Source organism: Sciurus vulgaris, assembly GCF_902686455.1.
Source record: "Sciurus vulgaris genome assembly, chromosome: 3".
Lineage (NCBI taxonomy): Eukaryota > Metazoa > Chordata > Mammalia > Rodentia > Sciuridae > Sciurus > Sciurus vulgaris.
The window spans coordinates 43,565,774-43,709,952 of record NC_136463.1 but is presented as its reverse complement, the minus strand read 5'-3'; the positions used below and the strand labels follow the sequence as shown (position 1 = coordinate 43,709,952).

The window sequence follows — 144,179 nt, the reverse complement described above, 5'->3', positions numbered from 1 at the left end:
TGAGCATATTAGGATTATAGTCCTTCACTCATTCACTACTGCATATAAAAATGCTTTCAGTGAGTGTTATTCACTGGCCCCATTAAGAGGTTTGACACTGAACACCACCTCTGGGAGACAGTCATCATCCTCATATGCTTCTTTATTATAATGGTGCTATTTTCCTGATTTGGATCAAGTCCACCAGTTCTACCTGATGCATTTCATCAGTCTCTTCTACTTCCTTCCTCTCTCCCTTCCAGCAGAGAGAGTTTGTCAGGAGAGAGAAAGCCATTTTCAGGAAGTTTACCTTAAACTCAGTGATTAGATGACCCTTTTCATATGGTCTACGATAAATTGGCATACCTTCATCTAGCACACACTTTATATCTACATGCTTGACAATCTGACTTGGATGAGAGGTGATGAGTATGGTTCGATTATCAAGAGTGGATGTTGGCTTCTGGAAGTCACATACTTCCCCCAGCTGTATGTCCACACATGCCTTTGTCAATATGAACTTCTAGAATCTTCTTCCTTCCATTGCAGCTTTTACATCTATCATTAGAACTGATCCATTCCCCGTGGCCCTGGCACTCCATGCACACTGACTGAATTTGCTAAACCATTCCAGGACCTATCTGATGAATTCTTATTTGCATTCCAGAACCTCAGCAGTTGAGACAGCACTCTGTTGCTCCTTTCCTACCACCTCAGCCTTCACATTTGTCACAAATCACATTCTTTTGCAGAGCCAGTTTCTTGTCCCACATTATATAAATCTCCTAACATTACCGAGAGCTGATGCACAGTGTTTTTACCTCTCCTTTCTCTCCTTCCTCCTCCTCCAAAAAACTTATTGAAGATGTCCATGGGAGAGCCAACACCACCACCTGCTCCACACTCCTTAATTGCCTGTTCTCCTCCTTGGTCATATAATTCCCTTTTCTTGGCAACAGAGAATTTCATAAACTTGAGAATCAGTTTAAACTTTTCTCCTTCATTTGGATTCTTATCAGGGTGGTACTTCAAGGTCAGTTTCCTATAAGCCTTTTTCAATTCTTCCTGGGGGGCATTGGGTTTGACTCCCAAAACATCATAGTAAGTGGTTTCTTTCACCATTTTCTATAGCTGGTGAGCGGGCTGGGGCCAAGAGGGGGAAGGGGAAAGAGCGCATAATTGTGTGCAGCTCGGGCAGCTATGGCTCCTCCACCTCTCAAAGAGCATTCTGGAAAGTTCCCAGTCCTCTGCCTTTTGAAGATTTTACCTGATGCCTCTTCTTAGATGTTTTGCAACGGGGCAATATATATGTTTATTAGAACTTTTTTTTTTTTTTTTTTTTTTACTATAATGCAATATCCGAGGCTAGAAACTTATAAAGAAAAGAAGTCTATAGCTCACAGTTTGGGAGACTGAAAAGTCCAAACAGCATATCCCTGGGTGAGGGTTCCCTTGGTTACATTAACTCCTGACAGCCACTATAATGGCAGGAGTGTGCATGCAAGGGAAGATTGTATGGCTAGATAAGAAGCCAGAGAGCCATTTGGGGATCAGGCTCACGTTTTATAACAACCTGCTTTCTCCTGAACTAACTCAGGGTCCCACAAGGACTGCCTTAATCCCTTCTCAAAGCAATGCCCTCAGTGACCTCCCAACAGGCCACCTCGCTGCTTACATCATCAAACTGAGGACCAAACTTCCAGTACATGAAACTTTGGGGTACAAACCACATCAAAACCATAGCAGTGTGTGTTCTAATAGAAGGAGCAGGCTTTATCTTTATTTTATTTTTATTTTTGAGGTAAGATCTCATTTAAACTAGGGATTAAGCTACTTCTGGAATTTCAGAGATGATATTCTTCATTTCTGACCCTTCCCATCTTAAAAATATAGAATTTATTCATTCTGAATGCTTTGTTCCTGGGGATAGCAGGTGCATTTATGGGGCACACAGTGAGCAACTACACAGAGTTGGGTATTCCTATCTCTTAATTATCTGATATTAAATTATGATTTTTATTCCTGCTCTGTCTCTAGAGCCAGGCAGAGGTAATTTCCAGTCACCTCTCTTCCACTTAGCCATTTAACCTTAGGCAAGTCATTTAACCATTTGAGTCTAAAACTAACCCATCTGAAGAAAGAGGGAAATAATTCCTTGTCAGACATTCTGAGTGTGGAGATAATGGCTGAGAGCTCTCAGCACAGCCATGGAATAAGGCAAAGTTAATGCTATTACAAAAGGGAAATGCTATTACATAAAATGGTGGGTAATGGGTAATGGTATCATAATACTATGGATGTCATTATTATTAATAATCCTGGAGACAGGATCAAACAAAGCAATTGGAAAAGATCTTCCCTAGGCAATATGAGAATCTCAGAGAGAAGCCTCCATGAGCATTGCTGTTTATTTTACTAATGTGGATAGATGTAAATTTATTTTAATGAAGAACAGCTTTTCAGGGTCTTTCCTCTGTCTGCAGAGGTCTGCAATGAAAATGCAGACCAATTCAAAATATTTCAAAGAGGTATACTTGAGATGAGATATTTTACTCTTCCACATACATTATTTGGCCAAGCCAACAGAAACATGCACAAAAGATTTGGATTTGTACCTTTAAAAGAATATATTTGAATGACCAATACATACATGAAAAGATGACTCCTCATTAGCTGTCAGGGAAATGCAAATTAGAAGTACAATATAATTCTCTCTCTCTCTCTCTCTCTCTCTCTCTCACACACACACACACACACACACACACACACACACACAACCTGAAAAGCTAAAATGAAAACTACCAAGCATGTTGATCAAGAAGTACAGCAAATGGCAATAATTTTCTGGTGGGTTATAAATAGGCACTAACACTTTGGAAAAATTGTTCAAAAAACTTTGTGACCCAGGGATGTACTACTACGTATATAGTCAACAGAAATGTGTACATGCATTCACCAAAAGACACATACCAGAATGCTCACGAGGCATTATTCATAATAGATACAAACTGGAAAAATCCCAAATGTTGCTTTGCACAACAGTGAATGAATTAGCTGTGGCATATTCATAAGGTGAATTACAATGGAGTAATGAGAATTAATAAACTACAGCTACACATAGTCATGTGGGTGAATATCAGCATCAGGATAATGCAGGATGTCAGATGCCACAAACAAAACATGAATAGTGTATATTTTGATTTACATAAAATAGAAAATAGGCACAACAGATCTGTGTTAGTTTTCTGAGGCCGTGTTAACAAATGATTGCAAACTTAGTAACACAAATTTATTCTTTCACAATTCTGGAATCCAGAGCTCTGCAAACAAGGGGTCCAAGTCACATTCCCTCCAAAGGCCTAAGGGAGGATCCTTCCTTAATTTTTCCAGTGGTTCCACAAATTCCTTGACTTGTGGCCCCATCACTCCAGTCTCTGCTTCCATCTTCACATGGCCTTCTCCTCTGTGTCTGTGTCTTCTCCATTTCTGTCTCCTTCAGAAACACCAGTCATTGGATTTAGGACCCACTTGGATAATTCATGACAATCTCATCGCAAGATCCTTAAACTTAATTACATCTGCAAAGGTGATGTTTCCAAATAAGGTCACATTCATAAGGTCTGGGAGTTAAGAACAGACATAGCTGTTGGGGGGGCGGTGGGTACCATTCAACTCTTTACAATGCTGCTAAAAGCCAGGACAGTGGTTACGTTTTGGGAGGGTAATGACAGGCAGGTCATAAGGAAGCCTTTGGGGTGATGATGTTTCTTAATCTGGGTACTGGTTTTACAAGTATTAAATGTTTACTCTGAAAAATTCATCCAACTATACACCTGTAATCTGTGAGATGTTATTTATATATGTCAAACTACATTTTTTTCAGTGCTGGGAATGGAACCCAGGGCCTCATTCATTTGCTCTAACACTAGTTATATTCCCAGTCCCAACAACTATTTTTTTAAACAAAAGTCATCAAAGGGATTGGTAAAAATTATCTACATTTCCCATTCTTCCTACCTTCCTAATGAGGTCATCTTGGCATCTCAAGATAGACCACACACAGGGAAACATGAGTAGTTCTGGACACCTCCATTTTTTCAAAATGTGGGAGCTTCATTGTAAAGGGATCACTGAAAAATTGTGTATCCCCAGAAGAAACTTATGGAAATTTCCTTTAGGATAGAATAAGTATGAAGATTCCTGCATCAGAGCATTCCAGAGTTATCATGGGGAGACAGAGAAAGACTTAGTATGTATTTCTCCTGAAAACAGAGCTAAGACTGGCAGAAGGGGGTTTCAGATATGGCTTAGCATAACAAGCTCCTGACCATCAGAGATGCATAGAAATAACATGAAGCAGCAAGGTAGGAAGAATAGTGCAGTCCTCTCAGTTTCTGTCTCATGTATTTTGTTAGATGCATACATGCTAAGGACCATCATGTCTTCTTGGAGCATTGGCCCCTTTAACAGTAGGTAATGTATCCCCTAACTCCCTGTGGTTCTGGGACAGAATCCAGAGCCTCATGCATGCTAGGCAAAGTTCTACCACGAGCCACTCCCCAGCCCTCCACAACACCTCTCTTTATCTCTGATTACTTTCCTTGTCCTGATGTCTACTTTGTCTGAAATTAATATAGCTACTCCTCCTTTCTTTTAATTACTGTTAGCATGATATATCATTCTTCACCTCTTTAATCTATCTTTACATTTAAAGTGGGTTTCTTTTAGACAACCTATAGTTGGTTCTTGTTTTTTAATATTCTCTGACAATCTCTTTAATCACTTTTTTTCTTTTTTTCTTTTTCTTTTTCTTTTTTAATAATGTATTTTTTTATTGTAAACAAATGGGATACATGTTGTTTCTCTGTTTGTACGTGGTGTAAAGGCAATACCATTTGTGTAAACATAAATTTACATACAGTAATGTTTGATGCATTCTGTTATTTTTTTCCCTTCCCCCCACCCCTCCCACCCCTCTTTTCCCACTATACAGTCCTTCCTTCCTCCATACTTGCCCCCCTCCCTAACCCTAACTCTAATCCTAACACTAACCCTACCCTCCCCCCATTATATGTCATCATCCACTTATTAGCGATATCATTCGTCCTTTGGCTTTTTGAGATTGGCTTATCTCACTTAGCATGATATTCTCCAATTTCATCCATTTGCCTGCAAATGCCATAATTTTATCATTCTTTATGGCTGAGTAATATTCCATTGTATATATATACCACAGTTTCTACATCCATTCATCAATTGAAGGACATCTAGGTTGGTTCCACAGTCTGGCTATTGTGAATTGAGCAGCTATGAATATTGATGTGGCTGTATCTCTGTAGTATGCTGATTTTAAGTCCTTTGGGTATAGGCCAAGGAGTGGGATAGCTGGGTCAAATGGCGGGTCCATTCCAAGTTTTCTAAGGAATCTCCACACTGCTTTCCAGAGTGGCTGCACTAATTTGCAGCCCCACCAGCAATGTATGGGTGTACCTTTCTCCCCACATCCTCGCCAACACCTGTTGTTGCTTGTATTCTTGATAATCGCCATTCTAATTGGGGTGAGATGGAATCTTAGGTTGGTTTTGATTTGCATTTCTCTTATTACTAGAGATGGTGAACATTTTTCCATATGCTTGTTGATTGCTTGTAGATCTTCTTCTGTGAGTGTCTATTCATTTCCTTAGCCCATTTGTCGACTGGATTATTTGTATTCTTGGAGTAGAGTTTTTTGAGTTCTTTATAGATTCTGGAGATTAGCGCTCTATCTGAAGTATGATTGGCAAAGATATTCTCCCACTCTGTAGGCTCTTTCTTCGCATTGCTGATAGTTTCCTTTGCTGAGAGAAAGCTTTTTAGTTTGAATCTATCCCAGTTATTGATTCTTGCTTTTATTTCTTGTGCTATGGGAGTCCTGTTAAGGAAGTCTGGTCCTAAGCCGACATGTTGAAGATCTGGACCTACTTTTTCTTCTATAATCTGCAGGGTCTCTGGTCTGATTCCGAGGTCCTTAATCCATTTTGAGTTTAGTTTCGTGCATGGTGAGAGATATGGGTTTAGTTTCATTCTGTTGCATATGGATTTCCAATTCTCCCAGCACCATTTGTTGAAGAGGCTATCTTTTCTCCATTGCATATTTTTGGCCCCTTTGTCTAGTATGAGAAAATTGTATTTATTTGGGTTTGTGTCCGTGTCCTCTATTCTGTACCATTGATCTACCTGTCTATTTTGGTACCAATACTATGCCATTTTTGTTACTATTGCTTTGTAATAGAGTTGAAGTTCTGGTATTGCAATACCCCCTGTTTCACTCTTCCTGCTAAGGATTGCTTTAGCTATTCTGGGTTTCTTATTCTTCCAGATGAATTCCATAATTGCTTGCTCTATTTCTGTAAGGTACGTCATTGGGATTTGAATTGGAATTGCATTGAATTTGTATAGCACTTTAGGTAGTATGGCCATTTTGACAATATTAATTCTTCCTATCCAAGAACATGGAAGATCTTTCCATCTTCTAAGGTGTTCTTTAATTTCTTTCTTTAGTGTTCTGTAGTTCTCATTGTAGAGGTCTTTCACCTCTTTTGTGAGATTGATTCCCAAGTATATTATTTTTTTCGAGGCTATTGTGAATGGGATAGTTTTCCTAATTTCTCTTTCTGAAGATTCATCACTTATGTATAAAAATGCGTTGGATTTATGAGCATTGATCTTGTAACCTGCTACTTTACTGAATTCACTTATGAGTTCTAAGAGTTTTCTGGTGGAATTTCCAGGTTCCTCTAAATATATAATCATGTCATCAGCGAACAGGGATAGTTTGAGTTCTTCTTTTCCAATTCGTATCCCTTTAATTTCTTTGGTCTGTCTAATTGCTCTGGCTAGAGTCTCAAGAACAATGTTGAATACAAGTGGTGAAAGAGGGCATCCCTGCCTTGTTCCAGTTTTTAGGGAGAATGCTTTCAGTTTTTCACCATTTAGAATGATATTAGCCATGGGCTTAGCATAAATGTCCTTTACAATGTTAAGGAATGTTCCCACTATCCCTATTTTTTCTAGTGTTTTGAGCATGAAGGGGTGCTGTATTCTATCAAATGCTTTTTCTGCATCTATTGAAATAATCATGTGATTCTTGACTTTAAGTCTATTAATATGGGAAGGAACTACTGTATAGAGGGTAAAGAGGGGTGGGAGGGGGGGGGGAAGGGAAAAAAATAACACAATGAATCAAACAACATTGCTCTATGTAAATTTATGATTACACAAATGGTATGCCTTTACGCCATGTACAAACAGAGAAACAACATGTATCCCATTTGTTTACAATAAAAAAAAAAAAAAAAAAAAAAAAAAAAAAGTCTATTAATATGGTGAATGACATTTATTGATTTCCGGATGTTGAACCAACCTTGCATCCCTGGGATGAAACCAACTTGATCATGGTGCACTATCTTTTTAATATGTTTTTGTATGCGATTTGCTAAAATTTTGTTGAGAATTTTTGCATCGATGTTCATTAAGGATATTGGTCTGAAATTTTCTTTCCTTGATGAGTCTCTGTCTGGTTTAGGTATCAGTGTGATATTGGCTTCATAGAATGAGTTTGGGAGGGTTCCCTCCTCTTCTATTTTATGGAATACTTTGAGAAGTATTGGAATGAGCTCTTCTTTACAGGTTTTGTAGAACTCAGCTGAGAACCCATCTGGTCTCGGAGTTTTCTTTGTTGGTAGGCTTTTGATGACTTCTTCTATTTCAGTACTTGAAATTGGTCTATTTAAATTGTGTATGTCCTCCTCGTTCAGTTTAGGCAATTCATATGTCTCTAGAAACTTGTTGATGTCTTTGAGGTTTTCTGTTTTGTTGGAGTATAGATTTTCAAAATAGCTTCTAATTATGTTTTGTATTTCAATCCTGTCTGTTGTGATATTTCCTTGTTCATTCCGAATTTTAGTGATTTGGGTTTTCTCTCGTCTTCTCTTTGTTAGTGTGGCTAAAGGTTTATCAATTTGTTTATTTTTTCAAAGAACCAACTATTTATTTTGTCAATCATTTGTATTGCTTCTTTTGTTTCAATTTCATTGATTTCAGCTCTGAGTTTAACTATTTCCTGTCTTCTACTACTTTTGGTGCTGGTCTTTTCTTTTTCTAGGGCTTTGAGCTATAGTGTTAGGTCGTTTATTTGTTGAGTTTTACTTCTTTTATTAAATGCGCTCCATGAAATAAATTTCCCTCTAAGTACTGCTTTCATAGTGTCCCAGAGATTTTGATATGATGTTTCTTTGTTCTCATTTACCTCTAAGAATTTTTTAATTTCCTTCCTAATATCTTCTGTTATCCATTCATCATATAATAGCATATTGTTTAATCTCCAGATGTTGGAATAGTTTCTGTGGTTTACTCTTTCATTTATTTCTAACTTCAATCCATTATGATCTGATAGAATACAAGGTAGTGTCTCTATCTTCTTGTATTTGCTAACAGTAGCTTTGTGGCATAATATATGGTCTATTTTAGAGAAGGATCCATGTGCTGCTGAGAAGAAAGTGTATTCGCTCTTGGTTGGATGGTATATTCTATAAATGTCTGTTAAGTCTAAATTGTTGATTGTGTTATTGAGGTCTATGGTTTCTTTGTTCAATTTTTGTCTGGAAGATCTGTCCAGTGGTGAGAGAGGCGTGTTAAAATCACCTAGTATTATTGTGTTATGGTCTATTTGGTTTCTGAAATTGAGAAGGATTTGTTTGACATACATGGATGAGCCACTGTTTGGGGCACAGATGTTTATGATTGTTATATCTTGCTGATTTATGCTTCCCTTAAGCAGTATGAAATGACCTTCTTTATCCCTTCTGACTAACTTTGGCTTGAAGTCCACATTATCTGAAATGAGGATGGATACTCCAGCTTTTTTGCTGAGTCCATGTGCATGGTATGTTTTCCCCCATCCTTTCACCTTTAGTCTATGGGTATCTTTTTCTATGAGGTGAGTCTCTTGTAGGCAACATATTGTTGGATCCTTCTTTTTAATCCAATCTGCCAGTCTATGTCTTTTGATTGATGAGTTCAGGTCATTAACATTCAGGGTTATTATTGAGATATGATTTGGTTTCCCGGTCATATGGTTCATTTTTCAAATTTTATTTATTTATTTGTTTGACACAACTTGTTTCCTCCTTTATTTGACAATTCCTTTAGGATAATTCCTCCCTTTGCTGATTTGCTTCTTTGTTTTTCATCTCTTCCTCATGGAATATTTTGCTGAGAATGTTCTGTAATGCTGGCTTTCTTTTTGTAAATTCTTTTAGCTTTTGTTTATCATGGAAGGATTTTATTTCATCGTCAAATTTGAAGGTAAATTTTGCTGGGTATAAGATTCTTGGTTGGCATCCATTTTCTTTCAGGGCTTGAAAAATGTTGTTCCAGGCCCTTCTGGCTTTTAGGGTCTGGATTAAAAAATCTGCTGATATCCGTATTGGTTTCCCCCTGAATGTAATTTGGTTCTTTTCTCTCATGGCCTTTAAAATTGTGTCTTTATTTTGTATGTTAGGTATTTTCATTATAATGTGCCTTGGTATGGGCATGTTGTAATTTTGTGTATTTGAAGTCCTATAAGCCTCTTGAACTTGATTTTCCATTTCATTCTTCAGATTTGGGAAATTTTCTGATATTATTTCATTGAATAAATTGTTCATTCCTTTGGCTTGTTTCTCTAGGCCTTCCTCAATCCCAATAATTCTTAAATTTGGCCTTTTCATGATATCCCATAGTTCTTGTAGATTCTGTTCATGATTTCTTACCATCTTCTCTGTTTGTTCAACTTTGTTTTCAAGGTTAAATATTTTGTCTTCAATGTCTGAGTTTCTGTCTTCCAGGTGTTCTATCCTACTGGATATGCTTTCTATGGAGTTCTTAATTTGGTTTATTGTTTCCTTCATTTCAAGGATTTCTGTTTGGTTTTTTTTTCAATATCTCTAACTCTTTATTGAAATGATCTTTTGCTTCCTGTATTTGCTCTTTTAACTGTCGATTGGTGCGATCATTCAATGCCTGCATTTGCTCTTTCATCTCATCATTCAGTGCGTGCATTTGCTCTTTCATCTCATCATTCAGTGGCGTGCATTTACTCTTTCATCTCATCGTTTGCTTCTCTGATCATTTTAATTATGTACATTCTGAACTCCTTTTCTGTCATTTCTTCTGCCATGCCGTCATTGGGTTTTATTGATGTAACATCTAGATTTGTTTGCGGCATTTTCTTTTCTTGTTTTCTCATATTGTTCAGGTATCAGTGGACCGCTGAGATATTGCAGATTTCCTCTATTGACTTACAATGTCCTTGAGGATTTCTATATATATCCCCTCATAGCCTTCAGTAGGCTGAAGTCTTGGAGGAAGTTGATAATGTGGTGCGCCACAAGGAAGCTGCCTCTCTAGGAGAGGTGGCCTTCAGGTGGGGTATATTCCCTGCTAGTGGGCAGAGGTGCCTCCACTTGTTGACCAATGGTCATCCAAAGGGGAACTAGGCTGTGGGCTGAGGCAAGGCCTGTTTGGGCCTGTGTCTCTGGTTTTACCGTCCTTGTGGGGAAACCTCACCCGGCAGGGAAGACTCACCCGGTGGGGAGGTCTCACTGGTCAGTTCCCCTCCTAGAGGTTCCCCTCAATTTACAGCTACCGCCTGGGCTGGGCTGCCTTCCTCTGCAAAGTTCCCAGGGGCCTGGCCCTATCTCCTGGGCCTGGGAGCCTCACCCTTTGCAGATGAATCTCCTTAGGCTGCCCCTCCTCAGAGGATCTCCCACAGTCCTGGAACCTTCGCTCTGCCCCAAGCGTGTCTCTGTGCGGCTCTTCCACCCAGAAGCCTCCTAGATCCTGGAACCCTGCTCTGCACCTAATCGCCTGGCTATGCGGCCCCTCCTCTGAGCAGCCACCTGGGGCCCGTACAATCGCTCTGCGTCCCAGAGACCCACCGCATGCCTCTTCCTCCCGCCAGCCTCCCGGTGGTCCAGTGCGGTCACTAGGATTCCAAGCAAGTCACTGCGTGCCTCTTCCTCCCATCAACCACCCGTATCCCTGGGCAATCACTCCGTGTCGAAGTGACCCTCCCCGTTCCTCCTCCTCCTCCAGGTAACCTCCTGGGTGTTCAGGAGCGGTCGCTCTGAGTGGCTCTGAATCCACGTGACCCGCTGCACGCCTCCTCTGGGCAACCACCCAGAGCTCTGGTGCAGCCACTTGAGACCAAGCACTCACCACGCTCCTCCTCCAGGCAGCCCCCCGTGTTCAGGAGCGGTCGCTTTAAATCCAAACAACTCACCACTCGCCTCCTCCTCTAAGCAGCCGCCTGGAGCTCTAATGCAGTCACTGGGAGTCCAAATGACCCGATGCGCTCCTCCTCCTCCTCCTCCTACTCCTCTGGGCAGGCCCCGGTGTTCAGAAGTGGACTGAGTCCAAACAGCTCGCCGCGCCGTTTCTCCTCTGGCAACCGCCTGTAGCTCTGGTGTAGTCACTCCGAATCCAAGCGGCCACGCTCCTCCTCCTCCTCCTCAGGGCAGGAGTGTTCAGGAGCGGTCGCTCTGAGTCCAAACAGCTCTCCTCGCTGCTCCTCCCCTGGGCAGTGCCGGAGCCCCAGTGGTTGCTCCGAGTCCCAGCGCTGTGCTGAGTGCCCTCCTCTACGCCGCTCCCGGTTGTCCCTTTAATTACTTTAATCACATTCAAAATGACTATTGATAGTTGGTTTAATATCTACTATATTTGTTACCCTTGCTCTTTGTTCCTATTTTTATATTGCATTACCTTTTCCACATTGTATGTAGGGCTTTAATTGAACATATAACATGTTATATAATCCCATTTTCTCCCCTTTCTTAACAAATCAGCTATTCTTTTTCTTCTCCTTCTCCTTTACTTTTTAAATAGTTGCCCTGGTAGTTTACAATATACATTACCATATTCAAATAATAATCACTTCACAGATAGCTCAAGTATTTTATAACAAAATAATCCGAAATCCTATATCCTTATCCTTCGTGTCATAACTGTCACTCATGTCACTTATACATTAGCTTATTTACAGATACATAATCAAATACACCGTTGCTTTTTAATATTTTTCAGCAGTGCTGGAGTCTAACTCATAGCCTTGTGCATGCTAGGCATTGGTGCTACTTTTTATAAATGAAAATATCAACTTTTCTATAAGATTTTTTATAAACCTTTATCTGTTTCATTATTTTAAAAAAATCTTTTATTTTACCTTCATGTATACCTTCTCCATTGCTCTTCCTTTCTTTACATGGATCTGATTTGCTAACCTGTATTCTTTTCCTTCTCTCTGAAGAACTTCTTTTAACATATATTGTAAGACAAGTTTACTAACAACAAATTTCCTTAATTTTTTTGTTTGTGTGAGAGAGTCTTTAATTTTCCTTCACTTGTGAAGAATATTTTTGCAGGGTGTAGAATTCTAGTTTGGTGGGGTTTTTTCCCCTTGACACTTTAAATATTTCTATTTACAATCGTTCTCTTCTTGCTTGCATGGTTTCTGAGAAGTCAGATCTCATTCTTATTTTTGCTCTTCCATAGGTAAGATTTATTTCCCTTTGTTTGGTATTTTCTGAGTTTCTTGGATCTGTGGTTTGGTGTCCTGCATTAATTTGGAGGGAAATCTTACTCAATATTGTATCAAATATTGTTTCTGTTCCTTTCTATTTGGTGTTCCCATTACACACACATTACACCTTTTGTAGTTGTTCTACTGGTCTTGGGTATTATTCTGTTGTTTTATTTCAGGTCTTTTTTCCTCTTGGGTATTTTTTTTCCCCAGTTTTAGAAGATTCTAGTTTCACATTCTCAAACTCGGAGATTCCTGATCACATTTACTCTATTGATGACTGGAGGGGAATTCCATCTCTCTGTTCTAGTGGTGTTGGTTTGTTTTTAATCACTAGCATTTTCTCCCAACTCTTTCTTAGAATTTCTACCTCTCTGCTTACAGTGCCCATTTGTTCTTATATGTTGTCTACTTTGCCCTGCAAGGTCTTTAATATATTAATCATGGTTTTCCTTAAAAACTTCTAGTCAATTCATTCCAAAATCCTTGCCATATTGGACTCTGGTTCTAGTGCTTATTCAATCTCTTTGAATTTAAGGAAAAAGGAATTAGTGTGCCTTGTAATATTTTGTTTTGTTGTTATTGAAAGATGAACATGATGTAGTAGAAAAAGGAAATGTGATGAGCCAGGTGTGATGGCGCATGCCTGTCATCCCAGAATCTCAGAAGCCTGAGGCAGGAGGTTCACAAGTTCCAGGGCAGCCTTGGGAACTTAGCAAGACCCTGTCTCAAAATAAAAATTAAGAAGCACTGGGTGTGTAGCTCAGTGGTAGAGCACCCCTGGGTTCAATCCCCAGTACTTCAAAACAAAACAAAACAACAACAACAAAGGAAATATAATGAATAGGCCTTTTAGTAAGATGGCAGTAAGTTCCGTGGAGAATAGAGGTGTTCTTTAGTCTCATGACTAGGTTTTAGTCTTTAGGTGAACCCATGTCCCTGAACTGTAAACTTCGCAAGTGTCTCTCAGTTTGTCCACCCCTTAGGTGGAAGAGGATAAGTAAAATGGAATAGCTTTAGGTATTTCTCTTTCTCTGGGTCAGTTGGACCCTGATAAAACCTCAGCAGGTTAGACTCTGGTTAATGAGCTTCCCCTGAAGTCAGGCTTTGTTAAGAACAGAATTGCCTTGGAATTATCAAAATTTGTCATCTTTCCTTCCCTCCCGAAACACATGTGGACTTTTCTACAATATTCACAGGGAGAACCAAGTTGGGCTCCTTGAGGTAGAGCTCACAAAATTATGGGGCAGAGGTATGACTGTGTCCCTATGGAGGTCTTGACTAAGTTTTATCTATTATACTAAGCCTCTAGCTACTTGTGAGATACAGCTCAGATTTCTCTCTCTGATGTGGATTCCCATAAAATTTTCTGTTTGTGGGTTTTTCCTCTGGTGGGTTGTGATTCTCTGTGTCTGCCAGTATGTCTCATCTTTCAGGTGGTCAGTGTTTGGTCCCTCACGACTCCGATATATCTAAGAAGATTTGTTGATTTTTTGGTTTGTTCAACTTTTCATTTAAAGATTAAGTGGTGATTTCTAAGTTCCTTGCATAAAACTAGAATTAAGAGGTCCATAATGATTTTTACTTATTTTTTAAAACATTTTTTAGTTGTCAATGAACCTTTATTTTTATTTGCTTATTTATATGCAGTGCTGAGAATTGAACCAGTGCCTCACACATGCTAGGCAAGTGCTCTACTGCTGAGCCACAACCCTAGGCCTCACAATGACTTTTAAATGTATTCTTCCCTCCCATCCCCTTCCCCTGGCAAACCCTAATTTATCCTCAGATTCAAGGAGTGGAATCTGAACCAATCACCAACACAAGACTATTTGAGGATATCCAGATATTCAACGCAAGGTATTGGCTTTGCCACTGTAAGCAAGCTGGTCGCCAGCTTGGAACATCCAGGTTGCTAGATTCACATGCATGTGGACTAGATTTGTTTTGATTTTGCCACTTTGCATTATTCTTGCTTCCCTTGGGAGGCAGTAATGTTTTTAGCAATATATGTCACATGTTTATTAAGCTCTAAAGGGAAGCAATGAGATAAGATTAAAATACAAATTCCCTTCTACTTAAACCCTAACACACAGGAGTACCAAAGTAACATAAAGTACTTAAAGTACAATTTATTAAAAATATAAAATAGCACTCAAACGAGCTAAACAGTTTATTCACCCGTACAAAACAAGAGTAAAGTCTACTGTGACATTGCAAACGAGTTATTGTTTGGGTAAGCATCCCCCAAAGGTCCATATGATAGAAGCTTGGTCCAAAGCTCAGTGCTATTGGGAGATGGCAGAAACGAAGAGGTGGAGCCTAGTGGGAGGTCTTCCAGTCGCTGGGAGTGTGCCCTTGAAGTGGACAGTGGGACCCTCGCTCTTCCTTTTTATCTTTTGTATCCTAGCCATGATGGGAGGGGAATATACTGCCACATGCTCCACCATGATGTGCTGCTGCCTGTTCGTGAAGGGGAGAGGGACAGGCAGAGGAAGTTAATTGTTTCCTTTAGGATCCTTCCTCAGCAAGCAATAGGTACTCGGAATTCAAACTGAGCCAAAAGTAAGAATCCAATAGGAGGGAAGACCCAGGGTATGATCCCCCAGATCTGTGGCTTTACTTTCTTTTGTGAAATAAAACTGACTCTTGTGTGATGATTAAGCACACATGTCACATTCCACAGGTACAAGATTGCAAACAACCCTTTGGACCCTGAGATAAAACAAACTAAACCAAACCAAAAACCCAGGGTCACTGTGTGAGTTCTAGAAACCCAAACCAGTGAAACATGAATTGTCCCTATAAATTGTTGACTCCCAGACCAAAGTAACTTCTCCTTGACTTTTTAAAAGTTGGTGTCTGAAGATGTGTTAAAATCTGTATGGTTATGATTTGCATATGAAATTTTTGCTGTTTTTATTCTGTCACATCATAAACAGGTTTTTTTTCCATTTTTTTAATTAAAAATCATAAATTTACATAGGGCAATGTTGTTTGATTCATTCTGTTATTTTTCCCTTTCCCCCACCCCTCCCACCCCTCTTTTCCCTCTATACAGCCTTCCTTCCTCCATTCTTACCACCCTCCTTATCCCTAATCCTAAACCTAACCCTAACCCTCCTATCCCCCATTATATGTCCTTATCCGCTTATCAGTGAGATCATTCGTCCTTTGGTTTTTTGAGATTGGCTTATCTCACTTAGCATGATATCCTCCAATTTCATCCATTTGCCTGCAAATGCCATGATTTTATCATTCTTCATGGCGGAGTAATATCCCATTGTATATATATGCCACAGTTTCTTTATCCATTCATCAACTGAAGGGCATCTAGGATGGTTCCACAATCTGGCTATAGTGAATTGAACAGCTATGAACATTGATGTGGCTGCATCTCTGTAGTATGCAGATTTTAAGTCCTCTGGGGATAGGCCTAGGAGTGGGATAGCTGGGTCAAATGGTGGTTCCATTCCAAGGAATCTCCACACAGCTTTCCAGAGTGGCTGCACTAATTTGCAGTCCCACCAGCAATGTATGAGTGTACCTTTTTCCCCACATCCTCGCCAACACCTATTGTTGCTTATGTTCTTGATAATTGCCATTCTAATTGGGGTGAGATGGAATCTTAGGGTAGTTTTGATTTGCATTTCTCTTATTACTAGAGATGTTGAACATTTTTTCATATATCTGTTGATTGCTTATACATCCTCTTCTGTGAAGTGTCTGTTCATTTCCTTAGCCCATTTGTTGATTGGATTGTTTGTATTCTTGGTGTAGAGTTTTTTGAATTCTTTATAGATTCGGGATATTAGCGCTCTATCTGAAGTATGAGTGGCAAAGATATTCTCCCACTCTGTAGGCTCTCTCTTCACATTACTGATAGTTTCCTTTGCTGAGAGAAAACTTTTTAGTTTGAATCTAACCTAGTTGTTAATTCTTGCCTTTATTTATTGGGCTATGGGAGTCCTGTTAAGGAAGTCTGATCCTAAGCCAACAAGTTGAAGGTTTGGACCTACTTTTTCTTCTATAAGATGCAGGGTCTCTGGTCTGATTTCAAGGTCCTTGATCCATTGTGAGTTGACTTTTGTGCAGGGTGAGAGAGAGGGGTTTAGTTTCATTCTGTTGCATATGGATTTCCAGTTCTCCCAGCACCATTTGTTGAAGAGGCTATCTTTTCTCCATTGCATATTTTTGGCCCCTTTGTCTAGTATGAGAAAATTGTATTTATTTGGGTTTGTGTCCATGTCCTCTATTCTGTACCATTGATCTACCTGTCTATTTTGGTACCAATACCATGCCGTTTTTGTTACTATTGCTTTGTAATAGAGTTGAAGATCTGGTATTGCAATACCCCCTGCTTCGCTCTTTCTACTGAGGATTGCTTTAGCTATTCTGGGTTTCTTATTCTTTCAGATGAATTTCATAATTGCTTGCTCTATTTCTGTAAGATACATCATTGGGATTTTAATTGGAATTGCATTGAATCTGTATAGCACTTTTGGTAGTATGGCCATTTTGACAATATTAATTCTTCCTATCCAAGAACATGGGAGATCTTTCCATCTTCTAAGGTTTTCTTTAATCTCTTTCTTAAGGGTTCTGTAGTTCTCATTGTAGAGGTCTTTCACCTCCTTTGTGAGATTGATTCCCAAGTATTTTATTTTTTTTGATGCTATTGTGAATGGGGTAGTTTTCCTAATTTCTCTCTCATCACTTATGTATAAAAATGCGTTGGATTTATGAGCATTAATCTTGTAACCTGCTACTTTACTGAATTCACTTATGAGTTCTAAGAGTTTTCTGGTGGAATTTCCAGGTTCCTCTAAATATATAATCATGTCATCAGCGAACAGGGATAGTTTGAGTTCTTCTTTTCCAATTCGTATCCCTTTAATTTCTTTGGTTTGTCTAATTGCTCTGGCTAGAGTCTCAAGAACGATGTTGAATAGAAGTGGTGAAAGATGACATCCCTGCCTTGTTCCAGTTTTTAGGGGGAATGCTTTCAGTTTTTCACCATTTAAAATTATATTGGCGAGAGACGAGCACAGGGCGCCAGGGACTCCCCCAAGCAGCCCAGCCTCCTCCGGCGGGAAGCACCTCTCTAGGCTAGCTTCCCGGGGCAGACCGCCCAGTGAGAGCCTCCCAACGCAGAGCCAACCACGGGTCCCCAAGCCAGCGGAGACATCAGATACACAAGCGGCTTCTGGGACCAGGGCTGGGCAGCCAGAGACCTCTCCAGGCAGCATTATCTCCCCCGCCCCCCAGCTGCAGGCTTTTTCCACGGGGTGATCCAAGATGGCAGACTAGAGGGTGACTGCATCTCCAGTCACCCGAGAAACCAGGATTGAATAAGCGGAGGCATTGAGAGACTCGGACTAAAATAGAACCACGGGGTGAGTCTCCCCCACCCAGCGAAGCTCAGCTGGGCAGCAGGCCCGGATTCGAGTGGCTTATTAGAGTGGAACAGGCAGATAGTGTCTCCCCCAGGAAGCTCTGTGCAGTCTGGCAGTGGGCTCCGCCCACAGGGACAGATCCTCCAGACTCATGGAGCAGGCCCCCCAGTGAGAGCCCTTCTGTACAGAAGCAGCACAGCCAGCTCCGGCCCACCCCGGCCAGCTTTGGCCCGCACCGCTGCCAGCTCCAGCCACCCACAGGTTGCTTCAGTGACCAGCACAGGGCGCCAGGGACTTCCCCAAGCAGCCCAGCCCCCCTCCGGTGGGAAGCGCCTCTCTAGGCTAGCTTCTTGGGGCAAACCACCCAGTGAGAGCCTTTCTACACAGAGCCTGCCACAAGTCCCCAAGCCAGTGGAGACCTCCGACCTACAATCAGCCTCTGGGACCAGGGCTGGGCAACAAGAGACCTCTCCAGGACTCTCTCCTTGGAACCAGTAGCGGGCTAGGGGCAGCATTCTTCAGAAGCACTGCATTATCAAATTAATCCAAGACTTCTGGCTACTGAAGGCCGGTTGGTGATACACTGGAAATCTATAGGGAAACTATAAGCCAATAGAGGAAATCTACAATATCACAGAGTCCCATTGACAACTGACCAATATGAGAAAACAAGGGAAGAAAATGTCCCAAACAAACCTAGATACTATATCAATAAAACCCAATGACAGCACAGCAGAGAAATGTCCGAAAGGGAGTTCAGAATGTACGTAATTAAAACAATAAGGGAAGCAAACGAGAGGATGAAAGAACAAATGCAGGCATTAAATGAACGCACTAATCAACAGTTAAAAGAGCAAATAAGGGAAGCAAAAGAGCATTTCAAAAAAGAGTTAGAGATACTGAAAAAACAACCAAACACAAATCCTTGAAATGAAGGAAACAATAAACCAAGTTAAAAACGTGCTAGAAAGTATAAACAGTAGGATAGATCACCTGGAAGACAGAACCTCAGATATTGAAGACAAAATATTTAATCTTGAAAACAAAGTTGAACAAACAGAGAAGATGGTAAGAAATCATGAACAGAATCTACAAGAATTATGGGATATCATGAAGAGGCCAAATTTAAGAATTATTGGGATTGAGGAAGGCTTAGAGAAACAAACCAAACGAATGAAAATCTATTTAATGAAATAATATCAGAAAATTTTCCAAATCTGAAAAATGAAATGGAAAACCAGGTACAAGAGGCTTATAGGACTCCAAATATGCAAAATTACAACAGACCTACAACAAGGCACATTATTATGAAAATACCTAACATTCAAAATAAAGACAGAATTTTAAAGGCCACAACAGAAAAGAATCAGATTACATTCAAGGGGAAACCAATAAGAATATCAGCAGATATTCAGTCCAGACCCTAAAAGCTAGAAGGGCCTGGAACAACATTTACCAAGCCCTGAAAGAAAATGGATGCCAACCAAGAATTTTATACCCAGCAAAACTTACTTTCAGATTGATGATGAGATAAAATCCTTCCATGATAAAAAATAAAGCTAAAGGAATTTACTAAAAGAAAGCCGGCATTACAGAACATTCTCAGCAAAATATTTCATGAGGAAGAGATGAAAAACAACGATGTAAATCAGCAACGGGAGGAACTAGCCTAAAGGAATAGCCAAATAAAGGAGAAACCAAATCATGTCAAAAAACAAAAATGAGTCAAATGACTGGGAATACAAATCATATCACAATAATAACCCTGAATGTTAATGGCCTGAACTCATCAATCAAAAGACATAGACTGGCAGATTGGATTAAAAAGAAAAATCCAACAATATGCTGCCTGCAAGAGACCCATCTCATAGAAAGAGATACCCATAGACTAAAGGTGAAAGGATGGGAAAAAACATACCATGCACACGGACACAGCAAAAAAGCTGGAGTATCCATCCTCATTTCAGATAATGTGGACTTCAAGCCAAAACTAGTAGGAAGGGATAAAGAAGGACATTACATACTGCTTAAGGGAAGCATAAATCAGCAAGACATAACAATCATAAATATCTATGCCCCGAACATTGGCTCATCCATGTACGTCAAACAAATCCTTCTCAATTCCAGAAATCAAATAGACCACAACACAATAATACTAGGTGATTTTAACACACCTCTCTCACCACTGGATAGATCGTCCAAACAAAAATTGAATAAAGAAACCATAGATCTCAATAACACAATCAACAATTTAGACTTAACTGACTTATATAGAATATACCATCCAACAAAGAACGAATACACTTTCCTCTCAGCAGCACATGGATCCTTCTCTAAAATAGATCATGTTTTATGCCACAAAGCTACTGTTAGCAAATACAAGAAGATAGAGATACTACCTTGTACTCTATCAGATCATAATGGATTGAAATTAGAAATAAATGACAGAATAAAAAACAGAAACTTCTCCAATACTTGGAGATTAAATAATACACTATTATATGATGAATGGATAACAGAAGACATCAGGAGGGAAATAAAAAAATTCTTAGAAGTAAACGAGAACAAAGACACATCATATCAAAATCTCTGGGACACTATGAAAGCAGTACTTAGAGGAAGATTTATTTCATGGGGCGCATTCAACAAAAGAAGTAGAAATCAACAAATAAATGACTTAACACTACAGCTCAAAGCCCTAGAAAAAGAAGAGCAGACCAACAACAAAAGTAGTAGAAGACAGAACATAGTTAAAATCAGAGCCGAAATCAACGAAATTGAAACAAAAGAAACAATCGGAAAAATTAACAAAATAAATAGTTGGTTCTTTGAAAAAATAAACAAAATTGATAAACCCTTAGCCACACTAACAAAGAGAAAGAGGGAGAAAACTCAAATTACTAAAATTCGGAATGAACAGGGAAATATCACAACAGACACGAGTGAAATACAAAACATAATTAGAAGCTATTTTGAAAATCTATACTCCAACAAAACAGAAAACCTCAAAGACATCAACAAGTTTCTAGAGACATATGAATTACCTAAACTGAACGAGGAGGACATACACAACTTAAATAAATCAATTTCAAGCAATGAAATAGAAGAGGTCATCAAAAGCCTACCAACAAAGAAAAGTCTGGGACCAGATGGGTTCTCAGCCGAGTTCTACAAAACCTTTAAAGAAGAGCTCATTCTAATACTCCTCAAAGTATTCCATGAAATAGAAGAGGAGGGAACCCTCCCAAACTCATTCTATGAAGCCAATATCACACTGAAACCTAAACCAGACAGAGATACATCGAGGAAAGAAAATTTCAGACCAATATCCTTAATGAACATCAATGCAAAAATTCTCAACAAAATTTTAGCAAATCGCATACAAAAATATATTAAAAAGATAGTGCACCACGATCAAGTGGGTTTTGTCCCAGGGATGCAAGGTTGCTTCAACATCCGGAAATCAATAAATGTCATTCACCATATCAATAGACTAAAAGTTAAGAATCACATGATTATTTCAATAGATGCAGAAAAAGCATTTGATAAAATACAGCACCCCTTCATGCTCAAAACACTAGAAAAAATTGGGGTAGCGGGAACATTCCTTAACATTGTGAAGGCCATCTACGCTAAGCCCATGGCCAATATCATTTTTTTTTTTTTTTTGGAGATGAAAGGAAGAATTTATTCTGCTTGAAGATGAGCACAGTAAGATCACCATAAAACCAATTACTCAAGTACAGCAAAACACATTCTTGGAAATAAAGTCATTCAGTTTCCCTGCTGAGAGATGAATGATTTCTATTTAAAAACCTGATTTTCTCTGAAGTCACTCACAATATAGTAGTAACTAATAATATCATAAAGTCAAGTAAGAACTGGAATCCCCCTGCTGCAGACTTAAAATTAGATTAAGGTGAAGATAAACTTTTATTTTTTTTTTTATAATTGCACTTATACTGTCTTTTTTTTAATTTTAAATAAAAATCATAAATTTACATAGGGCAATGTTTGATTCATTCTGTTATTTTTTCCCTTCCCCCCTCCCCTCTCACCCCTCTTTTCCCTCTATACATTCCTTTCTTCCTCCATTTTTACCACCTCCTTATCCCTAACCCTAAACCTAACCCTAACCCTAAAACTAACCCCTCCTACCCCCCCGTATGTCCTCATCCGCTTATCAGCGAGATCATTTGTCCTTTAGTTTTTTGAGATTGGCTTATCTCACTTAGCATGATATCCTCCAAATTCATCCATTTGCCTGCAAATGCCATAATTTTGTCATTCCTCATGGCAGAATAATATTCCATTGTATATATATGCCACAGTTTCTTTATCCATTCATCAACTGAAGGGCATCTGGGTTGGTTCCACAATCTGGCTATAGTGAATTGAGCAGCTATGAAAACATTGATGTGGCTGCATCTCTGTAGTATGCTGATTTTAAGTCCTCTGGAGAGAGGCCTAGGAGTGGGATAGCTGGGTCAAATGGTGGTTTCATTCCAAGCTTTCTGAGGAATCTCCATACTGCTTTCCAGAGTGGCTGCACTAGTTTGCAACCCCACCAGCAATGTATGAGTGTACCTTTTTCCCCACATCCTCGCCAACACCTATTGTTACTTATGTTCTTGATAATCGCCATTCTAATTGGGGTGAGATGGAATCTTAGGTTGGTTTTGATTTGCATTTCTCTTATTACTAGAGATGGTGAACATTTTTCCATATTCTTGTTGATTGCTTGTAGATCTTCCTCTGTGAAGTGTCTATTCATTTCCTTAGCCCATTTGTCGACTGGATTATTTGTATTCTTAGAGTAGGGTTTTTTTAGTTCTTTATAGATTCTGGAGATTAGCGCTCTATCTGAAGTATGATTGGCAAAGATATTCTCCCACTCTGTAGGCTCTTTCTTCACATTGCTGATAGTTTCCTTTGCTGAGAGAAAGCTTTTTAGTTTGAATCTATCCCAGTTATTGATTCTTGCTTTTATTTCTTGTGCTATGGGAGTCCTGTTAAGGAAGTCTGGTCCTAAGCCGACATGTTGAAGATCTGGACCTACTTTTTCTTCTATAATCTGCAGGGTCTCTGGTCTGATTCCGAGGTCCTTAATCCATTTTGAGTTTAGTTTCGTGCATGGTGAGAGATATGGGTTTAGTTTCATTCTGTTGCATATGGATTTCCAATTCTCCCAGCACCATTTGTTGAAGAGGCTATCTTTTCTCCATTGCCTATTTTTGGCCCCTTTGTCTAGTATGAGAAAATTGTATTTATTTGGGTTTGTGTCCGTGTCCTCTATTCTGTACCATTGATCTACCTGTCTATTTTGGTACCAATACCATGCCGTTTTTGTTACTATTGCTTTGTAATAGAGTTGAAGTTCTGGTATTGCAATACCCCCTGTTTCACTCTTCCTGCTAAGGATTGCTTTAGCTATTCTGGGTTTCTTATTCTTCCAGATGAATTCTATAATTGCTTGCTCTATTTCTGTAAGGTACGTCATTGGGATTTGAATTGGAATTGCATTGAATTTGTATAGCACTTTAGGTAGTATGGCCACTTTGACAATATTAATTCTTCCTATCCAAGAACATGGAAGATCTTTCCATCTTCTAAGGTGTTCTTTAATTTCTTTCTTTAGTGTTCTGTAGTTCTCATTGTAGAGGTCTTTCACCTCTTTTGTGAGATTGATTCCCAAGTATATTATTTTTTTTGAGGCTATTGTGAATGGGATAGTTTTCCTAATTTCTCTTTCTGAAGATTCATCACTTATGTATAAAAATGCGTTGGATTTATGAGCATTGATCTTATAACCTGCTACTTTACTGAATTCACTTATGAGTTCTAAGAGTTTTCTGGTGGAATTTCCAGGTTCCTCTAAATATATAATCATGTCATCAGCGAACAGGGATAGTTTGAGTTCCTCTTTTCCAATTCGTATCCCTTTAATTTCTTTGGTTTGTCTAATTGCTCTGGCTAGAGTCTCAAGAACAATGTTGAATACAAGTGGTGAAAGAGGGCATCCCTGCCTTGTTCCAGTTTTTAGGGAGAATGCTTTCAGTTTTTCACCATTTAGAATGATATTAGCCATGGGCTTAGCATAAATGTCCTTTACAATGTTAAGGAATGTTCCCACTATCCCTATTTTTTCTAGTGTTTTGAGCATGAAGGGGTGCTGTATTCTATCAAATGCTTTTTCTGCATCTATTGAAATAATCATGTGATTCTTGACTTTATGTCTATTAATATGGTGAATGACATTTATTGATTTCCGGATGTTGAACCAACCTTGCATCCCTGGGATGAAACCAACTTGATCATGGTGCACTATCTTTTTAATATGTTTTTGTATGCGATTTGCTAAAATTTTGTTGAGAATTTTTGCATCGATGTTCATTAAGGATATTGGTCTGAAATTTTCTTTCCTTGATGAGTCTCTGTCTGGTTTAGGTATCAGTGTGATATTGACTTCATAGAATGAGTTTGGGAGGGTTCCCTCCTCTTCTATTTTATGGAATACTTTGAGAAGTATTGGAATGAGTTCTTCTTTAAAGGTTTTGTAGAACTCGGCTGAGAACTCATCTGGTCTCGGACTTTTCTTTGTTGGTAGGCTTTTGATGACTTCTTCTATTTCAGTACTTGAAATTTGTCTATTTAAATTGTGTATGTCCTCCTCATTCAGTTTAGGCAATTCATATGTCTCTAGAAACTTGTTGATGTCTTTGAGGTTTTCTGTTTTGTTGGAGTATAGATTTTCAAAATAGCTTCTAATTATGTTTTGTATTTCAATCCTGTCTGTTGTGATATTTCCTTGTTCATTCCAAATTTTAGTGATTTGGGTTTTCTCTCGTCTTCTCTTTGTTAGTGTGGCTAAAGTTTTATCAGTTTTGTTTATTTTTTCAAAGAACCAACTATTTATTTTGTCAATCTTTTGTATTGCTTCTTTTGTTTCAATTTCACTGATTTCAGCTCTGAGTTTAACTATTTCCTGTCTTCTACTACTTTTGGTGCTGGTCTGTTCTTTTTCTAGGGCTTTGAGCTGTAGTGTTAGGTCGTTTATTTGTTGAGTTTTACTTCTTTTATTAAATGCGCTCCATGAAATAAATTTCCCTCTAAGTATTACTTTCATAGTGTCCCAGAGATTTTGGTATGATGTTTCTTTGTTCTCATTTACCTCTAAGAATTTTTTAATTTCCTTCCTAATATATTCTGTTATCCATTCATCATATAATAGCATATTGTTTAATCTCCAGATGTTGGAATAGTTTCTGTGGTTTACTCTTTCATTTATTTCTAACTTCAATCCATTATGATCTGATAGAATACAAGGTAGTGTCTCTATCTTCTTGTATTTGCTAACAGTAGCTTTGTGGCATAATATATGGTCTATTTTAGAGAAGGATCCATGTGCTGCTGAGAAGAAAGTGTATTCGCTCTTGGTTGGATGGTATATTCTATAAATGTCTGTTAAGTCTAAATTGTTGATTGTGTTATTGAGGTCTATGGTTTCTTTGTTCAATTTTTGTCTGGAAGATCTGTCCAGTGGTGAGAGAGGTGTGTTAAAATCACCTAGTATTATTGTGTTATGGTCTATTTGGTTTCTGAAATTGAGAAGGATTTGTTTGACATACATGGATGAGCCACTGTTTGGGGCATAGATGTTTATGATTTATGATTTTTATATCTTGCTGATTTATGCTTCCCTTAATCAGTATGAAATGACCTTCTTTATCCCTTCTGACTAACTTTGGCTTGAAGTCCACATTATCTGAAATGAGGATGGATACTCCAGCTTTTTTGCTGAGTCCATGTGCATGCTATGTTTTTCCCCATCCTTTCACCTTTAGTCTATGAGTATCTTTTTCTATGAGGTGAGTCTCTTGCAGGCAACATATTGTTGGATCTTTCTTTTTAATCCAATCTGCCAGTCTATGTCTTTTGATTGATGAATTCAGGTCATTAACATTCAGGGTTATTATTGAGATATGATTTGGTTTCCCGGTCATATGGTTCATTTTTTAAATTTTATTTATTTATTTGTTTGACACAACTTGTTTCCTCCTTTATTTGACAATTCCTTTAGGATAATTCCTCCCTTTGCTGATTGCGTCTTTGTTTTTCATCTCTTCCTCATGGAATATTTTGCTGAGAATGTTCTGTAATGCTGGCTTTCTTTTTGTAAATTCTTTTAGCTTTTGTTTATCATGGAAGGATTTTATTTCATCGTCAAATTTGAAGGTAAATTTTGCTGGGTATAAGATTCTTGGTTGGCATCCATTTTCTTTCAGGGCTTGAAAAATGTTGTTCCAGGCCCTTCTGGCTTTTAGGATCTGGATTGAAAAATCTGCTGATATCCGTATTGGTTTCCCCCTGAATGTAATTTGGTTCTTTTCTCTCACGGCCTTTAAAATTGTGTCTTTATTTTGTATGTTAGGTATTTTCATTATAATGTGCCTTGGTGTGGGTATGTTGTAATTTTGTGTATTTGTATAAGCCTCTTGAACTTGATTTTCCATTTCATTCTTCAGATTTGGGAAATTTTCTGATATTATTTCATTGAATAAATTGTTCATTCCTTTGGATTGTTTCTCTAGGCCTTCCTCAATCCCAATAATTCTTAAATTTGGCCTTTTCATGATATCCCATAGTTCTTGTAGATTCTGTTCATGATTTCTTACCATCTTCTCTGTTTGTTCAACTTTGTTTTCAAGGTTAAATATTTTGTCTTCAATGTCTGAGGTTCTGTCTTCCAGGTGTTCTATCCTACTGGATATGCTTTCTATGGAGTTCTTAATTTGTTTTATTGTTTCCTTCATGTCAAGGATTTTTGTTCGGTTTTTTTTCAATATCTCTAACTCTTTATTGAAATGATCTTTTGCTTCCTGTATTTGCTCTTTTAATTGTCGATTGGTGCGATCATTCAATGCCTGCATTTGCTCTTTCATCTCATCATTCAGTGCATGCATTTGGTCTTTCATCTCATCGTTTGCTTCTCTGATCATTTTAATTATGTACATTCTGAACTCCTTTTCTGTCATTTCTTCTGCCATGCTGTCATTGGGTTTTATTGATGTAACATCTAGATTTGTTTGCAGCATTTTCTTTTCTTGTTTTCTCATATTGCTCAGGTATCAGTGGACCGCTGAGATTTTGCAGATTTCCTCTATTGACTTACAATGTCCCTGAAGATTTCTATATATATCCCCCCTTAGCCTTCAGTAGGCTGAAGTCTTGGAGGAAGTTGATAATGCGGTGCTCCACAAGGAAGTTGCCTCTCTAGGAGGCCTTCAGGTGGGGTATATTCCCTGCTAGTGGGCAGAGGTGCCTCCACTTGTTGACCAATGTTCATCCAAAGGGGACCTAGGCTGCGAGCTGAGGCAAGGCCTGTTTGGGCCTGAGTCTCTGGTTTTACCGTCCTTGTGGGGAAACCTCACCCAGCAGGGAAGACACCCGGTGGGGAGGTCTCGCTGGTCAGTTCCCTCCTAGAGGTTCCCCTCAATTTACAGCTACCGCCTGGGCTGGGCTGCCTTCCTCTGCAAAGTTCCCAGGGGCCCGGCCCTACCTCCTGGGACTGGGAGCCTCACCCTTCGCAGATGAATCTCCTTAGGCTGCCCCTCCTCAGAGAATCTGCCCACAGTCATGAAACCTTCGCTCCGCCCCTAAGCCTGTCTCTGTGCGGCTCTTCCACCCAGAAGCCTCCTAGATTCTGGGACCCTGCTCTGCACCTAATCGCCTGGCTATGCGGCCCCTCCTCTGAGCAGCCACCTGGGGCCCCATACAATCGCTCTGAGTCCCAGAGACCCGCCACATGCCTCTTCCTCCAGACAGCCGCCCAGTATTCCGGTGCGGTCACTAGGAGTCCAAGCAACTCACTGCGTGCCTCCTCCTCCCACCAACCCCCGTATCCCTGGGCAATCAATCACTCCGTGTCGAAGTGACCCTCCCCGTTCCTCCTCCTCCTCCAGGTAACCCCCCGGGTGTTCAGGAGCGGTCGCTCTGAGTGGTTCTGAATCCATGTGACCCGCTGCACGCCTCCTCTGGGTGGCCGCCCGGAGCTCTGGTGCAGCCACTTGAGACCAAGCGACCCACTGCACTTCCCCTCCAGGCAGCCCCCCTGTGTTCAGGAGCTGTCACTTTAAGTCCAAACAAGTCACCACTCGCCTTCTCCTCTGAGCAGCCTCCTGGAGTCCTAATGCAGTCACTGCGAGTCCAAACAACCCGCTGCGCTCCTCCTCCTCCTCCTACTACTACTCCGGGCAGACCCCGGTGTTCAGAAGTGGTCTGAGTCCAAACAGCTCACCACGCAGCCCCTCCTCTGGCAACCACCTGTAGCTCTGGTGCAGTCACTCCAAATCCAAGCGGCCACGCTCCTCCTCCTCCTCCTCAGGGCAGGTCCCAGTGTCCTGAGTCCACACAGCTCTCCTCGCCACTCCTCCCCTGGGCAGCCACCGGAGCCCCAGTGGTTGCTCCGAGTCCCAGCGCTGTGCTGAGGGGCCTCCTCTACGACGCTCCCAGTTGTCCAAGTTCACTGCTCCAGCGGGGGGAGGGGCATCTCGCCAGCAGCTCTACTTCACAAAGTTTCCTGCGTTCTGGGATTACTGTCCCATCCGGATGCCTCCCCAACGGGAGAGAGTCACCCGGCTGCTTTGAGTTGGTCCCAAGTGTCTCAATATCTCCTCTTTTGAATCCTGAGTCCTGGAGCAAAATGAAATGCAGCCACCCTCTAGGCCGCCATCTTGAAACCTCTAAACAGGTTTTTAAATCTTATTAATCTTGTTTCTCTCATTTTTCCTCCAAAAACATGAAATATTTCCTTGTCAATCCATTCTATGAAATCTGATATCTCAACTGTTATGCAAATAACATTCTCCTTTTGCCTAAAATGCATCTGTCTGGCTCTTCCTTCTACAGCTGATGGTTGAAAGGTCCACCAAGAGCAGCTGAATGTACTTACTTACCAGAGCCAAAAAACTGTCCTCCAGGGTCTCTCTGCCTGGTCAGGGATGAGGTTCATGAAGCATTCAGCTTGATGTTCAGTGGCCAAGTCTGTTTCTGGTTTGGGTTCTGACTTGTATATGGCAATTTACTTTCCTATCGGTGGGGTTTTGACAATGTCAGGACAATTTAGTGGTCACTGTTGAGAGTAAACAACAGGAATTCTGATTGTTAAGGCTTTTTTGCTTGTTTGTTTATCTTGGGGATCCTGATACCTCCTGGGATCCTCAGTTTTGTTTTTATTGTTTGGTACCAGTAGGAGTTCAAGCTATACAATATAAAAAAGTGTTTTTCTCTCCCTGGAATGGAGAGCAGAACTTTGACCCCTGTAACACAACTAACAGGTTAGTTGGAGGGTTTTGGTTTCCTTTACAATCTGTCAGTAAAGTTAGTAAAACTGAAAAAGTAGGTCCTCTTCAGCTGTGAATTTAGCTTAGTGATAAAGTGCTTGTTTAGCATGAGTAAGGTCTTAGGTTCAATAGCCAACACTGCCCAAGAGGGGGAAAAAAAAAAAAAAAAAAAGAATTTGTTCTCTTGACATGTGCATTAAAAAAAAAAAAATCCTTTCTTGCCAGCAATAGAAAGTTCCCTTTTACAATGGTCTGTTCATACCTTCTTTATAATGCTGTCCCTCTCTCTCTCTCTCTCTCTCTCTCTCTCTCTCTCTCTCTCTCTCATTGGCTGGTGGGAGCCCACGAGGCAGGGAGAAACACTTGGTGAAGGAAGACAGTGCGGGGTTGGGGGATCAGGTTGCCTTTTTATAACAACTCAAGAGAACAACTGATTCATTCCACCAGACAATTATCAATCTCTTCTGAGGGGTGAGTCCCTCAGTGACCTCTCACTAAGCTCTACCTCTTAAAGTCCTACTGTTTCTCACATCATCAAACTAAGGACAGACCCCCAACATGGACATATGAACCATTGGTGGATACCCTCAATCTGTATCCAAATCCTAGCAAGAAATGATATACTTTGAAGATGGAGGAAGAGGCCACAGGCCAAAGAATATTGGTCCTTCTAGAAGCTAGAAAAAGAAGCAAACAGATTCTCCCTAAGGCCTCCAAAAATCTATAGGAAATGAATTAATACATTCAAATCTCTGCTCTGTCACTGTTTCTCTTCTTTCTGACTCTGACCTTTGTGGCCCCTCAATTTTAGTTCCATAAAACCTATTTCAGAATTCTGACCTCTCTAAGAGAATGAGTGTGTGTCATTTCAAGCTCTAAGTTTGTGATAGTTTATTATAGCAGTCTGTAAACATTTATCATCATGGATCAAAAAAAGGCACCAAAACAAACAACCCCCCCACAAACCCCTAATAGACCAGCATATTAGTCTATTTTCCATTTCTGCAACAAAATAACAGAGACGGGGTACTTTACAAAGAAAAGAGGTATTGTTAGCTCAAGGTTCTGGGGATTCAAGAGTATGGCGTCTACATCACTCTGCTCTGGTGAGAACCTTCTGGGTATATCACAATATGGCATCATGGTGGAAGTATATGCAAGAGGGGAAGATTGTATTGTGAGACATGAAGCCTGAGGAATTCAGGGGTCAGGCTTGCTTTTAAAAACCACCTTCTTTTACAGAAACTAACCAGGATCCTGTGAGAACACCATTAATTTCTTCCCAGGGCAATGCCCCCATGACCTCCACAAGGCCCCACCTTTCAAAGATTTTGCCACCTCAAAACTGCCACACTGAGGACCCAAACTCCAGCTCATGAACATACAGAGGACACACTCAAGCTATATACAAACTATAGCAACAGTAACTCCAGAAGAAACAGAAAATTTGCTTCTTTTTTCCCGTTAATTTGAAACAAAATATACCTCTCCTAAAAGTCATCAGATGGTCTTTGAGAGCCTTCCAACATTCAAGGAATAAATCATTCTTATGGTATTTGAATAAATACAGAGTGTAACACCAGAAATCTTTAAAACTGAGTCTATGAGGTTATATATGACTTCACTAACCTGAGTTGAAAAAACAGAGTGAGCACATATTCCAAGAGACCTGCCTGTCATCCTTATATGGTTAATAAAATATTAGCCATTAATTCAAAATGTTAGTCCTAACATTAGCCTAATGTTAGCCATAAATCCAACATCACATGTCACTACAATCAAGGGAAGTCTCTTCCAGGAATTAGTGATGGTTAAACCCTAGGAAATCTAAGCTGAACTTAAATGGACATATTAAAGAAAAGAAAAATGTGATCATACTGAAGAAAATCTGATAAAATTAATTTGAAACATTAATTTTAATATGTTTCTTGCTAAGTTAAGAGTCACACATGAATGTAATAATGACTATTTATAAAATATCATCAGCAAAGTTAATCAATTACCCATCTAAGGGAGTAGTAGATAGCTTGGACCAGGGTATAATTGAGTAGAAGATTTGGTTTTTTTGTTTGTTTGTTTTTTTAATTGATTTTTTTTGTAAACAAATGGGATACATGTTGTTTCTGTTTGTACATGGACTAACAGCATACCATTTGCATATTCATAAATTTACATAGAGTAATGATATTTGATTCATTCCATTATTTTTTTCCTTCCCCCCACCCCTCCCACCTCTCTTTTCCCTCTATACAGTCCCTCCTTCCTCCATTCTTGTCCCACTCCCACCCCCCATTAAGTGTCATCATCCGCTTATCAGTGAGATCATTCCTCTTTTGGATTTTTGAGATTGGCTCATCTCATTTAACATGATATTCTCCAATTTCATCCATTTACCTGCAAATGCCATAATTTTATTATTCTTTATAGCTGAGTAATATTCCATTGTGTATATATATATATATATATATATATATATATATATATCACAGTTTCTTTATCCATTCATCAATTGAAGGGCATCTAGGTTGGTTTCATAGTCTGGCTATTGTGAATTGAGCCGCTATGAACATTGATGTGGCTGTATCTCTGTAGTGTGCTGATTTTAAGTCCTTTGGGTATAGGCCGAGGAGTGGGATAGCTGGGTCAAATGGTAGGTCCATTCCAAATTTTCTAAGGAATCTCCATACTGCTTTCCAGAGTGGCTGCACTAATTTGCAGTCCCACCAGCAATGTATGAGTGTACCTTTTTTCCCACGTCCTCTCCAACACCTATTGTTGCTTGTGTTCTTGATAATCGCCATTCTAATTGGGGTGAGATGGAATCTTAGTGTAGTTTTGATTTGCATTTCTCTTATTACTAAAGATGTTGAACATTTTTTCATATATCTGTTGATTGCTTATACACCTTCTTCTGTGAAGTATCTGTTCATTTCCTTAGCCCATTTGTTGATTGGGTTATTTGTATTCTTGGTGTAGAGTTTTTTTTGAGTTCTTTATAGATTCTGGAAATTAGTGCTCTATCTGAAGTATGATTGGCAAAGATATTCTCCCACTCTGTAGGCTCTCTCTTCGCATTGCTGATAGTTTCCTTTGCTGAGAGAAAGCTTTTTAGTTTGAATCTATCCCAGTTATTGATTCTTGCTTTTATTTCTTGTGCTATGGGAGTCCTGTTAAGGAAGTCTGATCCTAAGCCAACAAGGTGAAGATTTGGACCTACTTTTTCTTCTATAAGATGCAGGGTCTCTGGTCTGATTTCAAGGTCCTTGATCCATTGTGAGTTGAGTTTTGTGCAGGGTGAGAGATAGGAATTTAGTTTCATTCTGTTGCATATGGATTTCCAGTTTTCCCAGCAGCATTTGTTGAAGAGGCTATCTTTTCTCCATTGCATATTTTTGGCACCTTTGTCTAGTATAAGGAAATTGTATTTATTTGGGTTTGTGTCCGTGTCCTCTATTCTGTACCATTGATCTACCTGTCTATTTTGGTGCCAAAACCATGCCGTTTTTGTTACTATTGCTTTGTAGTATAGTTGAAGTTCTGGTATTGCAATACCCCCTGTTTCACTCTTCCTGCTAAGGATTGCTTTAGCTATTCTGGGTTTCTTATTCTTCCAGATGAATTTCATGATTGCTTGCTCTATTTCTGTGAGGTACGTCATTGGGATTTTAATTGGAATTGCATTGAATCTGTATAGCACTTTTGGTAGTATGGCCATTTTGACAATATTAATTCTGCCTATCCAAGAACATGGGAGATCTTTCCATCTTCTAAGGTCTTCCTTAATTTCTTTCTTCAGTGTTTTGTAGTTTTCATTGTAGAGATCTTTTACCTCTTTGGTTAGATTGATACCCAAGTATTTTATTTTTTTTTTTGAGGCTATTGCAAATGGAGTTGTTTTCCTCATTTCCCTTTCAGATGTTTCATCGCTTGTGTATAAAAATGCTTTAGGTTTATGGGTGTTGATTTTATAGCCTGCTATTTTGCTGAATTCATTGATGAGGTCTAGAAGTTTTCTGGAGGAGCTTTTTGGGGCCTCTAAATATAGAATCATGTCATCCCCAAATAGTGACAGCTTAAGTTCCTCTTTTCCTATTCATATTTCTTTAATTTCTTTAGTCTGCCTAATTGTTCTGGCTAGAGTTTCGAGGACAATGTTGAATAGAAGTGGTGAAAGAGGACATCCCTGTCTTGTTCCCGTTTTTAAAGGGAATGGTTTCAGTTTTTTTCCATTAAGAATGATGTTGACCATGGGCTTAGCATAAATAGCCTTTACAATGTTCACGTTATGTTCCTACTATCCCTTGGTTTTTTAAATATTATTTCATTTTAGTATATTTACTTGTTTTGTAGAGACAAGGTCTTGCTGGATGGCCCAGGATGACCTCCAACCCTTGGGATCTACTCATCCTTCTGCTTCAGCCTCCCAAGTACCAGGACTACAGGCATGGACACCCAAACCCAATTGACTCAGTATTTTAATGAGGTGCAGATTTCCTGAATAAATCTGCAGATATAATGTCAATCAACACCCCAATATTTTCCAAGTCAAATAGTTTCTTTTTTTTACAACCATTTATGAATGAATCCTTTCTTTCTTCATTGATTTTAATGGTCCTTCAACATAAATTAGATTCTAATTAGAGGCCAGGCCTATGGATAAGATCTGCTTATTGAATGTGTATTATTCCTTTCTTCTAATTGTCTACTCTTGTGCTAATTGCACATTGTTTTAAAAACAATTTGTTAGCCAAAAGAATTATTTCCCTCTTTATCACTTTCCTTTTTTGAATTTTTTTCCCACTCTTACCTGTTTATACTCTAAAAATCTCTCAGAATCATGTTATTAAATTTTAAAAGGAGACAATAAATTGAACTAAAACCCAATATATTAATTGGAAAGACTGGCTGTCCTCAAGAACATCATGCACTTCTAATTCAAGTCTCGTATAAAATTCATAAATAAATACCATGTATGTTTCTTTTTAAAACTATCAGTAGACATTTAGGGGGTCTGCTTGTGTTGTGGCCTGACTCCACTCAGCTTTGATTCTTTCAATTCTAATGAAATGAAAATTTGAGAATAACAAACACAGAGACAGGTTACACAGTTTCACATGCATTTTATTTCCTCTTCAATGTAGCCCCCAGATGACATTCATAAGCTACAAGCAGGCAGGGATGAGGCTCAGTGGTAGAGTGTTTGCCTCGTATGTATGAGGCCCTGGATTCCACCCTCAGCACTGCAAAAAACCAAACCAAGCCAAACCAACCAACCAACCAAGAACAAAAAGAGAAAGGAAGGAAGGGAGGAAGGGAGGGAAAGAAAAGCTATAAGCATGGCTCTCAGTCTTCTGCAAGTAAAAACATTAAAGTGTTCCAAAAACCCCATTTCCATATTAATTTTACCTGCTGCCAAGAACTGGATTTTTTTAAGCTATTTTTTTTTAACTATTCCAGCAATTGGAAGAAGTTCTCTGGTTGTATTTAAACAATAATTTTCAGGAGTTAGATTGATATTGCCACATTAATACTAACTAAAGTCCACATTTAATTTGAATTTCCTTAGTTCTTGCTTAAAATCCTTTTTCTATTTTAAGATTCCTTCTAAGATGCCACCCTGTGTTTTATTATTTTCTTTCTTTAGACTCCTTTTCGCTGTGACAATTTTTCAAATGTCCTTGTTTTTGATGACCTTGAATAATTGAGGAATATTGGTCATTTTTAAAAATTTTTAGGTGTACATGGACACAATACCTTTATTTATTTATTTTTATGTATTGCTAAGTATCAAACCCAGTGCCTCACATGTGCTAGGCAAGTGCTCTATCACTGAGCTACAACCCCAGTCCCCAATACCAGTCATTTGGTAGGCTGTTCCTTAATTGGAATTTGTGTGATTAGACTGGAGTTATGAATTTTGGGGAAGAAGACTGTAGGAGTAAAGTGCTATTTTCTTCACATCATACTAAGAATACTGTACTTGGTTGAATATTGTCCCCTCCCCCCCCAATTTGTCTCTATCTGGAAACTCAGAATGTGACTTTATTGGAAGTGGATCTTTTCAGATGTAATAAAGTTAAGATGAGGTCACATGGATTAGGGTGAGCTCTTGATTCAATGACTGGTGTCCTGATGTGCAAAGACAAATACAGAGGGGACAGCATGTGATGTCACAAGCAGCAATTAGAATTATGCTGCTGCAAAATAAGGAATTGTAAGAACTGCAGGCCAACCACCAGCAGCCAGCAGAGAGGCATGGCTGCTCCAAGAACAAGCCAACTCCGCCAACTCCTTGATTTCAAATTTCTGGGCTCCAGAAGTATGTGAGAATGAACTTCTGTTGTTTCAAGCACTACATCTGTGGTAACTGTTGCAGCAACCCTAGGAAACTAACCCTGGAACATCATAATAATATGATGCATCACTGTTGATATTAACTTTGATCATCTGGTTGAAGTTATGTTTATCAGTTTTCTCTGCTGTGAAGTCACTATTTACTCCCTCTCCATACCATACTCTTTGGAAGGAAGTCACTGTGTACAGCCCATATTTAAGGAGTGAGGGCCAGGAATTTTTATTTGTTGTGAAAGAGATTCCTTTCAAAAAATGTTTTCATATAAATGTTTTTGCTAATAAATAAAAGGTTGATAATATTTGTTTTTTTATATTTGTTGAAGAACTTGTAAGTAGCAACTCTATTAAAACCCTTTGTTAATGTTGTTGTTGTTATTATTATTATTTATTTTGCCAGTGCTGAGGACTGAACCAAGGGCCTTGTGCATGCTAAGCAAGTGTGCTATCACCAAACTGTATCCCCAGCCTCTTTTATTAATTCTATTAGCTTTTTTCCCCCTATTGGGTTTCTTTGGATTGTTTGAAATTATAAGTGCAAGTAATGCTTTTTCCTCTTCTTTTGCTATATTTATATATTACATTTCTGTTTCATGACATTACATTGGTATAGATTTTTTGTGTTCATCAGCTTTCATCACTGTGATAAAACACCTAAGAAAAAACAATTTAAAATAGGAAAGACTTATTTTGGCTTATGATTTCAGTCCATAAGTGGCTGGCTTCATTGCTTTGGGATTGAGGTGAGGCAGAACATCATGGTGGAAGGGCCTGGCAGAGCTAAGCTATTCAACCTATGGTAGCCAGGAATGAGAGAGAGAGAAAGAGAGCGAGGGAGGGAGTTGGCAGGGGAGAGAGAAAAGAAGGGGACCAGGAACAAGCTACTGTCTCCAAGAGCGTGCCCCCCCAAGGACCCATTCCTTTCAGCTGGGTCCCACCCACTAGAGTTTGTATTACCTCCCAATATGTCTATTCAGCTATGGATGCCTCAATGGATTAATCCATTGATGAGGTTAGACCCCCCTAACAATTCAATCACTTCCCAAAAGCTCCACCTGTGCATGGGGGATCAAGCCTTCAACACGTCTCTTTGGGAGGACATTACAGATCCGAACTCTGACACAATTAAACAAAAGCAGTGACTGTTTTTCTGCAGAAGGCAGCAGGCAGCAGCAGAGGCCTGTGCAGCCATGGGCAAGATGAAGGCTTAGGAAGACTCAGCAAGGAGGAAGAGGAGTTGTTGAAATAGCTGGATGACCTGAAGGCAGAGTTATCCCAGCTGTACATTCCCAAAGTGATAGGTAGGACTGAGTCCAAGCTCTTCGAGATAAGAGCAGTCCACAAATACGTTTCCTATATTCTCACCATCATTAACCAGACTCAGAAAGAAAACCTCACGAAATTCCTCAAGGGCAAGAAGTTCAAGCCCCAGGATCTGCACTAAGAAGATGTGTGTCATGTGCCTCAGAGTCAACAAGCAGGAGGACCTGAACCAAGAAGCAGCTGTGGAGGTACCTGGTCAAGGTCTGAGCACCACAGCATTAATAAAATATGAAACCAGAAAAAAACAAAAATACAATTGCAGTGACCAAAGATCTAGTCTATATTCTAGGATTTTTGGCTATGGGAACCCTCATACCTTTTGGGAAACTTCTCTACTTCATGCAATTCTGGTGGAGCCCTTGTCATTTATGAACAGCATCCAACATTTTGGTACAGAGTTCAGTGCGTGGTCCAGTTGCAGCCAAACACAAGATCCTGTTTTCCTGGTCAGGGTGATTTTTCCAGGAGTGGGTAAGAAACCCAAGCAGGGTCAATTAATTTTTCTCCAAGTTTTGTGTTTGTAACTTTGGAGCTAGAAGAGAAGCAGGAAGGGTCTTGCTTTCTGGCCTAAAGGATGGGCAATATAGGAATGTGGGCACTGGAGGCCACTATCACCTGCAAAGAAGGGAAAGACACCTGTGCAGGAAGAAGGAAACGAAGGAAAGAATCGCAGTTGGTGTGGAGAGCAAGGGAGAGGGAGAGAGGTGACAAAAGGGAAAATACTAATGATCTCGTTTTTAAATCCCTGAATCCAAACTTTCTGTTTCCATGAGCCAAAATATTTCTGTTTTCCCAGCTTCTCTGCTTAAGTCGTATCACTTACAACAGAAGGAATTTTGTCTGTTAACAGAAATCATCCTTGACCTGGTAGCTAAGGTTTGTTAGGCAGTGATTGAGTGCCAGGCTGAGGGCATGTGGAACTGGTTCAAGTCCTCCACCTACATGATCCCAGTCATTTCTCACAACTTGCAGGTATATACAAATGAGGAAACAGGTTCTGCGAGGCAAGTTGCCTGTTTTCTAAGGCTAGCAGCCTAGTCTCCTACTCTGGCAAATGGATAAGCACCCAGACCAGTAAACACCGACTGGAAAATGTAAACATGTTACTCTATCCTGACAGTTTCTAAGTTCTTTAATAGAACTGATGGGAGAAAAGAAGTATGTAAAATCCAAACGGGAAAAAAATGTGCGCTGAAAGCAAGCTGTACAGCAGCCACCAAAAACGCTCAATGAGAACAACTGGCTGGCCGCCAGCCTGGTTAGAACTGGAGGAGTCTAGGTCCTTCCACGCTACAAATTTCAGAATCTGAAACCCTGAGGAGAGACGCAGGGCCCCAGCGAGTCCTAGTGTCCAAGACACGAGGATCTGCCCTCCCACCTTGTGGAGCGCTTTCCGTTAGTTTGACAGCTTTTCAAACTTCGAATCCCAAGTGCAGGATTTCACAGCCTTTCCAAGGCTGGGGGCCTACGACCCGGGTGTTGGGATGCAAGGAGCGGGTCCAAGGTCGCAGACTTGCTGGCGGCGCACTTAGTCCGGCCCTGGGAGGGCTAGGGGCGGTGGTCAAGGGCGGGGACTGGCGTGGGGGGCGGGCCCAGTGCGATCTTGCTGCCCGAGTCCTCGCTGCCCTGCAGCACCGCGCCGGGCACATGGAGGCTCACTTGGAGCCGGTGCCGGAGCCGGTGGGCCCGGAGACCACCTCTGATCGCCGCGGGCTGCGTTGCCTGCTGTTTTCCGACTTTCGAGAGGAACTGCGGGAGCTCCTGATCCTGGCGGGCCCCGCGGTGAGTCAGGTGGCCCCAGTTGCAGGCTAGTCCAGGCAGGTTGGGGGCCCCGTGACCAGTGTGGCGGTGTAGGACATGGAGGAGGTGGGGACCGAGCGAACTTGCAGGCGGGAGAGCTGGTGGGCACCAGCTCCCTAAGGTGCGGAGAGCCGGGGGGGGGGGGGGGGGGGCGGGGGAGCGCCTGTGCGCCTCCGCGCGCGTCCAGGCTGCCAACTGCTCTGCACCGCCCCACTAGGCAGAACCACCCGGCACAGCTGGCACTGCTGGGTCCTGGGGGAGCTGGAGTCACCGCAAAGCCAACGGCTTCCGTCTCCATCGTTAGTACCTACTGGGGAGCGGAAACCTGTGCCCAAAGGAAACTGCCCGCTCCCACCGCCGCACACAAACACTGGGTGCCTTATGGGGGCACGGATATTAGCGAACTAAGCAAAAGTTACTAGAGCTTCCAAGCACCCAAAACTTGGCTTCTTTGCAAACTAGCGGCAAAGTCCGGTAGTTCAGGTATTAGGTATCCAAACAATTATCCTGAGGCATGGAGGAGGGAAGCGGATTGTCCTTCTTGGATTTAGACTTCCGAAAGTATTTGGAATTCACAATCAACCTCTGCAGAGGCATCTCGCGCCAGCTTCCCCTCTCCACCAGTAATTGTGTTTTAAAAAGTTTTTAACGCGATTCTGTTTGGACTTGAAGTGTTCTTATCTGTGTTTTTTGGTTTTGTTTTTTTTTTTTTTTTTTTTAAACCATATGAACTACAGAACATATAATCCCGTTCATGTTCTCCTGCCAGTTCTGGTGTTTTTCAAGCCCCCTGTGCCGGTTGTGGAGTAGGATAGACCAGAAACCGTCAGTGTCTGTTTAAAGTGAATATACTCTTGGTTATGGCACATTCTGCACCTGCACTGGCTAAAGTGGAAAGGTGTGGCCTCCAGTTATGGTAACTCCCGTTGTTTGTGGGATATAGTGATAGCATTGTGGTGGGCAGGCAGCAAGAATAATGCAGAGGATAAAGCTCTGAAATGAAAATACACCCAGTGTGTAGGAGGTTCTGATGCTCCTGGTAGACTGGAAAGAACTCCTAGTTTGGAATCTCTAGACCTGGGGTTCAGTTCCCTGTGCTTCCGGAATTAAAGGTCCAGGCTACCCCACCCCTGGAAGGCTAGTACTTGAGAACTGAGAGTTGGTAGAAAGGATTCAGGCTTACTCTATTTTCTTGAGAAGGTAGAGGGGCTGTCCCCTCTAAAATCCATCTAGACAGTCTCGGGCACAAAGGGCTTTTATAGGAAGGAGAAAGGAGAAGTAGGGCAGAAAGGCTAGGTGTTGAGCGGAGTTGTGTTCGTCCGTGTGTTCTTTTTTCTCTTCTGGAACATTGCAGCAGATTTCCAATCGTGGGGCCAGCGACCTCCTGCCGTTCTTGTCCTTTTGAATTTACATGCTCCGTGTCAGTTGATGCATAGATTCAAACAGAAAGAGTGCTACAAAGGTCATCAGATGTTCTGGGTTCTATACAACTAAAGAAAGATTTAGTGGGTATGGCGGTGCAGGCCTGCAATCTGAGGGCTTGCGGCGGGAGGATCGCAAGTTTGAGGTCGGCCTGGGCAATTTAGCATGACTCTTGTCTCAAAATAAAAAATGAAGGAATGTAGCCTAGTGTTAGAGCGCCCCTGGCTTCAATTTCCGGTACTGCAAGGGGGAAAAACGGTTAACATCTTAACCATCTAGGTGGGCTTTCTCTTCTGTGAAAGAATTAGGGAGGTCTGGAAGGGCAGAGGGAGGAGGAAATAAGGGCAACTTCAAAGGAGGGTCCCTGTTACACGTGCTTTCACCTCCCAAAGTATGTTAGGAAACAGATTTGTGAACTTGAGTGTCTCTAGTCTCCAGTTATCCATCCATAAAATGAGGTTGATGATCTGTGTTTTGACTCAACACTCCCACACAGAGATGCTATGAGAAAGGACTTTGTAAGGCCATTATTGCTCTAATAATACAAGCTTTCTGAGACCTAGCCCCTTCCAGTAACCCGTTCCTGTTATTAGCAGCTTGGGACAGGGACCCTGCCTGGATGCTAGCTGATTGGATTGGGCCACGCACCTGCATAAGAACTAGGCACAAGATGGAAAAAAGAAAAGTGAACTTTATGCAGTTTGAGCAAATTGGGGAGAAGCAGCTAGATTCCTTCTCCCTTGGAGTCCCATAGAAGCTCTTAAAATTTATAGAAACCAAAGCCAGGTGATATACATATGTAGGATTAGTTGGCCTGAAGAGGGGGCAAAATGGGAGAAAAGGAAGAAAATACACATATGCAGATTTATGTAGCCTGTGCTAGACAAGCCAGGACAGGGGTCAGTCTCCATCCTCAGCTTCCTTGGTGCTCTGGGTAGGCCATGGAGAAGCAGCTCCTCAGCTTTCATTCCCAGCATGAGGACGAGAGGATGTCCCCCAGATTCAATCTGTTTCAATGCCCTTGATGTAGGAGACCTCCTTGGGTCTCCAGGGATGAGCGCTAGACTGATATGGAGGTCTCCCCTTTCTGTTTTTGTGTGTATACGTACCTATACATGTGATGATTGTTTATTACAAATACAATATGTACTCTGCAGAAAAAGAAAAAAGAAAACCAACAGAAGAAAAAACTAAGATTGCACTGCCAAGAGATCATTTGGGATTCTTTTCCTCCAGTCTTTTGTGTACATGTCCGTGACTGCTTTGCAGATGAGATTGGAGACTTCTGGCACTAGTTTAGTCTTTTGTGAATTGTATATGGAGCCCCTCTTGATGTCCCTCCATCTCTGTTCCCATCTGCTGTAAGTTACCTATTTTCCAATGGGCAGGGCGTAGGAGATCAAAACCTTTTCCCCCTGTGGTCAATGTCTAACATTCTCTTCTCCAAGATTCCACCATAAAATAGGTAGAATTGCCAGCGTGGCATTACTTTTTTTGTGTTTCCTCTTTCTCATCGCCATTTCCCAGACCTCTCATGTTTCCTGACCCTTGAGAGCATTAGGATTTATCAAGATATTCTCCTATTGAGCTTTAAATGAAGACTTTCAAGAGACAATAATCCAGAAGGCAAAGGAGAGAGTGTGAGATGAACAGGTTCACCTCTCAAAAAGATGCTCTTCATTTTATTCTGATGAAAACTTTGGGAATGTGGGTATTTGCCAGGGATGGAAAGTGGTAGTATGCTTCAAGCATTTCAACCATGCTTTCTCTTTGTGATTAGCATCTTCCAACCAAGATGAATTGTTAGAGTCCTCAAAAATAACCCCAAAGATGGATGCCCTGTGGGCATGAACTGTGATGTAAGAGTGGTAGGATTGCCTAGGCTCAAACTCCTGGAAAAGAGCTCTGGAACCTTCTAGGGCTTCAGGGCAGAAGATACAGGGATAGCGGGGGCAGAGGGGTGACATCAGATGAAACTGACTTGACGGAGTCAGGACACAAACAAATGCAGGCTGAAATTTTGGATTGTCATGGGGGTATAGGGAAATACTTGGTAGGGAGTACTTAGTGATATATGTCAGATTCAGCAGGGAAGGTTGCAAGGGAAAGAGACAATCCAGACCAAAGGAGAGGAAAACCTGGAAGGGGAGAAAGGTTCCTCTTCCAGACAAGTCAAAGGATGAGTGAACGGATGTGAGGAAATATTCAGCGATGGTGGAAGCTAAACAGAGGAAACTCCGCAGGAGCTCAGGCCCTCCCTTCTCTCCTTCCCAGTTCCCCATCCAACCCATCCTTCTCAAGCCTTTGGTTTCAACACTCTGAATATCTCTCAGAGAGATCAACTTCTTCACATTCCCACTCTCTCAGTGGACCACTACAGTTCCAAGCAGTCTTTCTAGCTCATGGTGCCCCAAATGCTCCACATGGAGCCACTGAAGTGCCTTTCAAGTGCATATCTGTGCCTTAGTCCCAACTCAAAACCCTGAACTTGGTCCTATAAGTCCCTCTGTGCTCTGATCCCTGTTGAAACTTCCTGCCTTATCTTGTTTCACTATCTTCCATTGCCCTCCTCCTGGGAAGCCTTAGCCCCCCTCCTGATATCTATACTCTGTCCCTCTGCCTAAAAAATTCATCATTCAAATTAACTCATTGTCTTCCCTGACTACTTGACTACCCCAGAAGTTCACTGCACAAATGGACTTAACTGATTTACTTACTGCATTTTCAACATCTTTTCCTTCTCTACCTTGGGTTCTATTGGGTGGGAATGAAGCCATGGTGTTTGGTTAATTCACACCCATAACCCCAGTACTTGGGATGCACTTTGAATTCCAAAGCCACCGTTCTGAAAACACATTCCAAGTTCAGACTTTGGACTGGAGCATCCTCATATGTACAAGGAGGGAACTGTTTGGGTGACCTCTCAGATTCTTTCCTGTGCTGACCTTTTGCTGCTAAGAGTGGACTTTCAGGCCCCCTGGAATGGGGTAAGAGAGGTCCTTCTGGAGCACTTGTACAGTCCTTTGAACAGGTTTACGCTGTTCCCTTTCCAAGCAGCAGGTCATGGAGACAACCCCTCTCAAGCTGCCAGGCAGCAAGAATCTTTATCTTGCTACCAGGTTTGTAAGTTATTGCCTGACCAGGAAAATGAGCAGCATCCTTGGGCAAGAAGAAGGGTCGGAAGTATGTCATTCTGGCAGTTTTGGTGGGTGTGGGCTGGGTATTGGGCCCAGGGCCTGGAACATGCTAAGCATGAGCTCACCCACTGAGCTCACACCCCCAGCCCCTACTCTTAACAATAGCTATTCTCCATCTGAGCCATTGCCAGTTCAGTTCACTGTTTTTCAGGCAGCAACCATTGAGATATCTAAGGTTAACAGAACTTTGTCCAGGATTGGTGAATTCCCTGGCATAATGACATGCCTTTTGATGGTAGGGTTCCAAGGACCTGGAACATTCTCAAAGTGTGATTTTTGAGCACCTGTGTATAGGCTAGGTATGGGTTAGGGTGGAGGATATGTTCAAATGCAGATTCCTCAACCTCATGTACCTCCTAAATCAGTCTTTCAGTATGGGCCAGAGCATAAGCATTTGTAGCACCCCACTCGCTGGGTGACCTTTGTGCATACAAACTACATTCTGTGGCTAGGAGTCACCCAAAGGGCTTGAAACCAGAATCTGAGGAGTAGTCAGTAAATCTAAATTCCCGAACTCTGTCCCTCCTCGGACTGAGGCTTAGGATGGGCTGACTCTGTTTGGCTGTCTGACCTGGGCAACGAGAACACGGTTATTATTATAACCCCAGCAAAACTGCAGCGACCTTCACAAAATAACAGTTTTAGCTGGCATTGACATTGAAGGTGTGTCTCACTGGATTAGTTGAACTCAGCTCCACTTTCTTGGACTTTTGTAAAAGAGACATCTGAACTATTCCCACCCTTGGACTGGGCACTCACCCTAAGAAAATGCCTCATCCCACCCAACTGAAAAAGATGTTCAGAGCAGTATGGTTTATAATAGCAAAATCTCGGCTACACTCCAGAGGCCTGTTGTTAGGATAGAATAGGCAGTTTTCACATGAAGCCATGAAAAGCAGCTTATGTATAGCCTGTAAGGAGGCAGGGAACTGAAGTGGAAACACGAAGTTCTGTGGGAAAGGAGAAAACAGAAAACTTTCCATGAACACTGTGATTTCTGTGCACAACGGCCTCGTGGACAGCCATTTGAAAAGATTGGGAAATGATGCTGGGTTTACAAATACAAAAGACCTATGATCTTTGAAGTTATATGAATTCAAAATTTAAAGAGCCACCAAGCACCACTGATTGAAACCACAGAGAACATCTGTAAGGGAAATGACCACATCTAAATCATGTCACTATGTCCTGGCACACACCTATGGCAGTCCATTGGCTCAAGCTTTAGATTCTGCAGAATCAGATTATTCATGTCTATTTTTTTTTTTTTTTTTTTTTTTTTTTTTGGTGCTTGTGGTACTAGGGATTCAACTTAGGACCTTGTGTATGCTAGGCAAGCCTCCTACTACTGAGCCAACCCTGGCTCTCAACCTTTTTTATTCCCATCTCTACCCCTCCATTTCCATTTCCTTTCTGTCGTATTTTTGCTTACTTGTTCAATACCAAAGGTTTCCTTCTGTTCAGTAGGGAGAGGCCCTGTTGGAAATCAAATTCATATTTGATTTTTGTGGTAGTGAGAGAGGATCTGGGTTTTGGAGCTGGTGCAAGAAAGATATGTCCCTGAGTCGTGGATGCACATGCACACATGCACACACACAAAGTTAGAAGCTGGCCATTCATATTTTGAAGGTCTGGCCCATCAAATGGGAATCAAATCTGGAAATGTTCTCTCTAGATGTTGTTTCTAGGGATGAAAGGAAAGAGAGTAGTCATCCTATTATAGCTCAGGACTTGATCCGGTACTAATATAACAATTTGGGGATGCCTATAGGGCTGGCAGATGGTCTCTGCACAGGTTTGGTGGAGACCAGCAATAGGAACTATGTCACTAGAAGTCCTTAAAAGGCTATAAGAAGTAGCATTGAAGCTGAACCAACAGTGTCACCATCCCTGGGCATCCCTGGGCATTTTTGGAAGAGCTTTTGTGGGGCAGGCAAGCAAATCCTTAGGTGTCTGTTGTCTTCTCCTAGGGAGTGGATTCAAATGAACCTCCCTCTGGGACTACATAAGCCCCCATGGGGAATGACGTACTAGACTACCTGGGTCTAGCAGGAATTGGTTTTAAATTAACCTCAAGAAATAAGTGACCAATTGTGCAGCCAAACCATTGTGGAGCGATTCATAGTAGTCACTGGAATTTTGAGGAAGAGTAGCTTAATTGTCCAGAAGCCGAATTTACCCTCATATCTGAGCCCTGTAGAATTACAGAATTATAGGTAGCTGGGCACAGTGACATGTGCCTATGATCCCAAAGACTCAGGAGGCTGAGGCAGGAGAATTGCAAGTTTGAGGCCAACCTCAGCAAATTAGTAGGGCTGTAAGCAACTTGGCGAGACCCTGTCTCAATATAAAAATGAAAAACTCAGAGAGAGGCGGGGGGTGGGGGAGGTGGAGAGTGTGTCTGTCTCAGGTGCTTGGCAAATCAGTAGCATTTCATCCAGGGGTCCCAGATCACACGGCCTTCCAGTGGATAATTTCATTTCTACCTTAGCCCCTGCTGGCTGTGGAATGTCTTGCTGACTGGAATGAGTTCTTGCCATTGAAAGCTATATTCTCTTCAGGAGAATTCTCATTTAGGAATCTAGAATAACAAGGGGGCAAAGAGGTTATCCAAGAAGGCAAACTCTGAAAACTTCTGAAGAAATTTAATGTGATCTTTGCATGAGAAACTGAAGTGAAAAATAACATTGAAAAGACCGGGGTGCTCTTAAAAATGTGATCCTGGGGGGATGGAAAGAGAATAAGAGAATGACCTACTGGTACAGGAGTGCTGTTAGATAGGAATTATAACTTCTAACGTTTTATAGCACCGTAGGGTAACTACAGTTGACAACAATTAATTGTATATTTCAAAATAACTGGTATAGAGGATTTTGAATGTTTTCAATACAAATAAATGATAAATGTTGAAAGTGATGGGTGCACCACTTACCCTGATATACATCATTACATGGTACATACTGTATTGAAATATCATTCTGTACCCCATAAGTATGTACAATTGTTATGTGTCAATTAAAAGTTTTTTTTCTGGTACTGGGAATTGAACCCAGGGACACTGCACCACTGGGCTACGTCCCCAGCCCTTTTTATTTTTTATTTTGTGAAAGGATATTGCTGAGTTACCCAGGCTGGCCTTATACTTGGAATCCTCCTGCCTCCGCCTCCTGAGTCCCCAGTATTATAGGCATGCACTAGCAAGTCTGGCTTCAATTAAAATTTTAAAAATTAAAAAAAAAATTATATGGGCTTTTGATCCAGTGATTGCAAATATACATTTTACTATTTTAAAAAGGCCCTCAGAAGTCATACATTGGCCTATGCAAACTGGCATTGGTTCTGTAAAAGTTGGATGCCTTTACTTCTCACTGGAGCTGGTTGCAGGAGGACACCAGGCCACCTTAGACTGTGATCGCTGGCACTCATCTCTCCGCCTCTTCCCCTCTCTTCCCAGTTCTTGGCACAGCTGATGATGTTCCTGATCAGTTTCATAAGCTCAGTGTTCTGCGGCCATCTGGGCAAGCTGGAACTGGATGCAGTCACACTTGCAATTGCAGTATGTACAAGAGTTTCTAGCAGAAGTTTATGAAAACCCTCAGTATTTACTTTCTCCTGCTGCTATAACAAATGAACACTTTTTGAAAATCATGCCAGTCCTGAAGTTTCAGATTTTAGAGTATTTCAGATTTGTGGATTTCTGGATTAGGGGTGCTCAACCAACAGTTCTGAACAAGTAACTTATCCAAAATTGCTGCAGTGCCCCATTTCATTCCCTTAAAAAGGGTTCATGACCCCCTGAAGTTAGAGAGTAAAATGTTCAAGACTTAAAATACAAAATACTGTGTAACAACATCTGACCTGTTTTTCATTCCTCTCTGATCTTGTGTGTGGCCCAATAGATTTAAGCAGGGGTTCCAGGCAGATAACAAGGTGATTAGATTGGCTTGTTAATACTGAAGGAGGAACTTGGCTGACTCTGATCAGCAAGGTAGAGAATTTACCTTTCTTTCCTCCATTAACAACGTCTGGTCTTATCCTTGGTTTATTTCCAGGTTATCAATGTCACTGGTATTTCTGTGGGACACGGCTTATCTTCTGCATGTGACACTCTCATCTCCCAGGTAAATGGAAGTGGTTACATTTTCTCAGTGCCCCCAGCATCTTAAGTATAAATGGAAGAACCCCATCAGCAAAGAGAGACATGTTCATACAGATGAGAAGATCTATAACAGTAGACACCTTTGGCATTATCAGTCATTGACTCCAGTTTCCCTTGCCTACTGTCTTTGAAATGTGACTGGTTTTCTTTCAGCATTGTGAACTAGTGTTCATCTGTATGACTGCCTTATACTGATTTTACCAAACAGTGAACATTTTGCAAAAGTCCCTTCTATCACTCAGGTTTAAGTTTGGTATGGGTCCTATAGTTTTCAAACCTGGGCCTGCAACAGAATTGCCTCCAGGGTTTGTCAAAATACAGGTTGCTGGGCCTTATCTAGGGGTAGGTAAATATTCACGTCCTCTTTGAGGGGAGAGGGAGGAGGTAGAGAGAAACATTCCAATTCATATATAGAAATTTTTAATTTATTTTTATTTTTACAGACTGCATTTTGATTCATTGTACACAAGTGGGGTACAACTCTTCATTTCTATGGTTGTACACAATGTAGATATTTTTAATTTATTGTGCTATTATATCCCAATAAACCCATCATTAAGTTGGAAACATTTTAAGTTGAAAATGCATTAACCATGCTAACCTACCAAATATCCTAGTTTAGCAACACAACACACTGCATTCAGTTGTTTCCCCTCGTGATTGTGGGGCTGACTGGGAGCTGTGGCTCGCTGCCACTTCCTAGCACCAAGAGAGAGGATCATACCTCATATTACAAACCTGGAGAAGGATCCAGAATCAAAATTCAAAGTATGGTTTCCGCTGACTGACTCCATATCCCTTTTGTACCATCTTAAAGTTGAAAAATTAAATTGATCCATTCCTAAGTTGAGGACCGTGTGTATTTGTGTAAACATTCCCTCTGGCTGATCTGAAACTGCCACAGAGATGTCACTGAACATGAAACTGGAGGAGACACACACAATTTGGCTTCTGTAAGTCAGTAGGAGCTGGCTCCTCGCACCATTGGCTATAACCCCAGAGTTTCCACTTCAGTAGGTCTGGAATGGAGCCCAAGAATTTACATTTTTAACAAGTTTCCAGGTTACGCAACTCTGCACATTAGAATCACATGGGGAGTTTTTAAGCATTATTACTACTTGGGTTCTTACTTGGATCAGTTAAATCTAGAATATCTTTAGTGGAATCCTGTCATCAGTTTAATAAATACTCCCCAGGTGGTTCTTATGGGCAGTAGCGTTCTAAAACCACCCATCTATGTGACCCTGGGCACCTCCTCCATAAAGAATATAGCAGAATCTCTACTGGCATGTTTCTTTATGAGGTTTGATGGGAGACTTTGGGGGAACAGCAAAGATGTGCTATTTCTGTGCTAATGGGTTTGTTTTGGATGTTCACACCCCAGACATATGGGAGCCAGAACTTGAAGCATGTGGGGGTCATCCTACAGAGGGGCATGTTCATTCTGCTCCTCTGCTGCTTTCCTTGCTGGGCACTCTTCCTCAACACTCAGCACATCTTGCTGCTCTTCAGGCAGGACCCAGATGTGTCCAGGTAAGATGAGACAATGTCATGGTGGAATGGGCATCCTTCCCAGCAGAAGGACCATCTATCCAGGCAGGCTCAGCCCCTGGGAAATACAAAGGGGAGGGACAAAGCTGAATATCAAAACGAGCATCGAGCCCTCCTTGGTCAACCCCTCCTTCTCTCCTGATGACTTCCAGAGTGAAGAGTTTTGAGTGGAATTTACTTTACAAATATCCTCCATGTGGCATGGTAGCCAATGATCTGTGATTCCTGACTGAGGGTGATATTAAAATCACCTGGGTGCTTTAAACCCCACCCCAGGCATCTAGTCCCCAGCCCCAGGACTCTAAATTGGTCCAGGGTGAGGTCTGGGTACCAATAGCTTTCAAAGCTTCCCAGGTGATTCCAATGAACTTGCCATGTTTGAGATTCATGGGATTAACTGATTATAACCTTTAAAAAGCCTTGCCCTAAACCAATGGCTCTGTGCCTAGGGGGCATTTGGCAAGATCTGGAGACATTCCTGGGTATCACAACAGGTAATGGGGGTTGCTACTGGTTGAAACCAGGAAGGCCAGGACAGCATCCCATGGCAGAGAATGGTCCAGCCACACTGTGGGCTTGGAAAAAACCTATCATGTTAGTCATTTTTTTGTTGTTGTTGTTGTTGCTATGATAAAAATATCTACAAGAAAATATTAGAGGAGGAAAGGTTTATTTTGGCTCACAGTTTGGCTCACTCAGAGGTTTAGTCCTTGGTAGGCCAACTTCAGTGCTCTGGGCTCAAGCTGAGGCAGAACATCATGGCAGAAAGGCATGGTGCAGGAAAGCTGCTAGATTATGGTGGCTGGGAAGTAGAGAGAAGGAAGAGCCAGGTGGATCAGATATAATCCCCAAGGGTATACCTCCAGAGATTTGTTTCCTCCAGCCATGCCCTGCTTGTCTACAATTGCCACCCAGTACAGTAGTCCTTTCAAATTATTAATCCATCAGATGAATGAATCTACTGATTAGGTTACAGCCTCATAATCTAGACATTTCACCTCTGAACAACAACACAGGAGCTTTTGGGGGACACCTCACATCCAAACCATAACACACCTATCTTAGTCTTAGACTTAAAAGAAGCAATAAGGGTAATTTGGGTTATAAGATGGAAAGATCTATGTATAAATTTTCCCATTTGCTCCAGTGCTTTAAGCCCATTTATTTAAAAAGAACCAAGAATGCAAAAATTAGCTTGAGTTATTCTATTCTGCCTTTCCTGAAATATAGGCCTCTATCATTGTTTTTTGTTTTCTATTATATAGGCTTACCCAGACCTATGTGATGATCTTCATTCCAGCTCTTCCTGTAAGTTTTCAAGGGTTCAAAGGCTCCACTCTTGGGGTCCGCAGGTGAACAGTAGCTAGAACATCTGTGAACCCCATGTGTTGGCTCAGTCTCCTGTGATTCTCATGTGTGACATAGGCTCCTTTGCATAAGTGTGCTTTTAATCACACCCATTAAGGACACAACCAATGTTAACTTAATCTCAAAGAAACACCAGGGTTGGGAGGGGTGACTGCATTCCAGGAGGCTACCTTCTTAAATTCCTATAGTCTCAGGGCCCTCAGGTCAAAAAGAGAATTCAGACTTTTCTTCTCCCTCTAGGGGTCTAATCCATCTCATAACCTCTGAGAGCATCACTTTGACTTTTAGACCTTTTGTGTCTCCTGAGTGTGATCACACAGAACTCTAAGTGGGTGTTAATGTTTGACACCTGTTTGTCTGTGGTCAATGAACAATCAAAGCCAAGGTTATTAAGTTGGAGAGTATAGATGTATTCATTTGCTGGGGCTATCACAACATAATACCACAGACTGGGGGATGTGTACAACAGAATCTATTTTCTCACAGTTCTGAAAGCTCCAAGTCCAAGGTCAAGGCGTCAGCAGGGTTGATGTCCTCTTTGGCCTCCCTCCTTGGCTTACAGATGGCCCCCCTTTTGCTGCGAAGTCACTTGGTCATCCTTTGTGTACAAATCCCCCAGTGCCTTCTTCTAAGGTCACTGATCCTATTGGATTAGGGTCCCACTCTTATGCCCTCATTTGATCCAATCATCTCTTTAAAGACCTCTAAATCCAGTCACATGGGGCATAGGGCTTCAGTGTGAATGTGGGAGACAAAGTTCAGCCTGTAATAGTATCTGTTTGCCCCCATAACTGACTTTGTGCTCTTTAGTTTATCCTGCTTTCATTTTATTTTTTATTTTACTTTTTTTCTTTTTTTTTTTTTTTTTGCAGGGGGTGGGTGTTGCTAAGGATTGAACCAGGACCTGAAATGTTAGGCAAATGCTCTACCACTGAGGTGCACCCCAAGTGCTATCCTAAAATCTTTAAAATGTGGTATTTTTTTCATCATTCCACCAAGTGAGATGAGAGCCTGGTCTACAAGGAGCAGCCCTCCAACTTACCTCCCAACATCCCCAGAAAATATTTGCCATGCACCAAAGAAACTGCATTTCCCTTTTTATTTATTTATTTTTTTGATGTGGTGCTGAGAATTGAACCCAGTGCCCCACACATGCTAGGCAAATGCTCTACCACTGAGCCACAACCCCAGCCCGGCATTTTCTTTAGCCAGATGGAGTTTTGCTTGAATAATGTTAATCCATAAAAGAGATGTGTGAAACTCCTTGGCCACAGATGTCCTACTCCTGCCCCTGTGCTGAGAGGGGGCCTCAGTGGATCCATGTGAGAGCAGAGAGCAGCCAGGTCTTGGTTATGGTACAAGCCAGCCATGGCTCCCAATTCACTGATGTGTGGCCAGACCACAATGTTAACACTCACTTCTCGTTCTTTTGCAGGCAAGCTTTCTTTATACGTTACAAGTTAAGTACTTGCTCAACCAGGTAATGTGGATTTTTCTTTTCCTTTGGGAGGCTAATGAAATTGGGGCCCTGTGAATACTCAGGGACACCGGGGTGGAGGACATTTTCATGGTTGTGCATACAGGACTTTGATGTGGAAAGGGGGGCTAAGTGATATCAAGGAAAGAAAACATTATTTTTGGCTCTGGAAAATTCACATCCAGTTCCCACTTGGAAATATTGTCATTGGCAGATTAGGATTGGACCCTCTGTGTTCTTTGGCTCTACATTTTAAATTGGCTCCCTGGAAAGAAGGGTGCAGTCTTGTCTGCTTCTGGAGAGAAATGAGGATCAGAGTGGCCTGTCTGGCTCCAGAGAACTAGCTCCTCTGCTCAGTTGTCTGAAAGCCCCCAGTTTCCCCAGTGGGGACATAAAAGCTTCAATTGTAATGACATCCAATGTTAGTCAGGACTTTTCATGTGTGGCTAACAGCAATGGCCAAAGGTCCCAGAATGATTCCCTGACATGGGAGGTGTGGATTCATGATGCCAGTGTTTGATGTGCAACCATAGACTTCCTTCTAGAACAATCCAGATAAATGAGGGACTGGGATGTGGATCCCCATCACACAGGCAGGCAGGCTTTCTAGCATATGGAACACAAAGGATGAGGGAAAGGAGAAGGAGGAAGTTGCCTACCTTCTTAATGATCTCAATTTAACATTACCCTATTAACAAAAAAAAAAAAAAAAATCCAATTTTATTAGTGTTAGGATTATATAGTCAAACTACCTTTTAGACTAAGAGGATGGAACTCAGGGCCTTATGCATGCTAGGCAAGTGCTCTACTACTGAGTTCCATCCCCAGCCCAGAAGTCAGCATTTCTAGTTTGTCTCTGGGCTGCCTCTTTTTTCTCTAGAACCTTGTGTGAACCTGGCTGTCAGTCTCTCGGCAATTTGGTGGCCTTAACCTCAGGCTCTAATTTGAGCAAGTGAGGACAGTGGGTATGAAAACAACACTTTTCAGAAATATGTGGGATCTAGAAGTAGGAGCCCTGAGCTAAGGAGGGTCAGGAGATATGAACTGAGTTATGGTGGGCATGTATGGTTTCCAAGGAGAAAGCAGGGGAAGGGCACCCCAGACAGTGGGGCTGCAGTGTTGGGGGACATAGTGGGTGATGGCATTACAAGAGTAGGCTGGCCCAGGGTCTGTTAGAACAGAGCCTTGTGTTCTCTGCTGAGGGCTTTAGTTTGTAGGAAACAAGCTAATTGGCAGGGCAGGGATGAGGTAGTTATGGAGGTCGTGGGATGATGAAGGTCCATGAGGAAGAAAGAACTGCCTTGTGGGAGGAGCAGCAGGAAATGTGATCTTGGGGTGAGCTCAATAGAATGAGAGGGCCGGAGGGCTGGAGGGACCATGGGAGAGGAGGGAGTGGCACTTTACCCCAAAGTTTCTCTCAGGGGCCCTCCCTACTGAGAAGCCTGGTCAATAGTTGAGTATAGAACAAAAAGAAGCAACTGACTGTTATGGAAAAATTTCACAATCTGCAAGAAGGTATAGGGGAGAAAGAGAGCAGAGGAAAATCCTTAAACATTCAGGTAGGAAAGTGACCTCCCTGGGCCTCTTATGACCTTCCCCGAGGGAAGCTACCTCCTTACATGTTTCCAGTTTCCATGACTTCCACGTCTGTCTCTGACCTCCCAGGTGATATTTCCAGCTGTCTTTGGAAGACCCATGCATTAGGCAAACATGACCTCCTCATCCTGCCCCGTAAGCCTGCTCCTCCCCTGCCTGGATCCCATCTCAATCAATGGCCTCCACCACTTTCTCTCCTTGTAACCTGTCTTTCGTAGGCCCTGTCACACCTGTGACTTCCTCTTTTCCTTCCTGCTGCATCTGTCTGATCAGTCACCATATCCTATAGGTGCTACCTGCTCCTTCCCCTCCTCTATGCCACCACCTAATTCTTTTTTTTTTTTCTTGCCATTTGTCCTCTGTCATTTCTGTTGAATCTAACTAAGTCTTCCCACTGCCACTATGTCTCTGTGCATCCAATATCACACTGCTGATTTTACCTTCAGACTCAAATGTAAATCTGGTCATAGGCTCCCTGGTTGAAAACTAACCAGGGGCTCCTGGTGAATAAGTGGTCCATGTAACTAGTTGTTCAAGACTCTTGTCCTAGCGCCTTCAGCCGAGCCATCAGAAATGAACCCGTGGTCCTGTTAGGTTTATCCAACCATCATACTGAGGGAAAAATCAGAGGGGTCATGGGGAGACTCAGCAGATGAAAAAGAGTTAGAATATGTGTTCACCAGAACCCGAGGAGGCTCGGGTTCTGGTGAAATTTAAATAAAGCTGTGATTTGTAGGCTTAGAACAGAGTAGGGCTCTGAGTGAAGGACCACTATCAGGTCTAGACTGCAGCGTGGACCCAGGTCCTCTTCCTCCTGAAACTGCAAAGCTAAGATTAATGTAGGAGGCAGGTGGATGTAATTCACTACATCCAGGAACTCATGTGAAGCTCTGCACGTGGGGTGGAAATTGAAGCTACTTTCTTTTTTCTTTTATGGTGCTGGGGGTGGAACCCAGGGCCCTGCACATGCTAGGGACTGCTCTACCCCTGAGCTTCAACCTCAGCCCCCAAAGATGCTTTTGTGTTAAAGTCAAAAGAAAGAGTGGGATGTTTTCTTTTTACTGATATTTCAAACAGCAAAATTTCTTACACACTTTGATTTTGAGAAGAAATTTTCTCAATAAGAAAGCAGTAATCATTCAAAGAAAATGAGGATGTTTATGGGAGCAACATGACTTTGGGAAAAAATAGTATTCCCTCTTGACTTTGCAGCCTAAGTATTCTGTTATTCTATCCTTATGTGGCAGGACAGATTTTGACATCCATTGTGCAATGTTATTTTATGTCCATGCACTAAGTCATCATCTGATTTGCTACTCCCCGCTCCCCGCCCCCAGTGCTAGGGACTGAACCTAGTGCTCCATGCATGCTAGGCAAGTGCTCCACCCCTGAGCTACACCCTAGCCCCTAAGTCTTAATTTGAGATACCAAAGAGACTGGACATTTCTCCTGCCCCTGCTTCTGAGAGTCAGCTATGATGGAGTCCATTCCACACTCCAGAAAGAAAACACTAGTTTCACAAGCTCTTCTTTGGTCAGTTTTTCTGAATTTCAATTTTGGTTGAGAAAGTATCGTACTTTCACACACTACCCAATGTGAAAGTGCCTTCTTTAAACCTGTCAACTCCTGCCGTCCCTGCACCTTTGGAGATGAGTCATTTCTCTTCTTCCGTCTGCTTCCTCCACATTTCTTGCCCATGTGTCTCTCTGTGGCCAGAGCTCTTCACTTCGTGCTTCAAATAGAGAAGAAAGAGAAGGGGAAGGGAGAGTGGTTAGGAAGGAGCAGCAAGGACGTGGCATCCCAAGTTAACCCCTCCTGCTGCACCAGAGACGCCCAGCTGAGCAGGCCAGCTGGAGCATGTCTGGGTAAGTGGGGCCTGTGTCATCTCCTTATTCCAGGGAATCGTTCTGCCCCAGATCCTGACAGGAGTTGCCGCCAACCTTGTCAATGCCCTGGCCAACTACCTGTTTCTCCATCAACTGCATCTTGGGGTGATGTGAGTCCAGCCTCCCCTTGGGACAGAGAGAAGGGATGATTTTATGTGACTTTTCCAAGGGGAAGTAGGGTGGGCACTTTAGCTGTTCCACATGAGGCCTCTGTGTGCCACTCTGGAAAACCCTATTGGGGATGGAGGGATGGGCTACCCTGGGAAGATGACCCTGGAACCTGCTGAAGAGGGAACAAGGGGTATTACTCCCCTCCTCACTGAGAAAGGCATAGAGAAGGTGAAGCACAGGTGCCTGCCCTTACAGAGACTGTCTTTTCCAGGGGTTCTGCATTGGCCAATATGATTGCCCAGTTCACCCTGGCTCTCCTCCTCTTTCTGTACATACTGGGACGAAAACTGCATCAAGCTACCTGGGGAGGTAAGACTGCCTTTTGTCTTCCAATGCTGATGAGGCCTTTGCCTTGGGCTGAGTTCAGCCCACTGGCCAGATATGTTGGAAATGTGTGTGTGTCTTGTCTGCAGGGTGGTCCCTTGAGTGCCTGCAGGACTGGGCCTCCTTCCTGCGCCTGGCTATCCCAAGCATGCTCATGCTATGCATTGAGTGGTGGGCCTACGAGATCGGGAGCTTCCTGAGTGGTCTGTATAGGGGTGGTTGGTGAAGATGGGGGGTGCAGGGGATTTGGGGGATCTGTCCAAAAGCAAGGTGTCAGCTGTCTTTATTCACCAGGTATCCTTGGCATGGTGGAGCTGGGAGCTCAGTCCATTGTGTATGAACTGGCTGTCATTGTGTACATGGTAAGTGAGTGCCACCATGTGGACATGCTAGATGTTCCCCTTGCTTGGTATTCTGCAAGTGGTGTTCTATAGGTGGGCACAAGCATTTGCGATGTAAATCACTTGTGAAATGATCATTGAATGTTTTTCTAGAGCCCAGGAGGGTCCTTAAGGTAGGATTGGATCTTCCCTGTGAGCTGAAGCAGGACTTAGACAGAAACTCTAAATGATTCATGTGTGAACTTCTCATTGCTGTGAATAAAAACCTGACAAGAAAAACTTAGAAGAGGAAAAGTTTATTTGGGGCTCATGATTTCAGAGGTTTGGTCCATGGACAGCCAATATCATTGTGTTGGGCCCAAGAATATCATGGTAGAAGGGTACGGTGAAGGAAATCTGCCTCAGGGTAACCAGAAAGAGAAAAGGAGCCAGGGGACAAGACATAATCCCTAAGGGCATGCCCCCAGTGACCCTCCTTCTCTAGGCTTGGCCCATCTGCTCACAGTTACCACCAGTACAGTAGTCCTTTCAAGTTATTAATCCATCAAATGGATTAATCCACTGATTCGGTTATAGCTCCTATAACCTACTCCCATGACCTCTGGTGTTAACACAGTAGCTTTGCGGGGACACCTCTGCCGCTGGCTCTTTGCGGTTCCAAAATCCATGGATATTTGTCACCGCCTGCAGCAACAACTTGCACGGGTCTTATGGGTGGTGGAGTGGAAACTGAGGCACTTCTTTCTCTTTAGTGCGCTGCTTTCTTGCTTGTTTATAGAGGATAGAGGAAATGAGGTTTACTTGCTTTGAGAGGAGAGAGAGAGAGACTTTGCTTAAGAGAGAAACTTGCTACGCCTTAAAGTCCTGCCTCCTGTGAACTAAGGGTACGTCCACCTAAGGTGCCCTAGTGATGCGTCTCAGTTCTCTGTTCCGCGATCTGCCTTCCGCCGCTGCCCCAACTTGCTGCTGTGTTCTTTCTTCTGGCTTTTCTGCTAATGGCTGCTGTTGCGTGTTTTTCCCTCTGGCTGCTTCTAATGGCTGCTGTGGCGTGTCTTCTGCTGTTTTTCTGCTGCTTCTGTCTCGTTCTGCCTACGCTTATATCACCTCCAGGAGGCGGAGAGCAGGGCCACACCTCTTACGCAAAGATTAGGCGAGATGCTCCGAGCAGGCAATTAGTGCTCGAGAACACATACGCATACATTGTGTGCGTGGATGAGAAAATCACCTGAATGTGCTTATGTCAATTAACCTCCTCGCTGCCGATGTGATCAGGCGCCATCCTGGCGCCGCCAACATGGCACAGCCCCCAACAACCTCATAGCCAAACTATAACAATATCCTAGCTCTGTGCTCTAATACAATTCAAATCTGAAAGATTTGATTGTATTTCCACACATTTAGAATCTTTCAGTTGTCACAACGTAAATGCCTTGAGGGACCAGGTGAGATAAAACAGGATGTATGGCTGTAAAGGCTAAGTTACTTACTATGCCCAACTGCTTTGTTCTGAAGCCTCCTAATCACAGAGGGGCCCTCCTAAGAATGGAAAGCAGGATTTCAATCATATTTGTACACAATGTTCATAGCAGCATTACTCCGAATAACCAGAGAGTAGAAGCAATTTGAGTGTCTACCCATGGATGGATGAGTAGATGAGCAAAATGCAATACATGTATACAATGGAATATTACTCAACCATGCAAAGGAAGGGAATCTTCATGCACTAGAGGAGAACTCCAATCATTGGAGGATTTTCTGTGACTTTGATTTACTGAAAACATGTATTGGACATTCTGAAGGACTCTCTTCTATAGCAAGTATCACTTTAGAAATATAAAATTAAAGACAGGGTTTTGAGGTGTAGCTCAATTGGTAAGGTACTTGCCTAGAACATGCTAGGCCCTGGGTTCCATTGCCAGCACCACATACAAACATACAAGATAGAAAGGAGCATTTGTAATGTGGAAAGAGACTAAAACCAGCAAAGATGCTTTGAGTTTTTTGTGACATTAGGGTTACATTCTATTCTCCATTTGGTTATGTTTAAAATGGACACCTCAGTGAACATCCTGTGTGACTATCTCTGTGTACTTGCTTAATTGTTTCTTTGAATTTGTACAAGTGAAATTTAATGTACAATTTCAATCCTTTGCATGTGTTGCATATACTTTACAACAGACTTGTAAACAGAATTTACATTTCTACTTTTTTCTCTTAAAAGGATCCCTTTCTGCAGATTCAACAACTGTTCACATTTTACTCCATTTGATGGCTCTGCCTATTTATCTATCTACAAACTCCATAATTAAATGCCACCAATTATCCCAGTAATGTCCTCTATAATTGTTTTTTCCTTTGGCATTAGGGTGGCATGTCTCTTTAGAGTTCTTTAATCTGGAACAGATCCTTCAACTTTCTCTATCTTCCTTGCGTGTTCTACCTATTTTCTCATAAATAGATTCAGACTAACATCCATTTTGGCAGGAATACTGTAGAAGTGATACTATGTGCTTCTCAGGGCATTGTATTAGGAGGCACATGATGTTGATTGTCCTATCATTGGTGACATTAATTTGAGTTGCTTAGTTAAGGAGGTGCCTGCCAGGTTTCTCCCTGTCATGTTCCTATCTTTTTCTTTATGGTGAAGAAATAATTTCATGCAAGATCTCTGTCCCTTTAGCAAGGTGGGGACTCAGTTTTCCATTTTTTTTACATCTCTCAATCTTTCCTCAATCTGTATATTAGATTTTAACCCACCCTTAGTTATCCTGACTATATAGCAACATTTATAGAGTGATAAATCATTTTTCTTTATTAATATTTCCCAAGTGGCAAATTTGTAGGTAATAGTAATGGCAAATTTTATTGAGCAATTACTACCTGTGAGACACTGTTTTAAGCAGTAAGCAGATATGGACTCAGTAAAGACCCACAGTATCCCTGTGCAGTAGGCTTGATGACTGAAGCCTTTTTACAGATAAAACAATGAAGATCTAGAAAGATGAAGTAACTTGAGGTCACATAGCAGAGGTCTGGAGAGGTTAAGTAACTTGCTCAGGGTCACATAGCTGATAAGTAGCTGCTCCAGGATTTGAACCCAGGCAGCCTGACTTCAGAATCCTGATTTGTAACTGCAGTGCAGTGCTATTTCCTTATACCTTTTTTTTTTTTTTTTTTGCGGTACTGGGGATCAAACTCAGGGCCTTGTGCTTACGAGGCAAGCACTCTACCAGCTGAGCTATCTCCCCAGCCCCCTTATACTTCTTTTGGTACTGTTTCTGTCTTCTAAACTTAATCCCTTGATGATCTTTCAGAATAAATACTAGCTTGGGCTTTGGGTAGCTCATCCCCCTACCCTTCCCCCCTACCCAGAGGAGGATTCTGATTGTGGGATCCTCCTCTGACAGAGGTCAGAAACTCAGAAAAGTCCAGAGTGTGAGGAGCAACATGAGGATCCAGGTTCCACATTAGCCCTGGGTTTCCCAGCAGAGCCAAGGCAATTTTCAAATTAGGTTTTAGAACTTGTAGGACCAAGTTTTGTGCCTTTGTGAGGCACAAATTTGCTTCTCTGTTTCTTGCTCTTACTTTGCAGTTTTGCTGTTGTAGGTTTCCTTTTCATTTTAGATCCCTATGGGCTTCAGTGTGGCTGCCAATGTCCGAGTAGGAAATGCTCTCGGTGCTGGCAACATTGAGCAGGCAAAGAAGTCCTCTGTGGTTTCCCTGCTGGTGACAGGTACTTAGACCCATTTGCCCTATGCTTGAACCTCACAGTGCCCTGTAGCCTCTGTACATGAAACCCAGGACTCCTGTTTCCTGCCAGGGTCCTTGTTCACTATGCTGTTTCTTCCCTTTTACCTCCAGGGCTCTTTGCTATAACATTTTGTGTCCTGCTGTTAAGCTGTAAGGATCTTGTGGGGTACATTTTCACTACTGACCGGTGAGTGCCAGGATTTTCTTGAAATGTAAAATCTGTGCTAAAGAGTTGCTGTCATGGCAGGTGGAAGCCTGGGATAGCTGCATCTCAGGATGGATATGAGTCTTGTGCAAGATCAGAAACCCCACTGATTAGATAAATACAAATATTTATAATCTAGAATGTCAATTTAATGGGTATTGGTATTATGCTTCTGATGGTCATGTCTTTTTAAGAAAAACACTTTTCATTACTATCGAATACATTTTCAGGTGATTATAGATTGAGCATTCCAAAACTCAAATCAGAAATATTCCAGAGTCTGAAACTTTTTGAGCACCAGCATGATGCCACAGTGGAAAATTCTACACCTGACCTCATATGACAGCTAGCAGTCAAAATCTAGGCATTCTAAAAATATTGCATAAAATTAACTTCAGGCTGGGTGTGGTGGTACATGCCTCCCAGTGACTGGGGAGGCTGTGGCAGGAGGATCACAAGTTCAAGGCCAGTCTCAGCAAATTAAGGCCCTAAGCAACTTAGTATGACTCTGTCCCAAAATTAAAAAAAATAAATAAAAAGGGCTGGGGATGTAGTTTAGTGGTTAAGTGGGTTAAGTACCCCTAGGTTCAATTCCCAGTACCCAAAAAAAGAAAAAAAAAAAAAATTACCATCAGCCTATGTGTATGAGGTTTATATGAAACATCAATGAATTTCATGTTTAGATTTGAGCCCCATACCCAAAATACCTCATTATGTATATGCAAATATTTCAATATCAGAAAAACAGTCTGTAACACTGGTTTAGTTTTTCTGGTCTGGGATACTCAACATTTATCTTGGCCCCAATGACAGGAATCATCTTATATCTGCCAGACTGCAGGTATGCCAGGTTTATCAGGTATGCATAATATTTTTGCCAAACCAGATCAAAGTAAAAACTTTACCCATAAGCTGTCAGATTGATTGTTGAATTGTTGAGTGTCATAAATGCCCTTTCTGCTCTGCAGCTTTTTCTTTTATTTACTGATGAGGCTAGCTTGTACATTCTAACTATATAGAAATACCATGGGAATACTTCTTATTTGGGATCCCTTGTTAGCAATTACAAAATGCAAATTGCCTTTTGCTTCATGGATTCAAAAAGCCACTGGAGTGGGCAGAACTAACTTTCAGTTTACTCTTCACATATTTGTCTTCTGTATTCAAATGATAGGTTGTTGCTGGTTTTTTTTGTTTTTTGTTTTTGCCTCTGCCATTTTATTATAGATTTCTCACCTCAGAATGAGTAGGGAAGGCAAATAAATAGTTCTCATTTTTCTCAAAGGGAATCAGAATTAACTTTACCAGAAATGCAGGATAGGCTGATGGTTCCACTGGGAACATGGGGGAAGTTGAATCCTGTTCACTTCTAAACACCACATAGAGCAGGAAAAAGGATGAAAAAAAAAAAAAAAAAAAAAAAGACTTTAAAACTATATCTTTGAGATTATGAGACATGGGAAACCCAAATATCAAAATACTATCGTGTGTGACATTTTGGTCAATGATGGACTGAATATATGACCCATCAGATTATAAAGAACTGAAAAATTCCTGTGATATCTAGATGCCCCTAGATGCCACAGCTGTCACCACTCACACATTTGTGGTGATGCTGATGGAAGCAAACCTACCGCTCTGCCAGTTGTATAAAAGTATAACATGTACACATATGTATGTTATCTAATGCTTGAAAATAACTGACTTTATATTATTGATTTATGTATTTATTGCCCTGCACTTTTAAGCACTCTACCAACTGAGCTATATCCCCAGCCCCAATTGCACTGCACTTTTAACCATTATTTTAACCTCCTTATAAAACTTTCCTGTGAAGCAGTATTATGCCAGCAGACCCCCATGCACCTCCTATGCCCTGCTTTTCTCAGTTGCATCCTTTTCTCTTGTGTTTGACTTGGCCCTAGAAACAACAGGCTATACTGCACACACACACACAATTTAACCAAGGTGTGTCGTAGGGTGTACCATCAGGTTTGCATAAGTTTGTTCATCCTGAGATGTTCACACAATAGCGAAATTGGCTAACAATAATGTTTCTCAGAATGTATCGCTGTCATTAAGTGTCCAGAACCAACTAACATTGGCAAAATCCATGAAGTTAAATAAAACATTACTTCATTTAATCACAGGGGAGAGGAGAAAGTCCCTCCACCCAAAATAAGAGAAGAGTGAATTACTGCAAAACTCCATTGTTAAAAAAAAAAAAAAATTCATGAGAGATACCAGGTTGCACAATTTTTTTACAAGATAATTTTAAAACCTGGAGAAACTGACAATTCTCTAAGAAAATATTTGATCAAGATTTACCCAAGAAAAGAGTAAAAGTCTAAACAAAGTGATTTCCTTATGAGAAATAAGAGACAATAACTGAAAATGCCAAAAAGCACTCGTTCCAGAGGGTTCCACAATTTTTAAAATGTGGATAATTCTACTCATATTTTAACTATTCCTAAGCACAGAAAAATGGAACTTCCACATTCTGTTTATGAAGCAAACAGAATCTGACAAAATTTGCACATGAAAAAGAAAGAAATCATACCATTCTTGCTTATTATATTAATAATATTAAAAATCCAAAATAAGCCAGAGGTGTGACTTGTTGGTGAGCCCAGCATACAAACTTAGTGTGCATAGAACCCTGGTTTCAATCCCCAGCACCAAAAAGAAAAAGAAATAAAAATCCAAAATAAAATATTAGTAGACATAATTGAACAACACATTGAAAATAATATATTTTGGTAGAATAAGAAAGTGAATATATTAGGTGGAAAAGACAAGATGCAGATCAACATGTAGAGAATGCTTTTTTTGAAGTGATAGTATACAGAAATCAAGAATATCCATTTGTATTTGCTTATATTTTCATAAAAACCAGACAAATACAGAAAGTAGAAAAAATTGTTACCTGGGGTGGACTGGAAGAGAGTGGCCATAAGACTTCTCACTTTTCTTTTTCCTGTTGTTTGATTTCTTTAAACATTTGCAAATTTTCCCTACTCAGACATTAAATTTTAGTAAGTGAACTATATTCCTGTCCTTGTTTAGGAAGTGATCATCTTGTTCAGTGCTGGATTCCACATTTATTCATTCATTTAGCAAATATGTATTGCCATACAGTGATCTAGGCTTATTTGTGACCAGTCCAGTCAAGGGTATGATGAATTTTGTGTCTCCCTAGGTCAGTGACAGCATTTTTCTTGCTTCCTATCACATGTAGGCTTTAAAAACTGTCTCTCTAGCTGGGCATGGTGGCACATGCCTGTCATTCCAGACTCAGGAGGCTGGGGCAGGAGGATCACAAGTTCAAGGCCAGTCTCAGCAACTTAGCTAGACCCTGTCTCAAAAAATTAAAAAATTAAAAATAAAAAGGGATGTAATTCAGTGGTAAAGAGCCCTTGGGTTAAATCCCAAGTAACGCCTCCCCCCCAAAAAATTAATCTAGTTTCACATTAGATGTTCTAATTTCTATGCACTAAGGATAATTACTCAGATTATATCTATAACTGTAAAGCTTACCAACCTTGGTTCCATAGAAAGCACTTTTTTGTTTGTTTTTTGGTAGTGCTGGAGATCAAACTCAGCCTCACACATGCTAGGTAGGTGCTCTACCACCAAACTACACCCTCAGCTCCCACGGAAAGCACCTTAACTCTTAACTGTGTAATGCTTTATCCACAGTGGAATTGAACCCAGAAGTGTTCTACCCCTGAGATAAATCCCCAGCACCTAATTTTTAAATTTATTTATTTATTATTTTATTTATTTTGATGCTGGGGACCAAACATCAGGGTAGGAGGAGCTTTACTACTGAGCTACAACCCCAGCCCTTTTTATTTTTTATTTTGAGACAAGGTCTTCCTAAGTTGCTTAGGGCCTCGTTATATTGCTGAGGCTGACCTCGAACTTGTCATCCTTCTGCCTCAGAGCCTACCAAGTCACTAGGTTTACAGTTGTGTGCCACCATGCCCAGCTTTTTCTTTTCTATTTTTTTTCTTTCTTTCTTTTTGTTTGTTTGTCTGCATTAGGGTTTTGCTAAGTTGCCCAGGCTGCTTTGAACTTAGGATCCTCCTGCCTCAGCCTCCTGAGTAGCTGGGATCATAGGGGTGTACCATAGTGCCTAGTCTAAGGAATCATGTTAAAAGAAGGATGACAGTAAAATCTAAGCTTTAGCTTTTGCAGGCAGTGGAGTACCAAGTCATTTAATTGGTTTATTTCAACCAAATGGACCATATACATGCATATATATATATATATATATAAAAGTTATATATTCCCTAAAAGTTATAAGATAGAGCTGGGCGCAGAGCTTAGTGTTACAGCACCTTGCCTAGCATGTGCAAGGTCCTGAGTTGGATCTCCAGCACTGGGGAAGAAAATGTCATGTTCTACAACATACGATTTATTTCCTCTTTGGGCAAAGCACCTATAGAATTGTTCCTGCATAGAAGCTATTGGCTGGAATGCATGGACCATGCCTGCAAGACAGAGGATGAACTGTGCTGCTGAACTGAGACAGAAGCAAAGTCCCACCACTTGGGAATGGTGTGGTTGTCCTTTTTCACACTTTTGTTTTCCACTAATCATCATATGCTTTATTTTCTGAACAGAGACATCGTTGCTCTGGTGGCTCAGGTGGTCCCAATTTATGCTGCGTCCCACCTCTTTGAAGGTCTTGCTGTGAGTGTTAATACCCTTAAGAACTTTCACGGTCTCCATTATATGTTTCTTCTGATGATTGGTAAATTTCAACTGAGAAGAGGAGTTAGGGTAGGAAGTACTATTGTTATCGTAGTCCCTTCTGTAGTACCTTGTCACATGTTCATGGATTTTTGCCTGAGTGCCCTGAGAAAGTTGGTCCATACTTGAGAGGTGGGGAGTCTTTCAAAAGCACCAGCAGTGGTCACTCTGATGAGATGTTACCTGCCCACAGTGCACGAGTGGTGGCATTCTGCGGGGAACTGGAAATCAGAAGGTTGGAGCCATTGTCAATGCCATTGGATATTACGTGATTGGACTCCCCATTGGGATTGCACTGATGTTTGCGACCAAGCTTGGAGTGATCGGTAAGCTTTAATTATTTCAAAAATAATAATTGGAAAAAAAAAAAGAAAAAAAAATAATTGGGAATACATTGGTAGTGAATAAATGATTATATTAAAACTTGAGGTTGTCTTTAGGTGAAGTATCACTGACTTAAGCATGGTTTGTTTTAATCCATCAGATCTGGGCAGACAGAGCTGAGTTACAGACCCAGGAAATGACCCTCAGAGAACACTGAAACTTGATTCTGGAATTCTGGAGTTTTTCCACTTCAGTTCTACCCCTTGTTAGAGAAAGTAGGGAGTGGACACTTGGTGGCCTTCAGCCCCAGCCCCAGCCTCAGCCAGAAGCCCAAGGCTGCATGATCATGCCCCTCTTGCCCATGCAGGCGATTATCCCCATTGCCACACCCAGTACAACAAAATGTTCTCCCTGTCCTAAGTTATCCAGCCAGTTTTCACTTCTTCAAATGAGTGACAGCAAGGACCATTGAAGAAGCATATGGAAATGTCCCTTTTGTTCTGTTTTCTTAATGATAGCCCCTTGCGTGGCAAGACCCTCACAGTGAAGCTGTAGAAGGAAAGTCGTCCTCCTGTGGCCATCCTAGAGAGATTGGGCTGAGGTGGGAAAATGGCAGGTCAGCAGCATGGCCCCTGGACATAGTAGGACACAGAATAGCACCAAGGGGCACGGCAACTGACTAGCACTCTCCTTATCATCCTCCCCCTCTTCTATAGCCTCTGCCTCCCTCCTGCTATAATCTTTGCTATGATCGTATCCATGTGTCTTCTGGGTATTCCCACAGTATGGGGGGACAGTGTGGAGGGTCAGTGTGGGCGGTGCAGAAAGAAGGTGGGGCAGGACACCTCTTTATCTCTTGTATTAGTCAGCTTTTTTTTGTTACTATGACTGAAAGACCTGACAAGAACAATTAGAGGAGGAAAAGCTTATTTGGGGGCTCACAGTTTCAGAGGTCTCAGTATATAGATGGCCAGCTCCATTGTTCTGGACCAGAGGTGAGGTAGAACATCATGACAGAATAGTGTGGCAGAGGGAAGCCATTCAGGGCATGGTATCAGGAGAGAAAGCTCCACTTAATAAGGAAAAAAATATAAACTCCAAAGGCACATACCCAGTGACCCACCTCCTCTAGTCACACCCTAGTTGCCTACAGTTACCACCCAGTTAACTCATTCAAGTGGATTAATGCATCGATTAGGCTAAAGCTCTTATAACCCAATCATTTCACCTCCGAAAGTTCTAGTATTGTCTCACACATGAGCTTTTGGTGGATACCTCATATCTAAACCATAACATCCTCTTACTGAATTTGGAGGAAAGAACTGAATCCACATGATCTGAAATTACCAGAGTTTTTTTTTTTTTAAGTAGGGAAATAAATGACTGCCCAGCTTTGGTTTCTAAAATAATGATTGGGAATACATTGGCAGTGAATACATGATTATATTAAAACCTGAACATTGTCTTTGGGGTGAAGTGGTAACTGACTTAAGCATGATTTGTTTTACTCCATTAGTATTTGGCGGGCTCAGAGGCGGTAAGAAGACATCTGATACCCACAGAGAACTTCCAGTCCAATATGCTTCATTGTGTTACACCTTTTTCTCAAGTTCAATAATGTTTTAATTAAAAATACAGAAGATGGTCAAAGAATGGAATTGCCAGAATTCATTGGTGCAGAAAATTATTTAGCTGAGTTTCTGGCATTATTCATGCTTTGGGTTCACTGACGACAATGTTAATGGAAATTAACCAGAAGAATCTATATTTTTAGTGATGTATTTTATTTAACACAATATATTTAAAATATTATCATTGTAACATTCAATGAGTATAAAATACTAAAGAGATAGCTTATATTCTTTTTTATATTGTATCTTATTAAAATTACTTTAGGGGACGGGGTTGTGGCTCAGTGGTAGAGCACTGGCCTAGCACTCATGGGGCCCTGGGTTTGATCCTTAGCAACACATAAAAATAAAATAAAGGTATTGTATCCACCTACAAATAAAAAATATATATATATAAATTATTTTAATTGAAAAATCTTACATGTATGTTTGAAAATGCTACAAAGAAACCCATTGTTTTGTACAATTAATATGTACTAATTGTAATTTTAAAAATGAACCAATTGTATACATATGTGGGGCACAATGTGATGTTTTCATGTGCATATAATATAGGATGAGTAGATAAAGGTAATTAACATATCTGTCACCTTTTTTATTTTTCATGGTGAGATATCTAAAGTTTACATCTGAAATTTACTCATATGCAATATGGTATTGACTATAATCACCCTGCTGTGCAGTAGATCTCAAAACTCATTCCTCCTGTCTATCTAAAATGTATGTTCTTTGTTTACCTTTTTTGTGTTGCTAGGGATCGAATGCAGGGCTTTGTGCATACTAGGCAGGCACTCTACTACTGTCACACACATTGGCCCAAGAAACCTTGTACCCTTTGACCGACAATTCCCCGTACCCTCCCACCCCACCCCACAGGCCGCCCTAGCCTCTGGGAACCATCATTCTACCCTCTACTTCTGTCAGTTCAACTTTTTCAGAAGAGGAATTTACTTTAAAATATAGATCCGTCTCTATTCTATGTGCTGTACTTGGCCCACTTAATTCATTTAGCCAAAAGCATATCTACTGTGTGCAAAGTAGAGGGATTTGAGAATATCTAAAAGGAAATGTTGGGGGCTCTGGGACTCTGTGAGAAGACTGTAGTCAGCCCCTCTACCTATCATTTAGATGGAAGTATAGCATGAATTGGTTCGGAATGTCATATTGCTTTCAGTAGGGTGTGCATTATTACTATACAACATGCCCAGATGGGTATCAAAATGCTACAGGTTCTCCTGAGCAACCCTAACACATTGTAACAGCCTCAGAATTCCCTTAGAGGCCTTTCTAATATGCAGATTCCTAGGTCCTGCCCAGGATATTCTAATAATTATCCTGTTTGGGCCCAGTGGTGCACACCTGTAATTTCAGCAGCGAGGGAGGCTGAGGCAAGAGGATTGTGAGTTCAAAGCCAGCCTCAGCAACAAGCAACACCTTGTCTCATAAAAAAGGTTTGGGGATGTGACTCAGTGGTTAAGTGCCCCTGGGTTCAATCCCTGGTACCACCACCCCCCAAGAAAAATTCTGCATGGGGTTCCTAGTTGAGTCAAACAGAAATCTTTTAGTATGTATTGTGAAATTACTGGAAATCAAGTTCATAATTTTCAAATTATGGCTGGAGCTAGCTAGTTATTTTCTGTTGAAGATAAGGTGAATTTATAATTTCTGTGTACTAGGAACTCTGGATTTGGAAAAGGAAGGAGTGGCTTACTTTTACTAAACTATTTTAGGAATAGCAGGTGGTCACTAACTTCACTATTGTGAAGAGTGACTGGCCACTCCTGACAAATGTGATGTGAAGGTAATTGGCAAAGAGGAGCTGTAAACCTTGCATGGAGTCTCCCCACCTGAACCTGGGAACCCAGTCTAGCCTTCTAAATCCTTAGATGGATATGAACAGCTGTGGAAATAAACCAAGACCAAGCAAAGGAGAAAAGCAAAGGCTTTGTATTCTGAGCCTGCCACTCAAGGAAGTCAGCCACAATTAGTAGGAGAGCTTTATAGTGGGTAAAACAAATAGTTCAGGTGGGCCTGATGAGAGGCTCTTGGCCTGGAGGAGCTAAAAGTGGCTGACTAGACATGGGGCCACTACATGATTGGCTAGGGGTATATATTTGTCCTAAGTTGCAAGTGGGGACCCAAATTAGGAAAGCTGTCAGTTATGAGCCAAACCCTGGCCATTTGGCTTTGACTGTTGTAGAAGTTACGGTTTTGTCACTAGAGATAGCCATGTGACTTCCTGCAAATCTGAGTTCTAGCAGGCTGTCTTTCTGCATTGTTTATTGTGGATAAAAGGTTGGTTTCCTAGGCTGGTTGCTGCATATGTAGGTGAGTTCTTCTTTTATGGTCTGGCAATTGTCTGTCTGTACATCCAGCTTCCCATAGATTACCTTAGAGCTTTTGATTCTGTCATTAGTTCATTATTGATAAAAAAAAAGTCTCATTATTTGCATCTCTTCAATACCCTATGTAGGGTTTCTAATTAACTAATTAATTTGATACTGGAAATTGAACCCAGGAGTGTTTGACCTCTGAGCTACAACCCATTCCCTCTTTACAAAAATGTTTATTTTGAGACAGGGTATTGTTAAGTTGCTCAGGCTAGTCTCAAACTGGTCATCCTCCTGCCTCAGCCTCCTGAGTAGCTAGTATTACAGATGTGTGCTGCTGTGCTTGGCCCTGTGTAGGTTTATTAGGTAGAATCTGTATAATACTTTGAGATCTAACAGGCTCTCCCTACATTCATTTCCACTTAGCCTCTTCTCTTTTTTCTGATCATTTCTGAGTGCATAATCCTCCCCTGGGAGCTTCCAGAAAAATCTGTAGAGGCCAGGTAGGAAACTCTGGAGTAGATAATATTACTTTTTAATGAGTGGTGATTTTTGCTATGAAATTATTTTTCACTGTTAAAATGTTTTAATACCAATGTAAAATGGAATCCAGACTTTAAAAGCAGCTTTTTGAACACATACATTGATTTCTAAAATGTTTCTCAGCTGGGAGTGTAATTCAGCGGTAGAACACGTGTTTAGCATGCACAGGGCTGTGGATTCAATCCCTAGCACACTCCCCCCTCAAAAAAAGGCTTTCTTTCCCTTTCAGAAGCCTAAATACTGAGGGATTAGTCAGTAACGCCCCTACCCCATGGAAAGTAGCACCCCTCAAGGTTAAGGTAGTAAAATCTTTGAGGGGGAAATGAGATAGTCACAGCTTCCAAGAGACAAAGCACTCCAGGGACTAACTCAGCTTGTTAGGGTATATGCTTTCTCCCCCAACTCACTCTCAAACCTTCTTATAGGCGCATCACTAAAGTCAGGATACTTTTGCCATGACTCTCCAAGAACAAACAACAAAAAGGATAAAACTGTTGAGGTGTCATTGAAATAGCAAATTCCAAAGACCCTTCATTGTTACTTGCATGATTGATGTTTTTCTCCACCTGCATGTGTTTTCTTCACAGCTGCAGTAACTCATCCTTAACATAAGGCAGAGATGATTATATAGGGAAAGATGTAACATTCGCTCCAGACTGACAGCCCCGCCCTCAAGGTTGAAGGACTACAAAGAAAACACCTTAGAAAATATACCCAAAGCCAATTAAAATTCCTAGACTCCAGCCGGCCCTTGCCATCCCTGCACAGGAATACAAACTTAGCTCCCTTCTTTGGAGAGCCAGCTTGACAGTCTCTAGGTTAATGCCGTGCCTCCCTTCAGCTAGAGTAAGAGATCCTGATAGTCTTGTTCCTGTGGCAGTTGAGCCTTCCTCTGATTCTTCTGACGGAGCACAAGAACCACCTGGACTAATAATATAAACAAATAAATCTTAGGGATTTCTTACATGTTTTTTCCTTTTTAATTCATCTACAGTTGATCAACATGCAAACTAACACCCAAATCAAAGGCCTCTACTACAAGCAGTCAAATTAAAAATGAAGTATTTTAATTCACTTATTGACCATGATCTCTATTTTTTAAAAAATGTTCATCTCTTTTGAGGAACATAGGGCAGAAGGAGTTTTGTCCTGAGAAATTTTATTTTCTTATCACTGGCACTCTTATTAATATCCAGTCATTATAATCACAATGGCCAGCAATTACCTTTGAGCCTTTGCTCTGACATGCTGAATCACAGGAGGTGGTCTCAGTGGGTGCTTACCTTCTGGAAACCCAAGAAGAGAGCAGGGTAGAGCTCTTTGTGGACTCCACCTCAGCCTTGGAAGTAAATTCCCAGCATGGTCTGCAGAAGTGACAGGAGGCACATCCTCCCAGGGGTGGCCATTTTCTACTGAGCTAACCTCTGTTAAATATTTCCATGTCCAGGTCTGTGGGCAGGGATCATCATCTGTACTGTCGCTCAAGCTGTGTGTTTTATAGTCTTTATTGCTCGGCTCAATTGGAAACAAGCCTGTCAACAGGTAACTATGCTCTTGATGTCCCAGCAGAAGTTCCTTCCCTTGAAAACAAAAGGATCTGACGTGGTGCTCTCTTTTGTTTTGGAAGGCTCTCTTCTCTTCGATGCGATTTTTATGTTTTAACTGGATTTTTAGATGTGAAGGACTCCATGACCCTGGCTTTTTCTCTTTTTCTTTCTCTTTGTTGATTCAATGGATAGACATATATAGGCCTTTTTTTTTTTTTTAATCTCATGCTATATTCTCACTTTTGGCCAATTTCAGGATAAGAATTGAAACCTGAGAGAAGGCATCAAGTTCATCCTAACACTGTTTATTGTTTTCTCAAAATATTTTGCTAAGATAGTGTATGCCTCCTTCTCTTCACCTTTCCAGGATCAATGTGAGGTCTGGAAATAGGAGGTTGAAAAAAGGAGAGAAGTAAGGAGGTGAAGAAAGGCGGGTTCTAGGTGACCTCGGTCCTTCTTCTCCCCCTGCACTGTTTCCATCTAACCTTCCTCTCCCACTGACTCCATTTCAACCTTTATAAAAGAGGATGCTATACCCACGACCTAGAGAAGGTTCAACTTTACATGTCAATTGAGGAACATGGCTTGGCTTTTCCTAAACTGGGTGTCAAACCTACACTATCTAACAACCAGTGAACTTACTTTGAATTTCATTTTCTAGGCTCAAGTACATGCCAATTTGAAGGTAAATATGTCTCCAAATGAGAATTCTGCTGTCTCTCAAGATCCAGTTTACCCAGGTATGATATAATCCTCTCAGCTCTTAGGCCTATCTAGGTAGGATTAGAGGGGTCATTTGCTAAATTTGCTGCTGTGAACTCCCATTGAAATAAGGTACTAATTTTCAGAAACAAATGACAGAGTCAGTTAACACCCATTTTGGGGTAAGTTAAAGTTTGTTGGCTTCAGTTCCACCCATTAACATACTGCTATAGTGATTAAAAGACCCTCAGTTCCTTTGCTAATTTGTGGTATTTCTGAAAGCATTCTACAAGCATTTTTTCTCTTTTAAAAATATTTTTAATTGACATAATAATTATACATATTTGTGGGGTACAGTGTGACATCTCAGTACATGTGTACAAATGTGTTATGATGAGTTTAGGGTAATTGGCTTATCCATCACTTCAAACATTTATCATTTCTTTGTGTTGGGCTACAGATATTTCTAATACTTGACAATCCTATGCATGGGCCATATCTGAGAAACTGACATTTGTGTTTGTTTTAATGGGATCCCTAGTGTCCATTAGGGAAACCTGCTTTAAGCAAGTTGTTTGGATCGTTGCTTCTGATGAACATCATACAAATGTAGTATTTTTTTTTTCCTGTCAGCTTAGTAATTCTTCTACATTCCCAGTTTCTTAGACAGTTAGTCATTTTAGTCCTTTGTTACTGTAAGGGAAGTAAAAATGGTTTTCCTCTGCACATCTAGGTTCTATAGCTAGGCCAAGAATGAAATTAACATAAGGCAGATTAACAGGAAAAAAATATATTTAATTTCATCCATAGGCTTGGGAATCCCACAAAATGATATTCAAAGAAGGATCAAATGAGTATAGTTAATATAACTTCCTGAACAACAGAAAGTAAAGGTGTGGGGCTTCTGGGGGGTTGGCTACACAAGGGAGGGTGAGAGGAGGAGATGCATGGAGAATAAAGGTGGCCTTCTTATGTAGAAAGTTTCTTAGGTAATAGAAGTTGTCCAGGAGCAGCCCGCTTCCTGACACAGATATATTTACTAATACAGATTTTTCTTTATAGATGTAAATTTCTTTTATTCAAGGACAGCTTTTCAGAGGTACTCCTCTATCTGCAGTTTCTCAGCTTGAAACATGCCAAAGAAGGCTATTTTGGGGTGGCATATTCTGGTTTTCTATACTCACATTTTGGGGCAGTAAGTCCTGAGCCCCCGTGCTCCTTTTTAATTTAACCCTTTGGACTTTCTGATGGCTAAACTTCTGCCATGGGTCAATTCTGGGTTTTGTTTTCTTCCTCAGTTCTCAGGCATATTGCTAGTCTCCTGTGTGTCTGCTTCTCTTAGATTATGTTGCAGACTTTATATTGAGACATTGTTTTGAAAGTTATTCGAGTTCTAAAACTGTACTGGGGCTCAGATCTGGCTGCTCACCACTCAAAAGTCAATACTCAAGAGATAAGAGTTGGTAAGAAGGAAATCGGTTTTATTCAAGGGCTGGCATCCTGGAAGATGGAGAAAATTATTGTCTCCAAAGCTTCACCTTGGGGAACTCGATTGTGAAGGGTTTTTATAGGAAGGGAAAGGAGGAGCAGGGCAGGAAGGCTATGTGCTAAGTGGGGTCTTTCTCACGGAGGCCTGTGTCTTCTTTTTCCTTCTTCTCTGGCAGGAATATCACAATATACCTCAATCTACTGGGGTCAGTCCTGCAGTTCTTTATTCAAACATATTACTTTTCTTCAAGTTAAACCTCACAATTTTATATATGTGTATACACACACACACACACGTATAGTGTTAGTTGAACAGAACTAAAGACTAAGGAGTAGTGGTATTACACAATCTGATGTAATTTGAAGGTCACCAGAGAGATGTTCAGGGTTCTGAAAATCTAAATAAACATTATTTAGCAGGTTTTAGAATGCTGGGTACCTTACAAATGGCATAGGGATAGAAAGTAACCTTGCAAAGAGCAAAAGGGCAACTTGTAAAGGAGCAGCCACTGTTAAAGTTTTCTAGCTTCAAATAGGATTTTATTTTGCTTTTGTCAGATGCTGGGTTTCATAAGCAATATAGGGCACTTTTAGAAATTAAGGTCTCTGGACTACTCAGCTGACCTGAGAATGAGAGGCAGCCAGTGTGAAGCTGTCTTATTTGTTTCATCCTTAATTGTAGCACTTTGGTGAGGATTTCAAGCCCTAGCACAGAGAGGTTTACCATAGCCCACTGTTGCTAGGTGTTGCTCAGCCTCTCATGCCACGTGTGTGACAGAAAACTCACAGGGCAAAAGCAGCTCCAAAGGCCAGGCTTGCCCCTCTGTGTTTACAGTTTCCTCGTGGTCTTGCCCCGGTATCTCTTCATTACACTGTTAGCTCTCTGATGCCTTCAAGATGATCTTCTTGTTTTATCCAGACTTTATAATTATCTTGAGAGGAAGGGTTGGTCTGAGTTTTCTACCATGAATGAAATCTTCCTCAAATTATAAAGTTGGGATCATAATTGTACTTACCTGACACTATTATTGTGAGGGTCAAGTGAATGCTGAGAACTACCCGACACAGAGTAAGCATTTTGTAGATGTGAGCTGGTATTATTGTGTTCAAAATTATTTTCCTTCAGAACTCTGAGGGCTTATAGCATTCCAATACAGGGTAATCTGACATGATCTGAAATCTGAAACACTTCTGGTCCTAATCATCTCAGATAAGGAATACTCAACCTGTATCTACTTGTGTTTATTAAGAGGTTGGATGCCAGCCAGGCGTGGTGGCACAGGCCTATAATTCTAGCTACTCAGAGGGCTGAGGCAGGAGGATCACAAGTTCTAGGCCTACCTAGACAACTTAGCAGGACTCTGTCTCAAAACATAAAATAAAAAGACTGGGAGTGCAGCTCAGTACTTTCTTCTTATGTGCCAGACCCTGGGTTCAAATTCCCAGTACATTTTATGCAATCCTTAGTAGTGCAAAAATAAAAAAATGAATAAAAAAAAGTTGGATACCAATCTTATTCTTGTGCCATTAGAAAATCTGCCTTTATTTTTCTCTTGGGAAGTTTTTAGGATATTATTTTTCTGCAGCATCATGAGACTAAGTCAAAGTGTGAGTCATTATTCTGCTTGGTACTTTGTAGGTCCTTAGATATGAAGAATTCCATCTTTAGTTTTGTGAATAGCCTCAATTTTTTTCCCCTTAGTTTATTTCCCTCTCTATTTGCTTTGTTCTCTTTCTGAAATGCTTGTGAGATGGGCGTTGGAACCTTGAAATTCCCCCAAAACCAAAAGACACCAACTTGAAGGAATATTGATAGTCATTTAAAGGGGCAGCAGCTTACATACCTTCAATCCTACCCACACATATAGGAGCTTGCCTCTACATGTTCTTGCCCAACAGCTAAAAAATGATTTATTTATTCTCCGTAGTAACTGCTTCCTGAATTAACTTTCTCCCAGCTATTACCACATGTGCACATTACCTTTTATACAAATGAAAAAGAAAAAAAAAATCCCTTTGAAGCTAAGTTCCTTTTTCTCCCACAGTGGGTCCTGAAAACCATGGAGAAATTTTAATGAGCGATGTTGGAAAAAAAGATGAGACTCAATTGGACCAGCAGATGCCCCAAGAACAACTTTCGCCTGTCCATCCAAAGAATGATAAATTGTCTGTGAAACAGTTGGCTCTGCGGCGAGGAGTCCTGCTGCTGGGCGCCATTTTAATCTTGCTAGTTGGGATTTTAGTGAGAGTGTATGTCAGAATTCAGTGATGTGCCGAGACAGATGGTCAGGGCAAATGATACAGATGTTCCTCAACTTACAATGGGGCTACCTCCTGACAAACCATCATAAATTGAAAATGTCACAAGCTGGGGCTGGTGTGCAGCTCAGTAATAGAGCTCATGCTTAATTTGAAGCTCTGGGTTCAATCCCTAACCCTATGTGTATGTATATTTCATAAGTTGACAGTGCGTTTAATACACGCACACTACCAATCATCAGTGTTACTAACAGCATATTATGGAATGCTGATCTTTTACCCTTGTGATTGTGGGACTGACTGGGAGCTGCAGCTTGCTGCTACAGCCCACTATCTCAAGAGAGGATTGTACTACATTTTGCTAACCTGGGATAAATTCCAAATTCAAAATCCAAAGTACAGTTTCTACTTTTGAAGCATCAGAAATAGAACCAGTATAAGGCCGGGACCACCTATACTTTTGAGCCTACATACAAATAATTCATAGGCCTCGCAGTGGCATTTCATTTTCAGATAACATAACTTAGTTGTGTCTGTGGATTTTAAGAATGGAGAATTCAAAGATATATTTTCCTAATGATGCAAAGGAACGAAGGCAAATGCTGTATTCTGGTTCAAGAAAATATCTGGAAGACGATGCTTGGGTAATAATTCACTCTCAATCAAGGACCACTATGTACTATATTCACGCGTGGCTTTCATATTTCTTCTGCGTACTGTTTTCTAAGACAACCCCATATACAAAGTGCTTTAGGATTCTTACTGTGTGAATTATTTAAAATATATTTTACAGTACATCTTTCCTTGTATCCTAGAATATTATTCAATGGCAGATGGCAAATTGTTAATCTTCATTTGGGGTCCAGATCTCCGGCACTGTGGGTGCATAACTGAGGCAGGTCTTTAGAGCTGTTAATATTCAAACAAGAATTATAATTCCTGGTGGTGGTGGTGTCAGAGGACAAAGTTTTAACAAAGGCCTTAGATTACATAGTAACCCTACTTCTTTGAGCCTTCACAGGGTAAAGTACACACTGCTAATTCAGCAAACCTTTATATACAGAGTAGGGTCAGTGCTAGAATGGATACATGACTAAGCCTGGCCTGTGCCCTGAAAGAACAGATAATGAACAAAATCAAAGAAGTTAGCTACTGTTAATAAAAATCACTCAACTGCTGATTTTTTCCCATCTTGCATTCCTGGGGATGAACCCAGGGTCTTGCACTTGCATGTGCTCTACCATAGGGCAACACCCCCAGCCCTCCAACTGCCAAGGGATCTCTGCCCTCAGGGCTTCATTCTTCTTGGGTCCCTTACCCAAGTAAAGATTTACACTGTATGTGGCCCTCCAGGTGGAGCCTGGGGGCCTGAGGCAGCCACAGGGTCGCCCCTCCCCCAGCTCTTTATTAGCAAAACTTCATCCCTCCCCTTGTCTTCACCCTAACACCCCTGGCCCTCTAGAGATGTCTCACACCCCTGCCCTTCCCCCTTGGCCCTGGATAACAGGTTCGTCTAAGCTGCAGGTACCAAGGCTGCATTGACGAGAAGCCACACTGGCAGCATGTTCAGGACCCTGTCGCCGTAGAGCCAAGGCATTGGGGAAGAGTGGGTAGTGGTGGATGGGGAACGGGAAGGCCTGAATATCCCTTCAGCTGCGGCCTGAAGAAACGTCCGGAAAGTGTTCTTCGGGTGTGGAGGATTGAGGGAATGACGAAGTCCACTCTCCCTCCACACAACTTTTGCAACCTGCCATGACGCCTTGTGGAAACTCACTATCATCCTAGAGGGGGCCTCCGGGGCAAGCACCCCCTCCCCCGGGGTTCTGCGGCGGCGACGGTTGGACTGGGCGCCCTGGGCTTGGGGTGGGGGAGCTGGCCTCGGCGTAGCCTGCCGATTCCCGCAGTGGACCTTCCACGGGCGGGCGGGGCGGGGCGGGGCGGGGCCCGGCCGCCTCTGCCTCGCGCGCTCGCTTTCCGCGGGCCGGCTTGGAGCCCGGTCCGGAGCCGGCATGGAGTTCCCCGCGGCCGCAGCGGAGCTCCCAGCGGACCAACCCCTCGAACGGCCCGGCGTCTTCTTGCGACGCGGCGGCCTGCGGGGCCTGCGGGGCGCGTTGCCCCCGGACCTGCGGCGAGAGGCGGCCGAGCTGGCGGCGCTCGCCGGCCCCGTGGTGAGTGCGGCGGCCCAGCTGAGCCCGCCCGAGGGCCCCTGGAGCCGAGTCGCGAGGCGTGGACCGCCTGGCTGCGCGAAGCTCGGGGAGGGAGGGTTGATGTAAACTCAACTTTCCTTTCTATTCCCTGGGCAGTTCCTTGCACAGCTGATGATCTTTCTCATTAGCATCGTCAGTTCCATATTCTGCGGACATCTGGGCAAAGTCGAGCTGGATGCTGTTACGCTTGCTGTCTCGGTAGGTGTTCACATCTTTTTATTTGAGCTGATAACGGCACAATCTCAGAACTTCTATTTATTTGTTTAGTTTTAATTTAATTTTGGTGGTGCTGGGGTTGCACATACTGGGCTGATGTTCTCCCACTGAGCCACCACCCCGCCAGTACCAAGCTTCAGAATTTAAATTGTGTCATGTCCTCCGTGTCTTTTTTTAGAGGATCTGGGTCTGACTTACAGGTACTGTTACCTGATCTTTAGATTTGAAGTAGTTAGTGTCAACTACTTAGACAAAGCTTTCTGAGCAGATCTCTAATTACAGAGGCACCAGGTCTTGTGAGGACTGTAGCAAGTAGATAAATTGGGCATATCTACTAAAATTAAAAGCTGCATTCTTTTTCTATTTATGAAATCAAACCGAAACTATTTTCACAATTCATTAGATCACACTATTTTACCTCTGTGAAGTATGTCCCTTCCTCCCTGGGTTGAAATTACACCTCTTTTGACGCCTTCTTGGGTCTGTTAGTGAGGTAGTGGAAAACTGCTTCTCTTGTATTTAAATCAGGTTTTCAAAGAAGGCGAAGACCCCTCCTGCAAGTGTTGGCAGGTGGTTTTTTTTTTTTGTTTTGTTTTGTTTTGTTTTCCTGTTCCTTACCCCTAGAAGATGGGAATGCACAATGAGGTGGTGGAGGGCCATAGAAGTTTTTCATTCAGCCTTAGTGGAGGAACCCTGGCTTTGTGGAATCACATTTTATGTAAGAGAGTTTTACTGTATTTAGTGAACTGATCTGAAGTGCAAACTGATCTAGAGTGCAGACATTTCTGCTTCCTTTGAAAGTTTATATTGACCCTCCAGAAAGTCAAGATTGAAGATGGGTTTTATATACACAATTGTCCTTGTGTCCTCTTCAGGAAAGATGAACTTGGCCCCTGCATAGCACAGGGCAGCAGATCCCTGGCCCACATTGTGCTGCTGGTCACCCACGGGGTATGAATGTACATTAATGGGGAGATGATCTGAGGCCAGGATTGAGGTCTGCTGTTTTCCTGTCCCTGCTTCTCAACCAGTATCCCGCACCCCAGAGCTCATTTCTGGGCAGTGCATCCTATACTTTTTCCTGTTCATGATATCTCATGGCCTGTCATTGCCCTCAGCGCATGAGTGCTCCCTCTTCTCTCTCTGGGGGCTGTGACTTGACCTCCCTGAATTTATCACATTAACTTCCAGGATCTCTGAATCCTCTTTGGGCCCTCTTCCTGCACATTTTCACCCCACAGTAGGAATTTTCAACTTTACTTTTTCAGTCTCTTTTCAACCTTTGTCCCTGTAAGCCATCCAGTCTCCATGCCCATTCTACCTGTCCTTGACCTCATGGAGTTGTCATGCCAGGGTCCCTTCATCTTCTTTCATTCCTGTGGTCTCACCTGGCCCCCTCCCCTGCCTCCGTGGCCAAGCAAGCAGCACCTGAACTCTCACCTCCCATTTCACAACCCCCCAGACCTTTTGTCAACCCTCTCTTCAAGACCCACCTTTCATTGTGCACTGGAACCTTCCTTTCTCCTCCAACCTCTTATGCTTTATATATTTCCACCCCATTATAATAAACCTATCAAGATTCTCTTTTTCAATAAAAATATCCCTGTCCATCCATCTCCCACTTGCCCAATGCCCTCTCTGACTTTATAACCTATGTTCTTTGCCAGAAATTTGACATTCTGTCTTCATTTCCTTCTTTCCCATTATAGTCCAGCCTCTGTTCTCCCACTTCTCCATATATTCTGCTCTGACAACAGTTGTCAGTGACTCCCTCCCCTTGTCAGGACAGAGGACTCACCCTGTGCTCTTCTCCCCCAGCCCCCAGGAACCCGCCTTCTGTGTTTTGTCCTGGTCCACCTTGGCTCACCTGTGGCCTCCCTGATAGTTGTTCCTCACTTCTCCCCCCTCCCCCTCTCTTCTGTTTTAAATGTTCCTTATTTATTGGTGTCTCCCAAATTGGTACCTCCACCCCTCACCTGGGCTTCCAGGAGACTGCTTGCAGAATGGATCAACTGGAAGACACAGAGACTTCTGGAACACAGAGTTTGAAGCTACTCCCTGAAGTTGCTAAGTACTGCCTTTCTTATTTTTAACATTTTTTTCGTGGTGCTGGGGATGGAACTCAGGACCTCATACATGCTAGGCAAATGCTCCACCACTGAACTACATCCCAAAGACCCCTCTTATATTTTTTATATCCCCAATCTCTATTAGTAAGCAAGTCCTCCTAACATATTTCCATCACTCCTTAGAATTCCTCTCTTTCTTCTGTTTAACACTACACTCTCCCAGACCCTTCTTCATCCTTCCTGCCCTCCCTCCATCCACCAGACTCCATACTGACCTCCCAATGCTAGAGACCCTCTCTCATGCCCCAACACCCTGTGTCTGCTGGGTCTTGGCGTGGCTGCACTGTGATGACTTTCTCTTTCTCTGGTTTCTCTCTTGCTGATCCATCTGAGAACTTAGATTCATTTTTGCCCAGCGTGGTTCCTTGTACATATTTGACTCAACCAAATATTTCAAAGAAACACATATCTCAGGTGTCCTGCCCTGAGAGTCACTCTTACCTGGGCATCTCCTGTTTTGACCTTTTCTTCTTTCCTTCAATCCTATCCCTTTATGTTTTCCATCTGTGACATGGTGAGAGTTTAAAGCATTATTGTGTATTTATATAGAGTTCTATGACTCCTATTCTTTCATTTGTCTTATTAAAATTATTTAAAAATATACCTGGGGGAAAACACTAAACTAAAATTTTATATGTAGTTTGTGACAGTTTCCTTCTTTCTTTCTGTGTATCCCCCAAGTCATCCAATGATAAAAGGGATAGAAAAGATTTTCTAGTTTTTGATGTAATAAATAAAAAGAATAGTATAAATACAGCACCACAATTTTATAGAAAGGTCTGAAGATGACCAATGGCTGGTGGGAAGGTTGGCGTGTTCCACCGACAGGAATGTTTACAGATAAGATGGTAGATTGGGAACTCCACTGTCAGCTCTTGACAACTGGGTGGGGATTCTTTGCTTTTAATCGGTTATTAAATTGTAACTAACTTCTGGGAAGGCAGTAGACTCAATTATACAATGACTTTATTTATGAAAGCCAGATACATTTTTTAAAATTTGGCTGGGGCTGAGGGTGTGGCCCAGTGGTAGAGGGTTTGCCTAACATGTACAAGGTCCTAAGTTCCACCCTCAGCACCACAAAAGGAAAACAAAATCTTGACCTTATGAAAAATACTATGTATTACAAAATGATTTACAACAGTGTAAGTTCTTTTAAGTGAAAGAACATTTGTTTATGTTTCACCTTGTTCCACGAAGAATTCGAGCTGATTGGTATAAATAAATTCACTATGGAAGGATAAATAAGTAACTGGTAGAGCTGGGGTTGTGGCTCAGTGACAGAGCATTCACCAGGCACGTGTGAGGCACTGAGTTCGATCCTCAGCACCACATAAAAAAGCAATAAATAAAGGCATTGTGTCCATCTCCACCTAATAAACAAAAAATAGATAGCTGGTTATAGTGGAGCAAAGGAACACAGATGGAGAGAGATTGGAGCCAGGGGCAAGGGCAGCACCAGACTTGCTGCAGGTTTACTCTAAGCTCCTCGCTTGTGTGATTCTCAGTGAACCTCAAACCAATAATGATTGTCAAACCATTATTCAGGGGAAGGAGGATTTTTCTAGATCCTGAAGCACAGAGGCATTTCTCTTATAGATTCTTATACAGTGGTCACTACACCTGTGTCCTGGACAACTTACCATGAGAAACCTGGTTGTAATTTTGTCCCATCTTCTATTTTAAAGTTGTGCATGATAGGGAAGAGGTATAACAACAGTTTAATCTATTAAAAGCTAGTGACAACTGAAGCAGAAGGGTCCTGACTGTAGTTCTCTGACCAACTCACTTGACCAGGAATGAGCTGTGAGCTGGGCAGGAAGAATAGTATCATAAGTCAACAAAGTAGGTCAGCTTACCAAAAACCAAAACCAAACCAAAATAAAAACCCCAAAATCCCACAATCTTTTCAGAAATTAGTGCACTTCACCTTTCTCTTTTTCTTGAAAGCTGAAGTGGTTTTAGAGGAATTCAGCATTATATCATTGGTTCCTCATGTCCATGTCTTCATTGTGTTATGAGCCCTCTGGGTCTCAGTTGGATCCAGGACCTTGCCTTGTGGGGTAAGCACTTGGTATTCCATGTGTGTGGCCTGTAACTTGCCTCCTGTGGGTTAGAGTTTCAGTCTGGTTTCTGTTGCTATAACAAAATACCTAAGACTGGGTATTTTATAAATAAAAGAGGCTTATTTAAGCTCACAATGCTGGAAATTCAAGAGCATGCGCTGACTTCTGCTTGGTTACAATGAGGGCCTTCCTACTACATCACAACAAAGTCTATGGCATCATGCTCAGAGCACTGTGAAAGAGAGAGTTCACATGGTATGACAGGAAGCCAAAGCCAGGCATGGTGGCTTGTGCCTGTAATTCCAGCAACTCGGGAGACTGAGGCAGGAGAATCACAGGTTCAAAGCCAGTCTCAGCAACTTGGTGAAGCCCTAAGCAACTTAGTGAGACCCCTCAAAATAAAAAATAAAAAAAAAGGACTGGGGATGTGACTCAGTGATTGAACCTCTGGGTTCAATTCCAGGTACCAGGAAACAAATAAAAACAGGGTCAAGCTTTCACTACATGAACCTTTGAGTGACACCTAAATCATCTTCAAACCAAAACACCAGTCTTGGTTCGTCCAGAAGTTAAGTCATCTGGGGTTGACATTTCTGGTAAATGTGAGACCCAACATGAGAATGGGGGCCTTTAGGCTTTTGGCCCTGTGTCTCTCCCCTGCCTTGCCCTGTTGCAAAACAGCACACTAAGCTCCTTCCCTCATCTGTGGATTACTCTCTGTGCCCTGGGTTGTGGGAGGACTGGATAAGGGCCTGTTCCTCACTGGAGGACTAAAACCTGGGGTCTGAGTCAGACTTCCCACCTCCAGGTCACACTATCTGAGAAAGCAAGTATTAGAAACTTTGTAACTTGGCTTACCCAACAATTGGGAATAGTGGTCATAACATCATACATATGAAGGGCCAAGGACGCTGCCTGGCACATGGTCCAGGCTCAATAAATGTTCACTGTTTTTTTTTTGTTTTTGTTTTTTTTTTTTTTTAATATTTTTTAGTTGTAGTTGAACACAATACCTTTATTTTATTTATTTATTTTTATGTGGTGCTGAGGATCGAAGCCAATGCCTCACACATGCTAGGCAAGCGCTCTACCAGTGAGTCATAACCCCAGCCCCGCTATTGCTATTTTTATTATTTTAGATACTTTTTGTGCATAGATGTAGTGCTGGGAAAGGAACCGAGGGCCTTGTGCATACAAGGACAGCATTCTGCCACTGAGCTGTACCCCCAAATCTCCTTCCTAGTGCCTTCCCTTCCCTCTCTTTTTCCCTCCCCCATCCACTTGCTCTACTCTACTGATCTCCCTTCTATGAGTCTTATTTTAACTAGTGCATTAACAAACATGGAAATGGTAATGTGCTGCATAAAGAAATTTTTAAAAACTTGTTTTCTAGGTTTTAGATTTTTCCAAATCTGACACAGGTTGATTATGGTCCTTTGGTTAGAAGGTACATGTTTGTTCAGTTGACAAGGATCCATGTGGACACCCATTTGATCTGAAATACAGAACCTTAAGTGTACAATTGTGAGTTGCTCTCTAAAATTGAACCCACTGTGGTTCCTTATTGTAAAAGGAGCTGTTTGGTGGTGACACCGCTGCAACTGTCCTGTTGTGTCTTGCAGGTTGTGAATGTTACAGGGATATCAGTTGGAACAGGTTTAGCCTCTGCTTGTGACACTCTGATGTCTCAGGTGAGGACCACCTTGCCCACATAACTTTTTTGGGAAATTACCTTTCCTAATAGAGACTGCCTGGGGAACTATGCATCGTATGGTTTGTGGCCTTTTATGTGTCAAATGCAATGCTGCTAATGAAGGTAAATATTGCACACTTAGCTTTACCATGTCAAAAAACAAAATTACAACAGATTTACTTCACCATCTAAGTGGCCTTTATTTGCTGCTCATGACTTGGGATCATAACCGTCTGCAAAATACAATAAGAGCTTTCACCAGGCCATACCAGAACAGAGGGTTTTATAAGGTGGGTACAAGGTAATAGTCCAATAGGAAAAAACTAGTTAACATTAGGTTACTTTGGGTTACTTTTTTGAACAGGTTCAGTAAAGCAGAGGGGACTTCCTTATTATACAAACTCTAGTTTTCAGTAAACACTGGTCTATTTGGGGAATCTGCTTCTTTAACGTTTCAATTTGGTAATGTGACATTTAACACAAGAGATTCCTTTGGTTTGGTTTGGTGTGGTCTGCTAGGGCTTGTGCAGGAGTTCAGTCTGAATCAATAGTTTCCCATCTTTATATTTAACAGCTGGTTCAGGCTGGGTGTGTATCTTAGTGGTAGAGTGCTTGCCTAGCAGGCATCAGGCTTTGGGTTCTATCCCAGCATCACAAAAGTGAAAAAAAGAAAAATCAAAAACCAAGATAACAGCTAGTTCTGTCCTCTAGGTCTCATTTACCCAGGGGCTGCATTTTCCTTGTTTCTGTCTTATAGCTTCCTCCATAAGCTTCTTATCTGGGGATTGAACCCAGGGCTTCATGCATGCCAGGCAAGCGCTCTACCACTGAGCCATGCCCTAAGCATTACTTCTTGAAAGAGTTCTTTGAACTCCTGGTCCTGATCTCCACTCTTGACTCAGCCCCATCAATGTCTTTTCCATTTCTGCCCATCCCACTGGGCAGGGTCTCTTCCTGGCCTCTTGGGATGACATCATCAGGTGAGCGTCAGGCTGTCCTTAACCCACTTGGCTGTCCCAATACAGTGTGTATCTTTCCTCTTTGGCTCCCCAGAGAACTCCCTAGACCCTCAGGGGCTCCTATGCCTTGGCCTTATACCATGGCTCATCCTCTCCCAAGGTTTCACTCTCCCCACCCTTTTATAGCTCAATCTCCACTTTAGTACCCACCAGATTAATAGTCTCAGTACTGGGTGCGGGGACCAGTCCTCTCACAAGGTATAAAATACCACAGAAGCCAGGTAACTTACTGACTGGTACTGCTTAGAAGCTTCCCCTACACTGCTGGCTGTGGGAAACATGGCTGCCTGCGCTGCAGGGGCCATTGAAAGTGTGGCCTTGGTCCATGGTATATTGTGACACTTTTTCTCTGTTTTTTCCAAGTCCTTTGGAGGCAAGAACCTGAAACGTGTTGGAATCATACTTCAAAGGGGAATCCTCATCTTGCTGCTGTGTTGCTTCCCTTGCTGGGCCATCTTCATCAATACTGAGTACCTCCTTCTGCTCCTGAAACAAGACCCTGAAGTTGCCAGGTCAGCAGTATCTCCATTTCAGAATCCTAGGTTAAGAGTAAGTGGCTGAATAGGGCTGGGGTTGTAGCCCAGTGGTAGAGCACTTGCCTAGCATGTGTGAGGCACTGAGTTCATTCCCCAGAACCACATAAAACTAAATAAGCAAAATAAAAGTATTGTGTCCATCTGCAACTAAAAATATATTTAGGAAAAAGAAGAGTAAGTGGCTGTCTAGGATGGGTATGTAACTCAGGGGTAGAATGTTCACCTAGCATGTGTGAGGCAAAACAAGAAAAAGTGGCCATCTGGCCTGTACCTGTGTCAGTATTTTTAGCCAATTAGCTAGACTTGAACCCTTTGGTATTGGAAGCTATGACTGTGGGCTCTAGAGTCCTAGGGCTGCAGGGACTACCTGACGCAGAAAGATGAGAAGCAGCAGCACAAGGGTGCCATGCCCTTGGTTCCATCTCCCTTTCATGCTGTCCCTTTTGTCTTGGTGTCCTGCAAATGCACAGAATATGATTCCCCTGACAAAAGTAGAATACCACATGGTTGTCTTCATTTTCATTTTTGGAGCTGTTTTTTTTTTTTTTTTTTTTTGGACATACAATTCCAGCATGGCCTCAGGTATTGTCCTTGGAGTGTATGGACCTTCCTAGAGGACTCTTGCTCACTGTGAGATAGTCTTGATGCTTTCAGAAGGCTTCTGAATTGCGCTCAAGTTTTAGTTCATTTTGTTCTGTTCACTCCCCCTTTTATGGCTGAGGAGGAGCTGGAAAATGTCAAGTTTTCAGACTTCCCCTTAGAAAGTAGACATGTAACAGACCTCAGATACTATCGATGTAGGTTACAGAAAACCGACCCAAGTTGTGATGAAATTTCTCATATATAGATTATTTTTAGTTTTAAATTTTAGAAAATACTCTGTATAATTCAATTTGAAGACAGTATGACCAGAAACCATTTTAATATTAACAGAAGACTCTTTGGTTCTTTATTCCAGGATAGCCCAAATTTACGTGATGATTTTCATTCCTGCTCTTCCTGTAAGTTTCAATGCTGTTGTTGTGTTTGATTTGAAGCAACTCATGGTTGTCACCCTGCACATGCCTCTTCCTCTCCCACCTCTTGTTTATTTATCAAAGTACTATTCATGCAGAAGTTCAACATTTGTTTCTTGCCTTCCCTACCACTGATTCTCAGAAGTTGTACCACTCTGATGTCCAACAGATTAGTTTAAATACAAGCACTGATGGAAAAAAAAAATTTCCTTCTTTATTCCTTATTCCATGGTTACTTTTGATCTCAAATTAATCAGAATGCTTCCTGGGCTGCATTGTGAGCCATGCAGAATGTCAAGGTTGTAGCTACTTCTTCAGCCAATTAGAAATTACCCTGTTTCTACTCTTTAGGAAATAATCTTTCATCTACTCTGGAAAATTCCAAATAGCATTTGGTGTCCTAGCATTTAATTAGGGTAGGTCTGATTTTCTGAGTTTGAGATCACATACATAATCATGAGGAAATATCTTACTAGAAATCAGATCTTGAACTGAAGATTTAGCTCAGTTGTAGAGCACTTGCCTAGCATACATGAGCTCCTGGGTTCAATCCCTAGCACTGTAAAAACAATAAAATGAAGTAAATAATGTGGGTACTGGAATAATGATTGTATTTGTTTTTCTGTTTGATTTTATAGGCAGCATTCCTGTTCCAACTGCAGACAAGATATTTACAAAGTCAGGTATTGATTCTTCTCATATTTTTACCCTGTAGTACTGGAAATGTATATGAAATATTTTCAAGGAATTTTCTATAAAAGTAATTAATATTTTTCCTTTAGTTATTTTCCATATCTCTTGGAGTTTTCTATCAGAGAGATGTGGGTCCTTGTATCCTCCAGCCCAAGAGAGGTCCCTGTATCAAGCTGTCCAATTCCTCTTGGTCATCTCTTTTTTCTCTCTGCTGCTCCCACACCCACCCTCTCTTCTAGGCTGGTGCTGGCTTTGCCTCTGGTGTGGGACCTGGTCCTGAGCTTCTGAGTTAGAGGGTGAGGGTCCAGATTTACTATGGCCACCTTCCTGAGAGTACACGGGGTCCATCATGCTTTTGGTACACCAGAGGCAGAAGCGGGGAGCAAAGGAGAGGGCCAAGGGCAAGAGGCGGGTGTGTAGGGACAGAAGCTGAGCTCCACCTCGCTGTCTCCTCCAAGTCTATCCACAGGCAAGCAACTTGCTTGCCTTTAATTATAAAGTCAAGTTCTGGCAGGGATGGGGGTTGGCTCAGTGGTAGGGCACTTACCTAGCATGTGCAAGACCCTGGTTTCAATTCCCAGCACCACACAAACAAAACAAATGATAAATAAATAAACATAGAGGCAAAGTTGCCTGAGGCCAGAGTGAATTCTTACTGCTTTGATAGCAGTTTACTCTGTTTAAATAGAGAGGTAGTAGGGATGGGGAGAAGTTTTACCTAAAGAAAATGTCTGAATACTAGTATGGAGTGGGCAGTGTAAACAAAAGAAATGAGCAACTGGCACCATAAAACAAAGGGCTGAACGTTTTCTGCACACCTGCTAAGAAGCAGGCATTGCTGGGTGCTTTGCACCTGAGAGCTTAATACTCACCTGGGGAGCGGTCCAGCAGCTAGGCCCCAGTGTTTCCCTGATGCTCTTTCTTCGACACATCTTGCCAGGGCCTGTTTGCTCTTCATGAGATTATTTCCTGTTTTCTCTGTCTCTGCTGCTGTTATGAAAACTGACCTACCAGGGCTTTCAGAAGCATTTAAAAAACCTTTGGCTTGGCCAGATGCTGCAGTAATAGTGGAGACAGTTCTGGTTGTTTTCACCTCTGGCCATTCCAGTCTTGGGTGACTTTACCACCGTTTAAAATTGGCACATGTTTAACTCTGATCGTCTACTTGACAACCTAGCTAAATAGCTTTTGAAAATGCTAATAATTTCCTATTTGGGGATTTCAGGGCATCATCATGCCCCAAGTTATTACTGGAATTGCAGCGAATATTGTCAACGTGGGCATGAATGCCCTCCTGCTGTATGCCCTGGACCTTGGAGTGGTGTAAGTCAAAAGCTATTCATTCAGTAAAGACTGAGTGTCTACTGTGTGCTGGCTCCCCTCCTAGGGAGTGAAGCAGTCATGAGAGGGAATATACCTGTCAGTGTTCATACCTGTGCGACAGGAAAGATCTAGCTGTGGGAGCCCAGGGAGGAGCAGTTAGTTAGCTCAGGCAGTTGGAAGGGGGAGCAGTAGAGTTTATTTAGGTGAAGAGATAAGGACAGGTCTGGCAGGGATTGATACCTGTGTGTGGAAGTAGTTAGCTTGGAGGGAATTGCTACTTTAAAGGCTGAGATGTGTGACCAAGCAGAGGCAGAAGGGGACAGATGCCTGCAGGGATTCTTCCAGTATCTCTGAATGTTAATAAATTGAGCCAAATTCTATCTTACAAAGCTTGAGGAAATGAGGGCCCCACAAAGAAAAGGTAGTCAGTTTGAGCTTCCCTTGGCAGGCATCCTGGTGGCCCGCCCTTCACTTGAGGATGCATGCCTCTGGTGCCTCAGCCCAGAACCAGCCTTGGCACTTGTGACTACTGAGTGGTCATGCCAGCACGTGCAGACCAAGCCCCAATACTTTTGGGCTACTTCAGGGCAGTGTGTTCCTTTATAAATAAAAATAATTTCAGTGGATCATGGCCAGCACTTTAAAAAAATGAAATATTAAGAATTAAAAAGAATAAAGTGAACTAGAATAGGAAGTATGAAGTACATCAACTATTATGGGGGTGTTTTTTAATAAGATTTTTTTTCAGTTATGTATAGGTGGATGAGTGTACAGATGTTAATAATGTGGGTACTGATAGTAAATGGAAACTATTGTGTTCAAAGCTATCAGTTAAAGGATAGCAGAGATCAGAACATAAGAACACATCAGTGAGAACCATGCATAACATCTTCCTTATGCTCAAAAGGAAGGCGCTGTGGGGGGAGTCATAGTCTAGCAGGCAAGGGTGAGGACAGTGGATTGACCACCAAGATGGTTTCTCCAGTGGTGAACCTTAGGAATTCCCAAAGAAATATAGTCAATGCAGTTTGGGGATTGGGTAAGAGAATAGATAAACCAATGATTAAATGTGACACTTACAATGAACACAAAAATAGATAAGGTGGCAGAGTTCCTGTGCTGGGACAGGGCATTTTATTTTCTCACGATAGGCGATGAAATGTTGCCTACTGCAGAGCCCCAAAGTTGGGTTCTAATGGAAAACAAGCTATTATCCTGGGAAATAAAATTCTACAACCTGGATCTGTGTTTTGAACACAGTAGCTGGTTGATATATCCTTTCTGACTACTTATATCTGAGAAATGGTTTGACAGTTTATTGAAGCTGTTAACACAAGGAATGGTGATAAATCTTTGTCCTTTTTTTTTCTAATTGATGGTTAGTAACATTGGGTTATTCCACAAAACTCAATATTGTTGTAAAGAGAACAAGTCTATTATAAATGGATTTAGTGTTTAAAACATCAAAAGACGACAGCCCAAGAGCTCCAGGCTTATCTAATAACTGTCACCACAGAACAAAAACTGGTCAGGGGCTGTCTGCTGGTGTATATTTGGAAGGATACACTCAGTGGTAATGACGGCTTTTTCTCCTTCAGAGGATCTGCCTGGGCTAACACTACCTCCCAGTTCGTCCTGTCTGCTCTTCTTTTCCTTTATGTGTGGTGGAAAAAAATCTACGTCGACACCTGGGGAGGTATGGTGATATTGCTTTCTTACCTTATGTCACTTGATATTCAGGAATATGTAATTCTGTTTTCTGAAATTTTTTTTTCACAAGGAGTTCTGGTTTTTATCTTTTAGGGAATCTAAAAATTATATAAATATTTAAATTCTTGAAAATGTAAAAGTTTCAGGGTGATGTGTGATTTTTTTAAGGTGACTTCGTTCATAGAAGACTATTTGCAGCTATTGAGTTCTGAGAATTAATATGAATTAAAATTACTAATACAAAATCCTAGTTTTTTCTTGCAAATTATCATGTTCTATGAAAGTGAAATTTTGTCTCATCAGCTCAAGTGAATAGACTAACCCATGAAACAAAATAGAACCATTTGTGACTTAGCTAAATTCCTTTGAGCATTTAGCAGTGCACTGGTAAGCATAATGTTAGATTTGTTTTTGTTTCTGTTTTTCTGTTTTTCCAACTTTATTAAGGTGTGATTAACAAAGTGTATATATTTAGGGTACACAACATAATATTTTGATATACATGTATATTGTGAGATGATTACTGCTATATTGCTAAGTAAACTCTCCATCATAGAGCTACCCTTCTGTGTATGGCAAGAATATGCAAGATCTACTCTCTGAGAAAACTTGAACTACATGTTAGATTATTATTAACTGTATTCACTGTGTTTCACATGAGGGCTCCAGAACTTATTCATTTAAACTGAACGTTTAATCCCTTTAACCAACATGATTCCCTTTCCCCTACCACCTAAACCCTGGTAACCACCCTCCTACTGTTTCTGTTTAACTTTTTCAGATTCCACACATAAATGAGATCGTGCAATATTTATTTTTCTGTGTCTGCTTATTTCACTTAAAATAATGTCCCCAGATTCATCTGTAGAGTTAAAAATCCTTAATTTTTAAATAATATTTCTGTGTGTATATTTTCTTTATCCATTCATCTCTTGATGAACACTCATGTTGTTTTTATGTCTTGGTAATTGTGAAGAATGCTGCAGTGAACATGGGAGGTCAGATAGCTCTTTGAGATCCTGAGTTCATTTCCTTTTATTTTTCATTAATTGCCTTTTATTTTTCTCGCCTCATTGCTGTGGTTGTTATTTTCAGTACTGTATTGAATTGTACTGTAGATCTTAGAGGGAAAGATTTCAACTTTTCACCTTTGAGTATGATTTTAGCTCTGGTTTGTCATGTGTAGCCTTTATTGTGTTAAGATAGTTTTTTTTTTTTTTAATACCTAATCTTTTGAGTTTTTATCATGAAAGGATATTGACTTTTATCAAATCTTTTCTGGATCTATTGGGGTAATCATATGGTATCACATGTACTCATCATATCCAGGGATAAACCCCACTTCATTATGGAGTATTAACCTGTTAATGTGCTGTTGAATTTGGTTTGCTAGTATTTTGTTGAAAATTTTTATATTTATATTCACCAGGGATTATTGACCTGTGTTTTTTTTCTGGTAATATGCTTTTTTGAATTTGGTATCATGCTTATGCTAGTCTCATAAAATGAAGTATGTTTTTTGGAAGAATTTAAGAATAATTGATATTAATTCCTCTTTAAATGTTTGATGGAATTTATCAATGAAGCCCTCAGATCCTGGGCTTTGCTTTGGATTACCGATTCAGTCTTCTTACAGGTTATTGGCTTATTCAGATATTCTGTTTTTTCATTATTCCATCTTAGTGGGTTTTATGTTTTTATGAGTTTGTCCATTTCTCCTAAATTATACAACTTTCAAATAATAGTTCTTAGAAGTCTCTTTATATTTCAGTGGTATATATCTCCTCTTTCATTTCTGATTTTATTTATTTGAGTCTTTTGTTTTCTTAGTCTAGCTAAAGTTTGTCAGTTCTGTTTCTTTTCAAAAACCCAAGTCTTAGTTTCATTGATCTTTTCTAGTGTGTGTGTATGTGCTTGTGTGTGCGTGTGTGTGTGTGTTTATGTGCATATGTGTGTGTGTGTGCGCGTGTGTGTGCGTGTGCGTGTGTGTGTGTGTGTGTGTGTGTGTGTGTGTGTGTGCTGTTCCATTCTTTTCTGTTCTCATCTTTGTTATTTCTTCTACTAACTCTGGGTTCCTTGAGGTGTAAAGCTTAGGGTGTTTATTTGAGGTCTTTTTGTAGGCATTTATTTCAATAAACTTTCCTCTTAGAATTGCTTTTGCAGCATTATGTTTTGTATATTGTATTTTCATTTGCATTTGTTTCAATTTATTTCAGGCTAATTTTGTTTATTCAATTTATTTCAGGCTAATTTCAGGCTAAAATTTGTTTCAGGCTAATTTTGATTCCCCTTTTGGTTACTTTGGTTGTTCAGGAGTGTGTCATTTAATTTCTACAAATTTTTAATTTTTCTAGTTTCCCCTATTACTGATTCCTAGTTTGCTACCATTGTGGACAGAAAAGACACTTGATATGATTTCAGACTTCTTAAATTTGTTGACTTGTTTTGTAGTTTAATAGGTGCTCTGTGCTAGAGAATGTTCCATGTCTGCTTGATAAAAATTTATATTCTGTGGTTGTGAGATGGAATGTTCTTTATGTATGAAGTCTATTTGGTCTGAAGTGTAATCAAAGTCCAGTGTTTCCTTACTGATTTTCTGTGCAAATGACTTATCTAGAAGTAGGATTCTGAAGTCTCCTACTATTCTTGTATTGCTATTGATTCCTCCCCTTTGGATATGTTAATATTTGCTTTACATATTTAGGTGCTCCAATGTTGGGTCCATATATTGTGAAAACTGTTATAAATTGACACCTTTATATAGTGATCTGGTCTCTGTATATAGTTTATTACTTAAATCTATTTTGTTTGATGTAAGCATTGCTACCTCCTTATCTCTTTTTGTTTTCATGTATGTGGCACAATTTTTCTTCCTGTCAGTCTCAATCTGTGGGTGTTTTTAAAGGTGAAATGAGTATCTTGTCTAGCTGAGTTAAGGATATCAGTGATGGTCAATTATTCAGGTCCACGGACGCAGAGTTGGAGGTAGTGAGAGTCTAGCAGTGGCATCCCTTCTTTTATGGGTAGATTTCTCCATTACATCAAATTTCATCTAAAGTATTATTTGTGACTACTGCCATGTTTTTACAACCATTTGTTTTGCCAAAATGCATGTCCTAAGTGTTTTCTCATCATAGACTAGCTTGATACTTCCTTAGCTGAGGAGCATTGTGAGCAAGCCCAATAAGCCTATTTTTGCAACTGCTTGCTCTGTGTGGAGCCTGTTTGGATCTGGTTTAGTGAGAATTCAAGGCCTTTGGTCATTCTGTCTCACTAAAATGAAAACTGCTTTTCTTTCGTATTGATTTTCATGAGCCAGCACCCCAATAACTTGTGTCAACAATGTATGGAAGTACAGCTTGTCCATGTACTTAGCCAGCTATTTTTATTCCACCATTCCATGCCATTTTGTTCTAGGTGCTTCTTTTATAAACAACGTGTTATATTATTCATTCTCTGAGTCTCTAGTTTTAAATCATAGCTTTTAACCCATTTGCATTTATTGCAATTAAGACATAGTAGGGCTTCTTTAGTAGGATTTTTCTTTGTATTTTCTATTTTTTTTGTTTCAGTTTGCTTGTTTTTATTTTTTTCTGTATTCGTGATCAGTTTTTTTCCTTCATTTCTTTACTTCTCTCTGCTCTATTCCTCTTCATCTGTAGTAGGGCCCAGTGGATAAGCACCTTGACTGTAGTCAGACTGTCTGGGGTCAAGTCCCGCTTCTTAGCAGTGGACTCTGGGACTTATCTCTGCCTCAGTTTTCTCAGTGGTAAAATGATGATGATAATAATCAGACTTACATCATTTTTTAAATATATATGAAGGACTTGGAACAAAGATTGTAGCATAAAATGCATTAAGAATCATCTGTGAATACTAAGACCATTGGATAAAAAGTTATTAGGGAACAGGTTAGTCAAATGATCTCCATCACCCTACAGATTATATTCTAGTTACAAAGGACAAAATGCGTATTTCCAGTGGTGAAATCTGGCTGTTATGCATTCAGCAAATGTTGCTGCTATTTTTTATTAACCTTAAATATTTTTAATTGTTTTCTAATCACTAGCAATTTTCATTTTTCCTTCCAAATTTTTATTTTTAAAGTGTTCACACCCACTAAAATGTAAAAAGAATGGTTTAATGATCATTCAAACATACTATATCTATATTTACCAGTTGTTAACATCTTGTCACATTTGTTTCTCTTTTTAAAAATGTAATCCAACTCTCTATACATAGACCCATATGTCTCACTTTTTTTTGCCATCCAATAAAGTATAGCCATCATGACAATTCACAACTAATTATTTCGGTAGTTGTCTCTTCTACATAACATTCTCCTGAATGAACATAACATCAGTATTATACTGAAGAGAATAAAAAAGAAAAAACTTATTGAATATATCTCGTAATAGCCTCTGATATCATTCTGTATTCAAGTTCCCTAACAGTCTCCAAAACATCATATACTAAACCTGTTTTTGAGATCCGAGATTCAAAGTTCATGGGCATTTGGTTGTTGATTCTTTTATTTTTTTCCTCTTTTTCTTTTTCTTTTTACAGACTGCATTTTGATTCATTGTACACAAATGGGGTGCAACTTTTTATTTCTATGGTTGTATATGATGTTGATTCACACCATTCATGTAATCATACATGTACATAGGGTAATGATATCTGTCTCAGTTTACTATCTTTCTTTCCCCCCATTTTCCTCTACACATTCCAAAGTTCCTCCATTCTTCTCTTACCCCCCTGCACCCCACACTCCGTTATGTATCATCATCCAGTTATCAGAGAAAAAATTTGGCCTTTGGATTTTGGGATTGGCTTATTTCACTTAGCATGATATTCTCCAGCTCCATCTATTTACCAGCAAATATCATAATTTCATTCTTCTTTATGGCTGAATAATATTCCATTGTGTATATATAGCCATAGTTTCTTTATCCATTTGTCAATTGAAGGGCATCCAGGTTAGTTACAGAGTTTAGCTATTGTGAATTGAGTTGTTATAAACATTGATGTGGCTTCATTACTGTAGTATTCCTGATTTTAAGTCCTTTGGGCCTTAACAGTTGGTTCCAGAGTTTAGCTATTATGAATTGAGCTGCTATAAACATTGATGTGACTTCTTTACTGTAGTATGCTGATTTTAAGTCCTATGGGCCCATACATAGATAGCCCTTACAATGTTGAGGTATGTTCCTACTATCCCTAGTTTTCCTAGTGTTTTGAGCATGAAGGGGTGCTGTATTTTATCAAACACTTTTTCTGTATCTATTGAAATAATCATATGATTCTTAACCTTAAGTCTGTTGATGTGATGAATTACATTTATTGATTTCCGGATGTTGAACCAACCTTACGTCACTGGGCTGTTGATTCTTTATCCTCCATTTTTCTTTTTCCTTTTTGCTGCTTGAGGATAGAACTCAGGGCCTCGTGACTGCTGAGCAAGTGCCCCACCACTGAGCTACATCCCCACCCCATTATTTTTTTATCTAAATAATCTTTCCCTTCCTTTCTTTTAAGCCACTGATTTTTCCAGAGTCTAGGACAATTATCTTGTAGGATATCCCACATGGATTATCTTGTGTTTTTGTCCTCATGAGTAGATTCATGTTAAAGTTTTAGGGCAAGAATACTACATAGGGATGATGAGTACTTTTTGCATCGCCCTGGAGGCATATAATTTCAGGTGATACAGTTTGAACATTTGACTGAGGCACTAACAGCCAGATTTTGCCACTGGAAATATGCATTTTGTCCTTTGTAACTAGAATATAATCTGTAGGATGATGGAGATCATTTGACTAACTAGTTCCCCAATAACTTTTCATCCAATGGTCTTAGTATCCACAGATGATTCTTAATTCAATCAGTGATTACATTGAGGGTTACGATTGTTCTTAAACTTTTTATATGCATATGTGTATAAGGATATATAGAATAATCTGTAATGAAGGGAAAAAAAACCAGTTCAACCTACCTTAACCCCTAAAGGTTTATATAACTGACTCATATAACTAGAAATTCAAAGGCAGGGTCTCAGTCTTGGTGTCCAAGGAAAGTTTGGAGCCCTGAAAGAAAATCAGAAGGTTCCAAGAAAATTAGGAGTGGTGGTTGGCTAAACAACCATAATGCTCACTATAATATATTAAAATATGCATTTTTCATCTCTTTCCTCTTCCCAGATGTCATACCTTCATTTTCCTTTTCCTCAGCCTTACATCCCATATTATAGTTAACTATGATTCTTGGGGTGGGAGGGGTGGGGGAAATGGAAAAAAAATAACAGAATGAATCAAACAACATTGCCCTATGTAAATTTATTTGATTTTTAATTAAAAAAAACTATGATTCTTATGTCCTATGTCTTATCTAATTTCTTATTCATTTATTATTTTTAATTTTGCCAATTTATAGTTTTATTTCTTAAGAATTTTGTATTTGTTCTAATTAGTTGTACATGACAGTAGAATTCATTTATGCAGTTTGATATACATAAATGGAGTGTACTTTCTCAATTTTCTGATTACACATAGTGTATGATCACATCAGTCATGCTTTATTTCTAATTTTTTACTAGGTTCTTTTTTATATCATCCTATCCTTATTTTAAAAACCTTTTGCCTCTGAACATTTTAAGATTTATTTTAAAATTTATTTTAGTTTTTATTTTTACTTCATTAGGTATGAAATCTCATATATGTTTTGTGTCATTTTTTTTCTGGCATGATATTTCTTATTTGTTTATATCCTGGGTCATGGAACTTACTTCTTATAACTTACTGACTCTCAGACTCATATATTTTACATCTTAATATCTCTAAAATGGACTTTATTTTTCAACTCATGTGTTAAAATGATATAATTTAATAGGCAGTTTCTTTCTGACACATAATGGCTCCTTAGATGTGTTGAAATACAGTACTTGATCTCACTACGCAGTTTCTGGTTGAGGCCTGCCATCTCAAACTGTGATTTTGTGTGATTTCCTTATGGTGTTGTCTGTGAACTTGTCTTCCAACGGGCCATCTTCCTTGTGAGTCACATGGATGGCCTGACCATTGGTTAAAGGCCTGTGCCTGCTCAGGTCTAATGGGCTGTGCCTGAGCATTTCTTGGCTCAGGTTCTTCTGTAAGTGGTGACCCTTTCTGTTCATGGCTCAGGATAGTCTGCTTGCTTGTGCCCAGGGCTGGCAGGCAGCCTTGTCTTTATTTGCAGATAGGGGACAGAGCTTTCCTGGCTCCTGACTCTCCCTGATCACTAGGGTCAATGCCTTGACCCTGCTACCCTTCTCACCATCCATAGCTATCTGGCAATCTATGCTGCTCATTTTCTGTCAGTTTGTTGTCCTGTTCTTCCACGAAACTACCACATCCAAATCTGGGGTATAGGGTAGGGCCCCAGGCTTGTGCTTTTCTCCCTGAGAAGACCATGTTGCTTTCCAATGGTGTTAGTCAAGTTGACTCTTAGTGCCTTTCTTCGCTCTCAGGTTTCAGAAATTCCTTGGTGTGTTCAGTGCTGCCTCATCCTCTCCCACTTCTTTCCCTCTCCCGCTCTGAACCTCAGTTGCAAAGTGCTGAGTTTCTCATGCTTAAATTTATGGGACACCAATGTCACATTCCTTCTGTCCCTCCCATATTAGGGTATTTCTCCCTTCATGTCACAGTTTCCATTCTCTTCCCCGCAAGGCACTCTGTGTTGGATATTTCTTTCATTGTATATTTTTGGAAAATGTGCCATGTTCTTTTGACCTGCCTACACATTTGTATTTACCTGATAGTATTATAGTTTAGATTTCTTTCTTTTCCCTAAACTTTTTCACTTAGTACAGAGGTTGGCCAACCCATGAGCCAAATCTGGCTTCTAGCCTATTTTCATAAATGAAGTTTTATTGGAACACAACCACATCTAATCTTTTATGCATTGCCTGTGGCTGCTCTTGGGCTTCTAGAGCAGAGTTGAATTGCTGTGACAAAGATCATTTGGCCTGTGAAGTGTATTTACCACATGACCCTTAATAGAAAAAGTTTGTTGACTTCTGATTTAGCAGTGTTTTCTTTTTGTTTATATTTTTAGTTATGGTAAAACATATAAACATAAAATTTACCATTTTAACCACTTTTAAGTGTACAGATCAGTGGAATTAAATCCATTCACATTGTTATGAAACCATTGACACCATATGTTTTGGCCATTTTCTTTTGTTCTAATTGAACACTGTAGACTGGATGAATAGTAATGAGTAGAGGCTTTTTGAGTTCATAGTTCCAAAGACTTGCCAGTTCAAGAGCATGGTGCAGGCTCTGCTCAGCATCTGGTGAGAGTCTTCTTTCCACATCATAAATGGTGGAGGGCATCACCTGATGACACAGAGCAAGAATGCCAGAGACAGCTTGCTTTTATGACAAACCTACGCTCAAGATAAACCATGTGTCCACCGACCCATTAGTCCATTAATCCACTAGAGCTCTGCCATCAGGACCCAGTCATCTCCCAAGTGCCCCACCTAGATTACCACTAAGGCAAACAATACAAACATCTGTCTCTAGAAATTTTTCATCTTGGAAAACTGAACCCATTGAACCCATCCGTACCCATTGAATAATAACTCCCCATTCCTCCTTCCCATGCCCTAGGCCCTGGAAACCTCCATTCTGCTTTTTGTTTCTATGACTTTGACTACTCTCAACACCTTATATAATTGAAATCATATACTATTGGTCTTTGGCTTATTTTACTTAATGTCCACATAACGTCCACAAGGTTCATTCATGTTGTAGTACATGTCAGAATTTCCTTCCTTTTAAAGGATGAATACTATTCCATTATATGTGTAAACTACATTTCCTTGTCCATTCATTAATCAATGGATATTTGGATTGCTTCCATCTTTTAGCTATTGTGAAAAATGCTGTTATGAACATGGGTGTACAGATATCCCTTCCCAAAATTAATGTTGATTCTTTGGAATATATACCCAAAAGTGAAATTACTGAATCATATGGCAATTCTTTTAATGTTTTGAGGAACCTGCATATTGTTCTTCCATAGTTACTACACTTTTTTACATGCCCATCAATAGTACACAAGGGTTCCAATTTCTCTACATTTTTGTCAACCTTTATTCTTTGGTTTCTTTCTTTCTTTCTTTCTTTTTGATAATAGATATCCTAATGGGTATTAGGTTATAACTCATTTTGATTTGCATGTCCCTAATTATTAGTAATGTTGAACTCTTTTTATATACTCATGCATTTGTATATTTTCTTTGGAGAAATGTCTATTTAAATCCCTTGCCTATTTTTAAATTTTTTTTTTCATTGCTGAGTTGCAGAAATTATTTATGAGTTATGGGTCTTATGACATCCAGACATCTTTACAAGGTATATGATTTGAAAATATTTTCTCCCATTCTGTGCGTTACCTTTTCATTCTGCTGCTTGTGTCCTTTGGATGTACAGAAGAATTTTTTAATCTCGACAGTCTATTTTTTCTATTTTTACATCTGTTGTTTGTGAGCACAATGTCTTTTAAGACCTACTCAAAACCGGGTCAGTGGTATTACACCCAGTCCCAGCTAATCAGAAGGCTGAGGAAGGATGACCACTTGTGCTCGGGAGCCCCTCTCAGGAAAAAAAAAAAAAAGAGGGATCCATCCATATTCACACATACACACACAAATATATAAATAAACATATATACATATTTGTTGCATATAACACATATGTGTATCATATATGTATGCAGTGTTTTGCTTTCAATCATACAGTGCATCTATCATATTTTATTTTATCATTTCTCTAGTTCTCTCTTGATGGTCGGTCTCCTTGCTGTTGCTCAGACTCCACAGCCACAGTCTGCACAGTGTGTAGCCTACATTTTTTATGGAGTACTACAAAGCTGTCTTTGCCATTTATATCCAGGAGCGGCATGTATGGGTGATAGGACACAAACATACTTCAGTTTCACTAAACATTGACAGTTTAGTGCCTGCCATCTTAAACTCTGGTCCTCTTTGACATCTTTATATCTTGCTGGAGAACCGAGTCTACTTCTAGCCTCTCATCACATGGAAGAGGCCGTATCTGAAATAGAATGGTCAGTATCAGAGAATACAGTGAATACCTGTTTTGTCTCCTGTTCTGCAGGTTGGACGAGGGAGTGCTTCCAGGAATGGGGCTCCTACATCCGCCTGGCTGTCCCCAGCATGTTCATGGTGTGCATCGAGTGGTGGACCTTCGAGATCGGGACCTTCCTCGCGGGTCTGTCAGCAGTCCAGTAGGCACCTATGCACAGCCTGGCTAGTCACGTCTCCAGAGCTTTCCTAGAAACTTAAGTGTTGCTTCTCTACCCTGCACCATTTTATCAGGCTCTCAGGGAGGTTTTTAATACAGGCATAAACTCTCCACCAACCAAATTTGGGTCGGGTGGTGCTTGAGCACTACTGACCCACCCTGCATTTTGTAAGTGAGGAAAGGGAGGCCACTGGTAAGGGGTTTGCCAAGAGTCCTGGAGTGGGAGAACAAAACCTACAACCCAGGTCTCCTGATTCAGACTGCCTTGTGCTTCATTTGACCTTTCCTCAGCATCCGTCTGTTTTGTTGTTGTTGAGACAGATCTCTCTATGTTGCTTAGGCTGGCCTTGAACTCCTGGGCTCAAGCCATCCTCCTGCGTTGGCTCACAAAGTATAGGTGTGCACCACCACACCTGACTTCCAGCCAAATTTTTAAGATTTTAACAAATGCAGAATCATTGATTTGGCTCTGTTTTAGCTATGATCTGTGAGTTTACTGAATTGTAGTGATTTGAGTATAGGTATTCATTTTAGCCATCTGATCACTAGTAATGTGATAGATTAAACAGAGGACAAGAGTAACAGACAAAGCAGTTTGTGGAGAGTTGCACACTTCAGTGATCCTATCAGCTATGCATAGAGATTGCCCTTCTGCTTCCCCCTCCCACACTATGACCCCACATCTTCTGGGCATGACCTGCAACTCTAGGAGCCTTTTCTACTTTGAACCCAATGTTTTTTCCCCTGGTAGAGCAGGGGCTTGTAGAATGAGCTGTGTCAATCTTAGCGGCCTGAAATCTTGGCGACTCCCTGAGGAAAAGATACCTGGGATTCTTTTTAGAACAGTCTGATAGTGAATTCTGTCATCAATTGATGCTTCTGAGGCATGGTTAGCTTCTCTTAAGTTAAAATGTGTTCTAGTTTTCTAAGGAAAATTCTTGCTTTAATTGGATATTTGAATGTTCTTTGCATGTGTCAACCTTTCAGGGCTGATTAACGTGACAGAGCTTGGAGCCCAGGCTGTCATTTATGAACTGGCCTCCGCAGCTTACATGGTAAGAATGATGGGGTGAGACTCAGCACCTACTTCACATAAACCCTGTGGGCCATCATCAGAGAGAGAGAGAGAGAGAGAGAGAGAGAGAGAGAATAGCATAGTGGTGACAGCATGGATGAATTAGGGCCAGACACGTGCAGTTGAGTCCTAGCCTTGCCACTCTCTAACTATGTGATGTAGGCTCCTTACTTAGCCTTCCTGAGATTTAGTTTCCTCCTATATAAAATGGGGGGAAATATCTACTGTTCAGGTGAACACTGAATGAGATATTACATGTAAGATACTTAGCATGATACCTGGCATTTACATTTAACCAATATGGAGTTAGTGCTGGAATATGATGGTGAGTGAGATGGAGACAACTTCTCTTTTCTTGTGACTCAGGACACAGATAGAAAAGGGAGGGAGGAAGGGAAGGAAGGAAGGAAAGAAGGAGAGGAAGAAAGAGAAAAAAGAAAGATATGAGCATTGCAAATATCATATATATATATGATAAGCACCATTAAAAAAGCAAAAATGGTCTGAGATTCATAAAAACAGGCAGATGCCTTTTAGGTAGGATAGTGAGGAAGGGTGTACATGTGTTACACTTAAGCTGGGACATGAAGGATGAGAGTAACTGTCCTGGGGAGCCCATAGGTGGGAGCCAACTGTGCAGCCTGAGCCAAGGCCCCATGAGGGAACAGTGTCTGGCACGGCTCAGGGGTTACTGAGGGTTATTGAGGGGAAGTTGGAGGCTGCACACAGGGCCTGGGGTCTCAGGTCAAGTAACAACCACTTTTATCCTGTGTAGACGCTGGCTTCAGGTGGGCTTCAGGTGAGCATTGTAGGTGGGAGCGGAAAGGACAGAGGAGGCTGCTGGAATTGTCCAGGTGAGGGAGGAGAAAAGTGAATGGATTAGGTATGTGGGGGGCAGCATGACAGGTCAGAGTTTGGTTGTGGGTTGCAAGGCAGGGAGTGAGAAGAATCACAAGTCTGGCTTGAACAGCTGTGCAGGGTAATGCCTTTTATCTTCTGATGCTTTTTGGATATTCCCACCCTATCCAGATATAGGACACTCCCATTTTTTTGTCTGCTTCTTGTTTTTGTTTTTTTAACTTTTCTTGTGCTGGGGATTGAACCAGGGGAGCCAAATCCTCAGTCCTTTTTACTTTTTATTGTGAGATAGGGTCTTGGAAAGTTGTTGAGTCTTGGCTTGAACTTGTGATCCTCTGTCTTAGCAACCTACCGCACTACCCCACCAAGTCGCTGGGATTACAGGTGTGTTCTGCTGCTTCTTGTTTTTAAAAAATTAAAAGGTTTTTCTTGCAAGATGGCGGCCTAGAGGGTGGCTGCATTTCATGTTGCTCCAGGACTCAGGATTCAAAAGAGGAGATATTGAGACGCTTGGGACCAACTCAAAGCAGCCGGGTGACTCTCACCCCCTGGGGGGGCATCCCGGATGGGACGGGGGTCCCGGAACGCAGGAAACTTTGTGAAGTAGAACTGCCGGCGAGACGCCCCTCCCCCCACTGGAGCAGTGAACTCGGACAGCTGGGAGCGCCGTAAAGGAGGCCACTCGGCACAGCGCTGGGACTCGGAGCAGCCACTGGGGCTCCGGCGGCTGCCCAGGGGAAGAGTGGCGAGGAGAACTGTGTGGACTTAGGACACTGGGGCCTGCCCTGAGGAGGAGGAGAGGAGCGTGGCCACTTGGATTCGGAGTGACTGCGCCAGAGCTACAGGCGGTTGGCAGACGAGAAGCTGCGCGGCGAGCTGTTTGGAATCAGAACGACGCTTCTGAACCCCGGGGCCTGCCCTGAGGACGAGGAGGAGGAAGAGGAGCGCGGCCGCTTGGATTCGGGTGACTATACTAGAGCTACAGGCGGTTGCCAGAGAAGGGGCTGCGTGGCGAGCTGTTTGGACTCTGACCACTTCTGAACCCCGGGGCCTGCCCGGAGGAGTAGGAGAAGGAGGAGAAGGAGCGCGGCGGGTCCTTTGGACTCGCAGTGACTGCATTAGCGCTCCAGGCGGCTGCTCAGAGGAGAAGGCGAGTGGTGAGTTGTTTGGTCTTAAAGTGACAGCTCCTGAACACAGGGGGGCTGCCTGGAGGAGAAGCGTGGTGGGACGCTTGGTCTTGAGTGGCCGCACCTGAGCTCCGGGCGGTGCCCAGAGGACCCGTGCAGCGGGTCACGTGGATTCAGAGCCACTCAGAGGGACTGCTCCTGAACACCCAGGGGGCTATCTGGAGAAGGAGGAGGAACGGGGAGGGTCACTTCGACTCGGCGTGATTGATTGCCCTGGGCTACGGGTGGTTGGTGGGAGGAGGAGGCACGAAGTGAGTTTCTTGGACTCCTAGTGACCGCACCGGCATACTGGGCAGCTGTCTGGAGGAAGAGGCCTGTGGCGGGTCTCTGGGACTCAGAGCGATTGTTCGGGGCCACAGGTGGCTGCTCAGAGGAGGGGCCACGCAGCCAGGCGATTAGGTGCAGAGCAGGGTCCCAGGATCTAGGAGGCTTCTGGGTGGAAGAGTCGCACAGAGACAGGCTTAGGGCGGAGCGAAGGTTCCAGGCCTGTGGGCAAATTCTCTGAGGAGGGGCAGCCTAAGGAGATTCATCTGCGAAGGGTGAGGCTCCCAGTCCCAGGAGGTAGGGCCGGGCCCCTGGAAACTTTGCAGAGGAAGGCAGCCCAGCCCAGGCAGTAGCTGTAAATTGAGGGGAACCTCTAGGAGGAAACTGACCAGCGAGACCTCCCCACTGGGTGAGTCTTCCCTGCCTGGTGAGGTTTCCCCACAAGCACGGTAAAACCAGAGACACAGGCCCAAACAGGCCTTCCTCAGCCCACAGCCTAGGTCCCCTTTGGATGACCATTGGTCAACAAGTGGAGGCACCTCTGCCCACTAGCAGGGAATATACCCCACCTGAAGGCCACCACTCCTAGAGAGGCAGCTTCCTTGTGGAGCACCGCATTATCAACTTCCTCCAAGACTTCAGCCTACTGAAGGCTAAGAGGGGATATACATAGAAATCTTCAGGGACATTGTAAATCAACAGAGGAAATCTGCACTATCTCAGCGGTCCACTGATATCTGAACAACATGAGAAAACAAGGAAAGAAAATGCTGCAAACAAATCTAGATGTTACATCAATAAAACCCAATGACAGCATGGCAGAAGAAATGACAGAAAAGGAGTTCAGAATGTACATAATTAAAATGATCAGAGAAGCAAACGAGGAGATGAAAGAGCAAATGCAAGCATTGAATGATGAGATGAAAGAGCAAATGCAAGCATTGATTGATCACACCAATCGACAGTTAAAAGAGCAAATACAGGAAACAAAAGATCATTTCAATAAAGAGTTAGAGATATTGAAAAAAAACCAAACAGAAATCCTTGACATGAAGGAAACAATAAACCAAATTAAGAACTCCATAGAAAGCATATCCAATAGGATAGAACACCTGGAAGACAGAACCTCAGACATTGAAGACAAAATATTTAACCTTGAAAACAAAGCTGAACAAACAGAGAAGATGGTAAGAAATCATGAACAGAATCTACAAGAACTATGGGATATCATGAAAAGGCCAAATTTAAGAATTATTGGGATTGAGGAAGGCCTAGAGAAACAAGCCAAAGGAATGAACAACCTATTCATGAAATAATATCAGAAAATTTCCCAAATCTGAAGAATGAAATGGAAAATCAAGTTCAAGAGGCTTACAGGACTCCAAATACACAAAATTACAACAGACCCACACCAAGGCACATTATAATGAAAATACCTAACATACAAAATAAAGACAGAATTTTAAAGGCTGTGAGAGAAAAGAACCAAATTACATTCAGGGGGAAACCAATACGCATATCAGCAGATTTTTCAATCCAGACCCTAAAAGCTAGAAGGTCCTGGAACAACATTTTTCAAGCCCTGAAAGAAAATGGATGCCAACCAAGAATCTTATACCCAGCAAAACTTACCTTCAAATTTGACGATGAAATAAAATCCTTCCATAAACAAAAGCTAAAAGAATTTACAAAAAGAAAGCCAGCATTACAGAACATTCTCAACAAAATATTCCATGAGGAAGAGATGAAAAACAAAGAAGCAAATCAGCAAAGGGAGGAATTATCCTAAAGGAATTGTCAAATAAAGGAGGAAACAAGTTGTGTCAAACAAATAAATAAACAAAATTTTAAAAATGAACCAAATGACCGGGAAACCAAATCATTTCTCTATAATAACCCTGAATGTTAATGGCCTGAATTCATCAATCAAAAGACATAGACTGGCAGACTGGATTAAAAAGAAAGATCCAACATATGTTGCCTGCAAGAGACTCACCTCATAGAAAAAGATACCCATAGATTAAAGGTGAAAGGATGGGGAAAAACATACCATGCACATGGACTCAGCAAAAAAGCTGGAGTATCCATCCTCATTTCCGATAATGTGGACTTCAAGCCAAAGTTAGTCAGAAGGGATAAAGAAGGTCATTTCATTCTGCTTAAGGGAAGCATAAATCAGCAAGATATAACAATCATAAACATCTATGCCCCAAACAGTGGCTCATCTATGTATGTCAAACAAATCCTTCTCAATTTTAGAAACCAAATAGACCACAACACAATAATACTAGGTGATTTTAACACGCCGCTCTCACCACTGGACAGATCTTCCAGACAAAAATTGAACAAAGAAACCATAGATCTCAATAACACAATCAATAATTTAGACTTAACGGACATTTATAGAATATACCATCCAACCAAGAGTGAATACACTTTCTTCTCAGCAGCACATGGATCCTTCTCTAAAATAGACCATATATTATGCCACAAAGCTAATGTTAGCAAATACAAGTAGAGACACTAGCATGTATTCTATCAGATCATAATGGATTGAAGTTAGAAATAAATGAAAGAGTAAAACACAGAAACTATTCCAACATCTGGAGATTAAACAATATGCTATTATATGATGAATGGATAACAGAAGATATTAGGAAGGAAATTAAAAAATTCTTAGAGGTAAATGAGAACAAAGAAACATCATATCAAAATCTCTGGGACACTATGAAAGCAGTACTTAGAGGGAAATTTATTTCATGGAGCGCATTCAATAAAAGAAGTAAAACTCAACAAATAAACAACCTAACACTACAGCTCAAAGCCCTAGAAAAAGAAGAACAGAACAGCACCAAAAGTAGTAGAAGACAGGAAATAGTTAAACTCAGAGCTGAAATCAATGAAATTGAAACAAAAGAAACAATACAAAAAATTGACAAAATAAATAGTTGGTTCTTCGAAAAAATAAACAAAATTGATAAACCTTTAGCCACACTACAAAGAGAAGACGAGAGAAAACCCAAATCACTAAAATTCGGAATGAACAAGGAAATATCACAACAGACAGGATTGAAATACAAAACATAATTAGAAGCTATTTTGAAAATCTATACTCCAACAAAATAGAAAATTTCGAAGACATCAACAGGTTTCTAGAGACATATGAATTGCCTAAACTGAATGAGGAGGACATAAACAATTTAAATAGACCAATTTCAAGTACTGAAATAGAAGAAGTCATCAAAAGCCTACCAACAAAGAAAAGTCCGGGACCAGATGGGTTCTCAGCCGAGTTCTACAAAACCTTTAAGGAAGAGCTCATTCCAATACTTCTCAAAGTATTCCATAAAATAGAAGAGGAGGGAACCCTCCCAAACTCATTCTATGAAGCCAATATCACACTGATACCTAAACCAGACAGAGACTCATCAAGGAAAGAAAATTTCAGACCAATATCCTTAATGAACATCGACACAAAAATTCTCAACAAAATTTTAGCAAATCACATACAAAAACATATTAAAAAGATAGTGCACCATGATCAAGTGGGTTTCATCCCAGGGATGCAAGGTTGGTTCAACATCAGGAAATCAATAAACGTAATTCACCATATCAATAGACTTAAAGTCAAGAATCACATGATTATTTCAATAGATGCAGAAAAAGCATTTGATAAAATACAGCACCCCTTCATGCTCAAAACACTTGAAAAAATAGGGATAGTGGGAACATTCCTTAACATTGTAAAGGCCATTTATGCTAAGCCCATGGCTAATATCATTCTAAATGGTGAAAAACTGAAAGCATTCCCCCTAAAAACTGGAACAAGGCAGGGATGCCCTCTTTCACCACTTCTATTCAACATCGTTCTTGAGACTCTGGCCAGAGCAATTAGACAAACCAAAGAAATTAAAGGGATACGAATTGGAAAAGAAGAACTCAAACTATCCTTGTTCGCTGATGACATGATTATATATTTAGAGGAACCTGGAAATTCCACCAGAAAACTCTTAGAACTCATAAGTGATTTCAGTAAAGTAGCAGGTTACAAGATCAATGCCCATAAATCCAACGCATTTTTATACATAAGTGATGAATCTTCAGAAAGAGAAATTAGGAAAACTACCCCATTCACAATAGCCTCGAAAAAAATAAAATACTTGGGAATCAATCTCACAAAAGAGGTGAAAGACCTCTACAATGAGAACTATACAACACTAAAGAAAGAAATTAAAGAACACCTTAGAAGATGGAAAGATCTTCCATGTTCTTGGATAGGAAGAATTAATATTGTCAAAATGGCCATACTACCTAAAGTGCTATACAAATTCAATGCAATTCCAATTAAAATCCCAATTGTGTACCTTACAGAAATAGAGCAAGCAATTATGAAATTCATCTGGAAGAATAAGAAACCCAGAATAGCTAAAGCAATCCTTAGCAGGAAGAGTGAAACAGGGGGTATTGCAATACCAGATCTTCAACTCTACTACAAAGCAATAGTAACAAAAACGGCATGGTATTGGTACCAAAATAGAAAGGTAGATCAATGGTACAGAATAGAGGACACGGACACAATCCCAAATAAATACAATTTTCTCATACTAGACAAAGGGGCCAAAAATATGCAATGGAGAAAAGATAGCCTCTTCAACAAATGGTGCTGGGAAAACTGGAAATCCATATGCAACAGAATGAAACTAAACCCATATCTCTCACCATGCACGAAACTAAACTCAAAATGGATTAAGGACCTCGGAATCAGACCAGAGACCCTGCAGATTATAGAAGAAAAAGTAGGTCCAAATCTTCACCTTGTTGGTCTAGGACCAGACTTCCTTAACAGGACTCCCATAGCACAAGAAATAAAAGCTAGAATCAACCACTGGGATAGATTCAAACTAAAAAGCTTTCTCTCAGCAAAGGAAACTATCAGCAATGTGAAGAAAGAGCCTACAGAGTGGGAGAATATCTTTACCAATCATACTTCAGATAGAGCACTAATCTCCAGAATCTATAAAGAACTCAAAAAACTCTACTCCAAGAATTCAAATAGTCCAGTCAACAAATGGGCTAAGGAAATGAATAGACACTTCACAGAAGAAGATCTACAAGCAATCAACAAACATATGGAAAAATGTTCAACATCTCTAGTAATAAGAGAAATGCAAATCAAAACCACCCTAAGATTCCATCTCACCCCAATTAGAATGGCGATTATCAAGAATACGAGCAACAACAGGTGTTGTCGAGGATGTGAGGAGAAAGGTACACTCATACACTGCTGGTGGGGCTGCAAATTAGTGCAGCCACTCTGGAAAGCAGTGTGGAGATTCCTTAGAAATCTTGGAATGGAACCACCATTTGACCCAGCTATCCCACTCCTTGGCCTATACCCAAAGGACTTAAAATCTGCATACTACAGAGATACAGCCACATCAATGTTCATAGCTGCTCAATTCACAATAGCCAGACTGTGGAACCAACCTAGATGCCCTTCAATTGATGAGTGGATAAAGAAACTGTGGTGTATATATATACAATGGAATATTACTCAGCCATAAAGAATGATAAAATTATGACATTTGCAGGCAAATGGATGAAATTGGAGAATATCATGCTAAGTGAGATAGGCCGATCTCAAAAAGCCAATGGACGAATGATATCGCTGATAAGTGGAGGATGACACATAATGGGGGGGGAGGGAAGGGTTAGAGTTAGGGTTAGGGAGGGGGGCAAGTATGGAGGAAGGAACTACTGTATAGAGGGTAAAGAGGGGTGGGAGGGGTGGGGGGAAGGGAAAAAATAACAGAATGAATCAAACAACATTACTCTATGTAAATTTATGATTACACAAATGGTATGCCTTTACGCCATGTACAAACAGAGAAACAACATGTATCCCATTTGTTTACAATAAAAAAATATATATATATATTTCTTAAAAAAAAAAATTAAAAGGTTGTCTGGGAAATTGGATCACAGATCATTTTCGTTTCCTTATACTTTTCTTTAATCTTAAAAGTGAAAAAAATTGTAATGGATATCCATGTGATCTGCTGGAAATAAAAAGGCAGAGTGTCAAGGAGCCGGCCTAACATGTAGAGGACAGGAGCAGAAGGAAATTCAGCTAAGAGTTGGAGGAGCTGGGCTGAGGGATGCAGGGAGGTAGCATAGTGGGAGGTTGGAGAGTATCCGTTGGGTTTAGGATTAAGGCCATTAGCGATCTCATGGAACGATGAAGAGGGACAACCAGATTTGAATGAATGACTTTCAAGGTAGGTAAAGGAGTAGAGGCTGCTGAAGTAGACAGTTCTGCTTAAAGATTAACCTTGGTTGTCAAAGTTGGGATGTGTGAGATCAGGGGAGGGCTTTGATTTTGCTTCTGTATATATGTATGTATGTATTTTGGTACTGGGAATTGAACCCAGTGGCACTTAACCACTGTGGTCACATACACAGCCCTTTTTATTTTCTATTTTGAGACAGAGTCTTACTAAGTCAATTAGGGCCTCACTGAGTTTCTGAGGCTGGCTTTAAACATTGTGATCCTCTTGCCTCAGCCTTACCGATGGCTAGAATTCAGGCACGCATCACCATGCCTGGTTGCTTCTGTTTTTAAATGGTGGTAGTAGAGCTATTTGATAAACAGTAGACATCTACTGTTCTGTCTTCAGATCTGTTTTTCTATCTGTTCTGTCATAGACTTCCCATTTCTTTACGTTTTTGTTTTTAATTGTGGTAAAATATATTTAACATAAAATACTATCCTAATTGTTAAGTGTACATCTCAGTGTGTTCTGAGATATAATTAATTGCACTATTGTGCAACCATTTCCAGACTTTTCATCTTGCAGAATGAAAACTGCATCCACCGGGCTCCTGGCATCCACCACCTAATTTCTGTTTTTGTCAGAGACTTCCTTTTGTTAGAGATGGGGAGGTAATAATTCATTATTCTTGTGGAAAGAACAAGCTTTCTTAGTGGTGAGTTTACAGTAAAATACATAGAAATAAACCAGTCAAGCCAGAGTTAGTGGCTATAACAGGAAAACTAGAGTTAAGATTTTGAGATAACAATGTAGTAATAAGAAAGATAGTAGAAAATCATTATGTTCAAAATACTTAGACATGAAAGAAAGAATCGAAACCAAAAGAATGATATTTGCAAAAGAACCAAGTAGAACTTTGAGAAGTGGAAAATAAAGTCATTGAAATTTAATATTAAATATACAAAAATAGCTGGTCAGTCACAGCTAAAAAGAATCAATAGTGAACTTGAAGATAAATGGGAGGAAATTCCTCAGTATAAAACAAAGGCATATAAAGAGACAGAATGTATGAAAGGAATAGGTCATCATATATGTAGTAGGAATTCCAGAGGGAGAGAGTAGGAGACTGGGGTAGATACAGTATTCAGAGACATTAGATAAGAGACAGAGACAGCAAGATGATTAAAGATATGAATCTAAATATTTTCAAAATCTAATGGATCATTGTACTGGAGATTTTAACTGGGAAAATAAATAAAGAAATAAAAAGCATCAAGATTGGAAAGGAAAATATAGATGGAAAGAAAAAGTAAAACTATCCCCATTTGCAAATGACATGATCTTTTATATAGAAAACCCTGAGGAATCTGCATACAAACACATATACCTTAAACTACTTAGAGTTACTAATGAATTCAGCAAAGTTGTAAGATATAAGATAAATACACACTCTTAAGTTGTATTTCTACATATAGCAATGAATGATTTGAAAATGAAATTAAGAAAACAATTCAATTAAAGATATTTGGTAACAATATATGAAAAAGGGCATTTTGTTTTAAGTTTTATCAGTGAGGTTCCCTATATTTATGTTTAACTAGTTGGGTTTTTTTTGTTTGTTTATTTCCTTGGCCTGTTTGTCAGTTAGGGCTTAGTGGGATTGTTTTTCTTATCCACTTACATGGAATCTGTATAACCTGAAGATTTTATCATTTTTCTGTCAATTCTATCTGTAACAAACTATTTTCATTAATTAATTGATTAATTTTTTTGGTGCTGGGAATGGAACCCAGGACCCAGTAGCTTTTAATTTTACCATCTTAATATAAAAGTAGTTCATACTAAGAAACAAATAATATGTTCACATAGTTCAGAAGTTTTCAAAAGTGAGCGTAAACTTGCTTCCTCTCTTTTTAGTCTGTTCCCCTCAGCCATTCCACTCAACCATTTTCTGATCATTGTTACCAGGCCTTTGTACCTATATTTCTTAATGCCTTTACCCAATAACTAAAGACTGTTGAGAAAGATAAAGAATATGAAGGATATAGCTCATTTTCCATAGTGTCTCCTCTATCTTATGGTTTTTCTTTTATTTCTAGTTCTCTTAGTGGTTACTTTCATGTCTTTAAATAAACATAGGCCTCTTTTTCTTGATCCATCAACTTTATAGATGCTGTATCTTGACCCCTGTAAGATGAGGAATATTTTGTCATTACATTTCTTTCCGTATCTCTTCTCATTTGCTTTCCAAATTCCACAAGCTGTTTTACAGCCAGCTGCATGTTATGAGATGGACACTAATTTAAATTTACAAATAGTGACTCATGGAGTCCTTATTTCCTGCATATTTAGAGATGAGGAAGAGGGACTTAGTTCAAGGAAGTAATTGGTTGGGATTTGAACCCAGGGACCTGGCTCCAGAGTTCATGGTCTCAACCACAATGTTCTGCTACTGTATTATTGTTTTTATTGTGTGATGGTTATAACCTTTGTATTATATTTTACATTATACTTGTATGTTTTATAATGCTGAAAAAACCAACATTAATAACAATATGATTTTTATAAATATGATAATTTACAGATCCACTTGATGGTTCTTATAACACATGAGAAGAAAATGCTATCCAAATAGTTACCAAAAGTCTTAAGACTGTGGAAAGAGAACTTTACCATCTAAAGATGAAATTGATGATTTTTTTTTCTTGTTTTCATCAGTTGGTTAAAATCATATCATATTTTAGTTTGTTTAATATTTAGGACAGGAATTTTTTAATGCCTTCATCATCTTATTAAGATCATCTGGTGTTTAAACAAACCATTACATATGAATCCATTTGTTTTTCCTTAAATACCTCAGGACCCTTTGGTTCCTTATTTTAGTTTGTATACACTGATTTCTAGACTTTTTCTAGCATGCTACATAGCTGTCACTTCAGAATTAATTTCTTTTTCTTCATGACTTAAGTCTATAATTTCTTTGATCTCATTTATTCCTCTTAGATTTCTTTAAAATGCTTTGTTTTAAAAATGGAGGTAAAGAATTTTTCCCCAAGATTAAATGTAAGTTAGATCATGAGCCATATATATTTGAGTCTTTATTTTCCCTTAACACTTCATCAATAATTTGACTCAGTATAGAATCATAGGTTCAAAATAATTTCCTTAGAATTCTGAAGTCATTGCTCTGTGTTCTGGCATTCAGTTATTGACGTGTGAAGCCTGATCTGAATCTGGCTGTTGTTCTTTGCACATGATTTTTCTCTTTGAAGGTTTTTGCATTTGTTCTTTATCCATGTGGTTCTGAAATTTCACAGGGGCTATTTTCTTATGATACTTTTTACTTCTGTTTAATACTGTTTAATACTGACACCCTTTCAGTCTGAAGACTTGTGTTGTTCTTCAACTCTGGGAAATTAAAAAATATATAACCTCTTTCCCTTTTTTGTCAGTTTTTTCTTCTATTCTCTCTTTTAAAATTTCCTATTAGGTGAAAGCTGAACTTCTGGATTAATCTTGCTTTTGAGGGTTTTTTTATATTTAAAAAATTTTTTTTTACTTATTTTCTGTTGATTGCTGCTATTAAGTTTTCTTGAGTTTCATTTTTAATTTCCAAGAGTGCTTTCTTTTTCTCTTATACTCCCTTTTTCATAGGAACCTATTGTTCTTGTTTAAATTGTATTACCTTTAAATATCACTGACAATATTATATTGAACTTTTAAATATTCTTTTCTCTTCCTTTGTTTTTTGAACTTCCACTTTTTATTTTTTAAACATTATTTAACAAGAAAAATATTCAACCCAATTTTTAAAAATTAGGATGGATTAATTTATAATAAAATAATCAACTTAAAGTAGCCTTTTTATTTAGGGCCAAAGAGGCCAAGAGTTCCCATTTAAACAGCAGAATTGCCCAGTTGATACTGTTACCTATGTTTGATGGCACAGAAATATAAAAGTCACACAACTTTCACTGATACCCACCCTACCCTCCAGAGTGAAGTTCAAATTACTTGCTTGTCAGGTCAGTACTCAGACTTAAAAATCAGTAATATTTTGACATATATCTACAACTAATCTGATGAGAACACTTTAAAAACAATTCTTATAGAAAAAAACCCTTAAAATAATTTCATGGCACATTAGACTGCTTACAGAAACAGTAAAGATGAAAAAAAATACAAGAATTATAGTCCCTTGTTTACAGAAACAACCCAAATAATAATATTTTCCCTAATTAGTTATCCTTCCTTCTTATAACTTATTAGCAGAGACAAATTATAAGAAGCAGAATGCACCAGTTTTTGGTTCTTGGTTGTAGCTGCCAGCTTAAGAGTGCATCACTGTGAATACAAAGCAAAATGTGATTATGATCACAAATTCTGGAATGGGAAAAAAAAATCAAAATCTCTCTTAAAGTTTTCCTTTATCCTTGCTTTCAAGTCACAACAAAATTCACAGCAGTTTAAAGGATGATGAGAGATTAAACAGGGGGCCCACACACAAAAAAAAAAAAAAAAGAGAGAGAGAGAGAGAGTTAGATTAATTTTACCTATTACATTCCTAAAGAAAAACGAAGTATAATGTATTACTAAGTTAACATTCCATAGTAAGCTACTGGAGCAAATACAGCATTTAACAGATTCATTTACAGATTAGGCATGGTAGCTTTAGGCAGAACATCTTATTTTCACACTGTCCAATGTGCAACCTTTAAAAAACAAAACAAAACCATAATGGAATATGTAATTTAGACAGCTGGCCAGGCACTTAAATCGGGGAAAGTGACCTTGAGACTTTGAGGTAAACTATTATTTTCAGCAATCACATATTCTAAAAACTGTATTTTATACCACACTAACTGAACTTATTCAGCTTTTAACTCTTAAGTTTGTCATTCTGTTGGTTTGTCATTCTGTTATGCCAAAATTCACACCGAAGTGCAACTTCTTAAAAAGCTATTAAAGAACATTTTCAAGTCTGAATTTTGGCCCCATTTCTCTCCTTCTGTGCTTAGAACATATCTGACCAAACTATAGATACATACACACAAGGGCTAAGGCCACAAGAGCCCAAAAGGAGTAACTAATCTTTCTCCCTAATTTGACATTAAATTTAAAAGACTTTTTAGATTCACACTGCCAGTCACATAGACATAAAAGAGTACAGATGAGGTGATAAGCCTCAATATAACTTCAGGAAAATGACAGAGCAAGAGGAGCAGACACAAAACAGCACAGAGTTTCCATTTATAAATGTCAAGCCTACTGTGAATGCTCCCAGCATTAGCACTAAGGAGCACAACTCCAAGTTTATTATACTCTGGGCATAGTGTGTTTTTCTTCCAACTCTTCTGAACTCATTTATGGGTAATGAGGAGTTTGTTTAATAAATGAAAATTCATATTAGAAGACAAAAACCTCAGAAAATGTTCAGACATTAGAACAGTAAGTGGTCATTCTGGAATTAGTCCTTTATCAAAAGTTATCCAAATCTATTTTTCATTATAATTCCTGGGGCTGGCAATGTAGCTCAGGAGTAGAGTGCATGGTTAGCATGTATAAGGCCCTGCGTTCGATCCCCATGCCACCAAAAATAGAAAATTATCAAGGTATTATCTACAAATGGAAATACCATTCCTCCACATCCTCCTAACCATTAATTACATTTCTATTCATTTCTCAGATAGCAATTTCATTCCAAAGGCTACTTCATGTTTTGAACAAACTCATCAGCTTTTGCTGTTTATTTTGAAAACTAACTTATCAATATCTATTTAAAATCCTTCAGAGAACATTATGAGTTTAAAAACATTTGATTTGAGGCACCCTCATTCTCAAAAAGATGAAAAAAAATTGGCTTAGTTTCAAAGTTGTTTAAAAAAAAAGAAAGAGGGGGAAGTTAAAATATAAAGACTCCTAAGCTGATCCTCCTTAGAATATCAAACTTTTCTAGTCAAGGTAGAGGACTCATGCTTATTAATCTCTTCTTTCCTTGCAGGATTAACAGCAGGCATCCAACAAAACTACTAGCTGGAGTTACTGGTCCAGGGAGCAAATGTGGAAGAATTTTTCTCTGCATGATGCTACCTGGCTTGTTCAGGTTTTGAAACTGTGACCCTGGTCCATTAGCACCATGCTTTACTCAACTGAAATAATTAATCAAGCCTCTGTTGCTGTGGGATAAGGGGCAGAGAGTAGGGTGAGAAGGGGATTGAGGGCAGTTATATACATCACTGAGAGACTATGATATGCAGTGAAAATGTAATCGGTTAATATACTATATTTGAGGTTTGAAAATCACTGATTACAGCTATAACATCACACCAAATTTTTATAATATTTGAATAACTGCAAATGTAGAGCTTTCTGGTATGACCCAAATTTGAATATAAATGGAAGATCATTGAACATGAGATATCCATAAGCTAAAAGAAACAAATTATATACATTTATAGGTAGTCACCTACCAAAAAAGACTAGATAAAAATTAAGTGAAATTATTTGTAATTGCTCCCAGTTTCATTTTTCCCCAGGGGAAAGCTCCAAATAGGCCTCTGGAAAATCATCTTCACGTAAGAAATGGCATCTGCTAACGTATAGGTATATCTTTCTTTTCTCTTCCTTAAGTCATCTATTTTGTTTCCTTTGAGATCAAGTGGCCTTTTATTTATCCTGATTTCTTTTTGGAGGAATGTGTTCTTCAGTTTCCTCAAAGCTTTGGTGATCTTAATGATTCATTTATATTTATGAATGAGTGAATATATGAATTCATCAAATAAATGGCTGGCATGGCATCTCCATTCTGTGATTTGGAGATTTTTCTCCAACAGATCTTTGCCCTGAATGGGAAGGACCAGTGGGGAGCTAGGTGCAAAGGTGATCTCTTTCAAGTGACATCTTAATTTTTGATTGATTGATTGTGGTACTGAGCTATGTCCCTAGACCTTTTTTATTTTTTATTTTGAGACATGTTCTCACTAAGTTGTCCAGGCTGGCCTTGACATTGTGATCCTCCTACCTTGGCTTCCCACATTTCTGGGATTTCAGGCATATGTGGCTGTGTCTGGCTAGGGATTATGAGGAGCTATGAGGCATAGGTAGTCTGACCTCCATATTCCTGTCCCACCCATGTCCACCCATTCCCTAAAACAAAAGAGAAGGGGCTTGATTTGGGGCACACACAGTACATAGGGAACTTACACACAGTGCCTTTCTGTGTTAGCCTGGCCCTTCTGTGTGTAGAAAGTAAGAAGGAGCTCAGATAGTTCTCAATGGCAACTCCCTGGATACTGCTTTCCCTGCCTCAGTGATAAACCTGGGACTTCAAAACTCTAGGGATCCACTGGGAAGAAGGAGCATGATCCAGCCTTCTGTCTATACCCTAGGGCTGTGGATCCCCATAGTTCTACCCCAGGATCATGGTGCTAGTACCCTCTTCCAAAAGCTGTTCTGCTAGTCACCGTGTTGTCAATAAATTCCTCTCCACAAAGCATGGAAATTAATTTTCTATTAGTGATATCAGGGGAAGGATGGGGGGGTCAAGCACGTAAGCCTTGTCTTTCATCTTGAACTGAAAGTCACTGATACATACTTTGGGCAAAGGTCTTACATGGTTTTATGTTGCCAAATATATGGTTTCTCAAGTTCTTAATCTTAACAACTTGATATATACGTTTTATTTACTTAGGCTAGTTTTCAAAAACCATAATGAATTCGAAGGCTGTGGGTGCTGCTTGTGGCAGAAACAAGAAGTTGAAGCTGGTGTAGACATGAGAGCCAAAATTAAAGATGTCTGTCTATACAACCCATGTTACACAAACAGCCTGAAGGCAGCACTATGTTGCAAGATAATATTTGGGGGACAAAGATTACTGATGGTTGAGTGGTCTATTTGAGAAACAAAGAAACTTACAGTTTTAGATTTCCATAATTGATAATTAAAATAAGTATTGGCATTTGAAGGGGCATATTCCAGCTGTCTGGATGGTCACACATGGAGTGTTTCATCTGTCCCACCATCAATGAGGGACTATGGAGTCAGATTTCATCAACCTTTATTGAGTTCTACAGTGTGCCAGACTTTGTCCTAAGTGCTTTTTCACATGGATCCTTCAATTCTTATAAATAAATGATATTTATGGTTTATATTACATTATATCTTAATAGCTAGCTTGAATTAAATCATGATGTTGAAAGTGTTGCAGTAAAGGAGGGGCTTTGCACCCAAATCCAGCTTCCTTAAGAGGTCCTGGCCTGGTCCCTGTGAAGCAGGGAGACGTCAGGGCTGCAGTGAGGAAATCAGGTGTCAAGGAGGCTGAGCCCTTTATTTCCCATCACACAGATAGGATGAAATAGAGTTAGTTCTAGAACCCAGAATGCTGAGTCTGTCCAGAGTATCCATCTAGTTGGACCCTAGTGTGCTAATTTGTGAATTTTCAAGGTTTTTGAAGTTACGATTTATGTTTGCTAATTCCTAGGTGCCTTTTGGCTTTGGCGTGGCTGCCAGTGTCCGAGTGGGCAATGCTTTGGGGGCAGGGAATGCTGAGCAGGCCCGGTGCTCCTGTACCACTGTCCTGTTGTGTGCAGGTGAGTAAAGCCCTTTTCCTTCTTGGTGTCTTTAAGGAATTTAATGTGATAAGTGCAAATCAGTGTCAGAATTTCTCTATGAATTGAATCACTTATATTCACTCACCTATGCTCTTTTCAATTTACTGAGCCAAGTAAATCTTCTAATTACAATTTTCTGTTACTGCATACCAAGGAAATAATGTTCTTGGTTCTACTGAAATAATTTCCAAGGCAATTATCATATGAAGTTATATTTTATGACCATAGTAGAGTCAAAGTGACTAATTCTTCACATTCCTTGACCTTCACCTCCTCCAGCTATTCCAGTGTCCTGAAATCTGAGCGGTTAGAAAAGATTCTGATGCACTGACGTCCTGGCCTGTTTGTGCTGCTATAAGAGCATACAGGATGGGGAGCCCAAAGTCAAGGCTCCAGCAAGTTTGGCTGTCTAGTGAAGGCTGCTCTTTGGTTCCAAGCTGGAGACTTGATGACCTTTCTCCTGTGGCAGAAGGGAAGGAAGGATGGAAAGGGGTCCAGAGACACCTAACCCATTCTTCAGGGTTTAGCCCTCATGATTCAGTCACCTTGCAGAGAGCACGCTTCCCAATAGTTTCATTGGAGATTAAATTTCAACATGAATTTTGGAGAGGACAAAGCCACTCAAACTACAGCAACTGAAATCTTATTGAGGATGTTTTTTTGTGAGTCTATCTTAGAAAAAGGAGTCAGAATCACTGGATCTTAATTGTCCTTTTCATAGACAGCAAACAGACACGTTATTTACCATATATATATTTTTTGAATTGGGATCTTGCTATGTTACCTCAAACTTGTGGGCTCAGGCAGTTGGGACTACAGATGGGCACCACCACACCCTGCAACATCATTGCAAATAATGGATGCAAATCTTGCATGAGATGTCAGCCCTAGGATTGCTCACACTTTGGAGAATTGTCACTTCCTGTTGCTTCTTCCATGCTTTCCAGGTGTTTGTGCACTTGCAGTGGGAGTTCTGCTAGCAGCTTTGAAGGATGTGGTTGCCTACATTTTCACCAGTGACAAGTATGTACTCATGAAGAAAAATCTCGTTGCCGTTAGGTTTTCTTTTATTTATTTTTTTTTCTTTGCTATATTTTCCTAATTATGAGAGCCAGGTAGCAGTTTACTTCATAGGAAAGCTTGTCACGCAGCCAAGAATGAGAAGCACAGTATTGTGTGAATGAGTTTGAATGAAGAAAGCCCGAGAAAACCATTCCCCCTCCTCCAATACCCAGTTCATTTACTCATCAGACCTGAGTGTAGTTTTGCTCAGATGTACACAGGAAGAGTATATGCAACATCCTCATCCCCAAAGAGGCACCTTATAATCCAGGGCATGCTGATGGTATCCATGCCTGATTCTTTCTAGGCAGTATTTACAAAAATGACTGACTTGATCTTAGGCTCAATTGTATTTTCTGTGACGCTGTGTTTGAATATTTTTTTAGGTATGCTAATGTGTCTTTTCAGTAAAAAAAAAAATCTTCACAGGTAGCAGATAGTACTCAGTGGTAGAGTACTTGCCTAGCATTCTTCTAGTCCTGAGTTCCATCCCCAGTCTGAAAAACATTCTTTTTCATGGAAAGTTTGAAAGTTTGTACCAGTTGCTTCAGGTTCCTGCTGGGAAAAAAATTCAGTTTTATTCTTTACAAGTCATGCTCTCCCAGTTTCATCCAACCTCACTGGGTTTAAACAAATGCCTAAATATATTCTTATACAATCTTAGGACTAAAGAAATGGACAGATGGAGAAATAGGCACTGGTTTTATCTTCCTGCATTAAATAACAAAAAAATAGACAAAAAATAGGTATTTTAAAAATGTGTTTCATCCATATGAATAATAAGCAGCACAGAAGAGTTATTCCTGAGAGGGAAATGAAATGAAGAAAACCCATGATTAGCTCAGCTTACTGGAAGAAGGTTTCAGGCCAAGAAGGGGAAGCCCTGTTGTGTTAGTCAGCTTTTCATTGCTGTGACAAATACCTGAGAAAAACAGCTTAGAGTAGGAAAGGTTTATTTGGGGTCACAGTTTCAGAGGTTTCAGTCTATGGTCATCTGGCTCCATTGCTTTGGGCCTGAGGTAAGGAGGAACATCATGGCAGAAGGATGCTGCTCAGTTCATGGTAGCTAGGAAAAAAGAGAGAGAGGGAGGCTAGCAGAAAGACCAATGGACAGACAGACAGATACACACACACACACACACACACACAGAAGGGAGCGGGGGAGGGCGGTAAGAAATACTCTTCAGGCATTTCTCCAGCAACCTATTTCCTTCAACCACATTCCACTTCCTAGTTTCCACTGCCTTCCAGTAATCCATTCAGCTACCAGTGGATCAATCCACTGATGAATCCACAGTCCTTGTGATCCATTTTCTTTCCTAAAGCTCCACCTCGGAGCACTACAACATTGGGGGACCCAGTCTTCAACACATGAGTTTTTGTGGGACACTTTGCATCCTGGCAAAGCTCCTCTGTCCCCGTGGAATGAAGAAACAAAGTTGGGAGTTCAAGGGGGCCACGTCATTGGAGTTCACAAAGCCAAGTGTCAGAGAGAAGAGAGTTCCATGGAGAGAGCACTTTCAAGATCCACAGAGGTCTTTCTAGGTCTTCAGCTGACCACGGAGTTGTGTATGCATATAACTCAGGGAAAATGAGGCCAGGAAAAAATAACCAAAAGGAGCAGGCAGAATAGTCCCTGAAGTTTGTAAAGGATTAGGAAGAGTTTGTGTTTCCACCAGCTGAATGAAAGAACACCGATACGTAGGACATCTGGTGGAGTTTTCAGAAGGGTGTTGACTAGAAGAGAAAAATTAGCCCTAGGAATCAAGGGCACTCTGATCTTGCCTAACCAAGCTTACGTGTGAACCTTAAAAATATCAAACTGTTTCCAGAAAGCTTAACTGCATCAAAGCTCAAGGGTATATAAAATGATACCTTTGGACCCAACAAAGTAAAATTCACAACATCTAGCATACAATTAAAAATGACCAGGCAAACATAGAAGTAAAAACTAAAATCCAAAATGAAGGGAAGTATCAGTCACATGAAAATGACCCAGAATTAAAACAAAAAACTGAATACAAGGATATTAGAACAGCTTTTAAAACTCTGACTCATATTTTCAAGAAGGTAGAAGAAGAAACTTACTTTTTATTTTTTATGTGGTGGTGAGGATTGAACCCACTGCCTCACACATACTAGGTAAGTTCTCTACCACTGAGTTATAATCCCAGCCCCTCACCCACTTCTCTTGAATAAGTGCCCCATCAGTCACCTAAAGTCTTTGGTTCATTTCTAGAGTTCTAAAATAATTGGTTCTAGTAATATTTGCCAGTTTCTATTTTTCTTTTTTATATTTAAATTTTTTTTTATTTTTACAAATTGCATTTTGATTCATTGTACACAAATGAGGTACAACTTTTCATTTCTGTTTGTACACAATGTAGATTCACACCATTCATGTAATCATACATATACATAGGGTAATACTGTCTGTTTCATTCTACTATCTTCCCTTCTCCCACACCCTCCTGCCCCATTTTCCTCTACACCATAATTTTATTCTTCTTTATGGCTGAGTAATATTCCATTATGTATATATACCACAGTTTCTTTATCCATTCATCAATTGAAGGGCATCTTGGTTGGTTCCACAATCTAGCTATTGTGAATTGAGCTGCTGTGATTATTGATGTGGCTGCATCACCGTAGTATGCAGATTTTTAAGTCCTTTGGTTGTAAAACAAGGAGTGGAATAGCTGGGTCAAACAGTGGTCCATTCCAAGTTTTTTGAGGAATCTCCATATTGCTTTCCAGAGTGGCTGCACCAATTTGCAACTCCACCAGCGTTGTATGAGTGTGCCTTTTTCCCCACATCTACGCCAACATTTATTATTGCTTGTGTTCTTGATAATAGCCATTCTAATTGGAGTTAGGTGAAATCTAAGGGCGGTTTTAATTTGCATTTCTCTAATGACTAGGGATGATGAGCACTTTTTCATATATTTGTTGATCACCTGTATATCTTCTTCTCTTTGTATACTTCACAATTGTTTTGTTGTTGTGGAGAACTAGACATTTTGAATATTATGATAGGGTGACTGTGCAAATCAGATTCTCTTTCTTCCCCAGGCAATTGCTGTTCTTACTTGTTGAGGGCTACACATTTGTTTAGTAACCTTCCAAACTGGCTTTTACAAAGACTGTATGACCTGATAAGATACTTCCATAAATGCTTTGATCTGATGAGGATATTTTTTGAAAGCTCTCTTTAAAAAAATATTTTTTCCCAGTACTGGGAATTGAACCAAGGAGTGACTTTGACACTGAGCTACATCCCCAGCCCTTTTTACTTTTGTTTCGAGACAGGGTTTCAGCTAAGTTGCTGAGATTGGCCTGACATTTGTGATCCTTCTGCCTCAGCCTCCTGAGTGTCTGAAATTACAGGCATGCACGCACCACTGCACCCAGACTCCTTAAATTCTTTGACAGGCCCTGCCTGGGAAGGCCCAGCAGTCCAAACGGCCTCTATGCCAGTCCCTCAGTTAACCTGAGAGACCAAACACACAACTCTGACTTTTGGCGGACAAGGCCCTTATTATCCAGCCTGGCAGCAGCAAGCTACACCAGAATGCTGCCTGCAGCGGGACCGGGAGACGAGAAACCACCGCGGCTCTGTTAGATGCCAGAATTCACCAGCTTTTACCAGCCTATTTTCTTCACCAAGTACTCTGCTAATATTGCAAGTGTTTGCAGAGTTGAGAAATCGTTGGTTCTGACATTTCTTACCAGTTCAGTGGTTGCTGTGGCAGAGGCTGATTCTTGAGCTTCCTTCTCTGCCACCTTCCATGATGCCACTGGGACAGCATAGACTTTCCATGACAACTTGGCTCTCGTTCTTTTGTAGAAGTATTTTTTGGGGGGGAAGTCTTTCAGATACTATTTTGTCCATGGCTGTGCACCATTTTTTTTAAAAACAATTGCTCCCTCCTGTGCATTTTCTGTCCTCCCTTTTGGAATTCTTCTCAGACAAATGATGGAACTTACTCATTAGTCCGAAACATCTTTTTTTCCCATATCTTTCTTTGTATTTTGGGACATTCCTCAACTTTATCTTCCAAGTTGGAATTTAGTCTTTAGCCATGACCATTCATTATCTGGTCTTCAAGTGAAATATTTTATCTTAGGGTTCACATTTTTCATCTCCAATTACTTTTGCCCATTGTTCCTTTTTTCTTAACTGCCTGTTGTTAGCTTATGAACATCTCTTAGGAATAGTAATTACAGTTTAAAATTTTTTCTCAATTTTTCCCTTATATTCTATCTGCTATCCATTTGTGTCATCATACTCATTTTGATTTTTCCTTTTTTTAAGATATGCTATTGATTTTCCTTAGTGCCTGTTAGGCATTGGTTCCATGTTTGTATTTTTTAACGAAAGACCATTTTGTTGTGTTGATTAGAGGAGGGAGTGCATAGTTAGGGGGCTACAGTCCTGTTGGCCTAATCCAAAGAGGCCACTCCTCTGAGTGAGAGGGGTGACAGAAGGCTTTGCCTGAGCTGGTGGCTCTGGATGACCATCATGCTTCCTGTGAAGGTGCATGGGAGGGAGGGAGGAAATCTCTGGGAGAGGGTACTGCGGCCTGTTCCATGGGTCACATCCATACTGGGTCTAAACCCTGTCACTGCTGTGCCCTCTCCAGAGCTCCAGGTTGTCCTCTGCAGAAGCTGCAGGCAGATCTTTCATACATGAAAAGCCCAGGCGATCCCTGAAGAGGGAATGTTACCTATATGAACACTGCTTTCAACTCCATTTTTGAGGAAGACTCCTTTCTACAGAGGACGCTTTCCAAAAACAGGCCGAAACCTGCTTTTTCTTCCCAACCCCCACATTTACATACTCATAAGTAGAGCTTTAAGAATTATGCTCTACAATGGCAGCTTAGCCATATCTCTTTTACCCTAAGTTCTACATAGTAAAACTTGAATTAACGAGTTTTTATTATGTACTTAATTTGTCAAAAAGAAATGGTTTTTGACTGAATTGTCAGGTTTGTGAGTTTTAGGTCACTGACTACTTTCTTTTCCTCTAACAGGGATATTATTTCCCTTGTGAGCCAAGTGATGCCGATTTTTGCTCCCTTTCATCTATTTGATGCACTTGCAGTGAGTATTTGGAATCATTTTACTCTAATATATAGCAAAATCTGTTTTGCGTTTCCAGTTTTTTAATTAAAAATAGAATATCTGTTATTTCATTTAAAGAGAATGAGCTCTTTCTTCAAGCAGTCTGAGTCACTTGAGGGAAAGATGAGTCACTCCAGAGTGTAGCCTCACAAGGTGGAGGAGACCGAATTCTCCATCCTCTCTAATTTTATCTGGGGTCTGAATGCCTGAGTGACATCATGGCATTCAGTGACACAATGGTGGGGTGACCCCTGTTTGAGTCCTCCCGGGCCGGCCACGCTGCCTTTGACTTGATTCTGGCTGTTGGGTCTCTCTCTGGTTTGGTCGTCTGTGGACCTGTGGATATTTGAAGACCCTGTGGCTGTGCTCCAGAATCACCCCTGAAGGTTTTCTCAGTTTGTACATCATTCTTCATGACATGGTTTCTAGGCCCCTTTGTCATCTTGCTTTTTTTTCCCCCCCATGGAATTTCTTGCACTTGTTTCCTATTGCTCTGAAGATATGGTACTTGTGATTGAATACAGCAAGTGGTAAGAAGAGTGTGGAAGAGAAGCTCACAATTGCATTAATATTTTTCGGCTATGATTTCAGACCATTTTCTGCTGAGATACCATCAATGAAGCCTATAAGTCCTTTTCTGTATATGATTTTACAAAATATTAATTTTTTTAAAAAAATTGGCGGGGGGGCTGGGAATATAGCTCAGTTGGTAGGGTGCTTGCCTTGCATGCACAAGACGCTGAGTTCAATCCCCAGCACCACCAAAAACACAAAAAATTTTTTTGGTACTGAACATTGAACTCAGAGGTATGGAGCCACATCCCCAGCCCTTTTAACTTTTTATTTTGAGAAAGGGTCTCACTAAGTTGCCTAGGCCTTGCTAAGTTAGTGAGGATGGCCTCTAGCTTGTGATCCTCCCATCTCAGCCTCCTGAGTCACAAGGATTACAGTTGTGCACCACCATGCCTGACTACAAAATATTTTTACTTTGATTTATTTTTTCCCTTAGGGTACAAATGTTTCAATTTTTTAAATTAGAGCATTATAGTTGGGTTCATTTGGACAAAATCATACATGCATGGAATTTGATTTCAGTCCCTGTTCCCCCCACTTTTCCTTCCCTCCTCCCTCCCTCTATTCTCCTTTCTCTGCTCTACTGATCTTCCTTTCATTTGTTTATTTATTTATTTTTGATTGATACTTTCTACATATACATAAAGGTGAAATATATATATAATATATATAACATGATTTTATTAAATTCATTCCATATTTATGCTCCCCTTTCCTGTCCCTGAACCCTCCCTCTCCATCTTCCACTCCACTGATCTTCCCTATATCTTTATGATGTCTACCCCCCACCCCCTCACGCCCCTCCCCACCTTCTTTCCCTTATTTTGCTCTAGTTTTCAAGTATGAGAAAACATTTGACTCCTAATTTTCTGAGTCTGGCTTATTTCACTGAGCATGATGTTGTCCATTTCCACCCATTTTCCAGCAAATGCCATAATTTCACTCTTCTTTGTGGCTGAGTAAAACTCCATTGTGTACATATACCACATCTTCTTGATCCATTCCACCTGTTGATGGGCATCTGGGCAATTACATAATTTGGCTATTGGGAATAGCCAAATTCACAAGATAGTCAAATAGTCAAGATAAATAGAAATTTAAATTATGTTACCTGATGACTTTTCTGAGTAAAGTTTCTGTGGTTTTATTTTTGTTGTTGTTGCTGCTGTTAACATAACTTACTTACTTTGTTTATTTATTTTTTGTGGTGCTGAGGATGGAATCCAGGACCTCTTGCATGCTAGGCAAGTGCTCTATCACTCAGTTAAATTCCCAGGCTATTAACATAACTTTAGAAGCGAAGTGTTTTCCTTTATCTCTTAAATATGTGCTAGGGCTGCTTTGAGACTGAGCTATTTGAGCACACCAGACTGGTGAGCTACTAATGCAGCACTCTGAACTTGATGTGACTGCGTGACCGCATCCTTAGTGTTGGTTCTCCTCCCCTAGGGCACCTGTGGTGGAGTGCTGAGAGGTATGGGGAAACAAAAGATTGGCGCCATCTTGAATGCCATTGGTTACTACGTTTTTGGTTTTCCAATCGGAGTATCTCTGATGTTTGCTGCTAAACTTGGGATAATAGGTATGTGCTTCAGTCCTCAGTGACTTGCCTCAAATCTCACTTTGTCATATTAAGATAAATCACTTGAAATATAAAGCAATTGACTAGAAAGTTGCCCTTTGGAATTGGAAAAATTACCACCCCCATTTATAATCAGTGCCTCCCTTGTACAAATACACTGGAAATGCAATATTGGACAAAATAAACACGCTCCTGTCCTCCTAAACATGAGCCCAAGATTAAATGATCAATGATAACACTAGTCAATTACTGTTGGGTTACGTACTGCAGAAATGAAGGACAGAGTGCTGCAAGGGCCTGAGAGTAGCTGTAGGGAACACCTGTGCACTTCTGGCTTGCCAGAACAGCCCCCTAAGTGATATGCTAGTTAGATCAGGCCTGAAACTCAGGTAGAATTACCTAGAAAAAGTGAGAAGCATTTGTTGAAAAGAATGTTCTTTCTCCACTGAATGGTCTTGTTGAAAATCACTTAGCCATAGACGTATTTTTTTTTTCCTGGCCTGTCATATCTATTTTTTTTTGGCCTGTATGTCTGTCTTTAGGACCATACCACACTGCCTCGATTGCTGTAGCTTTGTAGTAAGGATTGAAATCACGAAGTGTGAATCCTCTGACTTTGTTCTTTTTAAATATTATTTTGGCTTAATTCCATATGAATTTGTGAATCAACTTTTCAATTTCTGCACAAAAGACCAGGATTGCATTGAATTTGTAGATTGCTTTGAAGAGTATTGTCACCTTAACAATATTAAGTCTTCCCATCCATGAACACGAATACCTTTCTATTTATATAGGTCTTCAGTTTCTAACAGTAATGATTACATTTTTAAAGGTACAACTTTTTTACTTACGTGGTTGAATTTATTCCTAGGTATTTTATTCTTTTGGAAGTGGCTATAATTAGACTTATTTTCTCAATTTTCTCTATAGATTGCTCATTGATAGTATATTAAAGCATAGCTGATTTTTGTATTTTGATCTTGTATCTTGCAATTCTACTGGGTTTATTTATTACATCTAGATTTTGGGGGGAGTTCTATATAAGATTGTGCCATCTGCAAAGAAAGATAGTTTTACTCTTTTTCCAATTTTCATACCTTTTGTTTCTTTTTCTTGTATTACTATTCTGGCAAGAACTTCTACAATAGTATTTTAACAATCTTTCTAGGATTTCCAGTTTTTTTTTATTTTCAGTGTAAGACAATGTCATAGCTAAAATCTATAGAACATGAGATAATAATCATAAAAAGCTTCTGTCAAAATTATGCTAGGCTCTTTATGTACTTTATGTTACTTAAATTTACAATATCCCATTAGCTCATTTTATGCATGAAAAGCCTAAAACCTGAAGAAGTGAAGTAATTTGTTGAAAGTTCCACAGGCAGTAAGGACTAAGGTGAATTCGAACCCAGGTAGTTGGACTTCAGAGCTGCCCTCGTTGCTGCTGTGTGTTTCCCTCTTGTTTGAGTTTCAGAATTCCATCATTCAATAAACATTCTCTGAGTAGCTGTATGTCAGGCCCTGTGTGATGTTAGTATCTAGGGATATAAAAAGAAACAAGTGAGGTCCCTGTCTTTTATGATTTCATACTCTCTACTCTTAGGTTTCACTACTCTGTTGTGCTTTGCCATTTTGTATCTGCAAGGTGTCCATCCCACTTGCAAGAAAGGAAGAGCTCAGAGTTTACAATGGCTGTGGCAATAGCTTTCATCTTAGCATCTGTTATCTCCAATGTCCTCTTATTGCCCTCTCTAGATGTGACTTCTCAGCACTTGTTTTCTTGCAAGGGAAGGGAGAGGTGCTCTACAGCTCAAGGAAGCTTCTGTGTTTTACGGACGCCTCATTTCTTCCTTGAGTTGTGTCTCAAGATCCTACCAATAGATCTCTGTCTATAGAGAATAAGTGTCGTGTCACCAAAGATTTGGAAACTGACTGAAATCCACCTGCCAGTTCATCAATACCTGGAGGTCAGCTGTGTTTTCATGAAATAGGTGCTTCTCTGATACTCATAGCTTTTGTGTTCCATTACCTGATGAACATTTTGGGAATACTTGCTTTTGCTCAGGTACGTTTTTCATCAAGTTTGGGTCACCATCCCATGAAAAACAGAAACCTATTTGAAGGTGTGAGAAAGCCAAATTCTGGGCTAGGGTTTGGTCATGCAATACAGCATGTTACCAGGGGTGGCATGTGTCTGTGATTCCAGCTTCCTAGGATCACAGAAGGGGCAGGAGGGTCGAAAGTTCGAGGCCACATGGATGACATAGTGAGACTCCCCCATCTTAAGAAAAAAGTCATTTGTCTTTGTCGGCATTCCTTTTAGATGATGAAATTCCAGGAGCTTTTAATGACTTACAGCCACATTTGTCTGAAGAAGCCAGCAAAGTTAGTAACTATTCAAAAATAATCATGTGCACAGTTGGGATACAAGACAATTACCCAACAGTGTTGCTGTTCAAACACCAGTTTTTTTCCTATCAAATTTGTGGCCTGTCCTGTACGTGAGTGCCTGCAGAGTAGACTTCTGGGCCTCGCAAACAACAAAGAAGCATGGCACAGAAGTCAGGAAAATTTAATAAGGAATGCTCATGTCATACAGACAAATGGCACATTTGTCATTTTCATATTAGTTGGAAAACACCTTCCTCAAAATTTCACTTTCCACCTCTTTCCAAAAGCCTTTTTAATCATGGGAATTGTGGTTTGGGGGATTTCGGCTTTCAGGATTTTAACACTTAAGCAGAGCAGATGCTTGGGTCTTGTCTCCAGAACCATGAACCAAAATAAACCTCTTTCTTTTTATAAATTACCCAGATTCAGGAATTTTATTATAGCAAGAGAAAACAGACTAAGACCCCTTCTTTTTCATTATAAAATCTGTTAGTTGTTTGTGCAAGTGAAGTCTGTTAATAACTATGTGTAGGTGGTGTACCTTGTTACTATTTCTGAGTTCCTCTTCTTATTTACAGTAATTTTCAGTTACTCTCAAGGGCTTTTCAGGTATGTAATCATATCATCAGTAAATAATTTTAATTTTATACTCTTCTTTCCAACTTTCATACCACTGATTCCTTTTTCCTGCATAATTCCTCCAGAAGTATAATCAAATTTCGTGCTGACAGTGGAACTTCTTGTTTTATTTGCAACTTTAGTGATCCTGCTTCCCGTGTTTCTCTACTTAGCAGCATGCTGGATTTGGGGCTGAAGTACACACATAAACCTTTTTCTTTTGTGTGTGTGTTTTATCATGTTCAGGAAGTATCTATGGAGTCTATTTTATTGAATTTTTCCAAAATATGTTTTAATTATTTTGTCAAATTCTTTTTTATTGCCATTAGAAATGATCCTATAATTTTTATCCTTAGTTCTATTATGAAGATAAGTGATATTAATTAGTGATTTTAAGTTGTTTTTTACTGAGCTGATAGATTCCTTTCTGTCAGTATTTAAGAAATTTGTAGGGAGAATGCTCAGCACCCTGAAAGCCAGAAAATAAATGCATGGCAATGTGAAGAGCTCCTTGAATGTGCTCCCCAGCAAAACTGATGAAAATTGCAAATAAAATGAAACAACTATAACAAAAACCCAACTCTTTACAGTCACTGGCCCCAGGAATACAGAGCAAGAGAACACAGGGCACCACTTAAGGCACCATTGACATTCAGGGGTATGGCTATTGATTTCTCTCAAGAAGAATGAGACTGTCTGGACCGGCTCAGCAGGATTTATCTAGAGATGTGATGTGGAGAACCACAGAAGCCCTAGCTCCCTGGGTCTTGATGACTCTAAGCCATCCCTGGCCACCTCTCTGGAGCAGAGGAAAGATCCCTGGAGTATGAAGAGACAAGGGACTGTAGCCATATACCCAGCCATATCTTCTCATCAAACTCAAGACTTTGCACCAGAGCAGGAATAAAACATTTATTCTAAAAAGCGATAAAGAGAAGTTAGGGATATTGTGACATTGAAAATTTACACAGAAGGAAAGAATGGGAAAGTGTGGAAGAGTGGAGGTCAGATAGCTTGTCATAATGAATTTAACAAATGCATAATGATAATCCATAATGAAAATCTCACTGTCAACAGGCATAAAGAACATAGAGCATCTCAGAAAACAACAAATTTTATGCCAGTCTCTTTTGAGGAGCTGAGTGTGTCTTTATGTATCCAGAGCAATTTTTGAAACATCATTCCTCTGAAAGGAAATTTGAAATGGCTGAAATGGGGTCTATTCCATGCTTCAATCAATAACATGAACAATTCAAATGTAGCGTTGTGTTAAACTTCTACTCAAACATTTCTATAGATAAGAGATTTAACAATGAATTTCTAAATGTGATCAATTTGTTACTTTACAAAGAGTGCATTATTCTGTAGTCAACAAACAGTTCCCCCTTGTGCCAACACACACAGTTTTAATGAATATGGGAAAGTTCATGCTTACATGTTATTGTGTAAACAAAATTCCAAAATAAATTCTACATTTGCAAGTCCTTTAGCCAGGTATCTACCATAACTAATTACCAATATATTTATACTGGTAAAAAAAGTTATGAATGTGGTGGAACTCACAAAAACTTTAGCCTTGGTTCAGATGCTAGAAAACATCAGTGTCCTTATTTTGCAAAGAACCCTTACAAAGGTAACAAATGTAGCAAAGTCTTTCATCAGTGCTCTAAATTTATGATCCATTCAAGTATACATATTCAAGGTAAGACTCATAATTGTAAAGAATATGAAAGAATTTAAAATCAAATTGCAACCCAAGAGAATTCATACCAGAGGAGAGCCCTACAAATTTAAAGAATGTGTAAAAAAGTATTGAAGGATTGCTCCATCTTTTATTATAGCAGTGACAAACCCTACACATGTAAAGAATGTGGCCAAGCTTTTAACCAAATCTCAAAACTTAACACCAGAGAATTTATACTGTATGAAGACTATAGGAATGCGAAGAATGGGGCAGTCTTTAAGGATCGCTCGACCCTTACTCAACACCACAAGATTCTTACTGGAGAGAAGCCCTACAGAGGTAAAAAAAATGTGGCAAAGCTTTTATCAAATCTCAAACCTTACTTAGCCTCAGAGAAGACATACTGGAGAGAGACCCTGCAATATAAAGAATGCGGCAAAATCTTTGGGAATTGCTCAAACTTTACTGAACACCAGAGAATTCATAGTAGACAGAAATCCTGAAAATATGAATAATGTGTCAAAGCCTATTTTTAAATTTCAAACTTCCTTCGACATTAAAAAATTCACACTGTATTGAAACCTCATGCATGCAAAGACTGGTGAAAAGTTAATAACTTAACTGGGCGCAGCGGTGTATGTCCGTAATGCCAGCAGCTCAGGAGGCTGAGGCAGGAGGATCTCAAGTTCAAAGCCAGCCTCAGCAATTCAGTGAGGCACTATGCAACTCAGCGAGATCCTGTCTCTAAATAAAATACAAAATAAGGCTGGGGATGTGGCTCAGTGGTTGAGTAACCCTGAATTCATCCTTGGTACCAAAAAAAAAAAAAAAAAAGTTAGTAACTTGAACAATTTCAAGTGGGAATGTCCTTTGTCCTTAGAGTACACCTTAGAGTACAGCAAAATGCTTATAATTGAAGAAAAATCTTGACAAATGTAAAAAGTATATCAAAACCTTTATCAGTATCTCATATCTTGATGTATACAATGGAATTATTAATGAAGTAAAATCCTATAAATGTAGAGAATGTAGCATTTCCTTTAACTGTTGCTTAAAATTCACTGGATTCATTAGTTGATGTGATAGAAATAAAGAAATCCTCACAGATATCCATATAGTGCAGATTGCTCATCTTTTAAAAGATATGTATTTGTTTTAAATCAATAGTTACTAAATATACTCAGTCTTGAAAATCAGAGAAAACATAATTATTTCTTAGATAATTGTATCCGAAGGAAAACAGCCCATTCCTGAGAGTTTTTAATCTGTATTTTTCTGAAGACTTTACAATGGAATTTTATATACTTTATTCCCATTATGCATGAATTTTTTTTTACTAGGTAAACCCCAATATTTCTTTAAAAAAAAAGTAAGGCATTTTCCAATGTATTTTATTGCAGTATGGTTTGTTCTCTCAAAGGTGAAGTTATGCTGAATAAATAATTTATCCCTATGTACATACTTGTTAAAAATAAGCCTTTTTGTAGCTATTCTATAGTATTTCCTTAGGACATTTGTTATTGTTTCTAGAAGAGAGAACATCTGAATTGCTCTTCTTGAGAAATAAAATAACAGTGTCTGAGCATTCAATATGTATGAATTATTAAAAACATTCCTGAACCTTTCCTTAGGATCCATCCATTCCTAGGAATGGAATCACTCAGTCAAAGAGTATAAATGGTCAGTCCATCTATATCTAAACCATGGAGATTATTCCAGGTTTTGTTTAATTGCTAGGAGGAAATATGAGGACCAGCCTCAACCTGCCTTTGCCCGTGTGGGGTTGTAGACAAGTTTGAATGAACTAAGAGACTGATTCCCAATTGATGGCATATTCCAGCCCTAGCCTAAGCAGCTTGCAATGAAGCCACTGATGTATAAATTATTTTTAAAGTTTTTTATTTGTTCTTTTTCGTTATTCATGGCGGTAGAATGTATTTTGACCTGTTATACATCCACGGAGTATGACTTCCCGTTCTTGTGGTTGTACACGATGTGGAGTGTCACTGGCCGTGTATTCAGATAGGAGCATAGGAAAGTGATGTCCAGTTCATTCTACTATTTTCCTATTCCCATTCCCCCTCCCTTCGCTTCATCCTCTTTGTCTAATCCGATGTACTCTATTCTCCCTGCCCCCCTTTATTGTGTGTTAGCTTCTACATATCAGAGAGAACATTCAGCCTTTGGATTTGGGGGTAAATTATCATTTTAAGTGGTTAAAAATAGTTTCTTCTCATAAGAAGATAGGCATTGTTTGAATATTTGCATATTTATGGAACCCTCTTAGATTCTCAGTCATCTTTTCTGTTAAGTAGTTGGAGGGATTATTTTGAAAGTGAAATTCTGAAAATACCAGGTATCACATCCAGAAATTCTTACACTGGTCTGAAACCTTCCCTTGGGTCCTCATTAGAATGAGAATAAACCCTGGATCCTCCCATGGCTTGCACACCCTCTGTAGTCTGCTTGTCTGAACTCCTCACCTGTGCACTTACCTCCCCGCCACCAGCCTCCTTCCTAACTGACTTCCAAGCTGGCCTTCTGTGGGCAGCCCGAGCCCTGCTCTCACTCAGCCCGCAATACCCGTCCTGACCATCTCTCTGCCTGCTCCACACCCTTCAGGTCTCCACCTCAGAAAGCACCTGAATGAGTGCACTCAGGCTCTGTCTGCAGGGCATTACTACATGGCTTTGCCCAGTGTCAGCCATGGCACCTGCCACTCTTTTATTTTTTTAATTTTTATTTTTACAGACTGCATTTTGATTCATTGTATACAAATGGAGTACAACTTTTCATTTCTGTGGTTATACACAATGTAGATTCACACCATTCATGTAATCACACATGTACATAGGGTAATAATGTCTGACTCAGCCTACTGTCTATCCTTCCCCCACCCATTCCCACCCCATTTTCCTCTACACCATCCAAAGTTCCTTCATTCGTCTCCCACCCCCACCATCCCACCTGGTTACATATTGTCACCCACTTATCAGAGAAAACATTCGGCCTTTGGTTTTTTGGACTTGGCCTATTTCACTTAGCATGATATTTTCCATCTCTATCCATTTATCAGCAAATGCCATAATTTTATTCTTCTTTATAGCTGAGTAATATTCCATTGTGTATATATGCCATAGTTTCTTTATCCATTCATCAATTGAAGAACATCTAGGTTGGTTCCAAAATCTCAGTTTTGCTCAATTGTGAATTGAGCAGCTATAACATTGTTGTGGCTGTATCTCTGTAGTATGCTGATTTTAAGTCCTTTGGGTATAGGCCAAGGAGGGGGATAGCTGGGTCAAATGGTGGGTCCATTCCAGGTTTTCTAAGGAATCTCCACACTGCTTTCCAGAGTGGCTGCACTAATTTTCAGCCCTACTGGCAATATATGAGTGTACCTTTTTCCCCACATCCTCGCCAACACCTGTTGTTGCTTGTATTCTTGATAATCGCCATTCTAATAGGGGTGAGATGAAATCTCAGGGTAGATGTTGAACATTTTTTCATGTATCTGTTGATTGCTTGTAGATCATCTTCTGTGAAGTGTCTGTTCATATCCTTAGCCCATTTGTTGATTGGGTTATTTGTATTCTTGGTGTAGAGGTTTTTGAATTCTTTATAGATTCTGGAAATTAGCGCTCTATCTGAAGTATGATTGGCAAAGATTTTCTCCCACTCTGTAGGCTCTCTCTTCACATTATTGATAGTTTCCTTTGCTGAGAAAAAGTTTTTAGCTTTTAGTTTTTAGTTTGAATCTATCCCAGTTATTGATTCTTGCTTTTATTTCTTGCACTCGGGGGTCAACATTTTATAAAGGCTATTTATGCTAAGCCCACTGCCAACCTCATTCTTAATGGAGAAGGATTGAAAGCATTCCCTTTAAAAAGTGGAACAAGGCAGGGATGTCCTCTTTCACCACTTCTATTCAACATTGTCCTTGAAATACTAGCTAGAGCAATTAAACAGAACAAAGAAATTAAACGGATACGAATAAGAAAAGAGAAACTCAAGCTGTCACTATTTGCCAATGACATGATTCTATATTTAGAGGATCCAAAAAACTCCACCAGAAAACTTCTAGACCTAATAAGTGAATTCAGCAAAATAGCAGGATATAAAATCAACACACATAAATCTAAAGCATTTTTATTCATAAGCGATGAATCATCTGAAAGGGAAATGAGGAAAACAATTCCATTCACAATAGCCTCAGAAAATAAAATACTTGGGAATCAATCTAACCAAAGAGGTGAAAGACCTCTACAATGAAAAGTACAGAACATTAAAGAAAGAAGTTGAAGAAGACCTTAGAAGATGGAAAGATCTCCTGTGTTCTTGGATAGGCAGAATTAATGTTATAAAAATGCCCATACTTCCAAAGGCACTATACAGATTCCAATTAAAATCCCAATGACATTTCTCATAGAAATAGAGAAAGCAATCATGAAATTCATCTGGAAGAACAAAAGACCCAGAATAGCCAAAGCAATCCTGGGCAGGAAGAGTGATGCAGGAGGTACAACAATACCAGACCTTAAACTCTATTATAGAGCAATAGTAACAAAAACAGCATGGTATTGGCACCACAATAGACAGGTAGACCAGTGGTACAGGATAGAAGACACAGAGACATGCCCACTTAAGTACAGTCACCTCATACTAGACAAAAGTGCCAAAAACTTACAATGGAGAAAAGATAGCCTCTTCAACAAATGGTACTAGGAAAACTGGAAAGCCATATGCAGTAAAAATGAAATTAAACCCCTATCTCTCACCCTGTGCAAAACTCAACTCAAAATGGATCAAGGATCTAGGAATTAGTCCTGAGACCCTTCACCGAATAGAAGTAAAAGTAGGCCCAAATCTCCATCACATTGGCTTAGGACCAGACTTCCTTAACAAGACACCTACCACTCTTAAAATCACCACATTTTATTGCTTTCTTATAATCTTACTTCCACCACTATAGTACAAGCTCCTTGAGGGCCCTGAGCTTGTCTGCTTGTTCAATTTTGTGTCTCTAGCACTTAAAACAATACCTGGTACAAAACAAAAGCCAGCAAGTATTTGTTAGCTCAGCACATAAAGTAGCAAACAGTTTTGCAGGTGTTTTGCATTGTTGATTGATTGATTGATTGCTTTTAATAGCTCAGTATTTGATTTGCATCTACTACCTGGCCTATACTCATGTAAAATTTTAGGGAAGTTAATTTAAATGAAATTTTGCTTTATAGATTATGGGCTATTGGGGAAGAATTTTAATGATCATAGGAACATGCTTGAAGAAAACCTCATTCTGATACTCATTCTATACCCACAGGTCTCTGGTCTGGACTGATAGTCTGTGTCTTCTTTCAAGCCCTTTTCTACTTGATATACATCCTGAGGACAAACTGGAATAGAGTTGCAGAACAGGTAACAGTCCGCGTGTGGTTTTAGAGAGGTGGATCTACTTGATCCCATGGCATGGTGAAGAGTCTGTCAGTCTTAAAAAACGATAAAATGCCACCGGCACCAGGACTCACTCGAGTCAGGAAGTACACGTGGCATGCTAGGGGACAGAAGAAAGGCGTGTGTCAGCACGGTTCTCTCTTAGTGTAGAGCTGAATTGGGATCTACTGTACTAACCAGAGGATCCAACCTTTAAAAAACAAAGACAGGGGATTTGCTTGGACACATTTTCTTATTTTGGTATAACAGTCTGAGTAATATGGTTTCCTGTTTATTCTGATGTTTTTTAGACTTCTCTTAAAATACTTTTTGTCTGATTTTTCATCCCAGGGCAGGATGTTGAGTAGCAATCTGTGGGAAGAGATGGGGGGCAGAGAGTTTGTGGCGTTGCCCAGTGTGAGCATCCGCAAGTTGAATGGGGAGCTGTTTTTATTGAAGCAAGGCTTGCCATGAGGTGGGTGGCTGGCTTAAGGGGGGATCCTTAGGAGACACAAGACTGAGTTTAGGTATATCAGCTGTTGCACAAAGGGCTCCAGATCCTTTGGATTTGCCTCATAATGGTGTATTATATCTTTCCTACGTTCAGTTTGATTTATTGAAGGAATAGGGCATATAGGACATTAAATTAGACCATAAACTAACTTTTAGATGGTGATGTACACATTTACTTTTAGCTTTTATTCATTTTATCTTTGTTTAGGAACACAAAGGGGCACAGAATGTAAACATATCATAATATTTGCAATGATAGCCACAAGCAGCTTCTTATTTTATCATTGTGAGTTGAACAATGTGGGGAAGATCTGTGGTTTTCTGGTGTTATGTTCTTTTGGCAAATGGCATTTTTTGGACCAACAAAGGCTATACTAGATATTGTAACTCTTTAGCAATAGTTTCAGCAGCATCTGTTTTGTTTCTTTTTTATTTGTTTTTTTAGATATACATGACAATAGAGTGTATTTTGACACATACATGGAGTATAACTTATTCTCTTTAGAATCCCAGTCTTGTGTGTGCACATGATGGTAAGATTCACTGTGGTGTATTCACATATGATCATAGGAAGGTTATGTCCTATTCATTCTATTGTTTTTCCTATTCCTGTCCCCCTCCCTTCCCTTCATTCCCCTTTGTCTAATCCACTGAACTTCTATTCTTCTCCTTCCCCCTTATTTTGTTAGCATTCACATATCAAAGAGAATATTTGACCTTTGGTATTTGGGGATTGGCTTATTTCACCTTAGCATAATAGTCTCCAGATCCATCCATTTACTGGAAAAAAATAATAAAGTCACTCTTTTTCATGGCTGACTAATATTCCATTTGGTATGCATACTGCATTTTCTTTATCCATTCATCTGTTGAAGGGTACTTAGGTTGGTTCCATAGTTTAGCTACTGTGAATTGAGGTGCTATAAACAGTGATGTGACTCAGCAGTATCTTTAAATTGAAGTTTTAATCAAAGACTACCAGTTCAATTTGATTTGTACTTCATTTACTCATGTGACTTTGTTTTTAGGCACAGATTCATGCTGGGCTAAAAGGCAATAAAGAGACTCTACCAACCCCAACAGGTATTGGAGTCCATTTTCTAATACACTCCATTTCTACCTTTCAAAGACAAACTTAATGTGGCCAGAGTTGTTTATTTTATAAGATTCTACTCTTTTGCTCAATACAGTTTGTCTCAGTCATAATTGGCTTGGTCTCTGGACTCTCCTATGAAATGTTTTATAAAGTAATTTCACATATACTAACCCACATCCCCAGCCTACTTTTTATATTTTATTTTGAGATTGAGTCTTGCTAAGTTACTTAGGACCTCACCAAGTTACTGAGGCTCACTTTGAACTTGCGATCCTTATACCTCTGCCTCCTGAGCCACTGGGATTACAGGTATACGCCACCGTGCCTGGCTCAATGGTCTTTTTTTTTTTTTCTTTTACCAACCTTACCACTAATAACCTTTTCCTTGACTCAGTACCTAAGTAAATGCCCCACTGTTCTCTGCAAACAGATCTCCCAAGCCTGGAAAGGGAAGCAACCGATGCAGTGATTTTGCCTGATATCATCAGACCAGAAAGCCAGACTGTCCAACTCATGGCACTGGAAGAAAACAACCAGTATACAGTGCCCACCATTGGGGATGTCTTGACAGTGAGACAGCTGATATTCTATCGTGGAATGGCTTTAGTTGTTGCTCTTGCTGTCCTTTTAGCAGGAATTTTAGTAAGAATTTTTAATGACCGTGGATAAAATGGAAGCATTATCACCCATCTGCAAACTTGAAATGATAACCATATGTCATGGAAAGTGACCTTATTATATGACCCATTCTTCACTGTGGGTAAAAAAGATATCTTGGTTATTCCAAGTAACTGCACCATTGGAGTTCAAGAAAGGTACTAGAAATTTTGTTTGTTTCTTTCTTTCTTTTGGTGCTGGGGATAGAAACCGAGTCTTGTGCGTGCAACACATGCTCTCTACCCCTGAGATATACCCTTTGCCCCCAGGAGCTATATAGTTTAAAGTATACTTTTCTCTGTTAACTTTATCATGGTTTCTAAATATGTAAATGATTTTTCTTACTGTGAATGTTCTTTACTCTTTCTTATATTGAATATCCTCCTCCTTTCAGGAAAGTGATTCATTGTCATATAAAATATTATTGATCTCTTTGTATTTCTCAGTTAGTATAATCTGTTTTGATAGTGAGTGTCTATCTCAGGTATTATCATATAAACTTTTATAAAATAAATACCTCAAAATTTAAAATGCATGCTGACACTATTTGGGGCAATAATGTCAATGTAAAAGGCAACTTTGTGTCTTTTAACAAATATTTGTGCCAGCTTTTATATTAAAAACTAAGTCTCTGTTCTTTTTATGACTCCGCTCCTACAGTACTGATACCTATGGTTTCAACTTCTAGGCGAGAGATTTTTTAGAATCTGAACAAACTAAAAAGAAAGAATTTGACCAAATCAAAAAGAAAATTCTTTAAAAATTCTAATACTGGTTATTTCCTGACACAAACTCCAGCATGACTTGAAATAGAGTTAGCAGTTCAGAGCCCTGCTGTGTGAGTCAGCTTTCTGTTACTATGAAAATACTGGGGCTGGGCATGTTGGCACATGCCAGGAATCCCAGCCACTGGGGAGACTGAGGCAGGAGGATCACGTTTGAGGTTAGACTTGGCAACCTAGTGAAACCCTGTCTCAAAACTAAGAAGGGCTGAGATGTAGCTCAGTGGTAGAGCCCCCTGGTTCAATCCTTAGTGTTATGGGGCGCAACTTAAGAGCAGACCGATCACCGCTGAGAAGTCCGAATTTCAGAGTCTTTCTTAAGCTGGCCGGCTGACTGTCTCACACAATGCCCCCAAAAATGGCTATTGGGAGAACAGCCCCGACCAAAGTGTTGTAGGTGTTCTTATACCAAAAATCACATTAATCATAAGTGTCTGTTACTATGATTCGAAATTACACATTAACATCATGAGATCATCGACAGAGGTGGGAGTGGGGAGTGGGTCACCTAGGTACAAACTAAAGAATGGTTACTAACATCCACACAATCACTGTTCACATGGTACATTGTTTAGGAGCAATAGGGATCAAAAGAGAGCAATTTTTCTTTACATAGGAATTATCATTCTGTATTGTTAAACATGTCACACTAAGTAACTGATGATGGGTACAGAGGCGAGGTGTTCCCATTGGAGAAACTTATTTCCTATATAACATGGGGTCTCAGAGCAAAATGGAGTCTGTTTAGTCATTTCTCTTAGAGTCTGGCTTATAACTTTCTCATGGAGTCAGATCTGTCAGCCCATCACACTTAGTACAATACAACAACAAATGCCTGGGACGATCAGCATTTAAATAGGAAAGGCTTTTTTTGCTCAAAGTTTTGGAGGATTCACTCCGTGGTTGGTTGACCCCATTGCTTTGGGGCTTGTGACCTCGCCTCGAGCTTCTCGCCTCATGGCACAGATATGAAAGAGGAAGAAGGAGCTGGGGTCCCACTGTCCCCTTCAAGGGCAGAACCCCAATGAACTGAAGGCCCCCAAAAGGCCCCTGTCTTCCAGTTCCACCACCTCCCAAAAGTGCCAAGCCAGGAACCAAGCCTTAACACTCGGACCTTTGGGGAATATTCTAGATCCAAACTATAGCACCACCCAGTGGTCAGCACTTCCCTTAGCTTATTGTCTCCATCTCTTGGAGGAGAACAAGCAATTTAGGATTATTGGATCTCCCTGAAAAGCCAATTACTTCACCTATAGCAAACATGTTTGCCTCACTTTGGTCACTGAACTTTCCAAAGCAGAACGACCTCCTATTCACTGACTACATTATACAGTGATCAAATGTGACCTGGATAAAAGATTTAGTTTAATTAAAACAACTGTTTGAGTAGGAAAAAAAAAAAAAAAGGCCAATTATGTGAGAAAGCAACTAGACATAACCAGTGAGTTTACAGGGACAAAAACGTCTTCAAAGAGTTAATGTAAAATATAACAACCATGAGGCAGAATAAGGTGCTATAGAATAAAACATTCAGAAAAAAAATTGAGGCAAAATTTACATAACATAAAGCTAACTATGCTTTTAGTTTAAAGTGGTGCACTCACTATAGAAAATGGTATGTGGAACCGTTAATAAATATGGAATTATCATATGGATGCAGCAATTCTACTTTAGGTATATGCTGGGAAGAACTAAAAGCAGGAACCAAAACAACCTGGATACCAAAGTTCACTGCAGCATTATTCACAATAGCCAAAAGGTTGAAATAATCCACATGTCCATCAACAGGTAAGTGAAATTGTGATACATGCCACAACATGGATAAAGCTTAAAACATTATGTTAGGGAAAATAAATCAGATGCAAGTTTATACAAGGATATTTGTACAAAGGGGCAAACAGTGTGATTTCACTTACATAAGGTACCTAGGAAAGTTGAGTTCAAAGAGAAAGTAGAATAGATGTTATCAGGAGAGGCAAGTGGGGAGTTATTGTGAATGGGTACAGGGTTTCTCAGAATGATAAAAAAGTTCTGGAACTGGATAATGGTGAACCATTGCACAATATTGTGAATGTACTTAGTGCCATTGAATTGCTGCTTAAAAAACGGTTAAAATGGTCAATTTATGTTATATATATATATATTTCATGATAATAAAAAGATGGAAGATAGACAAAGTAATGCAAATCAATATCATGTCCTTCCAGAAAAGGAAGATAATGAATGGATGGAAAGGTATTCAAATAAATAACAGCATGAGATCTGACAATTGAGTGGGTACTCTGTTTTAGGGGAAAAAAATCAATACCAAAATAAAACCTGGTAACATTTCTTTTCCCCAATGACAAGGATTTTCTTGACCTTCAGGCAGAAAGAGCACATCATCTCCAAAGGAGAGAATGGGTTAGTTACAGGCTTCCTTCTACATTGTGACATTTCTTTCTGAAAGGGAATATAGCAATGTATACAAATTTCTGATGGGGGTATAAATGTAACCCCAAAGCACCAAACTGTTTTGTCCTTCAGATAACAAATAAAGGCAATGAATGGATATCCTCAAGCATGCAGCAACCCACCAGATGTAACAACCCTGGCTATTTTTGGGAGAAAAAAAAAAAAAAAAAAGCAAATAAAAACCAAAAAAACTACTTGTAAAAAAACACACAAGATGTTTCAGAACATGAATCAAGATTGATGAATCAAAATAATTCAGGACTGATGAAGGTATTGACAACATATAAATAAGAAACAAAAAAATCAATTGTTCTAATTAGTTATACATGACAGTAGAAAAAACCAATTGTGATTACAGAATAGAACATAAATGTGAGTGAACTTTGACAGTGTAAGAAAAATTATTTTTAAGTAGGCAAGGGGGAGGTGGGATAAAGTTTAAGTGCTCTAATTTCCTGTTTTCATATCTATAGAAGCCATTTAAGATTAAAATTTGCAGTATATGAGGCTACAGCTGTATCTCAGTGGCAAAGCACTTGCCTCGAATGTGTGGCCCGAGTTTGATCCCCAGCATCTTTAAAACTAAACCAAACAAACAAAAACTTGGAGTATAAGCAAGCCTCCAACTTCTTTTTTAAATAACTTAATTGCTTTTTGTTTTAAGGGATATTTTAATAAAATGTCTCATGAAGAAACCTCACTTGAAATAAATCAATTCATTTTCACTTTGGTACATTTCTCTTTTATTGAATTTAAGGAAATTTAAGAAAACTCTTAACAGATCACCTCAATTTTGAAAAACTTTCTATTCTTATAGATCTGAACGTATGAGATGTCTGACTAACCACCAAATGTCAGCAGTGTTAATTACTTCACAGTTGGAGAGTCTAGAGTGGTTTTTTTTTCTCTTTGTTTTGTACAGTTGTGTATTACAAAAAACTTTAAAAATAATGACTGCCATATCATTTTTATAAGACAACGGTAAAGTCACTTTTTTATAAAGAATTGGTTCCTGTAATGCACTGAGAGAATCTGGTATAAGGCCATGAAGTCTTCACAACCTTTTCAAGGAAGCAGTTATAATAGAAATATGGAGTTAGGAAACCGTAAAAATTGTAAGAGCTATTTCTGTCTTCTCTTGACACCTTACAAAGGGTTCATTCACAACAATGAAGGTTTCTTCACACTTCAAAAGATAGAGTGTC

General features: G+C 40.3%; 1 protein-coding gene and 1 pseudogene across 2 annotated transcripts; one reads left to right on the top strand and one right to left on the bottom strand.

Annotated features, from left to right (window-relative positions):
• Positions 1–82: 82 nt before the first annotated feature.
• Positions 83–1,124, bottom strand: LOC306657375 (dnaJ homolog subfamily A member 1-like; annotated as a pseudogene). Its single transcript has one exon. The product of its transcript is annotated as a dnaJ homolog subfamily A member 1-like (transcript).
• A 37,465-nt stretch (positions 1,125–38,589) lies between these two features.
• Positions 38,590–142,047, top strand: SLC47A1 (solute carrier family 47 member 1). The gene is made up of 34 exons (XM_079130349.1): positions 38,590–38,771; positions 46,863–46,964; positions 47,461–47,529; positions 48,952–49,100; positions 50,384–50,426; positions 51,922–51,966; positions 55,458–55,555; positions 55,828–55,925; positions 56,030–56,143; positions 56,235–56,302; positions 59,906–60,014; positions 60,143–60,218; positions 64,865–64,934; positions 65,188–65,320; positions 71,270–71,364; positions 72,031–72,109; positions 75,605–75,824; positions 77,536–77,986; positions 78,122–78,223; positions 84,059–84,127; positions 85,512–85,660; positions 86,643–86,685; positions 87,339–87,383; positions 88,619–88,716; positions 90,315–90,412; positions 100,590–100,703; positions 101,724–101,791; positions 118,873–118,981; positions 119,950–120,025; positions 125,101–125,170; positions 127,214–127,346; positions 137,363–137,457; positions 139,014–139,068; positions 139,512–142,047. Exons 1-34 carry the CDS (start codon positions 38,637–38,639, stop codon positions 139,748–139,750), a joined length of 3,717 nt encoding a protein of 1,238 aa, XP_078986475.1. The 5' UTR covers positions 38,590–38,636; the 3' UTR covers positions 139,751–142,047.
• Positions 142,048–144,179: the final 2,132 nt, after the last annotated feature.

What these genes read in the sequence shown, in the direction of transcription:
- SLC47A1 (XM_079130349.1), top strand. Translation starts at nt 38,637, where the DNA reads ATGGAGGCTCACTTGGAGCCGGTGCCGGAGCCGGTGGGCCCGGAGACC. An exon ending in TCAAGATCCAGTTTACCCAG is followed by an intron (nt 72,110 to 75,604) that starts GTATGATATAAT and finishes TTTCTCCCACAG; the next exon opens with TGGGTCCTGAAAACCATGGA. An exon ending in GGAATAGAGTTGCAGAACAG is followed by an intron (nt 137,458 to 139,013) that starts GTAACAGTCCGC and finishes CTTTGTTTTTAG; the next exon opens with GCACAGATTCATGCTGGGCT.